Source organism: Balaenoptera acutorostrata, chromosome 15 (genome assembly GCF_949987535.1).
Source record: "Balaenoptera acutorostrata chromosome 15, mBalAcu1.1, whole genome shotgun sequence".
NCBI classification, from domain to species: Eukaryota; Metazoa; Chordata; class Mammalia; order Artiodactyla; family Balaenopteridae; genus Balaenoptera; species Balaenoptera acutorostrata.
Genome location: NC_080078.1, coordinates 24,029,816 through 24,150,872, shown reverse-complemented (window position 1 = coordinate 24,150,872; position 121,057 = coordinate 24,029,816). Strand labels below are relative to the sequence as shown.

Here is a 121,057-nt window from a genome sequence, read left to right as displayed (position 1 = left end):
GTTCCCCCGATGCTGAGGTGGGCTGGGCCATGCAGAGGGACAGCTGACTTGCTCAGGCACATGCCCCTCATTCTCTGCCTGGGGAGTTCTCGGTGCTACCCAAGCTGGCTCAGCCCACACAGGACAGTCCTATATTGCCAATCATTGAACGCCTCCAGGGCTTTACCCTCAGGCCCTGAGAGACGAGGGGCAGTAGTTAAATAGTCCAGCCTCCCCACAGCGATCATTCTCAAGCGTATTCTACGTGGGCCCCCAGCACGACTGAGCCCCAGATGCCCACAATGCCAGTTAAAGCAGCCTTTGCGTTTCTCCTTCCCCTGACTTATCCTTCCATTTATGCTTCCTGGGCTCACCTCCCAAATAAACCATTGGCACCCAAGTCCTTGTCTCAACGTCGGCTTCTGAAGTGCCCCATGTAAGATAATGAGGAAACTGAGGCCCAGAGCAGCTCCACGGCTTGTGTGAGGGCACAGGTAGGGTGTGCTGGGCCTGGGGTGTGAACCATGGCTTCTCTGGCTCCAAAGCCCACGGGCCCAATCACCGTATAACCTCATCTCTGGTCCTGAATGCCTGTCCTGTATCTGTGTTTCCTCATTCTGTTTGTTCTCTCATATCTTTATCCTCTTCTGTACAACCATGGGAAGGAAGCCATTTTATAGAGAAGGAAAAGTTTCTATTTTTGTCTCCTTACAAACATAACCTAACTAACTCAACCTCCCTGCCTTTCCCCCTTGACCTTCATGCCATCTCCACTCCAGAGTGAGAGACACCAGAGGGACCCACGAGGGGGCCCTGCAATGCCCAATGTGGCCAGAAGGGGTGAAACCATCTCAGCCCACAGGGGGTTTACCTAAGTCAAGCCCCTTTTATTGGGCATGGCCAATAGAAAGCTAAGTAGCCATGGCTCTTGCCCTGAACAAGCAAATAGTTTCATAGAAAAAAGCGTTACATTCCTCACCTGGAAAATGGGGATAATAATAGCTTCTTCATCAAAAGGTTGTTGTGAGAACTAAACAAGACTGTGCAGGTATTGGGCTTAGCACACAGTAAGGCCCCAAGAGTTAAATAGAAATATAAGCTTCTTGTGGGGAGCTTCTTGTGGGGAGGAGCTTCTTGTGGGGAGCTGTCATTTCTGTCTTGGAAAATCAGGAAGTGGTAGTTTAAGCTGGGTCTTGATGATAAGTATGAGTTGGAACTATTAAGCTGCTGGTAACCATGACGCTCACTGAATGGGGAGAGCCTGTCCAGGAGATAGCGTGATCAACAAAGCCCTGATTACTTCATCTGAGCCCCTGGATCCAGCTATGCCTGAAGCCAGGACTTCCTTTGTTGCTTAAAGTATTTTGTGTTAATTTCCTGTTGCTTGCAATGGGAGGAACCTAACATAAATCCTCGTCTTCTCTTTGCACGGGTTCTCCTGTCAGTCGTCAGATGAATATATCTTAACGTTTCGACTGTTCTTCCTTCCCAGACCACACACTAATCTTACCCACAATGTCCAGTGTGACCGGTTGTCTGGTTATACCCACTGTGGCCCTCGAGTCTTCCAGCTGAGGCCGTAGGTATCATGGGACAGAGACGAGCCATCCCTGTGTCTGGTCTGAATTCTGGAGCCACAAAATCTGTGAGCATAATAAATACCAGTGCTTTGAGTCGTTGGGATGATCTGTTACACAGTGGTAGGAACTGAAATACCCTCCTACCCTCCATGCCCATGTTCATGAAGAAAAAGATAACTCAAATGCATGGCACAAATAGATAATCTTTAATTTCAATAAATAGCTCCCCATTATACCAGACAATATGCTGTGGGAAAAGATACAGAAGCATACAACAGAGAGAGAGATCTATTCTAACTACACTAATTTCTTAGCACGAGAGAAATGACTTTGGTTCACACACAAACACAGGGCGATCCTCAGGGTGTGACGAGAAGGGGTATCGTCTTGGATGGGGGATGCGGCAGCCGTGGTGGCCATTTTATTCCAACTGTCCTTTGCTGGTCTTCTGTGAGTCACAATCGCCATGATTCGGTCAAAAAATGTTACTTCTGCTCTATCATATTTTATTTACTTGACTTACACACACGCTGTTACTGAAGGTGGGGTCTTGACAGACGGGAGGACGCTGGGTGAAACTTCACTGATGGGCGAGGCAGAGAGAAGGGAGTACTCAGGACTGAGGTCCCGGCCCAGCGCCTTGCTCACTAAGGGGACACGGAGGCGCACACACGTGCTCACCTGAGGGCACACACACCAGAACATCCGCATACATACGCACAGGGAGTCCCCAGAAAGAAGCTAACACAAGGACGAGTTCAATTAAGCCAGGAGAGCCTTCTTACACTGGAATATTTTTTGTTGCCGTTTGGTTTCTCCAAATAGTCTAATCTATTTATCACATCCACTAAAGAGAAGACAGAGTACTTACACTTTGGGGAAAGGTACCAGGTGTGAAGAACCCCCTAGGAACGGCAGCCCATTCAGAAGTCACCCAGTGGGTGTGCATTTTGGGCATGGGGGTCAGGCCTCCCAACGCTGGCCAAACTCTTGGAAAATTTTGTCTCCACGGAGGTTGGCACCTTTGGGGAGGCCCTTTCTCTGGCCTGAGGTTGAAAGTGCATTTTGGGGCAGGGGTATCCACAAGAGCAAGCACTGCCCATAAGTCTCAGAGCAGAGCCCACTCAGCTCATGACCTACGGACGGGACTTCTGGAAAGTTCTCAGGCCTCGCTCCTTGAGGGTGGCCAGTTTGTGATCAATGGTCAGCTTCCTTTCAGTTCTGAGAGGAGTTGTGTGTGTGTGTGTGTGTGTGTGTGTGTGTGGTGATGGGTGCGTGTGCAGGTGTGGATGTAATAGTATACATATATGGCATATTTTTTGTCCTAAGTTTTCTTCCTTTCTTCACAGATGAAAGCTGCCTTCCCCGCAGCCCTCAGGTCACCTCCAGCGATGCAGGGGACACACGGTCACACTCGGCCCGGGACCGCAGGCTGTGCCACTGCTCCGCGGCCGTGCGGTGGGCACTGAGCATCCGCCGCCAGTGGTTGGATTCTGAGGGGCCCGAAGAGTACTGGCCGATGACGATCCTCCCGATGAAGTCGTTGCTGCTCTTCATGTTGTGGCCGAACACTAGCCAGAGGGGCGAGAGGAGGAGGGGGCAGGACAGGAGGCAGGAGCAAGACAGAGGCGTTAGTCTCCACACTCTTCAACTGCAGATGCAAGGTCCTCGCTTTCAGGACACTGTTACTTTCAACCATGAGAATTCCCCGATTCCCTCATCATCCTCCCACGAGTCCCTTGGTTGCAACTTTAAACTTCTGACCCATAGACTCACCACACTGTCCTCAGGGCACTACAGCCAGACAGTCCTGGTGGAACTGCCAGCCACCAGTGGAGTCCAGCTGAGCACTTAAACCAGGGTTCTCAAGCCCGGCACTGTTGACATTGGGGCCTGGATAATTCTTTGTGGGGCGTCCTGTGCACTGCAGGATGTCCAGCAGCACCTCAGGCCTCTACCCACCAGATCCCAGTAGCGCCCACCGCCCCCAGCTGTCACAACCCCAGAGTCTCCAAACATGGCCTGGTATCCCCAGGGGATCAATTCATCCCAGATAAGAACCACTGGGCCATGGGGCCAGACATCCTAGGTGAATCCTGGCTCTGTCATTCAACAGCTCTGAGACCCTGAGACAAGCAAAGGAGCCCCTGTGACACTCAGTTTCCTCCTCGGTTACACAGGAATCTTAACAGTACTTTGAGAGCTTTCAGTGAGATAATGCACACTGTGCCTGGCACTCAGTAAGTGCTCAATAAACACTACACTGCTCTTTTGATCCTCAATTTCTACCTCTTGACCTTTTACAAAAGGGACTTAGGCAACAGGGGCAAGTTTCCTGAGAGAAAGGGCTCCAGCAATTTCTCCTCCCCTTGTTGCACTGCATGTCTCTTTGGAAGGCTGTTAATTCCTATGCAAGCTTAATTTGTGTCTTTCAAGCCTAATGAGATAGTTAGTTTGATTTATCTTCCCAGCCGAGTTCTGCCTAATTCCTTATCTGCATGTGGGTAGTCCAGGCATGCCATCTCACTAACGGGGAAGTAGGCTGTGTCTGTGTTATAAATGAAAGACTACAGAATGGGGACTATCACAAATTCACCCAGCGTGAGCAGAGCACAGCCAGACTGGATCCCAGGAGGGATGCCCATTATCAAACAAACCAGCTAAAACATGCAGCCCAAAACAGAGCTTGAATGCTAACAAATCTCTGTTTTCCCCTGTGGGGCTCACATCAAGAATTCCAAATGTAAAAATATGGGGAAAAAAAGAAAAGTGGAAAAACAAAAACAAAAATCCCATCGTCTTTAAACCCAAAAAAGACCCAGAGTGAACCAGGCTAAGTGAAATGCTGTGCCATCTCCATCAAGAGTGTCCTGTACCTGTCAGCTCCGTGAACAAAAATTGGACCATGTATATTTTTTGTACATTTGGTAAAGTGTTCACTATGCATAGGTAGACCTTATTTATATGAAAATCCTTTACAGAAGAGAAAAATTAGGAACAGAATCTTTGCTTAATAAAGGAAATTGCTGAGAAGCTCTCTGATGCATCTGAAAAAAAAAAAAACTTTTTTGAATAGGTAACATTCAGGACTCTTGAACTACACCTAGTGGGCAATGTAAGGTTTAATTTTCACCAAATGAAAACAAGTTACCAGAGTCCCCTTCCCCATGGGCTTCAAATCTAAAGTAAGACATTAGGAGACCATTTCAGGCCCCATTTGGTTTTCTTTCCTGGGGGCAAAATGTTCTATCTTCCTCTGCCTCTCCAAAGCTCAAAAATGAAAATGCAGAAACATCCTAGTCAAATGCAGAAAAAACCTAGTAGGTTTTGCTTCCTTGGCAAGTGGTTCTAAGAAAGGAAATCTCAAAGGTTCTTGTGCACTGTTCGTGAAAGAGGAAGCACGTTCAGCTTTTGGGGGAGGTTCACAATATCTGCTCAAAATAAGAATGTCATTACTCAAGATCCAGCAATTCTACTTCTAGGGATCTGTCCCACAGAATTATCTGCTCAAATGGACAAATATAAACGTACAAGAATTATCCACTGTACCAGGGGTTGGCAAATTAGAGCCCTCAAGCCAAATCTGGTCTGTACCGGTTTTTTGTAAATAAAGTTTTACTGGAACCCAGTCAAACCCATTTATTTACATAATGCCCGCAGCTGCTTTTGTGCTACAGCAGCAGAGTTGAGTAGTTGCAGCAGAGGCTGTGTGGCCTGCAAAGCTGAAAATATTTACTAGCTGGCCCTTTACAAAGAAGTGTGCCAACCCCTGCTCTAGAACATCATTTGTGAGAATGAAAAATGGAAATAACAAAAACACTTCATGATGAAGTGTGGCTGAGGCTTGTTGGTGCCCTGCCTGCCCCCTCAGCCCACCCCAGGGGCTACCCATAGCTTCTGTTGCTGGCATCCTACCATGAGCGCCCGGTGCTCTCTGCCTGGGACATGCCAGTGTATGCTGACAATGTGACTTCTGGTAGGGGCCTTGGGCCACTCAATAGAAATGTGACCTCTGAAAAGGCTGGGGACTAGGGTCAATCCAAATCCTAAACACCAAGGCTTCAGTGCTCTTCCCTGGTTGGTGATCCTCCGAGCATGCTGCCACATGTCGTTACTGGGAGAATTAAGTGCTGTCCATACACAACTGGAAACCGACGGCCGGTCTCTCCTGGACTCTGCCTTTTGCTGATTTGAGTCTGTATCCTTTCACTTCAAAAAAACGTAACCAGGAGTATAACAGCTTTTCTGAGTTCTGTGAGCCCTTCTAGAGAATCACTGAACCTGACGGTGGTCCTGGGGCCCTCCCGAGCTGCAGTTACCCACGCATCAATCGTCCTTGATTGGGGGCTTCCCTGGTGGCGCAGTGATTAAGAATCCGCCTGCCAATGCAGGGGACACGGGTTCAAGCCCTGGTCCGGGAAGATTCCACATGCCGTGGACTATGCCCGTGTGCCACAACTACTGAGCCTGCGCTCTAGAGCCCACAAGCCACAACTACTGAGCCTGTGTGCCACAACTCCTGAAGCCCGTGTGCCTAGAGCCCGTGCTCTGCCAACGAGAAGTCACAACAATGAGACGCCCACACACCGCAATGAAGAGTAGCCCCCGCTTGCCACAGCTAGAGAAAGCCCGTGCACATCAACAAAGACCCAACACAGACAAAAATAAATAGATAAACTAATTAATTAATTAATTAAAAATTTTAAAAATCGTCCTTGATTGGCCTGCCTCCCTTCCTGGTCTCACTTCCCCAGCCTCTTATTGGTGTTTCCTGGGATCCCCTTCCTAGTAGCCTGCTTGCATCCACGTCTTTGTCTTAGGATCAGATTTGGGAGCACCCGAACTAAGACTGGACAGAACTAATCAAATAATTTCTGATGTGACAATACCATGGAAACCAGAACCATGGTAAGAAATGAGACAGACCTATATATACAAGATGGAAACATCTCCAAGACATATTGCTAGGAGACAAAATCAAGTTGCAAAACAGTATACGTAAACACAATCTCTTTTTGCTTAAGAAAATGTTAACATATAGAATAGAAAACAGTATCTGGAAGAATATTCACAAAATTGTTAAGAGTAGCTCTCTCTAGAGAGAGGAAACGGAGAACTTGCCACTTTCTCTACTTATTATGTAAGTATGTACAGTTTGAACTTCTTACAAGAATATATTATTTTGGAAAGAAAACAAAGGAAAAAATAAGTCGATATTAGTATGTACAGTTTGAACTTCTTACAAGAATATATTATTTTGGAAAGAAAACAGAGGAAAAAATAAGTCGATATTAGACAATCAACATCGAAATCACCAGAAGGGGCAGAAGGATGAACGGAAATCTGATAGCCTACGTTCCTTATCCCAATGTGCAAAGTAACTTGGCTTGGTAAATCACTCAGCACTTGAAAGGTGGTCGCTCCTCAGTGATTCAGCCCTTCTGCTGGGAAGCAGTTGCTGCTATGGCCATCTGACCTAATTGGCAGGCTTTGGGACTTGCAAATCACTTGGTAAAGTTATGGCAATCTTGACAGTCTTTTAAAAACCATACATTTAAAATGCAAATTATAACAAGCTGAATAAAACTAATGACTTCTATCATAAAAGTTGCCTGGGAGAGTATCAAGATTTGCCATCACTGTAAATTCTAGGGAGTGTGAGAATAGGGAATTAAGACTGGATATTTATTGAATCCAGAAAGGGGCTCAGAGACAGGAGACCAGATACCCCTGACCACTCCACTTTGTAGATAGGGAAGCCAAGTCTCTGAGCAAGCTGGTGAGACACTCGCAGTACTTGCAGCAAAAAACCTGTAAAGGAAGCAAATTCCTCACAACTAGATCCCTACATTTCTCCTCTTTAGAAACAATAACATCTAGAAATTTTGTTGTGAGGCACCCCAAATATCCCCACTGGCTGTTATGGGGGACTTGTCTTACTGCAGTCAACAGTATATACCTGCAAAATGTATAGGCTCTAATTTACCCTCATCATCTGGCGGGAACTTCAAAACAACCTTTACAAACCAGAGAGTGACAAAAAGGCATAGATGTCAACAAGGACCTACTGTATAGCACAGGGAACTATGCTCAATATCTTGTAATAACCCATAATGGAAAATCTGAAAAAGAATGTGTGTGTGTGTGTGTGTGTGTGTGTGTGTAACTGAATCACTTGGCTGTACACTTGAAACTAATACAACATTGTAAATTAACTATACTTCAATTTAAAAAAAAAGGCATAGATGGCACAAAGTCCACGCACAAAACCTGTGAAGAGGGCACCTCACACTTCCTCTTAGATCCTATTTATTCTTCATGGCTTTAGACATAATTCAAATAAACTTGGTCATGTGGTTTCCCCATCTGGTGTAATTTAAATTAATCTGGTAGACTGTGACTACCAGACAGATACCAGAACTTAAAAAAGTACAACAGAACCGGGGCCATTTGATGAAGGGGCAAACAACCCTTTTCTCCTTCATAGAGCCCGGGGAAATTCACTGTGTGATCATTTATTTTTATAATTAAGAGTCTGAATCAGTAAGAAAGCTCAACATCCTGGTTAATGGGTCAAAGGAAGTACAAACAGTTTTCTATCAAACAGTTAAAACTTTAAAGCCTTTTTTAAAAAAAATAAATTTATTTATTTTTGGCTGCGTTGGGTCTTCTTTGCTGTGTGCAGGCTTTCTTTAGTTGCGGTGAGCGGGGTCTACTCTTCGTTGCGGTGCGCGGGCTTCTCATTGCAGTGGCTTCTCTTGTTGCGGAGCACGGGCTCTAGGCGCACGGGCTTCAGTAGTTGTGGCACACGGGCTCAGTAGTTGTGGCTCGCGGGCTCTAGAGCGCAGGCGCAGTAGTTGTGGCGCACGGGTTTAGTTGCTCCGCAGCATGTGGGATCTTCCTGGACCAGGGATCGAATCTGCGTCCCCTGCGTTGGCAGGTGGATTCTTAACCACTGCGTCACCAGGGGAGTCTCTAAAGCCTTTTTTAAAGTTTAAGGGGAACGCGTTTGGCGAGTAGAAAATTTACTCACACAAAACCCCTTTAGTGCCCCTCCCCCAGGGATCAGAGTACAGCACCAGGCATGCCAGGAACGTGCTCTGTGCCCTGTCACACTGTTCTCTCTAACCTCGACAAACCTCAGGCACCCTGACGGCTACAGTCTCCAAGGATCACCCTCCGTGTGGACCAGTGAGTCACTGAAGTCCAGCTCTATCCTCAGACAGGGCGTGGACACACCTGGCGTATTCTACTTTCTGAAATTTATCTCTAAAGAATCACCAACATATTGAAACCATGTACAAGCTCCTGTGTCCTTGTCATGTTGCAGCAAAAATAGAAATGAGGTTTTTTTCTTTTCTGACAAACAAGGAAAAGAGAGGAACAATGGGTAAGCTAGGGAAACAACATAAACTGGCCTGAAAGAGTTAAGCAATCCTAGTTTTACTGTAACTGATACTCCTCCTTCACAAAGCTAACTCCTTAAACACTCTCTGACTCATGTGAATTACATCCTGCACCTGGTATTTACATCCCCTACACTCTCTTGTAACAATTTACCCCTTGTAGCATTCTTCATTTCAGAAAGAAGGTCACCAGTGATAACCCAGAGATGAACAGACCTAATTACTGGGCTGCCTGACGCCAGCTGTGACTGTTTTAAATTTTTGCAAAAAAAAAGAATACAAGGCCGTCACTGCTTTGATCCTTATCACCTATCCCAGACCTCAGACTATAAGACCTCTCCTGGGACTCCCCTGGTGGCAAAGTGGTTAAGACTCCATGCTCCCAATGCAGGGGGCCCGGGTTCGATCCCTGGTCAGGGAATTAGATCCCACATGCGTGCCACAACTAAGAGTTCCCATGCCACAACTAAGGAGCCTGCCTGCCGCAACTAAGACCCAGAGCAACCAAATAAATAAAATGTCAAAGAGAAATGCACACTTAGCTATACATCCCAAGGAGGGGAAAAAAAAAAGACCTCTCCTAATTCCCCGAAGAGGGGGGCACAGTTCTTGAGGCACTAGCCTGCTGTGTTCCCTTTTTGTCTGGCAAAGAATAAAGCCACTCTTTCTCCTCCAAAACTCTGTCTCCATATCTTATTTCAGCATCCGTGTAAAAAGAGTGCATATTTTGACATCAATATCTGTCTGCTTCTGTGGTGCCGACTGCCATGGCAATTCAGGTTAGGGAAACACAACTGGCAAAACAAAAGCATGATGAGAGGCACCGATGGGTTCAAGGCGTTGAAGGAACATGGAGAGTACCACTGCTTTATGAAGCACCTACTATGTGCATGGCCCAGGGCTAAGCATATCACATGGATTAACTCACTTAATCTTCATAGCAACCCACTAGAATGGGGTTTCTCACCCTCCGCGCTGCTGACACTTGGGGCCAGATCGTTCCGTGTTATGGGGGCTGATCTGAGCACTGCAGGATGTCCAGCAGCACCCCTGGCCTCTGCCCACTGGATGCCATTAGCAGTCCTCTCCCCAGCTGTGACAACCCAAAGTATCTCCAGACATTGCCAAACATAATCCACCCCTTCCCCTTCCACTGAGAACCACTGCTCTAAGGCAGCTGCTGTCACCGGCCCATTTTACAGCTGGGGCGCCCGAGGCCCAGAGGTGCAGGGAGAGCCCTGCTCCAGTCAACATCCACGTGCCCTGAGTGAGTCAGGGGCACGTTGAGGCTTTCACGTGTTGATATGTGCTGTAAAAATGATTTTGTTCTTTCCCACAAGAGCTAAACTCTTTTGGTTGCTAATTTAGTTTGCCAAGGCAGACGGTTCTGGAAGGGAAGCTGGACGACTTAGAGTGTGGGTGTGATAAACACTGCAAATAAAAAGGAAAGAAAATCTTGATCTTTACCAGTGGGAGCAGACTTGGCAGCTGCCCAGTTTGCAGGTTCGGTTCACAAGGTGACGCCTCCACCTGCACAGAGACCCCCCGCCTCGTGGAACCCCGCCTCGTCGCTGTCCCCTGCAGTCCACCTCTGGATTGAGCACGCTCCCGCATTTCTGAAAAAGCTGCACGAAGCTACCAAAACCCATCCCAGCTGCTTCACGATCCTCCTGAACTCCTCACTGTGGAGGGATCCCCACGTTTCATCAGGCTGTTCAGGAGTGATCTCAGCCCTTGCAGGAGCCCAAAGCAGTCTACACGCCCCTGCTTCCTCCCCTTCCCCCTCCCCACAGGCCACTCCACAAACATACCCATTCTCTTTTCAACTTTTGCAAAACTTCCTCAAATTACAGTTGGTCCCCTGCATCCGTAGCCATGAAGGCCATTTCATATAAGGGACGTGAGCAGCCACGGAGTGTGGGATCCAGGGTGGGTCTGGAACCACCTGCCTGCAAATACCTCTGTTTTCTTCTCTCTGGAACCTAGAAGCTGTTTCAGGTTTTTCTTTAAAACCAGGTAGATCATATCACTTCCCTGGGCCTCGGTTTCCCCATTTACACAATGAGTGGGTTTACGTAGGATTTAAGGTCCCTTTCAGCTCTGAGATTTCTTCAGTTCTAGTTTCATCCATGATTTAAGGGTGATACTTTTCATTCTTTCTTGGCTCATTTTGTGATTCATAGCAGCTGCATGGACGGAATTTTTTCTCCACGTTTTTCCTTCTAATAGTCATCGTGACAATTTAGATAGCAGTATTACAATAATTTAAAATCAGCAATGCCGAATCCTGACATCTTTTTACTAGGCACTGAGCAAAGTACTTTATATATATATATATATATATTTTTTAAACCTTTAATTATTATTTATTTATTTATTTATTTGGTTGTGCTGGGTCTTCGCCTCTGTGCGAGGGCTCCCGCCAGCCGCGGCAAGCGGGGGCCACTCCCCACCGCGGTGCGCGGGCCTCTCACTATCACGGCCCCCCCCCGGCTGCAGAGCACAGACCCCAGACGCGCAGGCTCAGCAGCCGTGGCCCACGGGCCTAGTTGCTCCGTGGCATGTGGGATCCTCCCAGACCAGGGCTCGAACCCGCGTTCCCCGCACTAGCAGGTAGACTCTCAACCACTGCGCCACCAGGGAAGCCCCTATATTTTTCACTTAATGAACACCACATCCTATTAGGGAAGGTGCTATTTATACACCCATTTTGCAGATGGGGAATTAGAGGCTCAGAGGGCTTAGGAGGTTGAGTGTCCAAGGTCACACAGCCAGCATGGGCATAGAAGGAATTGAAATTCAAAGCTCAGCATCATTTCTCCTCCTTCTGTCTCAGAAAGAAGAGACTTCTCAGCCATTCCCCGCTTCCACTGACCCTGACACAAGACAAAGACAAGATTAGGAACAGAAATATACACAACAGGTCCTCAAGTCAGCATGTCAAGGCAGAGGTGCCAAGAGTCAGAATGGCCCTAAAACCCCCTCATGACAGTGCCGTGTTGGAGACCTTCACACCATCACTCTGGGGTCCAGCAAGGTCAGGTTAACCTCCAACATCTGAATGGATGGCTGCTTCTTCAGGGGCGCAGCAGACAAGGAAGTTGTATTATGTTTAGGGACTATTGGTATGTTAAGTATAATAATAGCAGCTAACACTTATATAGAGCTTATCATGTGCCAACCCTGTTCCATGGACTTCGGATACACTAAATTATTTAGTCCACACAACTCTGTTTACAAGGAGAGTACTATTATTATTATCTCCTTGGGCCTAGAGGTCACACACTGGCATCATGGTCTGCCTCCCTGAAGATGGACCTGGAGAAAACCCTAAGCAGGCTTCGGTCACTTGGGTGAAAAATTCTGGGATCCCAGTACTCAGAGGTGATCTGGGAAGGAAGATGTGGGCGCCAGGTGGGCATATCTCCTTGTCTCCCTGCACTACTCGCCTTCAGAACCCCTCACCCCATTTAAAGTACAAGGCCCAAGAAGACCTAAATAGACATTTCTCCAAAGAAGACATACAGATGGCCAAGAGGCACATGAAAAGATGCTCAACATCGCTAATTATTAGAGAACTGCAAATCAAAACTACAATGAGGTATCACCTCACACCAGTCAGAATGGCCATCATCAGAAAATCTACAAACAACAAATGCTGGAGAGGGTGTGGAGAAAAGGGAACCCTCTTGCACTGTTGGTGGGAATGTAAATTGATACAGCCACTATGGAGAACAGTATGGAGGTTCCTTAAAAAACTAAAAATAGAATTACCATATGATCCAGCAATCCCACTACTGGGCACATACCCAGAGAAAACCATAATTCAAAAAGACACATGCACCCCAATGTTCATTGCAGCACTATTTACAATAGCCAGTCATGGAAGCAACCTAAATGCCCATCGACAGATGAACTGATAAAGAAGATGTGGCACATATATACAATGGAATATTACTCAGCCATAAAAAGGAACAAAATTGGGTCATTTGTAGAGACATGGATGGACGTAGAGACTGTCAAACAGAGTGAAATAAGTCAGAAAGAGAAAAACAAATATCATATATTAATGCATATATGTGGAATCTAGAAAAATGGTACAGATGAACCAGTTTGCAGGGCAGAAATAGAGACACAGATGTAGAGAACAAACGTATGGACACCAAGGGGGGAAGGGTGGGTGGTGGTGGGATGAATTGGGAGACTGGGATTGACATGTATACACTAATATGTATAAAATAGATAACTAATAAAAAAAAAAGACCTCTTTAAGTAATAGAAGACATGAAGAGATGAAAAATAAATAAATAAAATAGAAAAATAAAGTCCAAGACCCAGGGTAGAGGCCCGTTTTGCCCAGGTCTGCAGGCAATGATGGCTTAAAGTGTTGGATTCTTTAATCCAGTGGTTCTCAGCTGGGGCCAATTCTGCCCCCCAAATCTGGCAATGTCAGGAGACATCTGGATTGTCACACTGGGGATGGGGGGTTACTACTGGCATCTAGTGAGTAGAGGCCAGGATTGTTCCTAACCATCTTACACTGCACAGCACCACAACAAAGAATTATCTGACCCCAAATGTCAACAAGTGCCAAGGTTAAAAATCCTGCCTTAAGGGAAAAGCACACGTTTTGGGGTTTCCCTTCATTAACACCCAATCCATTGTCACCAAAGGAAAGTAAGTCCCTGTGACCCAAGTGGCTACAAAGGCCTGCAGGGAAAAAGAGCTGGGAGGGGAGAGGGAGGGAGAGAAGTCGCCTCTCTGAGATAAAGAGGGTTTGGGAGCTCAACAGAGAAGCAATTCCAGAGCAAATTCAGGGCGAGAGGAAACTGGGGAGTGGGGGAAGGGACTGCTGAGAACGTCGCTGTGGCTTATGAATCAGATCTTCCTCCTTTCCCAAGAGAAAGAAGTCAAGATTGCAATCTGTTTTAAAATTCCTTCGGACCACGGCCGGACTACTTCTTTGTGTCTGTGTGGAAACTGAGCCATGTGGAGCCTGCGTTTACAGGGCTGACATATGGGTTGAAGAATCACGTTCAGATCTGTGTGTGGATCACACTGTCTAGGAGGAAGCATTTAAAAGTGTGACTGTAATGTAATGTGCTTGTTTTTACATGAACAACTGAAACTTACACGTCTGAATGAGGATCATCTTTGTAATATTTGTTTAAGAGATGCTGGCATTGCTTTGGGAGAGAATGTTCACTGCAAACTGTCTTCCGAGCTAGTTATAAGACACCGATTGAAGCTTTAGAAGATGCCCCTCGTCTTCTAAAATAACTGAGAAAATAAAGGAGAGATACCACGAACATAAGAATCACTTGGAAGACTTTTAAAAGTATTAGTGCCTGGGCCTCACCCCAAGAGATTCTGTTGATTGGTTTAGGGGTGGGGGACTGGATGCCAGTGTTTTTCAACTGTTCCCCGGGTGATTCTCATGTGTGGTCAGGTTAGACACACTGTATTAGAAGCAGATCAAAATATCCACTGGACTGGTGGCTTAGCTAGAGAAAAACCCCACACGTTTGGTGTCAGAAATGTTGTGAGTAGAGAAAAACAGACAGTTTTTTCTTTTCACTGTGTTCCAATAAAACGTTATTTATAAAAACAGAGAGTGGGCCAGATTTAGCCCATGGGCTGTGATCTGCCAATCCCTGATCTATCTAGGGCAGTGATGTTCAAAGTATAGACCCCAGACCACCGGCTTCAGCATCACCTAGAGCCTGTTAGAAATGCAAGTTCTCAGGTGCCATCAAGGATCTACTGAATCTACTGGAGATCTACTTGTCCTATATAATTTTTCCTTATTCCCCAACAGAGTCTCTTTCTTAACCTTCAATGTGGGTCAATGCAGCATTTGTCTTGAATCCTAGCTTAAGACAAGGTGTCAAATCCTAGTGATAGGTGGAAGCCCAGCTGGGATCCAGCCAGAGTGACAGTGGTAGAGCTGGGGTTGAACTCAGGTCCTGATGACCTCCTGGGTCCCTACTCTTAACCTCTCTTGGCATTTGCAGCATTCTAAATCATGCTTTGAAAGAAATAATGCTGATTTGGATGGGCACATTCTAGTATGTTTAAATATCACCCTACTTTTAGAATAGATACATAAATTGTTGTATAGTTACACACTGAAATACTATATTAAAAATGTGATGAAAGGGGACTTCCCTGGTGGTCCAGTGGTGAAGACTTTGCCTTCCAATGCAGGGGGTGTGGGTCTGATCCCTGGTCGGGGAGCTAAGATCCCACATGTCTCGCGGCCAAAACACCAAAACATAAAAAACAGAAGCAATATTGTAACAAATTCAATAAAGACTTTTAAAAAAACGTGATGAAAAACCACAAGTACACATAATTATATGAATAAATTTCATAAGGATGATGTTGAGTGAAGGAAGTGGTATGATTCTACTTACACAAAGGTCAAAAAGAGACAAAATGAATGTATAATAAGAAAAGTCAGCACAGTGTTCCCTGGGGGAGGGAGTAGTAATTGAAAAGGGCACAAGGAAATTTCTGGGAATGCTCTTTTTCTTGATCTGAGTGCCAGTCACATGGGTGTGTTCATTTTATAAAAATTCATGAATTGTATCTTTAAGATTGATGCACTTTTCTATATGTATACTACACTGCAACAAAAAGTCAACTTTAAAAAACAAACGAATGGGGCTTCCCTGGTGGTGCAGTGGTCCTGCCAATGCAGGGCACACGGGTTCGAGCCCTGGTCTGGGAAGATCCCACATGCCGCGGAGCAACTAGGCCTGTGAGCCACAATTACTGAGCCTGCGCGTCTGGAGCCCGTGCTCTGCAACGAGAGAGGCCGTGATAATGAGAGGCCCGCGCATCGCGATGAAGAGTGGCCCCCACTTGCCACAACTAGAGAAAGCCCTCGCACAGAAACGAAGACCCAACACAGCCATAAATAAATAAATAAATAAAATAAATAAACCCAACGTTAAAAAAAAAAAAAACAAAGAAACAAACGGGACTAATGTCTACAACTGACCTTGAAATGCATAGGAAAAAAATGAATCAAGAGATAAATAGAGAGATGGAGAGACGTGTGATAAAGCAAGCAGAAAATGTTCATTGCAGAATCTAAGTGGTGGGAATATGAATGTTGACAGAACCATTCTTTCAACATTTTTTAAAGTTTCTTAATAAAATGTTGGGATTAAAAAAAACCCCCAAACACACAAACAGCTTAATTGTCCTACTTTTATATTTTGTAGCTTTTGCTTGCTTCTTTATACCATAGAAATATCAATTTCCAGGTCTGTGTGCCCATTCCATTCACAGGCTGGTCACAGGGCTGTTGGATCCTGCAGCAGGAAGGCAACTTGGTGAATCACTGGGGACACAGAAGTGAGCAGGACAAGACTCTCTGGGAAGACGGTGAAGACCCCCCAGTGGGTCCTGCCAGCTTATCCCAATGACCACAATAACCAGACCACACATGGCCACAAACACTGTCCTGCGCCTGAACCGAGGGGTCTCACACCCTGATGATCTGTCTACTCACAACACCAAACTAAAGGTTCAGGTTGACTTTGGACCACTGACCACAGAGCAAACCCCTGCCTTCAATGCCTTCCTCCTTCCATATGATCTACACCACAAGTCATTGGGGAAATGCAAATTAAAATCACATCCAGTTATTTCATTAAAAAAAATTACCTACATAGAATAAAATCCATCCATTTTTAAGTATACAAAGTTTTCTCCCTAGTACTTAACATCATTTCTACTCGGCATAACTCAGCTGTTTTGTTCACTGCCTGTTTTGTTTACAACATTCAAGCACTCACTGGGATTTTTGTCTGATTCCTTCACTGATGTATGTACAGAGCCTGGCTCACAAGAGGTACTCAATGGATATTTGAGTTGAATGAATATATACATTAATATGGAAAAATATCCAAGATATATTATGTGAAAAGAGCAAGTTGCAGGAAAATATATTTATATATTTTGGATGTTAACAACAGAGGATGGAGATCTATGCATACACACATGTGCACACATGTCACACACACACACACACACACACACACACACGTGCGAACATTCCTGGAAAGAAGGCTACAATAAGTTGTTAAGAGCAGTTACCTTTAAGTAGGGGGACTTAGGGATTTTTACTTTTTATTCTACTCTCTCCTGTATGTTTGTATCATACACACATATGTATTATACATACATATATGAATATACATTTACATGTACATATAATAACAACATAAAAAAGCCTCCAGTACTCCTTGTCCCATGTAACCCCTTCACATCACCACATGCAGGTGACATGCACCCATAAACCACAATGTGGGGTGCAGTAGAGACCTGATTGAAAAATACTCCGCTCATCTTCCCAGGAGGGTCGCCCAGCCCTGTCTCCCGCTGAGCCAGGCCACAGTGCATCTGCCCAGGCCACACTACCTGGGACATGGGGCTTGTCTGCAGAGCAAGATGTTTCTGTCTGGCCCAATGTTTATGGGCAGAAACAGGGAAGCCGTTTGAAGCCCTGCACAGATGAGCATGACTTCAGCCAACAGGCTCTGCCCTGGAACTCTTCACACTTAGGCAGCTAAAGTGAAACTGCTGGGAATGATGAGAGGTTAAAATGCCATAAAGAGAAGAAACATGCCCCAAACAGGCGCATTACAGGAGCAGACCGGCTCTGAGCCCACACCAACCTGCCCTTCACAGCTCCTGGTGGAGGCCACCACCTCACCCGCAAACTCCAAGGAGACCAGCAGAGTTGCTACCCCAGCTCAGGGGGTCCCAACCTCAGCACCCCTGACGTTCTCCTCTGTCTTGTGCAGTGTAGGATGTTTAGCAGCAGCCCTGGCCTCTACCCACGAGATGCCAATAGCTTCCTCCAAGTTGTGACAATCAAAAATACCTCCAGACATTGCCAGATGTCCCCTAGGTGACAAAAATCAGCTCAGCTGAGAACCACCCATCTAACAGCTTTTCTACTTGAGCAGGTGCCCGGGGCTTGCCAGCCAAAAGGTATTTGGTGAATATACTGCAAGGACTTCTCTTGTTAGGCTGAATTCCCCAAGCCTGGAAGTTGGTGGTGTGGGATCGCCCACTGACACTGATCATGAACTCAGGTAACAGGTGCTCAGAGAGGCAGTGGAGCAAGCTGGTTCAGGGTCCAGGCTGGCTCCTTTGTTTGCCTCTTGGGTGCCTGTGGCAGAGACAATCAGGTGGTCTCCAAAGCCTTTTGGAGATGGTAATAGGAACATACATACCAAAAATTACCTTAAACGTAATTTAAGCCAAAAGACAGAGGCTCGCTGAATGGATACAAAAACAAAACCCATATATATGCTGACTACAAGAGACCCACTTCAGACCTAGGGACACATACAGACTGAAAGTGAAGGGATGGAAAAAGATATTCCACGCAAATGGAAATCAAAAGAAAGCTCGAGCAGCAATACTCATATCAGATAAAATAGACTTTAAAGAATGTTACAAGAGACAAGGAAGTACACTACATAATGATCAAGGGACCAATCCAAGAAGAAGATATAACAATTATAAATATATATGCACTCAACATAGGAGCACCTCAGTACATAAGGCAACTGCTAACAGCTATAAAAGAGGAAATTGACAGTAACACAATAATAGTGGGGGACTTTAACACCTTACTTACACCAATGGACAGATCATCCAGATAGAAAATTAATAAGGAAACACAAGCTTTAAATGACACAATAGACCAGATAGATTTAATTGATATTTATAGGACATTCCATCCAAAAACTGCAGATTACACTTTCTTCTCAAGAGCACACGGAACATTCTCCAGGATAGATCACATCCTGGGTCACAAATCAAGCCTCGGTAAATTTAATAAAATTGAAATCAGGGACTTCCCTGGTGGCGCAGTGGTTAAGAATCCGCCTGCCAATGCAGGGGACGTGGGTTTGATCCCTGGTTCGGGAAGATCCCACATGCCGCGGAGCAACTAAGCCCGTGTGCCACAACTACTGAAGCCCACCCGCCTAGAGCTAGTGCTCCACCACAAGAGAAGCCACAACAATGAGAAGCCCGTGCAACACAATGAAGAGCAGCCCCCCACTCTCCACAACTGGAGAAGGCCCACGCACAGCAACGAAGACCCAACACAGCCAAAAACAAAAACAGATTATTACCTTAAAAAAAAAATTTAAAAAAATAAAATAAAATTGAAGTCATACCAAGCATCTTTTCTGACCACAATGCTATGAGATTAGAAATCAATTACAGGGAAAAAAACATAAAAAACACAAACACATGGAGGCTAAACAATACGTTACTAAATAACCAAGAGATCACTGAAGAAATCAAAGAGGAAATCAAAAAATACCTAGAGACAAATTACGATGAGAACACGACGATCCAAAACCTATGGGATGCAGCAAAAGCAGTAATAAGAGGGAAGTTTATAGCAATACAAGCCTACCTCAAGAAACAAAAAAAATCTCAAATAAACAATCTAAGCTTACACCTAAAGGAACTAGAGAAAGAAGAACAAACAAAACCCAAAGTTAGTAGAAGGAAAGAAATCATAAAGATCAGAGCAGAAATAAATGAAATAGAAACAAAGATAACAATAGCAAAGATCAATAAAACTAAAAGCTGGTTCTTTGAGAAGATAAACAAAATTGACAAACCATTAGCCAGACTCATCAAGAAAAAGAGGGAGAGGACTCAAATCAATAAAGTTAGAAATGAAAAAGGAGAAGTTACAACAGACACTGCGGAAATACAGAGCATCATAAGAGCCTACTACAAGCAACTCTATGCCAATAAAATGGACAACCTGGAAGAAATGGACAAATTCTTAGAAAGGTATAACCTTCCAAGACTGAACCAGGAAGAAATAGAAAATATGAACAGACCAATCACAAGCAATGAAATTGAAACTGTGATTAAAAATCTTCCAACAAACAAAAGTCCAGGACCACATGGCTTCACAGGTGAATTCCATCAAACATTTAGAGAAGAGCTAACACCCATCCTTCTCAAACTCTTCCAAAAAATTGCACACGAAGGAACACTCCCAAACTCATTCTATGAGGCCACCATTACCCTGATAGCAAAACCAAACAAAGATACTACAAAAAAAGAAAATTACAGACCAATATCACTGATGAATATAGATAGAAAAATCCTCAACAAAATACTAGCAAACAGAATCCAACAACACATTAAAAGGATTATACACCATGATCAAGTGGGATTTATCCCAGGGATGCAAGGATTCTTCAATATACCAAATCAATCAATGTGATACACCATATTAACAAATTGAAGGAGAAAAACCATATGATCATCTCAATAGATGCAGAAAAAGCTTTTGACAAAATTCAACACCCATTTATGATAAAAACTCTCCAGAAAGTGGGCACAGAGGGAACCTACCTCAACATAATAAAGCCCATATACGACAAACCCACAGCAAACATCATTCTCAATGGTGAAAAACTGAAAGCATTTCCTCTAAGATCAGGAACAAGACAAAGATGTCCACTCTCGCCACTATTATTCAACATAGTTTTGGAAGTCCTAGCCACAGCAATCAGAGAAGAAAAAGAAATAAAAGGAAAATTGGAAAAGAAGAAGTAAAACTGTTACTGTTTGCAGATGACATGATGCCATACATACAGAATCCTAAAGATGCCACCAGAAAACTACTAGAGCTAATCAATGAATTTGGTAAAGTTGCAGGATACAAAATTAATGAACAGAAATCTCTTGCATTCCTATACACTAACAACAAAAGATCAGAAAGAGAAATTAAGGAAACAATCCCATTTACCATTGCAACAAAAAGAATAAAATACCTAGGAATAAACCTACCTAAGGAGGTAAAAGACCTGTATTCAGAAAACTATAAGACACTGATAAAAGAAATCAGAGATGACACAAACAGATGGAGAGATATACCATGTTCTTGCATTGGAAGAATCAGTATTGTGAAAATGACTAGAGTACCCAAAACAATCTACAGATTCAATGCAATTCCTATCAAATTACCAGTGGCATTTTTTACAGAACTAGAACAAAAAATCTTAAAATTTGTATGGAGACACAAAAGACCCCGAATAGCCAAAGCAATCTTGAGGGAAAAAACGGAGCTGGAGGAATCAGACTCCCTGAGTTCAGACTATACTACAAAGCTACAGTAATCAAGACAATATGGTTCTGGCACAAAAACAGAAATATAGATCAATGGAACAGGATAGAAAGCCCAGAGATAAACCCACGCACCTATGCTCAACTAATCTATGGCAAAGGAGGCAAGGATATACAATGGAGAAAGACAGTCTCTTCAATAAGTGGTGCTGGGAAAACTGGACAGCTACATGTAAAAGAATGAAATTAGAACACTCCCTAACACCATACACAAAAATAAACTCAAAATGGATTAGAGACCTAAATGTAAGACCGGATACTATAAAACTCTGAGAGGAAAACATAGGAAAAACACTCTTTGACATAAATCACAGCAAGATCTTTTTTGATCCACCTCCTAAAGTAATAGAAATAAAAACAAAAATAAACAAATGGGACCTAATGAAACTTAAAAGCTTTTGCACAGCAAAGGAAACTACAAACAAGACGAAAAGACAACCCTCAGAATGGGAGAAAATATTTGCAAACAAATCAACGGACAAAGGATTAATCTCCCAAATATATAAACAGCTCATGCAGCTCAATATTAAAAAAACAAACAACCCAATCAAAAACTGGGCAGAAGACCTAAACAGACATTTCTCCAAAGAAGACATACAGATGGCCAAGAAGCACAAGAAAAGCTGCTCAACATCACCAATTATTAAAGAACTGCAAATCAAAGCTACAATGAGGTATCACCTCACACCAGTTAGAATGGGCATCATCAGAAAAATCTACAAACAACAAATGCTGGAGAGGGTGTGGAGAAAAGGGAACCCTCTTGCACTGTTGGTAGGAATGTAAATTGATACAGCCACTATGGAGAACAGTATGGAGGTTCCTTAAAAAACTAAAAATAGAATTACCATATGATCCAGCAATCCCACTACTGGGCATATACCCAGAGAAAACCATAATTCAAAAAGACACATGCACCCCAATGTTCACTGCAGCACTATTTACAATAGCCAGGTCATGGAAGCAACCTAAATGCCCATCGACAGTCAAATGGATAGAGAAGATGTGGTACATATATACAATGGAATATTACTCAGCCATAAAAAGGAACGAAACTGGGTCATTTGTAGAGACGTGGATGGACGTAGAGACTGTCATACAGAGTGAAGTAAGTCAGAAAGAGAAAAACAAATATCGTACATTAACGCATATATGTGGAACCTAGAAAAATGGTAGAGATGAACCGGTTTGCAGGGCAGAAATAGAGACACAGATGTAGAGAACAAATGTATGGACACCAAGGGGGGAAAGCGGCAGGGGGGTGGGGGGGGGAGTGGTGATGGTGGGATGAATTGGGAGACTGGGATTGACATATATACACTAATATGTATAAAATAGATAACTAATAAGAACCTGCCGTATAAAAAATAAAATAAAATAAAACTAAAAAATTCAAAAAGAAGGGCTACAAAACCTCAGCGTTTGATCTACTGCAGCTGCTAGCCTTACCTTAACTAATACAGTGCCTTTTGAGCAGGTCACTTGAGCTCTCTGAGTTTGCTCCTCTGTAAAATGGGAATAACACTAGTACGTTCCTCATTTGGTTGTTGTGAGGAAAAATTGAGAGAGTGCTTGGGACAGTGCCTGGAACATACTGAGCCTTGATAAAGGCTGGCTATTATGATTAGCGGGGAGAAGAGCTACAACTGAATTCCTGCCCCTCCCATTATCTCTTCTGTGAATTCTTTTCCAAGTCACACTCAGTAACCTGGAGAAGAATGATTTGCTGCCGTCCTGAAATGCCTTAGCGACACACTGGGATTTTAGGGATACTTCTTGTAATGAGGCTGGGGACCCTCACTGTATCACGTGGTTGTCCAGGCATCTCTTAAGTATCTTGGCCTCTCCGTACCAAAGAGGCCACTGAGAAGCCAACGTGACCCTGCACAAGGATGGAAGAGGACCCCACCCACGAATCATCCACAGGCTGCTTCTCTGCTTCTCCAGCCCCGATAAAATGAAGTAGAATAAAATCTGAAAGCAGACACATAATGGGAAGTTTGGCACCAAGCCAGTGGATACCCTTCCCGGATGCTGTAACTCAGGATCCTAAAGGGAGTGGCTGAGAGTTAAGCCCCCAAAGACCCTCCCTCCCAGGCCAGTGTGGGCACCAGCTCCTGGAGACAGAGGGAAGGATGAGCCCTTCCGCCCACTCTGCTTATTCTTCACCCACTTGTATGCTTTGTTTGTTTGTTTTTTTTCTGGTAAATTATGCCCTTGCCTAAGGCCATCTCTAGAAATAATTGCCATTATAAGTCAACTACATTCTGTCCTGATTTAATGCAGGGGGCAGGGGTCAGGCAGACACCCAGGGAAGCAGTTTTCATGTCAGCTTACAAACAGGGAAAGAGAAAATTACACCCACTGAGCATCTGCTGTGTGCTAAGTGCCCTGCACTCACGTCAGCTCACCCATCCTTCCTGAAGGCAGAGCCCCATCTGCCTTGCTCACTTCTGTTTCTCCGGTGCCAAACAGTCCTAGGCACACGGGAGGTTATCACCTAAGCTCCTGACCATGGCCCCTACTTAGCACTCTGACCTCACTGCATAAGTCACTCCCCTCATTAACTATGCTCTCGCCACTGAACCATCTTTCTTTTCTTTGAACAAAACAAGCTCATTCTTACCTCAGGGGCTTTGCATTTGCCATTTCCTCTGCCTAGAATGTCCCTCTCTCCCATATTTGCAGGGCTGCTCCTTTCTCAGCTTACGTTACCCAGTTTAAAGTAATGTTCCAGGCCCTCTCTGTTGCCTTACTTTACTCATCTTTAGGTGTTTATTTATTTCTTGTTTGTCTCACCCCAACTAGAATGCCAGCATCATGAACGGATGGATTACTTCTGTCTTTCTGCTGTCTCTCCAACAACTAAGCACAGCACCTCAACATAGTAGAGGCTTGATAAATATTTGAGGCTGTAAAACCCAGCGATTGAGAGCCCAGATTCTGGACCGAGATGACCCGAGTCGGAATCCTGGCTCCAGGATCTTGAACCAGATGCTCATCCTATTGCTGCCTCAGTTTCTTCATTCTTCATTCAAATGATGACAATGCCCATGTCACAGTGTTTCTATGAGGATTAAATAAGTTAATTCACGTGAAAACTGTTGGAGTAGTTCCTGGCATGTAGGAGACGCTGTGTATGTATTTGCTATTATTATTGTTAAAAACTGAATGAACAGGGTTGGGGAGGGGAGGGGGGAGAGCAAGAAAGAAGTCAAAAGGTACAAACTTCCAATTATAAGATACAGAAGTACTAGGGATATAATGTACAACAGGATGACTATAGTTAACGTAGTATGATACACGGGAAGGTTGTTAAGAGAGTAGATCCTAAGAGTTCTCATCACAAGGGGAAATTTTTTTTCTTTTTATTGTATCCATATGAGATGATGGATGTTAATTAGACCTACTGTGGTGATCATTTCACAATATTTGTAAATTAAACCATCATGCTATATGTCTTAAACACATACACTGATATATGTCAATTATTTCTCAATGAAACTGGGAAAAAAAGAAATCTAAAATAAGAAACCAGGAAAAAAAACCCTGAACAACCCCAAGGTAGATTCTATGTGCATCTGAAAGATGGAGAATGGAGGCTCAAAGATATTAAAAGGTCCTGCACAACGTGATACAGCAACCAAGCTCTGGAATCTGGTTTTCTGATTTCTAAGCCACAGCTATTTCCATGACAGCGAAAGCTCTCCTCGAAATATAGAGAGACAGGTAACACTATAGCTTGTGCCCTGCAGGCCCTGGCATTTTAAAGGTTAAGCCTTCTCCAGCTGACTGACAGCTCTGGGTTGGTGAAGTCAGGACAAGGCAATGGACAGAAGGGATATCTGGAAAGGATACTTTCAATTTCTGATTTTACTTCACGCACAAGCCTTCACCTCCACCGCCCCCGGGTGCTGGCCTTGGCTGCCGGGCCTGACCGCTGGCAGCCAGCACTGAGGCACAGGCAAGGCTGAACCTGGCCTCCACTGGGTCCCCCTTCTCACTCCATGTAGCTCAGGCCCTGCAGGGACACATATGGCTGGATGAATTCCCAGCCCCCGATGGTCTCCCCCATGGGGACTTGCCTGGAACGAGGCTTCATCAAAAGGCACCAAAATCGTTTAAAAAAACCATGCAAATGGAATAAAAATCCCCAGGAACCCTGGCAGCTGGCCTGGTCTTCAAAGGCTGCCACTGGAACCCAAAATGAATGTTTAAGATCCAGCCAAGTTTTACCGCCTGGGTGGACTCTGGCAGCCTCAACGAGCTCTCTGGAGAAGAGGCTGAAGTGCGGGTGCCACTGCGGGCTCTGTGCTCTGCCAGGGGAGCCCCAGGGTGACGGGTCTCAGCTTCCCTCTCCTGATGACTTGGCTGGAGCTCTGCGTCTGCCCACATCCAAGGTCAAAGCCACAATCCGCAGAGCCCTCAGCAAGCACTGTGCTAAGCATGTTACATACAGGATTTCCTTTTGTCCCTGCAACACTCCACTCTGTGAGGTGGCAACGGAGATGTACAGATAAGGAAATCGTGGTTCAGAGTTAAGTAACTTGCCGAGATAGAGGATGGTCCTTTACATCTAATCCACCAGCACGTTCTGTTGACTCTGCCTATATAGTTACATCCTACCACGTTACTTCTCTGAAACCCTTTTGCCACCTCCCTGGTCCAAGCCACCATCACCTCTCCCCTGGACCAGCACCACAGCCTCGCACACGGTGGGGAGCAGCCCCACTCCCCCTCCTGCTCTCCTTCAACCCAGCTCAACAGCTGGAATGATACTTTAAAATGATACTTTTGGATACTTTATCCAAATCCTATCACTTCCCAGTCAAAACCCCTCCAAATGGTCCTCGAAGCACTTAGAAAACAATTACAAGCTTCTTGCCCTACAGGCTCTATTTGATCTGTCCTCTGCTACTTCTCCAAACTCATATTGCCTTCCTTGCTCTAGATGTATTGGGGTAACGTGGGAGAACAGAGGAAAGGTCTTCTTGCTATTCAGACTGTGGTCCTCACACCAGCACTGGTGTCATCCAGAGCTTGTTAGAAATACAGATGCTCAGGTCCCCATCTCAGACTTACTGATTCAGAATTTGCATTTTAACAAGATCCCCAGGTGATTCATACACACCTAAGTGTACGATTAACAGTCAGGAAGGCTTTGGAATCAAACAGATTGAGTGGGAAGCTCAGCTCAACCACTCACCAGCTGGGTGACTTGGCACAAGTGACTAGTTACTTGCTGTGCAGTGAAGAATTCACCTACCCAAAGCGAGGTCTGGTCAATGCCCTTGGCTCCTGGGAGGTGATCTCCAGGCCCCTGGAATGTCCTGCGGAGTGCCTTTGTGTGTCTCGGGGCTCTGGCCATGGGACTAACAATGGGATTTATGATGGGAGCTTTTGGCCCCACAGTTCAGTTCAGACCCCTGGAGAAACTGATGACTAAGACATGAGCTGGACCTCCGGGAGGCGCTAGAGACGGAAGGTCGGCCACCGGACAGCATGTGATCAAGCCCCAGTGAGAACGCCGGACATCAAAGGCTCGGTAAGCCTCCCTGGTTGGCAATACTCTGTGCACACTGTCACCCTTAGTGACCAGGAGGAGGTACCGCTGCCCATGACTCCACGGGGAGAAGATGACGGGACCCTCTGGACTCTGCCCTGTGCGTCTCTTTCCTGGGCTGATTTTAATTTGTACCCTTTTGCTATTGTAAAACTGTAGTCTTAAGTAGTGCTTTCCTGAGTTCTGTGTGTCATTCTGGTAAATTATTAAACCTGAGGGTGGTCACAGGGACTGCGAACTTGTAGCCAACTGGCCTGAAGTGAGGGTGGTCCTTGGGACCCCTGAGCTGGGGACCACTGAGCCTGAAGCGAGGACAGTCTTGTGGGGATGTTCTCTCAGGCTCTGCAGTTGACTCAATTCATTGCACTTCCCTTCTCTGAGCTTCAGTTTCCCCAACTGAAAAATGGCCATCAAAGAGATCACACCTTATATGGTTGTTGAAAGATTAAATGAGATACTGAGTACACAGGAGCCTCATGATAACTACAAGTATTGGTATTACTGTTCCCATTGTTCAGACAAGGAAACTGAGGCTCAGAGACATAAAGCAACTTGCCCACAATCACACAGAGTGTGAAGCCAGGTCTGGCTGACTTTGTCCACAATGCAATACTGTCTACTCATGACTTGCTGATGTTTTCTGGGAAGGGAAGGACAGTCATGGTCCTGCTGAGCTGGGGTCGTCCACCCTCATCCCAATGCTCCCCACTCTTTCTCTTCTCTCCTTCTGGGATTCATGTGACATAAATATTAGACTTCTTAATAGTTCTCCATAGGTCTTCTTTCCCCTTCTTTTTGTCTTCCCCCACCCCCAGAGAATTTTTTTTATTCTCTGTTGTTCAGATTGCCTAATTTCGCTTGATCTCTCTTCAAGTTCACGAACTCTTTCCTCTGTTTTCTCCATTCTGCTATTGAGTCCATCCAGTGAATATTTTATTTCAGTGACTGTACTTTTCAGTTCTAAAATTTCCATTTGGGTTTTTTTTTATATCTTCTATTTCTATATCTGTTGATCTGCTGTCTTCTCTATCTTATCGTTCTTTTTAAGAGGGTTCGCTCTTACTTCCTGAAGCATGGTTATAACAGCTGCTTTAATGTCTTTGTCTGATAATTCCAATACTTGGGTCACCTTGTGGTTGGTGTCTGCTGATCATATTTACTCTAGGAACTTGCCAGATTTTCCGGTTCTTCATAAACCAGGTAATTTGTATCCTGGACATTTTGATCTTGTATTATGACAGTCTAGGTCTTGTCGAAATCCTATTGAATATGTTGATTTTTTTAGCTGTAGCAGGCAATTGATCAAAGATTAGGTTCAGAATGCAAGTTCTAACCTGCCTTCATGTGCTGTTATTCCGATGCCAGTTCAGTGTGCAAAGCCTTTGCAGTGCTATTCCTATCTGTGCCTCATGTGTGTCCCCCAGGGGTCTACCCTGTGATTCAGTTCTCAGAGTCTCTGATACACTGTGTAGGGCCATCTCCACTCACGTGCAGCTTGGGATGAGCTCAGGAATTCATACATAAGCTTATGGGATCCCTCCTGGAGCGCCTCCTCTCTGCAATCTTTCTCATTCTGGTTTCCAGGGGCCCACTTTCAAGGCCCTCTGGCTAGAAAGTGGAGGCTTTAGTCTTCCCACTCTGCCGCTCACTGTGCATGACTGGGTCTGGGGCCAAGTGCCTACTGCCAGCCCCGCACACACTGCCAAACCCAGGGCACTGAAGGCAGCACAAGCCGGCCTGGTCCTGGGGCTGAGCCCAAACAGCTTCAGCGTCCATCCCTGGCTCCTGGACGCCGTACCAGCTGGCAGCTTTGGGGTGACGGTGATTAGGTGAGGGAGACAACCGCAGGCAGCGGGGCTGAGCTAGTAACCTCAAAAGTGCCAGCGTTTCAACTCACACACACTGCGATGATTAAAGCAGCAGGTATGGATTTCTAAGTGGTCACTTCTGGGATGCACAGGTCCACATGATGATCTGCCTTTAATTCCCATAATAGGAACAATTTGCTAGATTTTACACAAGAGAAAGTTGGGACTCAGAGAGGTGGAGTCATTTGCTTGTAGTCACACAGCTGGTTAACAGTGAGGCCAAGGTTCAAACCCAAGTCTGTGTAATTCCAGGGTCCACTCCTCTATGGCAGCGTCCATTAATCTCACCATCATCATCAATCTGGTATCTCTCTTTTTTTTTTTATAGATTTATTGATTGATTGATTAATTGGCTGCGTTGGGTCTTCCGTTGCTGCACGTGGGCTTTCTCTAGCTGCCGCGAGCGGGGGCCACTCTTCGCTGAGGCGCGAGGGCCTCCCATTGTGCTGGCTTCTCTTGTTGCGGAGCACAGGCTCTAGGCGCGAGGGCTTCAGTAGCTGTGGCTCGAAGACTCTAGAGCGCAGGCTCAGTAGTTGTGGCGCACGGGCTTAGTTGCTCCGCGGCATGTGGGATCTTCCCGGACCAGGGCTCGAACCTGTGTCCCCTGCATTGGCAGGCGGACTCTTAACCACTGCGCCACTAGGGAAACCCAATCTGGTATTTCTTGAGCACTAACTATGTACAAGGCACTGCCTAAAGCTCTTTATATGAATTGTTGAGACTGGAATGTTACAACAGGGGAGGAAACTGAGGCTCAGAAGAGGGATATCAATTACCCAAGGTCACAGGCACTTGCTGAGTGGTAAAGGTGACATCTGAACCAAACTGCATCTCACTTCAATCCATACTCTGAGTAGCCATGCGACCATCTCTCCAGGAGGCGGAGCTAGGCCTGGTACCGAGTGAGCAGGGCTGGGAGAGGAGAAGTCAGAGCCTGCGGAGGCTGCAGAAAGGGGGTGGGGCATAGGTGGGCCGAGGCCAGATGCTGGAGAACATCTGCCCCAGAACAAACCCACAGCATCTCGATCTCAACGGAGTTTCTGGCTCTCACAGAATGGCTATGCCCCTCTCAGACCGGCTTGCCCTTCTCTCCTCTGCTAGAAACCCACTGCTCCACTTCCCAAAGCCCGACACTTTTCCAGCATGTCCTCTGTTGCCCATTCAACCCTGAGGTCTTTCCAGGTAAGAGGGCGGAACACCGTGCTCCAGACCTCCCCTCTCATTCTCCTCCACGCCTCCCCACCCGTCTCATCTCACCAGCAGATGCAATTAACCAATTTGATGCTACAGCTGCAGAAAGCCAAGCAATTATGGAAAACAGACCAGGTGCCTTGGAACTCACTCTCACAGAGGGGCCTGGGAAACCTCCAAGCAGACAGTGGGGTCGGGAGGGAGGCAGAACAGGACAGGCAAACGCTTGCCAACCCAGGCTGTGCAAGAGATCCACTTGGGAAGTTTTGATAAATACACACACACACATCCACGCACACCCCAGATACAAATGCCCTGGCTGATTCAGCTGCTCTGGGCCAGGGCCTGGGCATCAGGATCTTTTAAGTCCCCACGTAATACTAATGTACAGATGGGATTAAGAAATCTAATGACGTGCAGAGGTGAGGATCACAGCTGGAGAGTCTGATTCTTTCTAACACAGGCAGAAAGACTGTCACTCACCCGGAGGCACTTTCTGGGTCTCTCCATATCTGCTCCCCAAAGCACGGTCTGCAGACCTGCAGCATCGGAACACCCAGCTGCTGTTAGAAATGCAGAATGCCAGGCCCCGCCCCAGACAGGAGTCAGAATCTGCATTTTAACAAATCCCTGGGGAATGCCTGTGCATGTGGAAGTTTGAGGTGCCACGTTCTCTAGTCCTTGCTAGAGACACTAAGAGTTGGCAAAAAGCCAGGAGTGTCATTCATTGCCTGGCTTCCCTTCCTGGGCGTTCTGCAGCCGCTCGGCACTGGTTATCACTGACAGGCCCCCTTCGAAGCCTATGCCCAGGCCAATTCCTGCAGCAGCTGCCTTGAGAAATTCTAACAGGACGGGAGGGCAGCAGGGCATGGGTTAGCGCCCATTAGCACCAGGTTGAAATGTGAAGTTGGCCTTGATTTCTCCTCCAGCCCTACCTGATCTCCTCTCCCTCCCTACACCCTTCAGCTCCCAGCTCACGTGTCACCTCCTCTCACTCCCCAGACTGGCTCGGGCACTTCCGCAATAGGCCCTGCTTCTCTGCTTCATAACCCTTAGGCCAACTCACAATTACATCACTTTGCTGTGGCATTTGATTGATGTCTCCCTCCAGAAGAAAGCTCCATGAGAACACGTGTCATGAACGTCTGGTTGTCTACTGAATAAGGAGCATCTAGCACAGTGCCAGGCACATAGTAGGTGCTGAAAAAAAATTCATTTGGTGGGGACGGACACCTGGTTAGCTCCTGTCTTGGGCAGCTGGACCCTGCCCGCCCCCAGCTCTGCCATCACAGGCCGCCTGTAGGCAGCGGGTCCCCACTCCTGCTGCCCCCAGGCATTGGGAACCTTTTCTAAGCTAAGTGCCTCTTGACTAAGGTCGCCAGATGAGTAAGAGCTTTGAATGCTTTTCAGAAGGCCAGGAAGCCCAGGGTACTTAGGGGAAACAGAGACATAGGGCCAGAGGAGCATGACATAAACTTTAGTTCCTTCTAACCTAGCGATCTCCCCCAAACTTCACCTCCAAGCAGACAGAGGGTCTTCCTCTGACACTCAGAAGGAGAGGGACAGGAAGATGAGACAATACCCCACCCAGGTAAGTCCTTCCCTTTTTGGACTTTCCACAGAATCTCAGACTCTAAATTGACAAAGTGCGTAGAACATATTATTTATTTATATATAATTACCCGTCTTCTTTCAGAAGCTTTAAGATGGCATCTGGCTGCATAAATCTGGTGTCTATCAAGTAGTAATAATAGTAGCTAATACTGAAGGAGCACTTTCTCTGAGCCAAGCACCATTCTAAGCCTTCACATATATTAACTCATTTTGGGCTTGACAACATCTACTGAAGTAAGGGCCACTGTCCCCATTTTATAGATGAGGAAGCTGAGGCAAAGAGAGGCCGAGGAAAGTGCCAAGATCACGGAGTGAACCCTGGGCATCTGGCTCAAGGGTCTGGCCCCTAACCACTGCATTTACCCCCTCAGGGAGGACAGTCTGCAAGGGTCTGGCCCCAGCATCCAGGAACTACTCTGAACCACTGGGGTTCTGCGGAGCTCAAGCTACATTTCTTGTCTCTCTCCTTTTTTTAAATTGTGGTAAAATACACATAACATAAAATTTACCATTTTAACCATTTTAAGGTATACGGTGGCATTAAGACAATTCACATTGTGCAGCCATCACCACCATCCATCTCCAGAATCTTTTCATCCTCCCAAAGTAAAACTCTGTACCCTTTAAATACTAACTCCCCATTCTCCCCTCCCCTCTGCCCCTGATAACTCTATTCTACTTTCTGTCCCTATCAATTTGATTACTCTAAGTACCTCATATAAAGGGAATGACACACTATTTGTCCTTTTATATCTGGCTTATTACTTAGCATAATGTCCTCCAGGTTCATCCATGTAGGAGCATGCGTCAGTTTCCTTCCTTTTAAGGCTGAATAACATGCCACTGTGTAGACACACCACACTTTGTTTACCCATTTATGCATCCATCAGTGCACACTTGGGTTGCCTGCTCCCACCCCCGCTCTTTTTAGCTGTTGTGAATAAGGCTGCTTTGAACACGAGTGTACAAGTATGTCTGAGTTCTGCTTTCAATTCTTTTGGGCATATGCCCAGAAGTAGAATTGCTGGATCATATGGCAATTCTATTTTTAATTTTTCAAAGAGCTGTTATCAAGCTACGTTTCCTTTTTTCTTTCTTTTCTTTTTTCCTCCTACTTCCAATAACAGCCCAGTATGCCCAGTGGCCAACTCCACTTGACTACCTGGAAGGCCTCTGGACCTCAGGCTGCTGTCTCAGGAGTCAAAAAGCAATTTTCCCCCTCTTTTCTTTTAAACTTCAGCTGCAGAAATCACCTGATTGCAAACTGCAGAAGAACCCTCATCCCACACAGGAAAGGAACTGCTCAGAAAGCCCAGCCCACCAGCTAATTACAGGCTTTTACCAGGGTTCTCCACAAATGCTTCAATTGCAGATCAACCTTCCTTTTGTTAGGATGTGTTTGGAAACATCCTAATGGGCTGGCTTCCAGATCCTTAGCCTAGAGGTGACAGCTCTTTCCCCCTAGTTGATAAATAAAGCAAGTTAGAACCTTATGCATCTGAATTCAGGAGAATCACAGCTTTGCCTAGATAGATACCAGCTTAATCCACATTTCTTTATTATTCCAGCCAGTGGCCTTTATGTAAAATGCCACCCCAGCTGGGATTTCCACTCAAAGCTGTGGCTCGGAAGGCTGACTGACCATTAGAAATATCTGGGGTGCTTTAAAAATATAGATATTTATAGAGAGCCCAGGACCCCGGCTTAGCCCAGCTGAATCAGAGTCTCTGGGGTGGCATCTGGCCACTGGTAGCAGTTTAAAGCTCCCAGCTGATTCTAAAGTACAGCCAGTCTTGAGAATCCCTTGCTTAAGGGGGCACAGAGGCCTGCAATCCTTCCTGCTCTACAAAGAATATTTTCAATGGGCTTTTAACCTGAGGAGAGAAACCCGAGCTAGGGGCCTGAAACGCCAACCTTTAAAGGAGAGAAGCAGGTCTTCCACAAATGGAGAGCACAGGCCTTGCTGATGGCCGCAGCTGACAACTGCCCCCTAAAGTTGGGGGAGGGGGGATATCAAATGAGAGATGTACGGTGGGGAGGTGGGGCTGGGAGCGCCACTCCGGTTTGAGGCTTCTGCCGAATTGGCCTCACATATGGGATTCAAGGGGTTCAAAACACCTCTGAACTGTGTACAAAATTTTCTGTCCCTCTGTGTATTTGTCTGGGGAGGGTACTCCAGAGTTCCTATCACATGCTCTGAAGCTCTGTCACACACTCCTACCCCTCCCTCCAGAAGGAATAACCTTGGCTTTTTATCACAGTATACCATGTGATGGTATATAATGCAGTTATTAAAAACAAACAGATCCATTCATATTTGCATTGACCTGGAGGGACTGAACACATTCATTGTTAATAAAACAGAAGCAAGTTTCAGAGTGACGTTCACAGAATGGTCCAGAAACCTCCACAAGAGCAGGGATTGCTTAATACACAGTTCTGGGATGAATGAATAACTTTTTAAAAGAACTGACTCTTCCGTATGTGGATGATGTTTGTGTGAACAAGGGGAAAAGTGTGGAGTGAGACACACCAGGACGTTAAAGGTGGCGACTTCAGGGAGAAGGGCCTGGAAGGAGGGTGAGGAAGAGAGTAAAATTTCCTTTTAATAATAATTAACAGTTAGCTGAGGGCTTGCTCTGTGCCTGGCACGGTGCTCAGCATTGATTATGAATGGATCTCATTTAATCTACATAAAGTCCTTTGAGGTCTCCTTGTATGCTTATCCCTGTTTTACAGATGAGAAAACCGAAGCACACAGGTCTTGCCCAAGGCCACAAAGCCAGGACCCGGGCTATGCATTGAACCCCTCTGTTCTTCTGATTCTCCGTCCATACACATCCTTCGGTTGTATCACTCACAAGCATGTGCTACTCTTGTCATAAAATTTTAAGTAAAATACAAGTGTCAGGACTTTCCACACGGGCTCTCTCAGTGCAACCCGCCCCCTGCCCGAATCCCTTCCTGATCTAAAGGTGCAACGTTAAGTCCTTTATTCTCAGGAGGGATGTAGGAATCGATATTCCATACTTGGATCCAGTCTTGGTTCAATATGGTTCCCACTGCCTGCTGGCTACTTTTAAGGAGTCAGTGGAATCACTGTCTTGTCTTGACCTGAAACCTTCCAGGGAGTGGGGTCCTTGTCTGTTGGTAACTCAATCTGGACAGAAGCCATCACAGGCTCTATGAGAAATCATTACATCTGCTAGGGCAGGTGGCCCTGATTAGATGCAGACTCTCTGGGTGACAGGTCTTGAGAAAACCCAGAACCAGCCTGCCTCGGAGGGGTCTTGGAGCACGGAACATTAGCAATCTTGGGGATGAGAAGCAATAAGCTTGTGCAGCGGAAGGATTGCATGCAAGGATTTTTCAGCCATGGCCTGCTTTCTTGGGAGACCTGCACCAAGGATTCTAGACTGGATCTGAACAGATGAAGGTTTCCAATTACTCTGGAGCAGGACTCCTCAAAGTATGATGTCAGATCCCTAATGCCAGCACTACTTGGGTGCTTGAGGAAATGCAGATCCCTTGATCTTAGGAGCCAGCAAGACCAGAGCTTGAATCCTGACTCTTACCAGCTTGAGACCCTGGGTGGATCGCTTATGTGTTAGGCCTCAGTTCCCTGCCCTGTAAGCGAATGAGGATGATGTTGACTTGACAGGGTGGACTCTGATGAATATTAGCAATAATATAGGTGAGGTCTGTGAAAAGGACACAGGAAATAATAACCATCACTTCTACTAACTACCTTATGTTTGGGGGGGGCAGCTTCTAACATGGCTCCAATGATCCCTGCCTTCCAGTATCCACACCCTTGTGTCCTCCCCTCCCCTTGAATGTGAGCTGAACCTAGCGAGTTGTTCACACCCTTGTATCCTCCCCTCCCCTCGAATGTGAGCTGGACCTAGCGAGTTGTTCACACCCTTGTATCCTCCCCTCCCCTTGAATGTGAGCTGGACCTAGCAAGTTGCTTCTAATGAGTGGAATATGGCAAAAGTGACAGGACGTCACTTCCAAGACTGGGTTACAAAAAGACTCGAGCTTCCGTCTTGCTTACCCTCTCTTACTCCCTCACTTGCCCACTCTAATGGAAGCCATCTGCCATGCTGTGCACTGCCCTATGAAGCAGCCCATGTGGGCAAGGTCACTGGCCAACACCCAAGAAGGAACTGAGGTCTCAAGCCAACATTTTGCAAGGAACTGAATCCTGACAACAACTATGTGAGAGAGCATGAAAACAGATCCCCACTCTACCTCCAGTTGAGCCTTCAGATGAGACTGCAGCCCCCGCCAATACCTTAATTGCAGCCTTGCCAGAGAACCTCAGCCAGAAGCACCCAGCAAATCTATGACTGGATTCTTGACCCACAGGAACTATGAGATAATAAATGTTGATTTTTTAAGCCACTAAAGTTTGGGGTGATAACTCATATACTCTGGAAATAGTAGATTAAATTACACGCTGGAAACAATAGATTCAGCCAGAGTGTGGCACCTGAAGCCCCTACTTAAATACCACGTCCTCTGGGAAGCCTTTCAAAATCCTCCTCTCGGAGTTAGGTGATCCTATTTTCTCATGTTTCCCTATTAGACCATAAGCCACTTGAATCATCATACTGTCAAAGCTAACACAGCACTTACTATTATCTCAAAGACACAATTTACTTAATCTTCATGACAAACCTATAAAGCCAAGTACTATTATTGCCCACGTTTTATAGATGGAAGAAACTGAGGCTCAGAGAGGCTAAGTCAGCGGTCCCCAACCTTTTTGGCACCAGGGACCGGTTTCGTGGAAGACAATTTTTCCACGGACGGAGGCTGGGGGTGGAATGGTTGTTCAGGCGATAATACGAGCGATGGGGGGGGATGGTTCAGGCAGTAATGCAAGCAGTGGGGAGCAGCAGATGAAGCTTCGCTCGCTCCCCCGCTGCTCACCTCCAGCTGTGCAGCCTGGTTCCTAACAGGCCGCAGACCAGTACTGGTCCGCAAACCGGGGGTTGGAAACCCCTGGGCTAAGTAATTTGCCCAAGACTTTAGTAATTATGTGGAAGTGCCAGGAAATCTGGCTCCAAAATTTACGTTTGTAATAATTATACTTCGTGATTCTATGAATCTTTTCCAAGTCCACAAATGGTGAGTTCAAACCCAGGCAGCTGAATACCGGATGTGAAGTTCTTAAACATCACCCTCTCTATATCACCTTCTATCCCTAGGACAATACACTGAATATGCCTCACCTGCAGTTCATCAATGTCTGGAACATTACCTACCTGTAAACACTAGGCTAGCATTTTCCAGTTCTTCTTGAGGAACTTTGAAGCTGAAGGATTCGTTGTAGAAAGGATCAATTGTGCCTCTTAAGAAGGATGTCTTCTTTGTTTTCACAAGCTTGAGTCCATGTACCAGCTGGATTTTCACAAAGGGATCTGAGAATTGGATGCAGAATCATAGTGTTGGAGATCAGGAAACCCAATCCATCCATCCATCCATCCATCCATCCATCCATCCATCCATCCACCCATCCACCTATCCATCCAACTTCCCATCCATTTGACAGCCCAACCACTGACCCATCCTTTCGTTTCTCATCAGTCCATCCATTCCAGGTTTCCACTCCTCCTTTCATTCATCCATTTTCCCATCTATCCATCTATTATATATTCTTCCTTTTTCCCATCCAGCTGCTTATCTGCTCACCCCTTTCTCTCTTACTCTAGCCATCCAAAATTTACTGAGCTCCTCCCGTGTGTCAGGCATTGTGTTCATTTTACAGATGCAGAAACTGAGGACTCAAGACAGGAAATGATTTGCTTAAGATCAGGCTAGTGGAAGAAGAGCTAGACCTAGAGTCTGTCCTAGTTTTCTGCCCTTAGAGACCCATTATCATGTCAGTGAGCCCATAGCCCATACAGGGAAAAACAGAATTATAACTATCATTCTCAGATCACTTTATGGTTTACAAAGAGATTCATGTACATTATCTAATTTTGTATTTGTTTAAACAACCCAGTGAGATGAATACTGTTATTATCTCAATTTTTCAGATGGAGAAATTGAGGCTTATAGAGGTTAAAAGTAACTTCCCCAAGGCCACATTATTTATAAGCAGTAGAACTAGGCTTTGGTTCCAGGCAGTTTGACTCCGGAGCCCTTAATCATTTTATCATACTGACTCTCCCATTGTGGTGATTCTGAAACTCTCCAGCCTTAATACCATTCCCTCTACTGGCCCCTTCAAAACCTGTTTTTATAATGTGGTTTTTGAGAATACAAGTTGTCTTCTAAATTCAGCTGTCACTTTATAGCAAAAGTAAGTTCTTTTAGCTGTTGCACTTAGAGAAGACTGTATTTCCACTACTGAGCAACCATGGCTGCTTTCATGATAATATCCTTTGCTGTCATGGGAAAGCTACATACAAATGGAATGTAATCTGTTCTATTTCATTAAAAGTCACGTTTGAATTGGTGTGTTGTAGGCACTTTAAATACAACGGTCTTTTCAGAGCTGGGATTTATAAAGACTTACGCTACTCTTGAAAAGAGCTGGGAAAAGAACCTCAGGGCGTGTCCACTGCTCTCACAGATTAGAATGCATGGTCAGTGCATGCTACCGCCACCTGGAGCATGGTGTCTCCATTACATGCATAGCATCTGGAAAGGCAAGTAACTTCCTTGGGGCTGCATATGTATACAAAGAGGATCTAGATTTCAGTAGTTATCATACCTGGTCTCGGTCAAACCCCTGCTTCAAATGGAGTAACTGGAATGGTATCACTTACCTGCCTCATCCTAAGAAACAACCGATCGTTTATTTTTCCTCTTGAACTAACATCCTAGATCTGGATGCTATTTTACCCTCAAAGGGTTGTATTAATTAATAGCATCCAGGATGCAGAAAAAGAAAATCAGGTCCCTTGTGTCAAACAAACATAGATGGCTTGTTAAAGAAATGGGGGAAGGAGAGGTCACACAGTACCTGAACCTTGGCTCACATCTGTCTGAAGAAGTTGCTTGGCTCGAATGACATCAACGTTCAGTCTCCCAGCACTCGGGAGATAATTCAGTGACAGAAGCAGCTCCCCCAGTTCTACCTCATTCTGCGGAGGAAGGATATGGTCAGGAAGGTGCATTTTTTGGGTATTCTTTTTGTACCTATCATGCAGGAAACTGATTCTAGCAGCTCACAAATGGACTTCTGTGGGTGGATCAGCTGACAGTAAGTGCCTCTTTCTTTGACTTCTTTTAGCCTCTGTCCCCACTTATTTTCTTCCATCTATTTCAGAAAGTTTGTTCTGCTCTTAGAATGTTTCAGAGCAGCCACAATATAGTGAGAACAAAAGCATCAATAATGATAATAAAAAAATGCTACATGTCGAGCTCTGTGCTAAGTACTTAACATGTAATTATTAGTTCAATCTTCATAACAAGTCTGTGAGATATGAGTGTTACATTTAATAGGAGAGGAAACTGAGGTTCACAGGAAACAGAGGCTCAGAAACATGTCCAAGGCCACACACAGCTAGAAAGTGGTAGTGCTGGCACTTGGAGCCAGGGAGGCTGATTCCAGGTTCTCTGACCATTGTGCTATTCTGCCTCCCTGCAGGGTAACATGGAGGAAGACCACCCTGCAGGGAAACCATCCAGGTGAGAAATCTGTTCTCAACCTGCAGGCTGAGTCCACAACAGAGCCCATGCTTCTCGCCTCACCAAGGCAAGCTCAGACTGTGACATCGCTTGTTAAAGAGTACCCATTCCTCTGCCGTCAACACTACCACACTCGTGGGAAATTCACATACGCACCCAGTGCATGACTCCATACTTCCAAAAGTACCTAGAAACAAGAGGCCTCCACCTCTCTATCCCTTTAAACATTTTTTTAACTGTAGAAAATTTCAACCATATACAAATTAAACACGCCAGTTCAATGAATCTCCATATACCCATCACCCAACTGTACCAATTATCAACATTTTGCTGAAGGATGTTTCATCTTGTCTTAGTCCATACAGGCTGCTATAATAAAAAAATACCACAGACAGGGTAGCTTATAAACAACAGAAATTTATTTTTCACAGTTCTGGAGGCTGGGACATCAGGGTGCCTACATGGTCGGGTGAGGGCCCTCTTCAGGGTTGCGGACTTCTCCCTGTATCCTCAGCAGAGGGCTGGGAAGCTCTCTGGAGTTTTAGTAAGGGCACTAATCCCATTCAAGGGGGCTCCACCTTCATGACCTAGTCACCCTCCCAAAGGCTCCACCTTCTAACACCATCATACTGGGTGTCAAGATTCCAACATGCAAATTTGCAGGTGGTGGGGAGGGGAACACAAACATTCAGATCATAGCACATCTATACCCTGACTTGTGAAAAATTTTAGCTGAATATTTTAAACCAAGTCCCAGACATGACGTCATTTTACCTATATCTCTTTCAGAGTGCATTTCTAACTGATAAGGACATTAAAACAAATACTTTTAGTATGGGAAATTTCCAATCATATTCAAAAGAAAGCAGAAGAGTATAAGGAACCTCCTCATAGCCACCATCACTCAGCTTCAACAATTATCATCACATGGCCAATCCTGATTCACCTATCCCCTCGTTCAACTCCCTGTATTATTCTGAAGTAATTCCCAAACATCACATTATTTCATCTGTAATATTTTAGCATATATCTCTAAAAGATCAGATTGATCTATCTGCCTATCTGTCTATCTATCTGTCTATCCATCCATCCATCCATCTATCCATCCATTCTTCATCCACCAACCCACTCACACACCCGTAATTTCTATCCCTTTTGGTGTCAGTCATTTGAGCAAATTAATGCCAAGTGGCAGCTCTAGAACAATGCTTCGTAGATACTCAATAAAGATTTGTTGACTAGATGAAGAGTCAAACCAAAAGATTTCTGAACCGAGTGACTTAGTCCCCAAACAAGAAACAACCTTGTAAATTAACTCAGAGGTTGCAGACTGGCAGCCTGTAGATGCGTTTTGTTTGGTTCACATCACGTTTAAACAGATAATTCCTTGCTAATAACTATAAAATTTAAGAATCAAGATTTTTCACACTAAGAAAAGTCTGAATTTCTTGTCTTTCTTGAAAAACAGGAAGGTCTGGCAAGGCTGGGCCCACATTCCCACCTGGCAACATCTGGCCACAATGCAGTGCCCTCTAGATGGGACCTGCCTTTTTACATCACTGGGTCCCCACCTGTCCTCCTTCACCCTTTAGGTTCCTGCTGTCCAGCTCTGGGCACATAAGCTTGCAGATTTTTCAAGAAAGAAACGGCCAACTCAGTGTCCTGAGTAACCAAAGAAGTTCAGAGCCCTTTACGCATTTGCTAGGGGTTTCATTCTTGTTCTTGAAGGCCTGGAAGATGCCGCATCTTCAGAGCATGACCCTGAAGACATATTTGTCCTCAGGCAAGGAATGCTGTGAATTATGCTGGTGCCCAGGCCATGGAGAAGCCATTCATGTCCTGTGGACTTTTTGTTCCTCCCAGGTTTATAAGTCAGAGTGATGCCTTCCCTGCTTCTAAAACAAACCAGCATGTCCTTTGATGATGTAGCTGTAAAGACAGGGATCAGGACTTGCAGTTCAGTCAGCTGAGCTGCATAAACAGGGCAAAAAATGGATTCAACCAATCTAGTCGTCGACGGTAGTTTGTTTAGGGATGGGCTCAACTGAGGAACAATTTAGGATGGCAAGAAATTAGCCTACGTACACAGACCAGTGGTTCTCAACTGGGGACAATTTTGCCCCCAGGGGACATTTGCCAATGTCTGGAGACATTCTGGGTTGTCGCAACTGGGTCAGGGATGCTCCTGGCACCCTTCCCTTCGTAGGATACCCAAATCTAGTGTAAGTCCCGGACCCCAAACAGAGAATGATCCAGCCCCAAATGGCAACAGTGCTGAGGTTGAGAAACCCTGGACAGACAAGAGAAAGGGGGGTAGATGTCTCTTTTGTGATAACAAGAAAAGAGTAAATATTCTTTAACCCAATAGTTCCATTCCCAGCAACTTACCCCACAGATATCTTCAGACATGTGTGTCGGGATGTGCACACACAAGGAGAATGAAGACAATATCATGGCTTCCATAGATTGCTTGTGGGCCTACTATGTGCCTGGACTGGGAACGGGATACAGTCCCTGCCTTTGTAGAACATACACTCTGGCGGTGAAGACAGACAGGAAACAGACTAAAAAAGTCATGAATGAGGTGATTTCAGATAATGCTGAGTACCAGGAAGAAAACTCCTGCAGGGTACGGGAGGTGAGGGGCCTTTCTGGGGATATGGAAATATTCTGTATCTTGATTGTGGTAGTGGTTACACAGGTGCATTTGCCCCCAAATCAATAAACTATATATTTAAAATGTATGTATTTATTGTATGTAAATTATACTTCGATAAAGTTGATTAAAAGGAAAGATCTAAAGTAAGCAAGTAGAGCAGAACATTAGTCCTTGTCAAGTCTGGGAGATGGGTACATGGGTGCTTGTTTCATTGTTTTATGTTAGAAATATTTCATTTAAAAACACAAAATAAATATTAAAAAAGAAATCAAGAAAAGTTAGGCAAGAGAGTGGTGACCGATGGGGCACACGTGGGGACCGCCACGTGAGCCAGGGTGGTCGGAGGGCAAGGCCTCTCTGTGAGGTGAGCTTGGAGGCGGGGGACACGTCAGGCAGATAGAACAGCAAGTGAAAAGAGGGAGAAACCAAGCCGGTGTGTTCAAGAACAGAGGGAAGGCCAGTGTGGCTGGAGGGTGAGAAGAGGTGGCTTCTGGAAGGGTCCCCGGAGCCAGAGAAAGCTGCCCAGCGGCTGACCCACCCCCGGTTGCCAGTTCAAGAGATGGATGGAGAGAGAGGGGCTTGAGGCCAGCTCCTGAGCCCTCAGCGCCTAAGAGGCCCTCAAGCCCTCTCTAAGTGGAGAGTGCTTTCTGGAGTGGACAGAGCTAGAGAGCTGCTCTTTCCCTCCCCTGAGGCCATTGACTGAACCCTCAAGGAGGCAGCTTCCTGGTGTCATCACCTTTCTAAGAAGGTTGTTTGTCATCTAAAAGCTTCTTTTAGTCTTCCTTCCCTTAGTAGGATACAAGCTTCCTGTTCTCTCCCCGTGCTCTACCCCCAACACAAGCATATCAAGGTTTTCATGTTCTATTTTTCCAGGGAAGCCGTTCCATTGATCGAGCCACTCTTTCTGTTTTGGGAGTGATCAGTTTGCAAGACAGCTGTCTGGAATTTGGGGAACAGTTGGTAGAAATGGAAAAGAAGGCTAATTGAGCAATATCGAAGGGCTGATTCATTTAACAAACATTTATTCAACAGTTACTGGGGCCTGGGCCTGGAAAGTCATGAACATGGTAATTACAGCAAACCTTTATGGAGAAATCACCCTAGGCCAGGCACTGACCCCGGCAAGTTAAGGCTCAATCTCATTTCTTCCCCTCAATAGCCCTAGAAATTTCCATTTTACAGATGAAGGGATTCCAGCTCAGAGAAGCCAGGTGACTCAAGTAATCATAAAGAAGGACAGGATGCAAGCTCAGCCCCTGCATTAACTCTCACACCATGTTGCTGCCAATTAAAGCATGATCCCAGCCATCAACAAGTCAGTCTGTTGGGGAAGACTAGGGAAGGTATAAAAAAATAAAAATTCCAGGGGCCTCAGGCTCACTAGGATGGTTATTAAAAAACCAAACAGAAAATCACAAGTGTTGGCACAGATGTGGAGAAACTGGAACCCTGTACATTGCTGGTGGGCATGTAAAATGGTACAGCTGCTCTGCTGTAAACTCTAAACAGTTTGGCCATTCCATGAAAGGTTAAACATACAGATACCACATGATCCAGCAATTTCACTCCTAGGTATATACTCAAGAGAACAGAAATACGTGCACATGAATTTCACAGCTGCACTATTCACAGTAGCCAAAAGGTGGAAACAGCCCAAATGTCCATCAGTGGATGAATGGATGAACAAAATGTGGTCTATCCATACAACGGAATATTATTCAGTCATAAAAAGGAATGAAGTACTGATACATGCTACAATGTTGTATAGATGAACCTTAAAAACATGATGCTAGGTGAAAGAAGCCAGACACAAAACCACATCTTGTGTAATTCCATTCATGAGATATCCAGAATCGGTAAATCCATAGAGACAAAAAGCAGATTAGTGGTTGCCAGGATCTGGGAGGAGGGGGAAATGGGGAGTGACTGCTTAGTGGGTACAGAGTCTCCTTTGGAGTGATAGTAATGTCCTGGAAGTAGAGAGAGGTGATGGTCACACAACGTTGAGAATGTACTAAATGCCACTGAATTGTACACTTTCAAATGGTTAAATTGATGTTATGTGAATTTCACCTCAATTAAAAAAATATTATAGGTCCTAACTGTTAATGAGCCATATGAACCAGACCTAGTGCAAGACTGAAGCACAACCCACTCTTGGGAGGGGCATGATTAGGGAAGGCTTCACTCAGGATGCATTTGAGTTAATCCCTAACAGATAGATAGGATGTGTTAACTAAGGTGATCACGGTAGTCACTTCAAAATGTATACATCTATATATGTCATCACACTGTACCCCTTAAACTTACACAATGCTCTATATCAATTATATCTCAATAAAGCTAGAAGAAAGAAAGATAAGTAGGATTTTGTCCAGCAAATATTGCAGGGAGGCACACGCCACACCGATGGAACAGAATGAGGGAACCCCTCACTGCAGCCCTGGCACCTTTTGCTGCTCTGATCCTGAAGGTTCTTGATTTCTTAACATAAAGTCCCGAGTCACTTGCTACTGATAATAAAGTAGCCAAAGAGGGTTAATAATTTGGATTTCTAAAATAAATTAGTGAGGATTCTCCTTACAGATAATGTCTCTAGACATTGCCAAAGGTCCCCTCAGTGTAAAAGCGCCCAGCTGAGAACCACTTGTCTACCAGGATCTAAATAATCTGACCCCTGCTTACGTCTCCGACCTCATCCAGCTGCCACCTCTGCCTTCTCTCTATCCCTTGAAAACAGAAGACCGTTCCTACCCCAAGGCTTGCTGTTCCCTTAGCCTGGGAATCTCAACTCAAATGTCACCTCTTCTAGGCTTTCCATGACCACCCAGTGGACAAGAGCCCCCTGCCTCCATCACTTTCTATCACATCACCTTGTTTTATTTCTTTCATGGCACTTGTCCTTGTCTGATGTTTTCCTGTTCTCCATAAAGGCAAAGACAGTGTCCGTCTCTCCACCACTATATTCCGAGCACGTGGAAGAACTTCAATCCAGGGGCCACGAGAACAAGCTGTGCGGCCCCAACATGGAGGCTTCCTGCACCACATCCTGGTCCAAGAGGGGTCGTCAGCACAGCGTCTGTCGCCCGTCCTACCCAACCTCCAGAGAATTGAAGCTGAGGTGGGAGAAAGGACCTGGGTGACTGGTGACACTTCTACCTTTTCCCGTTTCAAGACAATGTCACAAATTGGCCTCGTTTCCTTTTTAAGAGCCTGATGAGCTTCATTTGGTTGAATCACGTGGGGTGGGCTTGGGAGAACTGAAATAGACCGTCCGTAAATTACTCAAATGAATCCAGAAGCCACCGTGCCAGCCCCCCAGCAGCTGGCTTGTGCAAACGCTGCTCCTCTCTCCACCCAGAGGAAAATCCTGTCTCTCTGCAGCCTCTGAACACAGCTAAGTTCTCATCAATAAAAAGGAAATCAAAGAAAACCATTTGGGACAAAAGGCACGTTCTGGGGAAAACAACAGCCCAGCTCTCCTCCTGACATACTTCCTCTGAAGTGCTTCTAATGGCACCCTGGCTCTTGCGCACCTAGCAGAGGGTTTCGGATGTGTGCACGTACTTTTAACGATGCCCAAACATAGCTGCTGTGTGCCCACCGTCTTTGTTCCCGTGGGTCAGGAGAAACCTTTTGTCTCTTAATTTACTGCACAAACAACATTAAAATAGGAATGGATTTTTTAAAAAAGCAAAATCCAACCACAATCCCGGCATGTTACACATTTCATCAAATGCTTTCTTTTCTCCACCGCCCCGTTTTCAGATTCTTTTCCAGTCCTTGTCAATAATCAAAACAATATTTGCATAGCTGCATTGACAGCACAGGTGAATTCCGAAATACCACCCCCGACCATTTTAAAACTTAAATAAACAGACACACACATTTTCCAAGTTATTACCTAGACATCACAAGTATCATTTGTAATGTCTACTTAGAATATTCCATTAGGCTGAAATGCTGCAATTTATTTTAACCATTTTCTTATTGCTAGGTACTTAGGTTATTTTTAATGGTCTAAAATAGGGCACTTTGGCACTTTTCTTCTTTTAGATTACATCTCTCTAATAAAACCCAGGGGTGAGATCACTGGGTCAAAGAATTTATTAAAACATATCAAAAATATCCAGATATTTTTCTGCCATTCAGTAATGAACTGCCAGACTGTTTGTGAAAAGGGCTGAACTAACCTCAGAGCCACCAGGAGAGGGAGAGGACAGGAGTATCACCACCACATCACCAGCACTGGGTCTTAACACTTTGACAAATGGGTGTGAGATCAGTGTGGTTGCATTTCTTTGATTGAGTATCTAGCCATATATCAATTTAATTACACTTCCTCTTTTACGTGGAAACACTGACTTTCTGTGTGAGCTCAATGCCCCTCCTCGATATATGCCCATGTTGTGGTCAACAATATACACTTCGCACTGGATTGTTGTTTGTCTGTTACTGTCAGGCTTTCTAATTACTGCTGTCCAGTGGATATCTTACTATGGATTTAGTTTGTATTTCCCTGACTGCTAAAAGGACTGAGCATCAGCTATTCATTTTTTTCTCTTCTATGAAAACCCTGTCCATTTCTTTTGGCCTTTTTTTTTTTAAAGAAAACTAGGTGTCTCTCTTTTATTTATTTATTTATTTAGTTAGTTAGTTAGTTATTTGGTTGCACCGGGTCTCTCAGTTGCGGCAGGTGGGCTCCTTAGTTGCGGCATGCGAACTCTCAGTTGTGGCAAGCATGTGGAATCTAGTTCCCTGAGCAGGGATCGAACCCGGGCCCCCTGCATTGGAAGCGTGATGTCTTAACCACTGGGCCACCAGGGAAGTCCCTTTTGGCCCATTTTTCTATTGGGCATCTACTGATTTATAAGAAGGCCTTTAAATATTATGGCTATGAAATTACTCACCAGTTATATGTTATGGGTTGAATTGTGCCCTTCTCCAAATTTGTATGTTTAAGTCCCATTCCTGAGTGCCTGAGAATGTGACATTATTTGAAAATAGGGTTGTTGCAGATGTAATTAGTTAAGATGAGGTCATAGTGGAGTAGGGTGGACCTTTAATCCAATTAGAGGGAGAAATCTGGACACTGACATGCACACGAGGAGAACGCCATGTGAAGATTGGAGTCAGGCTGCCACAAGCCAAGGAACTACCAGAAGCCAGGAGAGAGGCCTGGAATAGACCCTTCCTAGAACCTTCAGAGGAAGCATGGCCCTGTCAACATCTGGATCTCCAGAACTGTGCAACAGTAAATTGCTGTTGTTTAAGCCAGTTTGTGGAACTTTGTTACAACAGCCCTAGCAAACTAATACATGTGTATAGTTTTCCCAGTCTGTGGTTTGTTTTTTACATTTTTTTTTACCATGTTTTCTGATGAGCAGAAGTTTATAGTTTTAAAGTGGTAGAATGCATTTATCTTTTGCCTCTATGGTTCATACTTTATGACTTTTTCAGAAATGCTTTGCTATTCTTAGGTCATAAAGATATTCTCCTTTTTTTCCTTCTAAAACTTAAAGTTTGGCTTTTCAAAAAGTCCTTGGACCATCTGGACTTGGTTTTGGTGTATGGTGTGAGGTAAGGCTCTGTTTTCATTTCTGAGGTAGTGACCCTCTTTTCTCCTATCTTTCTGCCCATGAGGCTGTCAAGGGTAGTGATTTTATGTTACCTCCGTCCATCTCCCCAGGTATAGAACAGACTCTGGGTGAATGCTGGCCAAGAGAAACGTTTGTTTATACCCTGTGTATGAAGCTAAACCTTCCAGGGAAGATGGGAGAGAGGCTCAATCTTTTGATGTCTGAGAGTTACGTCTAGCGCTCAATGGCTGTCCAAATTAGATCAACCTACTTCAGATCCACTCAAGCATCTTGAAAGAGTGAGATACTGACTCTATTCTAAATTGGGCCCCCAGTGAGCATCTTGTAGTAAAGACAGCTGTTCTAGCAGAGATGCCGCCATAATATGCAACACTATCAACCCAAGCCTGAATGGCAGACATGAAGCCCTGTCTCCAGCTACCCAGCATCCATAATGAAGGACCAACAGTGGACAGTTAGGGAGAGTCCCCCCTTTAGTAGAAGCAGCAGCAGCAGCATCCAGGATGGGCCAGGGCACTTGCAGGGAAGTGGCTGGAAGCTCTGCCAGCCAAGGGAGGGCTTTCGAGTCAGCAGGGTCCAGCCCCGGACCCTTCTTTCGTCTGCTCATCCCACTTCTGCACAGAAAGCCCCCCTCTGCGTCTCTGTGTCTTAGGCACCTAATTAGACCACCCCTTACCCAATCATCCAGTCCACAGATATTTATAGAGTGTCTACCACATGTCAGGCACAGGGCTAGCATACAGTAGGTGCTCAATAATTATCTGTTGACTGGGCAGTCATGCTAGACACAGAGGACACAGCAGTAAGCAAGACGGTCAAGGTCGCTGTAATGCAGTTCCTGATAGTCAACATTATTTAATGAATTATTATGCAGAACGAATTAATAATGAGATGATTTAATTAGCACTGTGGTGTGTGCTATGAAGAATAACAGGGCGCTGTGGCAACCGACTTTCCTGAGACTCCCCTGCAGAAGTAGGAACAGGAGTTAGAGGGCCAAGGAGCAGGTGCACTGAACAGCGGAAAAGGCCTATATGGACAAGTAAAGGGGGAGGGGCTGGGGTAGGGCAAGGTGCAGAGCTGAGGCTGGGGGGAAAAAGCAGGGTAGCTCATGCCTTGCAGCCAGGTAAGGAGTTTGGACTTATCCTGAGGAACAGGGAGCCAAGAAGGCTTTAGACAGAATCACCTAATCCGACGTGCATTTTTAAAAGATCTCTCTGGCTGCACCTCCTTCCTCTTCCGATGGAAGCTGTCTCTCCTTCTGACTCCCTCTTCCACTCATGCTGTAATTATTCACTTCTCTGCACCTCTTGTAACAAACTCTTTTATGAGGCTATTTTACTTTTCATGTACTATCATTTCTCCGGGGCGGGGCTGCACCTTCTATGTTCGCCCTTACCTCTCTTTCCCACCCCAGTATTTGGAGGTAGGGTGGTTGGTATGCGTTGAATTGTGTCCCTGAAAAAGATCATGGAACCAAATCTCCCTCAAGGCTTCCAGAAGGAACCCGACCCTGCCGACACCTTGATTTTGGACTTCCAGCCTCCAGAACTGGGAGAGAACACTTTCCTGTTGTTTTAAGCCACCCGATCTGTTGTCACTTGTTACAGCAGCCATAGGAAACTGATAACAGTGGTGGTATAAGGAGGACTGAGTCACAGCCCTACAACCCAATGCCAGCTCCACCACATACTCACTGTGTGGCCTTGGACATGCTGCTGAACCCCTCTGAGCCTCTTTTCCTCTCCTCCTGGGGAAAACGGGGGGCATAATAAGACACCCCACGAAGTTCTAGTGGAGACCAGCTCTTCTTGCAGTTCTGTCGCCACGCACGACAGGGTTCTCACCTACCTTCCCTCTCCCTCTAGCTTCTGTTTCCTGGTCTTCATAGTTCCTCATCCTTCTCCCCTGCCCTTAAATGCAATTTTCCCCAGAATTCAACTCATGGTCACCTTTTCTTTTTACATTATACAGTGTTTCTTGGTAAATGCTGTCGATGCCTAGGGTTTCAACTATCATATTTTCTGTGTGTCCCAAACATGCTGATTTCTTTCAAGTTCTAGTCCCGCCTAAGCCTTATACGTTTTCTTTCCTCCTTCTCCTTTCCTTTCTTCCTTACTTGCTTCTCTTCCATAAATATTTTTATTGAACATCTATTATGTTACCAGGCACTGGAGGACCAGCAGTGAACAAGACAGAAAAACATCCCCATCCCCTTGATCTTCACATTGTAGTGGAAGGAAGAGATAATAAAGAAATCAGTTTGCAAAGTCTGCTAGTGGTAAGTACTGTGAAGAAAAATAAAGCTGCCTAAGGGGATAGAAAGTGATGGAGCTGCTCTTAAAGAGGGAAGTCAAGGAAGGCCTCTCTGAGATGGTGACATTGAGGGCAGACCTAAATGAAGAAAGGAGGGAGCCATGCAGGTATCTGAAGGGAGAGCATTCCAGGCAGAGACAGCAAGTGCAAAGGCCCTGAGGCAGGCCCATGCTTGGTGTGTTTGAGAAACCCAACAAAGTTGGTATGGCTGGAGCAGAGTGAGGGAGGCCACCAACAGGGAAAAACAGGTTGGAGGGAGAAGGGATTGGGTCTTGTTTAGATTTTTATCTTGAATGAGATGGGAAACCACTGGAAAGTTGGAAGCAGGAGAAAGACCTGAGCCGATATTCATTTTACTAGATTCCCTGGCTGCTGTGTTGAGAATATATTGAGGTAGGCAAACGGATGAAGCAGGGAGACCCATAGGAGAGTTACGATAATCCAGGTGAGAGGTGAAGGTGGCCTGGACCACACAGTCGGAGTGGAGGAAACTGGAAGTGGTTGGTAGGGCTGGCATGGTTTGCTGATGGCTGAAGGATAAGACTCCTAGGTTTAGGGGTAAATGCTGATACCACGGATGGATGTGGAGAACATGTGTGGAGGAGCAATCTGGGGAGAAATCAACAGTTCAGTCTTGAACGTATCATGAGTGAGGTGTCGGCCAGCCATCCAGGCAGGGGACAGGCCTAGGCTTAAAGTTCCATGTTTCCATAGCTGCCCTCATCAGAAGCATCCCTGGGGGATTTACGGGGCCTCCCCAAACCTACTTGATCAGATTCTCCATAGGAGAGGCCTGGGAATTCGTATTTTAAACAAGTGCCCCAGAAAAACTGATAACACAGGTGTTTCAAGTGATGGGATGGGACACGATCGCTTAGGGAGTTTAACTTTAGTCCACAGGAAATCTCCACGTGGCTGCGCCACGGCCATCCTCAACCACGGCATCCCCACATGAACTATCCATCACCACCCCCACTCATCCCCACCTGTTCCTCACTGCCCAGCTCCCCCAGCCAGCAAGCCCCGCAAACTGAACAAGATCCTGGAGGCCTCCTTCACCCTCGTCCCCTGTGTCACTTCCAACAACTGAACATCCTCGACTCCGAGCCCACCCCTGCCCTCAGTCACAGCAGGATGCCTCGCCCACTAGTTACAGGCCAACCGCCTCTGCTCTCACACTTCTCTCAGCCAGTGCTTCTCAACCAGGCTATGTGCCCCCAGGGGACATTTGGCAGTGCCTGCAGACAGTTTTGGTTGTCACAACTGGGGTAGGAGGTGCTACTGGCATCTAGCGGGTAGAGACCAGAGATGCTGTTAATAATACTCAGTCCCGCCTAAATGAGAATGATCTGGCCCAAGATCAGTAGTGTTGAGAGTGAGCTCTAACCTATCTGGTCTAAACACCCCAGAGGATTAGCTGAAAATGCAACCCTGGCCAGGTGTCTCTGCTACTTGTCATCTTTCAGTGGCTCCTGCCCCCATGCGCCCCTCAGGATAAACGCCATCTACGAGGTTCTTCACTCCCCAGCTTCAGTTTCCCTCCATCTCATGCTGTGAAATTCCTTGTAGGGTCCGACTACGTGCCAGGCAAACGGAACATCCCAGACCACCCAACCTCCCTCCATGCTCCCACCCCACCCCCCAGGTGGGGACAGGGGCCCCTCCCACAGGCCTCAGACTCTCAGAGGAAATGCTACCAACAGGTCATTCATTCCACAAACAGAAGCTCTGCTCTGAGCCAGGCGCTGGTACAGCACTGGGCATAGAGCAGTGAACGTGTCCCCCAGGAACCTCAGCCCAGGGAGGCACCAGCGCAGAGCACAACTTAGGACACTGGGTTCTAACTGTCTAGACCTTCTGTCTAGACTGAGAGTCTGCACTAGAGCTGGCCCATGGGAAACCCTGCTAACATGTTCGCTAAATAAATGAACAACCGCGGTAGAAAATATTGACTGAATACTTCTGTACCACACGTGGGGTGGAGCGTGTGGCATGTATTATCTCATTCAGTTCTCAAAAGAACCCGTTGATAACCATAATGATGCCGATGATGATGATGGTGATTGTTGATGTTGATGATGACGACGACCAACACGACTGAGAACACACCATGTGCCAGGCCCTGAGTTCCGCGCCCTTTCCTTTATTTTCCCATTTAATCTTTACTACAGCCCTCTGGGAGACGGACTGTTATTATCCTCATTGCACATATGAGTAAACTGAGACACTGGGAGGTTAAGACTTGTGCCTGACCTTACACAGTGAGCAGGGAGCAGAGCCAGGGTGTGATACAATGAGAAATACGTATTTGGTCTTTGTCCCCAGTTCCTGGCATACATCTCCTAAAACTCTTGGGATCTCTGAAGTGATGAGTATCTTCTGTATGCTAATAAGATAACTGATTTAGGCTGGGGGTCCCAAAATAGCTTCAGGATGGAGGCTGGTCACCGGAAAGACCAAGGCAAGATTAGAGGGTTGGAACTCTCAGCCCCAACCCCCATCATCTGGGAAGCGGAGAGGGTTTATAACAGGGTTTAGAGAGCTTCTGAGTTGTTGAACACATTGAGGTACCGGGAACATGGTACCACTGGAGAGTGCATGGACGCTCTCCCCCCTCAACCCACCCAATACCTCGCCTTAAGCATCTCTTCCATTTGGCCATTCTAAGTTGTATTCTTTATAATAAACTGATAATAATAAGTGCCTTCCTGAGTTTTGTGAGCCATTTTAGCAAATTATGGAACCTGAGTAAGAGGTCGTGAGAACCCTTGATTTACAGCTGGGTGGGTCAGAAGTATGGTTGACAACCTGGGACTTGCACTGGCCATCTGAAGTGGGGGCAGTCTTACGGGACTGAGCCCTTAACCTGTGGGGTCTGAGCTAACTCCAAGCAGTTAGTATCAGAATCGAACAGACTTGCAGGACTCCCAGTTGGTGTCTAGAGAAATGGAGAATTTGCTGGTGGAGAAAAAACCCCACACATTTGGTGTCAGAAGTGTTATGAGTAAAAGCAGTTTACTGCGTATGAACCTAAGGAGGCTGGCTCCAGACTGTGCCTTCTTGACAACTATGCTCTTGGGCTTTTATCCCCATATCCCCCACTGAAAACTAAGGCTCAGAAGAGTCAAGTAACTTTCCCAAGGTCACACAGCAAGTGGTCCCTATGACAACACTAGTGCCCTAAGTGCTCAGTAAATGTTTATTGAATAGATGAAGGCATACTTACACTTGGTCAAGTCTGGATCAGAATTCAGGTCTGTCAGATGTAAGTCTAATACATCTATTGACGGAAGGAAGGAAGGGAAGAAAGAAGGGAGGAAGGGAGGAAGGAAGGGAAGAAGGGAAGAAAGAAGGAAGGAAGGGAGGGAGGGAGGAAGGAAGGAAGGAAGGAGGAAGGAAGGAAGGAAAGAAAGAAAGAAAGGAAGGAAGGAAGGAAAAAAGGAGGGAGGGAGGGAGGGAGGAAGGAAGGAAGGAAGGAAGAAAGGTAAGGGCATTTCCTTTCTTACACCTGCTGCCCTTAAAAGCCCTCACTTATGAAAATCCACACTTTCTCTCAGTCTTAGGTTTTGGAGGGGCCCTATAGGATGCATCTGTTATTTCTGTCTATTTAGCATCCCTCCCACTTATCAAAACCTCTTTGGCTGTGGTTTGGGTGGGGCTAACCCCGGGCATTTGACACCCGCCCACCCCCCACTAGAGTAACTCCTCCTCTTGCTGGTCATGTGACCAAACCGCCCAATCAGAGTCCTCCCCCATGGGGGATGCGGAAGATCCAACTCTAAGATGGTCCCCAAGACTGGTGCACACCCCCCACCCCAGTTTACCCTCCCTGAACAATCAATCCCCTCCCCTTGAGTGGGTGGGACCTGTGTAGAGGATCCGACATCACTCTCATGATTAGGTTACATTAATGAAAACGTAAAGGGAGTCTGCAGATGTGATTAAGTCCCTCATCAGTTACTCTGAGTTCACCAGAAGGGAGATCATCCTGGGTGGGCCTGGCCTCAGCAGGCGAGCCATTTAAAAGAGGATTTCAAAGTCAGAGATAAGGAGCACCAGCAAACACTCTCCAGTTCAGGTTCAAGCTGACCCTGAAGAAGCTGCCATCTGTAGAGAAAGCCGCAAGGCAGGAACTGCAGGAGGCCGCTAGGAGCTGAGGGCTCAGTCTACAATCACACAAAACCGAATTCTGCCAATAGCCAGGGAGTCTGAACGAGGACGCCAAGCCTCAGATGAGATCAAAGTCCCAGCCAACACCTTGATTTTAACTTGGTGGGGCTTTGAGCACCCAGCTCGGCCGTACCTGGAAAGCGTGAGATAATGAAGGGGTGTTGTTTTAAGCTGCTAAATTTGTGATTGTTACGGAGCAATAGAAAGTGAATACAGGGTGCCAGGCTGTGAGCTGGCTGGTGGCTGTCTGATGATAGAGGCTATCTGAGGGATGGAGAAAGAGAAAAAGGTGGCCCTGAGAACAAGGCTCGAGCCTCTGGATCCAGCTGTGCCTGAAGCTCGGGAAACTCCAGGGGTTCTTAGTTCCCTGAGCCAGAATCTCTCCTCCCATCTCCTATAAAGGAAGCCTGAGTTGGGGTTGTGTCCCTGGTGGCCCAAAGGGTCCCGACACACTTCACAAATGTCACAGGAGGCAAGTCCCAGCCCCCATTCCCGCCAGAAGATGAGGGGCGGCCGGCCTCTCCGTGCTGCAGATAAGCAGTCTCTGTTAGCACCCTGTTGCCACACAGAAACCAACTTCCTCTATCACACAAGCTTGAAGCGCAGGTAGTGTAGTCACCTGGACCATCCAGGGGTGGCCGGGGCCTCAGTAGGGCCTGGTGCTGAAGGGGACCTCTGCCATGGGCCTTGAGAACGTGTGAGGGGCCATCGAGAGAGCCCTGGATGGTGGGGAGTTGGAGCTATTCCCCAGCGGGTTCCCCCACTAGGATGTACAGCCTTTCTTCCAGATGTGTCTGCAAGCTGATCCGACCTTCAGCCTCCGTGCACCGACCTGTCTGCCTAGTTTAATTCCTGTGCCAGTTCAAAGGGGCACCAGAGCCAAGGAAGCTGGCAGAGTCACCAGTGTGGGCAGAAACACTTCAGGAACTAAATCCTCCATCTCATCTCTCCCTCTCTCCTTTCCCCCAGCACTGGGATTACACACATCCTGAGGCCAAAGCCAACTGAAGTAACTGTCCAGATCAAACAGGGCCACGCCTTCTGGGGGTGACTGACAGCACCTGCCCAAGACACCCAGCCCAAGGTGCAGGCCCTCTGGATTCCCTGTGTCCTGGAAATTTGAAACTGGAATGGAGAGAGAGAAAGAAAGCAACCCCACATCCTTGGATCCAAGTCAATCCATCTTCTCATTCTAATGCTGCGCTGTCAGAACAGACACCACCAGCCTCCTGTGGCCACTGAGCACCTGGACGATGGCTACTCCGACCTGAGCTGTGCTGTAAGCATGAAATAGACAATGGAGGCCACGATCTAGCGTGGAAAGAAGATGTAAAATTTCACACTAAAAAAAAAAAAATTTCACACTAACAATTTCTGATGATTACACATGGAAATAACATTTTAGTTATATTAGATTAAATAAAATAGTACAGAATAAATTTCATCTGGTTCTTCTTAGTTTTTTTAAATGTGGCCACTAGGCGATTTCAGATGACATAAGTGGCTCACGTTATACTTCTGCTGGACAGTGCCGCTCTAGAAAGAAGTTTGTGGAGATCTGCTCCAAAGGATCCCAGAGCTGCTTGGGAGCCTTCAGGGTTCAATTCTTCCCTTGCTTTTATGAACTACCCCACTACCCTTTCTATACTGCCCTCTTTTTCTCCCAGAGATCCTGGTATGAAGCCTGGTTCTGCCATTTACTGTGTGACCTTGGGCAGGTTCGCTAACTCCCCGACGTCCGTTTTCTCATCTGTACAATAGGGACAGTAAGCGCACCTGTCATATATAATTGATGAAAGAATTAAATGGGTTAATATATGGGAAGGGCTTAGAGCCCAGCATTTAGTAAGTGGATCTATTATTTTATTTATCATTTCCCTTAAGGTGGCCACAGTCAGATTTGCTGCTGCTTGAAACGAACAGACCGTTCTCCTTTGGTCCCACTGATTTTCACCTTGTATCATAGTTACTGATGGCCCTGACTTGTTTCTCAGAGGCACTTCCAGGTCATGAGGAAGTACTGAGCTCCGGAGTCACCTAAGTTCAAATCCCGGCTCCAACATTTATTCCTTGAACACCGAGGCAAGTCACTCATCGACTTGAACCTTAGTTTACTCCTGTGTAAAATGATCACTGTACCTCACAGGTTCGTGTGATTCAACGGGATCATGCATGGAAAACGCTTCATGCAGTGTTAGGAAACAGGGAGCACTGACAAATGCTTACTATTGTTATACAGTCGTTCCTTGGTATCTGCAAGGGACTGGTTCCAGGACCCCCTCAGATACCAGAATCCACAGATGCTCAAGTCCCTTATACAAAATGGTGCAGTATAGTTGGTCTTCTGTTCCGCATCCACGGATTCAACCAACTGGATCTGTATTCAGAACTCCTGTATATGGAGGGCCGACTGTATTACGATGAGAATCTTAAAGGAAGGGATCAGGTCTCACTCATGTTGGTAGCCCCAGAACCTGCCCTCTGTGTGTGCTCAAGCCATCGGGACAGCCCGCGGAAATTTTCAACCTCTCCCTCTTTGAAGAGAGCCCCAGCATCCTCTCTGGGGTGCACCGCCAGATGCCTGGACCACCCAGCCTGCCAGCCACTCAGAGTGACAGCCTCGCCTTCTCAACCCCAGCTGGAGTGGATGAATGGCTCGGCTGGCAAATGTTGCTTTCATCTCCTTGGTCAAACTGAGTCGCACTCCCTCGGCTGGGAAGATTTTAGTGCAATCATCATGGTAATGATTGACAGTGACATTTACTCAGTGCTTACCAGCAGTAAGCGCACGTCAACTGAGGCCCTGCCACGTGCAGGGCCTGTGTGAACAGCACAGGCGTTATCACATCCCACCCTAACCCCAACCTTTGAGGCCAGGGTTGCTATTCCTGCCATCTTCCAAAGAAGGAAGATGAACCTCAACGAGACAGGGTGGCGGCCAAGAGCAGACGCTGGGATTTGAATGGAGCCTCCTTCCTTCACTGACTGCATGGCCTTGGGCAAGTTACTCAAATTTTCTGTCTCACTTTCTCTAAAATGGGGAGAATGATAGTCCCTGGTGGTTTTCTAACTTACACGGGAAGCCCCAGAACAGTACCAGGTCTGTGGGAAGCACTCAGGAAGAGTCAGCAATTTCCATTATTACCAGTGACCTTGAGTAACTGCCCAAGGTCACACCGCTGGAAGTGGCTGGACTGACTCTGGCCTGAAGATTTTGGGACTGCTGGGTCGTGCTCTTGACCATGACATGGCACCACTGTATACACGTGTCAGGCTCTGCTCTGGGTGGGGGGGGGGCAGAAGGGGGAGGCTCTGACTACAAATGCTACAGCATCTGTCAATTTCATACACAGGGGCTGATTTTCAATCTGCCAGTATGAAGTCAGCGGGTTTGTGAAATTCCCGAAAATAACAATTGACTCTACAGGCCAGTTCAAGCTGGTTCCAGCACACCACATGATTCCCATTTTATAGACAAAGAAACTGAGGCTTAGAAATGATAAAAAAAAAAGAAAAAAGAAAGAAATGATAAAGTTAACTTTCCTGGACCCACATCTGTAGAAGGTGGCAAAGCTGGGACTTGAACCCAGGTCTGTATGACTCTAGGGCCTGTACTCGCAGCCACTATAGATCCCTTCCCTTGTGGGGTAAAGCAGTATGTGCCAGTAGTAAGACCTCCTGCCTGCTGATCAGGTGACCTAACTCTAGTCTCCTTTCTGTCACTGAAAGCTGTGTGACCTTGGATAAGTCACTCAACGTCTCTGTGCTGCAGTTTTCTCATGTATAAAATAGGACTGGTTCAAATCATCCCTGGTTCCCCTTCCAGTTCATGTTATAAACTAGGAATCAAAAGCTCACTTTAAGGCCTGAAATGTAAACTACATTTGTATTTTAGGAGGAAGAAACAAGAAGGACTACATAGAAAGAAACTTCTAGTTAATGCTGCCTTGTAAGGTTCTGGTCTGCACCCAGCCCTGGCTGCATAGTGGTGCCAACACTGCTGGTCACCAAACCTGGGCAGGAAACCCTTTTAACTAACACACACAGAGGACAGGTTTCTGACGAGAGGGTCAAGGCTGACAACAGCTTAGGACAAGTTAAAGATGGCTTCTCATTAAAAAACTGACATATGCCTTGTCAAGGGCCTTGCCTATTTAGGTATCAGGTGGTCAGTGATCACCAAATACACTATGCAGTCAGGAGAGGCTGGGGCGTGTACGGCCCCAGGCAGATCCCAGGTACTAGGCCCAATCAGCACATGCCTCTGGGTACCTCAAATCATCACCATTTTTGCTATTAAAAAATGTCCTAAATTCCTTCTAACTTCGTTTGCCTGGGGCATGGTTAAGACCAAAGTAGCACATATTGAAACACGAATCGAATTCTAAGGCCAGTTCCTCATGGCTCAATCTCAATTGCTCCCCAACCTCTCCTCCCTCTTTTTGCCCTCCTCCCTCCTCAGTTCCCTCCCCAACCTCCTGGTGCCTGAGCTCCTGGTCACCACTATTCAGTGTATAGTGAAGGTGCCAGGTGCTTTGCGTGCCAGATCTTGGTTTATCAAGAGGCAATATAGTGGAGTAGAGTGGCTAAGTGCACAACCCTGGAGCTGGACCAGCCTGGGTTCAAATCCCAATTCTATGGCCTTAGGCATGTTACTTAATGCATGCTTCAGTTTCCCCATCCATAAAATGGGATGATGATAGTAGTGAATACAATAGAAGCCTTAGCACCATGCCTGGCACATGGTGAGTGCTATGTAAGTCAGATGTTGCTATTGTTATCTTCACAATGTTCCCCCAACTCTCCACACAGTAAGCATTATTATCCCTAATTTAAAGGTGAGGAGTTGAACCCAAGTTCATTCAGCGGTAAATGGTGAAGCCAGGACCTTAACCAGGTCAGTCTAACTCAAAAGCTAACACTCTTTACACAATGATATTTATTCAATTCAAAAAACACCTATCAAGTTCCTTCTAAGTGCCAAAGATACAGAGAATAAATAACAAAAGCTGATGTTATGGAGGGTCTGGCTAAGCCTTTAGCTGTGCATGGACAGAATGTGGAGGGGGACTTTTCCTGTTGATGCCAGAACTGGCTGCCTGGGCCCAAAGCTGGGGACTAGAGAGAGGCAGCAAGGGGCTGGCAAAAACTGGGCCCAACACCTCCCTCTGGGATTTTTAAGAGGCAGAGACCTGGTCCTGCAGTTTTCAAAACCATCCTCCTTTCCCACCTCTATAAGCAGAAAGGAGGTACTGGCCGAGTGGGGAGAGCTGGGGATTTTCCCTGCCCACCCACTCAAAACCGAGAGAGAGACCGGGTGCCAAGAGGGTCACTTGCAAACATGAGGCGCCTCCTCAAGAAGGGGAGACCAGCGCCTTTTTCTCCATGGGCATCCACTTAGCCAGGGGTCTTGCTCATCTGCTTTGCACCTTCCTGCCCAGAGGAAAGAATGGACAGGGAAGGGGGAACGTGGAAGATCCTGCACTCGGAGCCTTCGACGTGGCAAGGTTAAGTGTGGCGATGTTGAGGGTGCACCCCAACCCCCGGCCCTGACCAGCCCTCAGACCCTCTGCCCACAGAGTCTCAGGCCACCAGGGTCCTCTTGAAACCCAGTCCCCCTAAAACTGAGTTCCTCTGCTGAGTTTATGATGAACTCTCTCTCTATCCAAAACTTTACTCCCTTTCTTTTCCCTCAAGATTGAGGACTACCAAAGAAAAGGGGGCATGGGAACCATATACAAGCCCCTTTGCAGTAAAAGCCTTTTGCTTTAGTTTCCCAGGCCTCCCTTTGATTCTCTGAAGGCTGGCTCAAGACTTCATGATTAGGAAACGTGAAGATGTAGAAACAGAATAGCTATTGGGCCGGGAAACTGGTACCAATTTAGACTATAAATCCGCCACATAGCAGGATCACCCAACTCCCAGTTCCCTGAAAGACACAGATACAGGCCTGAAACACAGTCCTAAGTTGTTTTTATAGGAAGCTGACCCCCTCCAGATGGAAACTGCTGATCGCAAGAACATAGACCCTAGGCTGGTTGAAACCAGAAGGCTGATGATGCTTGAAACTTCACCTTGATGCCAACCAATCCAAGAATTGTGCATGAGCTGATCACACACCCTGCAGCCCCCTCCCTCCCATTGCCTTTAAAACCCCTTCCCTGAAAGCCATTGGGAGTTCAGGTCTTTTGAGCATGAGTTGCCCATTCTCCTTGCTTGGTGCCCTGCAACAAATGCTGTACTTTCCTTCACCACGACCCAGTGTCAGTGGGTTGGCTTTACTGCACGCAGGCGAGTCGACCCTGGTTTGGTTTGGTAACACTCTCTCCTCAGATGCATAAGGCAGGCTGGAGGAGCCCAGGGAATTAAGCGCTTCTGGAAACATCCTTCAACCTGTGCCTGCTGGGAGCTGGTGAACACATGCCCCAGCGCCCCCCACCCCTGGGGAAGCCTACACCGAGAGCCCAGGAGGGTCACAATCCAGATGCCCACAGTGGGAACTTGCCTGATAACACTGGTGCTTCTTGGCATCACCCCCCAAATAAAATACTTGCACTCAAATCTTGATCTCAGGGTCTATTTCTAGGGGAGCTCGACCTAGGCCAATAGATGACTCTCTCAGGGGGCAGTGAGCCCCAGAGAAGGGAGCTGGGATTGGACCATCTGACTAGGGTCCACCCTCCAGGGCTGCTCCTCTCCGAAGGGACCCCAACAGTAAGAGGCCATGGGAGACACTCCCAGGGCTAGGAGTCCACCCACCCACCGCCAGGACGTTCCAAATAGTTGACACATGCCTGCCACCAGGGCCAGCTCTTGAACCGTGCCTGCCAAGTTCTTCAGTGGGGACATTAGCCAGAGACGCTTCAGCAATAAAGAGAAAACTGTGGCCACGGCAGTGAAATAAGGAGACAGTCATGCTTCCTTCTCTGAAACTGCACTCCTTCCCACTTCAAGGCCTCCAGTGGTTGTGAGAATCCACACTCCACTGTGCGTGAGGAGGGCAGGATGAGGGAGGCCAGGTCCCTGAGAATCCTCCCTGGGACTTCTGGAACTTTCGGGAAAGAGGATCTCTCTTTCCACTGGTGTGGCCCAGCTGGCAGGAGGTAAGCCCGGGTTTTGCTTCCCTGGGGAAAGGGCCTTCCTGAGAAGAAAGGCAACGGACGAAGGCGGGGCTGAGGAACATTCCAGCTGAGAGATTCCCAGGATACAACCTGGACCCCAGACTCAGTGGAGCCTGGAGCCCACACAACCACAGACTTTCCTCTTTGACCAAAGCCAGTTTGTGATGGGTTCTGTCGGCTGTAACCAACATTTTGGGAGCCACCTAAGAAAGTAAATCTCTTACTTCAGAGTCATGCAATTTTTCTTCTATTGCTCAATCAAAACAGCAGTCCCCACACTGACACTCAACTTGGTTACCAAATCAGACTGTGTCCTTTGGCCTCTTCCAAAGATCCAATCAGTTTGGTGCTCCTGAAGAAGGCCACCCTCAGACTCTGAAGGCTCTCCTAAGGGGCTCCAAGCAAACACAGAATTCCTTTGAATGGCTCCAAAGGTGGAAAGAAGCAAGATACACACTGATATAAAAATCTGGGTATACTTATGAGAAATACAGTCTTATCACATCCAAGTTACACGGTAAGTCAATTTACAAAGTCCTCAGCCAGGACTTCCTCCTAAATAGATTATTTCATAGCAGTTATGGATATGGGCTTGCAGTCAGTCTCAGGTTCAAGTCCCTACTCCAGCTGTGCAATTTTGGGTAAGTTTCTTAACCTTCCTGAGGCTCAGGGTCCCCATCTATAAAATGCAGGTGCCAGTGCCATCCATCTGGTGGGGAATCGTTAAGTATTACACCGAGCCCAGGGTCTGGTACGTGGTGAGAACCAGAACACGCTTATTGCCACCTCCTCTGACTCTTATGCTGCAAAGGCAACACACACAGACTTCACTTCCTAAGCCACAGGGCCCTGAATTATAGGCATTGAAGGTCTAAAAGGCGTTCCTTTGGACAAAGCAAATCTCACATTAAAGCAGTTTTCAGAAACATAAATATCCAGCAGCCAGATGTGCAAATATCACTTTTGACTAAGCACATTTTCTTTTTCTGGGCTCAAATCAAACATTGTTCCTCAGCAGGCAATGTGGCTTTGTAATAAAAGATACTACACCCCACATGACTCAGAATTATCCCCCAAGAACATCTAAGAGCACGCTACCCGGAGTCTGCTCCTTTCCCAGATGGCTCCACAAAATACCATCCTGATGGCAGCCTATATCGGGCTTGCAGACAGCCAGGCCAGCTCGTTAAACCAACACAGCAGCCGACCAGCGAGACCCCATCTCAGACATGTCTGTCCAGCTCCAACAGCCAAGCCCCTTCAACATTCCACTGGCCACCCAAGTGCTTCCCAGAATGAGGTCCGCAGTTCACTTACGTCAGACTCTCCCAGCACATTCACTCAAGTGCAGGTTCACCCAAGACTTAAGAAATCGGAATCCAGGAGGCTGAGGTCTGGGAACCCCACAGGCACAGCTCCTGGCTGATTCTGATGCTCGGGAAGTAAGGCAACAGCAGCATTCCCTGTTTGAGAACCCCCCTCTGTTTGAGAGCCCTCATCTACAGCACCCCTGAAGCTGCAGTGTAAAGGCTAAGGGCTGGCTCTGGGGATCAAAGACTCAGCCTTCAAACTGTCTCCCAAGCTGGCCACTTGTCCACTCCCCCTCACACCCGGGTCCGGCCAGCACCACCTCCCACCTGGAAGCCCGCAGCATATTACTCCTAACTGGTGTTCCCCAACATTTTCTTATGAAAGCTAACAAATACGGAGAAGCTGAAATAATTGTACACTGAACCCCTTTAAATACATCACTGAGCTCGTACAATGAACAGTTATTAATTCTGCAACTAATATTTTGAAAATATGCTATATTTGCTTTATCGCATATCTATCAATCTTTTTCTGAGTGCATTTTAAAGTAAGTTGCAGGCACGAGTGACCTGAACACTTCAGCAGGCATATCATTAACCAGAATTTGATGTTTATGGCTCTTTTATTTTTCAGATAAAATTTATATGCAATGAAATGTGCAAACCTTAAGTGATGAGTTTGACAAATGCATACACCTGTGTATCCAACGCCCTATCACTATTAGTCTAGAAACTTCCGTTTGGCCCCTTTCCAGTCAATCCTCTTCCCCAGTCACAGCCACTGTTTTGATTTTTCACCATAGTTTAGTTTTGTTGTTTCTTGAACTTTATATATATGCAATCATCTATATGGGCTCTCTTGGGTCTGACTTCTATTTCTCACAATGGTTGTCAGCAGGATGTTCTACTTAGCATAATGTTTGTGACATTCATCCATGCTGTATTGGTCCTTTTTCCTTCTTATTGATGAATAACATTCCATTATGTGAATATACCATAGTTTGTTATCCTTTATTCTGTTGATGGACACCTGGGCAATTTCTAGTTTGGGGCTATTACATGTAGAGCTTCTTTGAATATGCATGTACAAGTTTTTGTGTGGACATAACGTTTTCATTTCTCTTTGGAGTGGCACTGCTGGATCGTGGGGTAGATATCTGTTTAGTTTTACAAGAAACCACTAGAATTTCTTCCTAAGTGGTTACATCACATGATATACCCACAGCACTGCCTGAGAGTTCCAGTGGCTCCACATCCTCAGCAACATTGGATGTTGTCAGTCTTTGTGATTTTAGACATTCTGGTAGGCGGGTTGTAGTGGTATCTCACTAAGGTTTTAACCTGCATTTCTCTGATGGATAATGAAGTTGAGCACTTTTCTATGTGCTTTTAGACCATTTGCATGAGTCTTCTGTGAAACATCTGTTCAAAATTGTTGCCCGTTTAAAAATTGGATTTTGTCTTTTATTTTTGAGTCATTGGAGGTTTTTTTTTTTCTTTCATTTTTTAATTGGGGTATAGTTGCTTTACAGTGTTATGTTAGTCGGAGTTCTTTATACATTTTGGAAATATGTACTTGTGGGTCCCCCAGGAACAGTTCTCTCCAGGCAGCCTGGCTGGGTCACCCCTCCTTCTCAAAATACTCCAAGGCTTCCCGTCACCCCTAGGAATAAAATCCAAGTCTTTACCTCAGCCTACAAGATCAATGTGATGGGGCCTTTTAAGCCAGTTCAACCTCAACTCCTGCTGCTCTCCCCTCACTCACTCTCCACCAGCCTTCAACACACTCTGCCTCAGGGCCTTTGCACGTCCTGTACTCACTGTTTGGAATGCTCTTCCCCTGGACATCCTCCAGGCTCACTCCCTCAACCCTTCCAGCTCTCTACTTAAATGCCATCTCCTCACCCACCTAGAACAGCTTCTCCACTCTCACCACTCAGCCACCCCTCTCCAGCCCCTTATCCTGCTTTATTTCTCCTCCTGGCAGAGACAATGCCAACAGGCATGATGTGTTAATTCATTCACTGAGTATCTCCGTCCACTAGAATGTAAGCTCCAGGAGGGCAGGGGCTCTGTTTTGCTTGCTGTAGAGAACCAGTCTAATGTCTTGGTTATGGTACATCACTTTTTAAGCCAAAGAGCCTCAGTTCTACCACTCAGCACAGAAAGATTACTTAACTTCTCTCTGCCCAGTTTCCCCACTTTGTAAAACGGGCCCTTGTGAAGACAGACAAGTGAGCACATGTAGAACATTGCTTGGCTCATGGTAGACACTCAGGAAACTCAGAGAGAAATTAGTAGCCCCAGCCCCTAGAACATGACAATCACCTAGCAAATATTCATTGACTAAATAAATGGCTGGTTTATATATGTACAATATTTTTATTGTATATTTATAATGTACAGTACATTTGTAATTTTCCTCAATTCGAGGGACTTTCACAGCCAGAAGCTACTTTCTCCTGAGAAGAGTTTATAGCCCTAGAGATGCACTGCAAGGGAGCGGGCAGCAGGTACCATGTCTCCACTTGACACGAGCAAACCAAGACCTACGAGGTTACATGACTCCAGTCACAAGGGAACTAGTGAAAGGGCTAGAACAAGAACTCTGGTTCCTCCTAATGCTCTGTGAGGTTCTGGCATGCCCACGGGACCTCTGCTCTTTCCACCTCCCTCCCCCTTCCTTCCCCAAACCACAGGATCTCAGGAGAAAATGAACGTCCTTCATCCTGAATATTTTTCTGGCTCAAAAAAAGGTTGAAGAAATAACTGCACACCCATGTTCATAGCAGCATTATTCACAATAACCAAAACGTGGAAGCAACCAAGCATCCATCAATGGACACATGAAAAAACAAACAAAACGTGGTCTATCCACACAATGGAATATTACACAGCCTTCAAAAGGAAGGAAATCCTGCCACATGCTACAACATGGATGAACCTTGAGGACATTATGCTAAGTGAAATAAACCAGCCACAAAGAGACAAATATTGTGTCATTCCACTTATATGAGGTACCCAAAGTAGTTAAACAGAAAGTAGAGAGGTGGTTGCCAGGGGCTGGGGCCAGTGGGGTGTGGGGAGCTACTGTTTAATGGGGACAGAGTTTCATTTCTTGCAAGATGAAAAGAGTTCTGGATATGGGTGGGGGGTGATGACGTGTGGGTATGTACTCAATACCACTGAAAGATGGTTAATTTTATGTGATGTGTATTTTGTCACAATTATTAATAATTTTTTAAAAAAGAGTTGAGACTACATGGATTTCACCTCTAAATGGCCAAAGTATCAATTCACTTCAATCCACTTGGATGAGAGAATTTCTCTCAGCGGCCACTATAACTTCATACCACATCAATCACACCACACACTTCGTTATTTCTATGTCTTCATTTCCATTATCTTTTGGCCCAGCGTTCTCAATGTGACCAAAAAATCTGCAGTAGATCCATTAGCTGCTAATTTCCTGAATGTCAAGATCAAAGACACAATGTTCAAAGGCACAAAACAACTGGGACATTCTGCCGTGAGCCAGAAGATGCCTATATGCTGGCCCTACAAGCCAGCAACCTATAGGTCCCCACGGGGTCTCCACGGCAGAGACCGTAGAACTAATAAACCTTCAGAGTTGCTCTGACCCGTATACCGCGAAGTCAGGCTGAAAACGAGAAACCGCTTCCACCCCCCGCCCACGCAACTGCATCTTCGGAGGGCTCTGGTGAAGGCAGACGCCTGCCTCCAATGGAAATCAGCGGTGATGGCCAACCTAACGGCCTGGGCGTACTCTGTGAGGATTTCGTTTTCTGTCTCCAGTGCAGGCCTATTTTGCTTGATGTGGATTTTTGTTCAAAACCGGTATCTCCTTTTTCACGTTTGGAATGAAAAGCAAAGCAGCTACCTGGAGATCTGCCCCTCACATCATCTTCCCCTTGGCCCAAACCCGACCCCTGACAACTGTCTCTCCCTGGAAAACCCTCCTTCCCCAACAGGGAACAGCCCAGCTCCCGTCTTGCCTGTCATCGCAGACCCTGCTCCGTCCCCCCAACCTGCATCCTCCCCTTCACCCCACAGCAGGCTTTCTCACCCTCAGCACTACAGACATCTTGGGCCAGATAATTCTGTGTTGTAGGGTCTATCCTGTGCATTGCGGGATATTTAGCAGCCTCTATAGTCTCTACCCACCAGAGGCCAGCAGCACTCTCCCATCCACCAAACCCAAAACGTCTCCCAGCACTGACAAATGTCCTGGGACCAAAACTGTCCCTGTTCAGAACCACTGTTCCACAGTATAGAGGCTTCAGGGAGGCCCAGGGCTGCCCGGCTGAAAATCGGATTTCCCAGTACGTTCCCGCCAATGAGTGACAATGTGGGCTGGCCGGCTCCCTTGTCTGAAGGAGGAAATGCTGCAATGAGATCCAGGACCCGGAGTCCCCTCCCCACCACACACCAGGCTGAGGCTCAGCCTCGCTTGGCTGTCACCCTTCATCTAGACCACTTCACACCCACCCCTGAAGGGTTTTCTCTTGCGTCCCATTTTGGGTTGAACTGTATTCCCCAAAGGTGTGTTGACCTCCTAGCCCCCAGTACCTCAGAATGTGACCTTATTTGGAAATAGGGTCGTTCCAGATGTGATTATTGAAGATGAGGTCATCCTGGAATAGGGTGGGCCCCTAATCCAGCATGACTGATGTTCTTACAAGAAAAGACACAGACACACACAGAGAGAAGGCAGGCTATGTGAGGGGGAGGCAGAGATGAGACTGATGCAGCTCTAAGCCAAGACTGCCAACAACTAGAAGCTAGAAATAGGCAAGGAAGGATCCCCTCTAGGTTTCAGAGGAAGCACGGCTCTGCCAGCACCTTGATCTTGGACTTAAAGCCTCCACACTCTGAGACAATAAATTTCTGTAGTTTTAAGCCGCCCAATTTGTGGTGCTTTGTCACAGCAGCCCTAAGGAAACTAATCCACACTGAAATCCTATCTCAAGCTCTGCTTCTCGGGACCCCAACTGCAGACAGCTGACCTTCCCACTCAAAGAGTATAAATTCCAGAGCAAGCTTGAGATAGCAGATATGAGTCCATTCTTCTCTCAATTTCCATGAGCCTTTCTTTACATGAGAAAGAAGAAGGAAGGGAGGAAGGGGGGAGGGAGGGAAGAAGGAAATTTACTTTGGGAATCCTTCTTTCCTCCATCCTCCACTCATTCAATAAATATTACTGAGGACCACCACCTGCCAGGCACTGTTCCAGGAGCAGGGGAGGGAGCGGTGAACACATAGACCGAAGTCACTGCCCTCACAGGGTTCACATACTAGCAGGGGAGGCAGACCATAAAATGTACGGTCTACTGGATGATGACAAGTGCCATAGAGAAAAATAAAGCAAGAGAAGGGGACAGGGAGTGCCCGGGCATCTGACACAAATGCTCCCATGGTCCTGTCTGGGCGAGGTCTCAGCTCAGGCAGAGACAGCACACCTGGGGCACCCCAGCACACCTGGGCTCCTTCTCTTTTCTGCCCCAGCCCTTCTGTGAGGTTTCGGGAGCCCACCTGGCCATTGTGCTAGGATGGGGTCCACGCCCATCCCAGTTCCAGAATGGCAACCTTCAGAACCACCACTGACTTTGACGTTCCCTCCTTCCCTGTCTCCTCCTTAGCCCTCACTCCTGCTTCCTGGGATCACCTCCTAAATTAACGATCTGCACCCAGGCCCCTGCCTTGGCCTCAGCTTTCAGAAAAACCAAACCAGGGCAGATGGGCCAGGAAGACTTTCCACTTCAGGCAAGGTAACCTTTCAGCCAAGACCTAAAAGAGCCAAGGTATGGGGATGTCCAGATTCTCTACCTCCGGGGCCTTCCATGTGATGTGAAGTGTGGAGCTGGCATGTGTGATGTGATGTGTGATGTGAAGAGTGGAGCTGGCAATTTGGAATTTATTTTGTCTGGTGGGTCTCCCTCTTTCAACATAATTTTCTTGCCAGTTGAAAACCGAGTGATATCAAATATCGAGGAGGATACACAGAAAGCACCAAATATATCCTGATCGTGTGACGGGAAAGAGGATTTGGGATTACAGCAGACATTGCCAACATCGTGCCCACCTTCTCCTGACCGTGACCACTTCAGCCTGCCAGCTCCTGCACTTTTTTTGCATTTGTGGATGTCAAAAGTCTCTGTATCTGCCAGCGTAACAGGACAGAAATACCAGGAAATGAACCTCCCCATACCCCAGCCCTCATTCAGTGGCTGATAGGAGGTGCTGTACAAAGACCCCGGCTCCCTCACCCCTTAGGTGGAAAGGCTCTTAGGTGTGTGTCTGACACTGGCTCCCAGATCCCCCAGCAGGTTTCAGCTCCAGTCACCCACAGTGGTGGTCGGCTCAATAACTGCACCCTTCATGCGACTTTCCCACCCCCTCCTGGTGTTTCCTCTGGTGTCACCTCCCTATTAAATGACTTCCCCTGCCTCAGGGTCTTCTTTTTCTTGGGGAATCCAAACTAAGAGAGTGATAGCTTTGAAGATGTGTACACACACACACACAGTGGAATAGCCCCTCCAGTCCTCATGTTTAACACCTGCACCCCAAATGTGATGCTATCTCATCAAATCCCTGGCTAGCAGAGCTCAGCTTTAGAAGCACCTTGGGGACTTCCCTGGTGGCACAGTGGTTAAGAATCCACCTGCCAATGCAGGGGACACTGGTTCGCGCCCTGGTCCGGGAAGATCCCACATGCCGTGGAGCAAATAAGCCCGTGCGCCACAACTACTGAGTCCGCATGCCACAACTACTGAAGCCCATGCACCTAGAGCCTGTGCTCCACAACAAGAGAAGCCACTGCAATGAGAAGCCCACGCACCACAACGCAGAGAAGCCCCCGCTCGCCGCAACTAGAGAAAGCCCGCGCACAGCAATGAAGACCCAACGCAGCCCAAAATAAATAAATAAATAAATTTACAGAAGCACCTTGATGTATCTGATGCAAAATAATCCCATCTGCATTACCCAGGATCATTGTCCCCGCGTGGATGGTCTAGACCAGCCTCCAACTGGTGGGGTTTTTTCCTTCCCATACACTCCCCTCATATCTTTCCACCCCCAGTGGGGGCACTGCTGTCCTCCAGCCCACAGAATGCCCAAGGGAGGGACCCTAAAAGCCCCCCGGTGAGACAACCTGGTCCATGGGTGGCTCCCCAAGCAGCCAATTGCCCTTCCCCGGGCTGGAGGAGGGAAGGAGGCTAATCTCACAATTGCCTGAAGAACATCCATCTATCATCCCGTTCTTCAGCCTTCATTTTATTTTTCCCAAATCAATTTCTGAAAGTCAAAATGACTGATGGCTTCATTCCCTGGACAATCACTCTCCTTAGTAAATAACCCAGCATCAATGACAAAGAGCTCCCAGGGCAGTGGTGGCTGCATGAACCCATACACATGATAAAATTTCATAGAACTACACACACACACACACACACACACACACACACACACACACACAAACACACACACATACACACACATACACACACACATACACACACATACACACATACACACACATACACACACACACATACACACACACATACACACATACACACACACATACGCACACACACATACGCGCACACACATACACACATACACACACATACACACACATACACACACACATACACACACACACCATACACACACACACCATACACACACACACACCATACACACACACACCATACACACACACACATACACACACATACACACACACACATACACACACACATACACACACACACATACACACACACATACACACACACACACACACACAGGGCAGTGCACGTGAAAACTGGTGAAAAATTGCATAGGGTCTGTAGTTTAGTTACCAACATCAGTTTTCTGGTATCGCTAATGCACTCGGATCGTATCAGATTTATCATCGGGGAAGCTGGATGAAGAATACACAGGACTCTCTGTACTGTTCTTGCAACTTCTTGGGAGTCAAAAATTATTTAAAAAACCAAAGGTTTTAAAAATGCAAAAAAAAAAAAAAAGTTAAATACTGAGATAAAAATAATCATTTTTTAAAAAGCTCCCAAGAGGAGACGCTGCCAACCCACCCCTTACCTGAGAACTGGGAATCAGCGCCTTCCACCAGTGTCCGCCCTTCACCAAGTCGACCTCGCACAAAGGCACGGCCACCTTGCCGATGACACAGTGGCGTGAGAACTTATCAAAGTCCAGCACAGTCAGAAGCAGGGTCCTCCTCTGCGCCTCCAGGAACGGGATCTCGAAGGTGTAGCGCTCCTCGAACACGGGCTTCTGGGTCTTGCGTTTGACCCCGGTCTGCTTGGAGTTCTTCTGGTCTGGCAGGAGGCAGATCTTGACGTAGGGGTTGGAGTGCGCCATGTCCTGGCGCGCGCCGTCGTGGGAGATGGGAGGTGGCAGGTCCCTGGCCTCGATCACGCGCACCGTCAGGTGGTTGTGCAGCAGGTCGTACTGGGTGCTGAAGTGCAGCATGCCCAGCTGGTACTTGGACAGGATCTCTGCGTCCGTCAGAAAGTCCACGTCGTCGCTGTTGGAGCCGAGGGAGTACAGGCGGGGCTCGAACTTTCTGAAATAGTCATCCGGGGTATAGGTCCGTCTGAGCACCGAGGGCTGGATGGGCTCCTTCTTGGCGCTGAGAACGCCGAACTCGATGGGTTTAATATCGATGAGTGGGGAGCTGGGTCGTCTGGAATCTAGACCTACACACCCATCAGAAATAACAATGAACATCACACCAAGTACCGGACCGGACCTGGGCCGATCTGTGAGACTGATGACATTTCCCGGATTCTCACACTGTTCGCTCTGCTTCATGATGCTCTTTGCCAGGTGCTCTCCACTCCCAGAAATCCTCTTATTTACTCTATGGGAGGCAGCCCGGCGGTACAGCCATCCCCATCGCCATCATCACGGCAGCTAAGCGCCAGGCACTGCCCTAACTGCACTGCGTATATCCAGTCATCTAATCTTCACAAGGTATTAGCCAGTGACTGTTATCTCCACTTTACAGATGAGGAAACGGAAACTTTAAGTCACTCGCCAAAGGTCACACAACTAGTAAGAGGAGGAGCCAGGAGTCAAGCCCCACCTGTCTGGCCCCAGAGTCTGGCTCTAACCATTACCCTATACTGCCTCCACTTTCACAGAATAGGCTCTGGGGCCAGAGTGCCTGAGTCAAATTCCAACCCGGCTACTTCCCAGTGAGTGTGACTCTCTAGTAATGAGCCATGTGACTCTGGGCACATTTTACACACTCGGTTTTCCCATCTGAAACATGGAGTCAATCACAGCACCCATCTCAAAGACTGCGGTGAAGATTCACTGAGCAATGCACAGAGAGGGCTCAGCACAGAACGTGCACGTGGTTAAGAGGCACTAAATGGTAGCTATGACCCATCTTCAAGGATCACATTCACACCTCGTCACTTACGGGGTACCTCTCCCCGGCAAGCAGCAGAGTTCACTGTTCCCAGGTTCATCATTCCAATCTCTGCTCATCCCTCTATTCTAGCAATGAGCTCATGGCATTCTTTTTCCATTTTTAAAGCACTTAATTGAGGCATGATTGACATACAAAAACCTGTCTATATTTAATACACACAACTTGATGAGTTTGGAGATAAGTATGCACCCATGAAACCGTCACCACCATCTATACCATAAACGTATCCATCACCTTCAAAAGTTTCCTCCTGCCTTCTTTATTTATTTAATTTTATGTGTGGGGTAAGGACATAAGATCTACCCTCTTTTTTAAGTATTCCATACAGTACTGTTAATTTTATGCACTCTGCTGGACAGTCAATCTCTAGAACTTACTCATCTGGCATAAGTGAAACCAACGCCTGCCTGGTCCCAGCTCCCCCTGGTACATATTCTACTCTCAGGGCTTAGGAGTTTGATTATGAGGTGCCTCGTATTAGTAGGATCAGTATTTGTCTTTTCATGGCATCTTGTTAAGTGCCCAAAGCCTGTCTTGCTGGCTAAAATCACGAGCCTTTGCCGGTGCGTGGCTGCACTCTCTGATAAATGTGTGCTAAATGCAGTCATCTCTGTATAGAACTGGGCACGAGATTTAGGAGTCATCTAGACTAGCGCCATCCAAGAGAAAATAAATGCGAGCCAGATACAGATGTACAAGCCACAAAGGTAACTTAAAATTTTCTGGTAGCCACAATTTTTTAAAACTACAAAGACACAGGTAAAATTAATTTTAGTATTTTACTTAACCCAATATATCCAAAATACAATCATTTCAATATGCACTCAATATAAAAACATTTTAGTGAGACACTATAAATTCTCCTTTTCACACTGGCTTCAAAATCCACTGGGTATGTAACAGGTGCGGGGCATCTCAGCTCAGCCGCGTGTGGGTGGTGGTCGCTGTAGGGCACAGCGCGGGGTAGGGCAGCCCTCTCATTCTACAGACGGAAAGACTGAGGCTACAGAAGCCCGACATCCCCTCCGTTTCACTATTTCAAGCCCTTGAACTTTACTTCCTTCTTCTTCCCCACCTACTCCCGGGAAAGATCGGACATCAATCATTTCCAACTGAGTGGATTAGTTTCATGAATTTAAGCTTTTTCCCTGTTCAGTGAATTTCAGACATCAGCTGAACGAGACAGAGGAGGTCCATTTGGGGAGTGACAGGAGGTTGGGAGTCTCTGGGCTTTCTCCTCCCCACCCACATCATGCCATCTGGTCAAACACACAGGTTATACATCAGAGTGGACAAACTGAGTGGCCTGAGGGCCACATTCAACCCAGAGGTACATTCTGTTTGGGTTTAAAAGTAAGGAAGTTTCATATAAAAACCCAGACTGCCAGTTTCTCTTTCCAAAGATCAGGCAATACAATCCCACACGGCAAGAGCTGAGTAGTAGCTGCCCCCGTTCAATGAGACATTAGCTTCCTAACTGGCCCCAATCCCCACCCTGCCCTAGTACAAGGCCAAGAGTCGGCTGCCATTTGTCACTGCATTAGGGTGATATTTCTCTCTCTCCAACCCTCTGCACTCAGTCACTGACACAATCCATTTGGCCCCTGAAGTCACTTGAATTTGCAAGCCCTGCTGTGTAACATGGTAACTAACACTTGCCTTTCGGGGTCCGAAATGATATATGCTGACAATGTCATCAACTGAGCCAACTCTATGGAACTTGTGATCAATACTACAAAAATCAATCAAAATGATCGCTTCTTACTGAACTTGGAAGAAATCAGGTGTGATGCCCTCTTTTGTCACACTGCCATTATCTGTCATCTTGTCTCCTGGACTGTCACACCACTCCACCCCCTCCCCAGAGATGACTCTGTCCTTCACGTCTTTCCCGGGCACGCTCCTGAGTGTCTGGGAATGCCAGCTTTCTCCACTTGTCCTGGGGACCCAGATAACGGGGGTGTACTTCATGGACCCTGAGTGGCAGCTGAGCAGCAAGGCTTGCTCGAGCCAAGACCCCTGACAGTCACGGCAGAGAGGCTTACTTGAAATCCGCCGGGTCAGGCTGTACGTAGACTTAGATGTGTCTGAGGACGAGCATCTCCGATCTGGGGAGTTGGTCTGTGGGGTCAGCGGGACTTCACTGGCTGTGTGGACAGAGTCCCCGTCCTTGTCACTGCTCCGGCTGGCCAACCTGCAGGAGAGAGGAGGTCTCAGTGATTGTCAGAGAATCCCCAGGGACTGGCATCTCTGTCCCGTGGGAGACAGACCCATGACGAAACTTCTCTCAGACCCAGTTTATGCAACTTGGAATAATGCAAATTTGAAATAAACTCTCAATAGCCGTTAACTCTCAATAACGTCTTGCTTGTTGCACAAAATGTGAAATGATATAAATGAATATTTCCCAATTTAGAACAATCTGCCAAGAATTTGCATAATTTCAAAGCTGAGGTTGGGGTTGGGGGAGGGATATGTAAACTTATTCAGGATATTGCCACACGGAGGGCGCCACTTTGACTAAACCAAGACAAGACCTGTCAATCTTCAGTCTGGAAGGGAGAATGTGGCTGTTTATATGCATCAGAACTTCTGCAAGTGGCTTTTGGTAAGAAGTGTCCCGCTATTTCAACAGTCACTGTGTCTGTAACATCTTAAAAAAATATCCTAGGGCTTCCCTGGTGGCGCAGTGGTTGGGAATCTGCCTGCCAATGCAGGGGGCACGGGTTCGAGCCCTGGTCTGGGAAGATCCCACATGCCGCGGAGCTACTAGGCCCGTGAGCCACAACTACTGAGCCTGCGCGTCTGGAGCCTGTGCTCCTCAACAAGAGAGGCCGCGACAGTGAGAGGCCCGCGCACCGCGATGAAGAGTGGCCCCCGCTTGCCACAACTAGAGAGAAAGCCCTCGCGCAGAAACAAAGACCCAACACAGCCAAAAATAAATTAAAAAAAAAAAAGTATATCCTATAACAATGTCACTCAAAGTTTCTTAGAATGGCAGGGCTACGGCTACAAAATGGCCCTGAGAATCAGTGATTTAAGAACAACATATTGATGTGTAGAAACAGCTGCGAATTAGCAGCAGCCACAACTCAATGTGCTCCCAATAAGGATGAGAAATGCTGAAAAAATGGAAAGCACTTCGGGGGGCGGCGGTACAAGGTAGTAATTAAGAGCTAGCTCAAGGCAAGTCCCTCCCTCTCTCTGTGCCTCGGTCTCCCCATCTGTAAAATGGGACTAATAATAGTACCTGCCTTACCCAGTTGCTGTGAACACTGAGTTAACATATATAAAATGCTTAGAACAGTGGTTGGTATGTTGCAGGTAAGTGCTCAATACATTTTAATTGATGTTATTACAGCAGAGGTGGTTTTAAGATCCCCCAATACTCACATAGCTACTAAGGACGCTGGGAGGGGGAAGGAGAGGGGAGACAGCTTGCAAAGTGGCCATGAGATTGATGCTGCCGATAGCAAGCCCCTCAGCCATCACGGCCGTAGACCAATACCTTCAAGACTGCATCCCCCAACTTGACATTTAAACCTGAGGCGAAACTAGTCTTGAAAAATGCAACTTTCAAATTCTATAAGGTCTGCAGATGTAGCCTGTGCATGACATGAGACAGATCTGATGTTCCTCCAAAGCTAGGGTCCCAGCCAGGACAAACGGGCACATTACGGGGCGAAACGCCCAGTCCTTGCCTCCAGCTCCTGGTCTGTAAAAGGAGAATGGAGCAGATGAAATGTGGGGCGTGGAAGGGAGCAGGGGAGAGCACAGAGATGCGATCATGCTAGATCAATCCTTCTTCTCTCTCTCCCGTGAATGAAAGTAGCAGCATCTCCCAAGGAAGGCAGGACCAAAATGTGACGGCCACTGGGGCCCCTCCACCTGCATGGCCTGTTTCCCGGCTGTCATACCTCACCGAGGCCGCTGCCTCCACCTGTGAAGTCCCATCAGTCTTCAGGGATCAGCTTAAATGCCATTGCTTCCTGAAGCCTTGGTTGAGTCCTCTCAGACACGGTAGCAGTGTATGCCCAGCCCACCCCTGTCCCTTCTGCAACCATCAAGCCTCCGTGCCCTCTGTTCCTTCCGCCTGGAATGCTCTTCCTGCCCCCGTCACCTGTCTCGTTCCTCCTCATCATTCAGATCTCAGCTGCAGTAGCACCTCCTCAGAGAGGCCCCACCCTGTCCCGTCACCTCCTCCCACCCCCGTCAGTCCTTATCCCTGCACCTTCTTTTTCCCACCTCAGCACATAACTCTTCTTCAGTGTGGCCTGCCTGCTTATCTTCTGCATCTGACACTAAGCCATAGCTCCACGCAGGCAGGGGCAGTATGTGCCTTATTCACCACTGCCCTCCTTGCCCCAGCACGGCACCTGGCATGCTTGGGGTGCTCTGATTTATTTTTTTCAGTGAATGGGTGAATGAATACACCTTTCCAGTGGTTCTTACCTGACTTACCTTGTGTCACTCTGATCTGAGTGCACGCCTTGTCACTCCTCCCATAACAGGGTACAGATCTTAACAGTGGGATCTGTACTTACTATGATCAAAAGTGCCAGGTGCTGAGCACCTACTATGTGCCAGGCACTGTGCTAAATGCTCTGTATGAACCATCATTTCATCCTTGAAACAATACAGGAGTTAGTCGTTATGAACCACCCCCACCCCCTTTACAGACAGGGAAATGGAGGCCCCAGTAGGGTGGAGGGAGGGATGGAGAATTGACCTGCACCACTGTGAAATGGCAGAACCCCAGTGGAATCCAGCCGTACCAGACTCCGGATCACATGCCCCACACTACAGAGCTGGGCATCCCCTGGGAGGCCTGTAAGAGCCCTGCACTTAGTAGGTACTCAACACATGCTTGTTGGACAAAGAAATAACCTAATTCACTCTTCAGTGAGGGTCTTTCTGGCACTGCCCCAAAAGGAACCAGTCGGATTGTACCATTTTTCTGACCCTCACCAGCCCAGCCCAGCCCAAGAAAGCTGGGGGACCCACATGATGGAAGCATATGTGACAATTAATGGTGTGTCCCCCCAAAGTCACACACACAAAGGGCCAGCTCATCTGCCACATGCCACCCCACAGAGAGGCATGTTCTGTGGTTCTTGGTTCAAATGTCACAGTAGGAACAGCCCTACAAAGCCTGTACACTTGACATTTCTACTCCCTGCCTGTTTGATAACATGCAACTGCCTGCTTGGTAAATAAATGTGAGGAAAGCAGAAGCTGTAAATTCTCTTTTTGAAGGATTTAACCTACCTCCCCTTTACAGATTTCTCTTAATATTTTGCATGATATTGACAGTCAAAAATGTACTCACTGCTGCCCAGGATTCAAGGAAGACCTGGGTCATCTTAGGAAGCACGAAGGTCATGTACAGCTGCTCAGACTGTACACTGCACTACTCTAGGTGGTCCCATTCATAATGACCACCACGTGAAGGGCACCTCCTGAAGCTGTGTGGTGTATTGGCTCTGCTGGAAGGTTCCTGCCCACTTCTCTGCTTGTGGCATAACCAAAACAAGTGTCTTCCCTGAGGGTCCCACCCCAGAAAAAATCCCCTGCTTGTACAAAGGGTCAGCAGCCTGGGCAAAGCAAAACTATCCTCCAACTCAGTGGCCGTGCATCTGTAACACTCAGCATCTGGGGCAAACAGATACCAGGCTGTGATTTTTAATGTCTATCAGGGGTCTACTCTGGTTCAGAAGAAAATCCAAATTCCTTAATCTGGCATTTGAGACCCTACACGACCTAAGCTCGCAGGCTCGTTTTCTATGATCTCCCCGATTCGTGGCGTTTGTCCACCCTGGATCCAGTCACAGCATCCAAACTGTTTACTACCCAGGTCTGCAAACTACAGGGCCAAATCCACTGCCTGATTTTGTAGAAGTGTTATTGGAGCACAGCTATGCCCATTCACTAATGAACTGTCCATGGCTGCTTTTGTACTACAAGGATAGAAGTGAGTAGCTGCAACAGAAACTAAGCCCATGAGGCTAAAATATTTACTATCTAGCCCTTTACTGGAAAAGTTTGCCAACCCCTGTTTGACTAGCTTACTAGTTCATGTGTTTCAGGTGGAATAACCCTTTCCCTGGTTCCAGGATGGTCAAGAAACCCAGGAATGATCCCAGCACTTTTTCCTCCAAGCAAAAGTGACTGGATCAAGTGATTGGCACACGACCCGAGCCAGGGCAATGAGAGCCTTTCCTGATACATTTGCTGCTGTTAAAAATGAGGCAGAGAAAAAACTAAGCTTAAGAATGAGGCCAGGGCTTCCCTGGTGGCGCAGTGGTTGAGAATCTGCCTGCTAATGCAGGGGACACGGGTTCGAGCCCTGGTCTGGGAAGATCCCACATGCCACGGAGCAGCTGGGCCCGTGAGCCACAACTACTGAGCCTGCGCGTCTGGAGCCTGTGCCCCGCAACGGGAGGGGCCGCGATAGTGAAAGGCCCGCGCACCGCGATGAAGAGCGGTCCCCGCACCGCGATGAAGAGTGGCCCCCACTTGCCGCAACTAGAGAAAGCCCTCGCACGAACCGAAGACCCAACACAGCCAAAAATAAATAAATAAATAAATAAAGTAGCTATACAATTAAAAAAAAAAAAGAATGAGGCCAAAACAGAAGAAACAGAAAGAAAGAGAGTGAGAGCACGTACATGCACGCCCACGACATCATTTGAGCCCCTGGATCCAGCTATGCCTGCAGTCATTCTCCCAGGATTTTTCCATAACAGAACTCTATGCAAGACTGTCATATGAGTGTGCAAGGTGTGAATACACAAACTGAACTTATATACCTGCTGTATCTCCTATACTAGAGTTTAAATCCCCTGAGCATGGGAACAGGACTCTATCTAGCCTTGTAGGGCAACCTCTAGAAAAAAACCACCAAAGAAACTGAGATTAACTTTTCGATAGCATGACTGGTACTTTCAGGACTCAATTTCCGCCTGCAGGTTAGTCAGTTGGTCAAACAGCTATTTTTTGGAATGAACAAGACAGCCCTGCCGTAACAGAGCTGGAATTCTTCTGAGCATGGCTTTAAAGACACCAGATGGGCTGAGCCAACCTCTGTCACTGGAAAATGGGAATGATCCCTTGATTAACGAGTTGGTTTCACCAAACATCTCAACTCTATGCACACCTGCAGGATTCAGGCTACAACCTGTGAGTAATGGAAGGTTCCTTAACATTACCTTTATCAGTTTAAAGAATCTCTATCAACACCTAATAATAATAGAGATGAATACTTACTACTGTGCTCAGCATGTTACATGCATATCTCATTACTCTCAACAGCGACCCTATAAAGTAAGTTCTATTACTTTTCCTACTTTACAGATGGGGAAACCCAGAATAGGGTAAAAAGAATCACTTACGTCTATGATTGCCAACAAGGTATCAACCATCCTTAGGTACTTTTCCATACACTAATTCATGCAATCACCACAACCACTCTATAAGATAAATACTATTCTTTTTATCATCCCCATTTGACAGATGGGAAATCAAGGCACAGAGAGATCAAGCAACTTGCCCAAGGGAACAGAACTAGAAAAAAGTAGGAGAAATAGGATTTGAACTCACAGAGCCTGACACAGAGCCATTTTGCTATGGAAATATTTGATACTTGCTTCTAAGAAAATAAGAGGACTGAGGCATGACCCCCAACTTGGAGGGAAAGATGGGGCGCCAGAAGCTTCTGGAATCTTAGCCCAAGGATTTAGCTGAGACAGCACTGGATCCCCACTGAGGCTCCAGCTGTGGGCCCTCACACTGTCTTCCCACCTCTCTGAGCCTCCCCTCTGTATCATGAGAAGTGGCACTTGATGATTCCCAGGCCCTGGCCCTCTAGACTCAACCCAGACTCTCCGGCCACATTCCTCTCCCAGCCACAGAGAGGTGGACCAGACACGTGGCTGAGAAGCTTCAAAACTGCGTTCCCAAAATATCTGAGCGACTGGCAGATGGAGATGTTGTATGCAGGCGCGGGAGGAGAACGAATTGGAAATAAAACGAAAGATGCCAGAGAGAACATAAACAGCGAAGGAGGACACGATGGCGACTGGAGGTTCTTTTCTGCTTCCCTGTTTCTGAAGTTCCTGCTCAAACCAGCAGAGAGGCACTTGTTTGTTCATGCTACCCACACCAAATACTCACTGAGCATCCAGTATGAGCCAGGCACGGGCCAGGTGCTAGGACAGTTTGTCATACGGACTTGGATTGAAACCTTTAGCATTTGGACATCCCTTGAAGAATACAGATGCTCACAGATCTCTTTTTCTGCTTGGAACGACACTCAACGTGATTAAAAGTGCCCACATGCTTAGCATTACACAGTTCATATCTCAGAAGGCCCTATGTGAAACCAGCTAAACTGAAGCCCCACCCCCAGCTGGTCTCACCAGCTTGCCAAACGCAATGAGGCACAGAGCACATCCCATCAGCAACTAAGAGGTCGATGGAAACTCAGCCTTTCCCCCTTTCACACCCCAAATCCTCCTTCCCGTGCCCCAAACCCCCTCGCAGAAACAGAGAAAAGAAAGGTCTTAAGATTGCTTTCCAGGAAGTTCAGAGCAGTTTTACTTACAGCCAGGGAGGAGTCTGGGCAGGGAAAGGTCCCAGAATTTCAACTTCATCCTCACTCGACTGGCAACAGCTGGATTCATAGCACTTCTGACAGCAGTGCCGGCAAGTCCATCTGCAGAGCAGCAGATCGGAGATTCTAGAAAGAAAACCCTGAGGCCATTGGGGCAGGTGGGCAGTGGAAAGGGGAAGAGGGGAGGTGTAAAGGGTGGGGAGGAAGAAGAGGAAAAATACCCAAAATTACAAGCAGCCGATCCCTGATGAGAAATAACGACATTCAGGAGGTCTGTCTCCGCCACTGATCACTTAGAACAAAATGTTTTCCATTTCTATTTACCAACTGCAGGCACAAAGATGGCAAACACCAACCCGCCCGAGCCATTAATAGCGAGCAAAATATTTGCAGGTATTTTCTTTTGTAGTTTATGTGAACGTCTTTCTTGACATGTGGGTGGTTTATTCAACATCGTGAGGGCTATGCAATATGTTCTCAAAACACAATGAATATTACTTTGTCTTCTTAAAAGCAAAGCAAAAATATTTTTAAAAAATAATCTCATGACGTGAAAGTAAACAGATAATCAAATGGAATAAGTAGGGGGTGGGAAGGGAAACTTATCTCATCAACTAGCGTCTTTTCACCGGGATCTCCCTTTCGTAGAAGGGGATCGAAACTGTGCCGTTATCAACATCCGGTTGCTGTTTAATATTCAATATCCCCGCAGCCCCACATAAGGCTCCAAAATGACAAGCAAGCATTTCTTGATTAGAAGCCAGACCAAACAAATCACCGAATTAACTCACCTCGTTTAAAGGTTCCAACTGCCCTTTTAGAGATCCACGTAAAGCCAAGGGGCGCAGAGGGCGAGGGGGGCGACAGAGAGAGAGAGACAAGACCAGTTTAGCAATATTCCAGCAACCCAAAAAAAAAAAAAAAAAAAAAAGCCCTGCTTCTTTCCACTTACCATCCTGGGAAGGGAGCTGACCTCCTAACAAGGTGTTGCTACCTTCAGGGTTGCTGGTAGCCTCCTGGCTAACCAACACCGAATAAATGGGAAACTTTAGCATTTCGATTTGATTTGCACCGTATGCTGTTATGAATCAGAGAGGGTGGATAGATAGTCATGCTATCCAATGCAGCCACACTTCAGGAGAGGAGCAAACCTTCCTATACAGAAATAGCCATGAAGCCAACCCAAAAGGACATGATTAGCTAACGTGCAGGCAGGCACAGCGTGGATGTGACTTGGCCCCCCCCCCCGCCCTCCCCGAGGCCCTACCTTCCAATTCTGCTCCAATGGTGGGGAGCTTCATATGACCACCCACAAACAGAGGGAGCCAAAGAAAAGAAAGCCAGAGTCTGGTCCTCGGGAAGAAGGGAGGGGCTCCCTCCCTTCTTCAGCCCCACCTCCACCCCAGTTTCTTCTCTCCGGTTCCCAAGGCACAGGCTCCCGCCACCCGCTTCCGGGAGAGAGTCTTAATGGCTTTCCAAACGGGCCAAGTAAACCAGGTAGGTTAGGAGGAGTCTCCCATAGAACTCAGAACTTTGAGTCAAGAGAGAGAAAGTTAACTGGCTTTTTCAATTCTCTTGCGAGGAGGAGAAAGTCTTAATTTGGTACCATTGTATGTGACATTTTTCTAACAGTTGCAAATCCCATCCCCGCCTTCCTTTTTAAACAGAGAGCAGACCCCAGGCTCAGAGCCTTGGAGACAGCCTACCCATCTAGAATCCAAGAATGTGGCATTATTCTCATTGTGTTTATTTTTCCTGTTGCCGGCTCTTTATATCACGTGACCCTGGTTTTCTATTATGGTAATGACATAAAGTTTCCTTTTCATACTATTTTTTAAAGTTAAAGTGCAAGCCCATTTATAGAAAAAGAAATTAAGTGAATAACAGCACAGGTGGTTCGCAGCTCATGAAAAACTCAAAATCCTTGAAGTGATAAGGGATTTACTGCAGCTTGGGAAACAAAGTCTCGGGCACTAATCACACGGAGGGGGGTGAGGGGGAGGGTATGAAACTGAGTGAAAAAGCACTAGTCCTGGCCTCACCAGTGGCCAATCATGTGACTTGGGCAAGTAGGGGTGGTGGGGGGGCACTCTGAGCCTCAGTTAACCTCTTTTCTTTAGTGGAAGGGCTAAGCTAGGACACTATGAAAATGCTTTGTCCTGCCCAGCTGCACAATATCTGAACCCTTTCTGTGGCTTATGAGAACCAGACAGTTTGTCAAGTCCAGTTGGAACCTGCTAGGCACCGGGGACTGTCCTGGCCAATACAGCAGTGAGGTGAACAATGCAGCAAAAAGCTATGCCCTCGTGGGGCTTACATGAGATAGTGCTTTCAGATGCTTATGGTAAAGTGCAAGGATAAAGTGATGCTTTTTCACAACAAGCCAGGCTCACAGGGAAGTGTCTCTTGGGTATGTAGTGATCAACAGAGAACCATTTCTAAAACCATGATAAGCAGAGGCAAGGCCACCTCAGGGGCCCCAATGAGGTACAACCACACAGCTTTCTCAAGGCCCAGGTGCAAGGTGACTGTCAGGGCGGCAAAGAGAAACCAAGGAAGATGAAGAAAGAGGAGAGGGAAGATGCTCTGAGGCTCCCAGGCATGCCGAGTCTTTGAGGTTCAGTTTCATGTGTTTGACCCAATGGAGGAGAAATGACTCAAGCCAGAAAAAAAAGGAGGAAGGAGGAGAACCCAGATATTCTAGAACAGGGGGTGCAAGCTATGGCTAGCAGACCAAATCCAGCCTGCAGCCTGTTTTTCTATGGCCCTCCAGCTAAGAATGGTTTGTATATTTTTATTTGGTTGAAAAAGAAATTTCAAGATGAATACTTCTTGACTCATACAAAGTATATGAAATTCAGTTTCAGTGTCCACAGACTTTTACTTAAACATAGCCATGCCCGTTAATTTACTACTGTCTATGGCTGTTTAGTGCCAGAGTCAAGAAGTTGTGCAGCCCTCCAAGAAAAAAGAAGTATTTACTATCTAGCCCTTCACAGAAAAAGTTTTAACACCTTGTTCTAGGAGGAAAGTCAACATCACCGGGCCATCCTCATACCAGATGCTTAACAAATCCCCCACCGATCCCCACCATCCCCCCTTTTAGGCCTCGCCAGGACCCCTAAGCACCTGTATGGCCTTGGGCAAGTCACTTAATTACTCTGTGCTTGAAGGCAGTCATTAAGACCCGCAGAAGCCGGTTCTAACGTTGTTCCTTTCTCACTGCATTGTGCACTCTGAGGGGCAGGGACCTGCTGCTTTCTCAGCTGTGTCCCCACTGCCCATACATAGTAGGTGATCAGCCAAATGTCTGTTGAGCAACTGTCGAACAGCGCCCCTCCCGACAACATCCACACAGTAGGTGAACAGTAAATGTGACCTTCATTGAACTTGAAAAGATGACCTAGGGATTCCATAAAAGAGAAGTCAATGGAGCGAATCTAAGCCAGGAGAGGGATGGGGAGGCTATGGCCTAGGTGGCAGAGCAGAGTTCCTGGCAGGTGGAAAAGTCTAAGGACATGATGAGGGGATGCGTGAGCCAAAGGGGGACGAGGGGACCGGCAGCAACCCCAGCTGTAGCCGAGGGGAGAAGTGAGCCCAGATGCACCCCGATTGTGGGAGCCTGGAGGCTTCTCTGCCAGGCTGAGAGGAGCCAACCCCAGAAGCAAGCAGCTCAGCGGGTCTGACTGCATGACCTTGGCGCTGACCCGTTGCCACTTCCCCCCCATGTATTGAGACGAAAGGTCTTTCAGTCAAGCAGCGCCCCCTCACCACCCCCCCTAAAAAAGGTGCTTGTAAATTATTTCAGCCTAAGGATTCTTGGGGGTCCACAACTCCCAGACCCCAGTGCAATGGCCCAAAGTAATCGGCTGCCCCCCAACACCACCAGCGCGCCTCTGGTGTGTCCCCCACCGCTCAGCACCCAGTGCCCGGGAGAGACGACGTCCTTGTCCCTCCTGGCCGGAACAGGCTCCCTCCGCCGGCCAATTAGCCGGAGCCGTCACCAAGGCAACGGCAGCTGGCGGGCCGGGCGGCTGGCGCGCCCCGGGCCGCCCTGCCCGCGGCCCCTCCCCTGGGGAGGGGTGCATGAGGGAGGGGGTGGGGGAAGGGAGAAGAAAAGTCCGCCCCACCCCCATTCCTTCCCCAGGAGGCGAGGGCGCGCGTGAAGAGTCCGCTTAGGGCCCTTCGTCCCGGGGTGCGGGGGTCCCCAGCCTCTTCTCCTGGGGCGCACCCCCCACTGCTGCACAGGTAGCCTGCGCTCAGACACCCTTTTTCTCCAGGCAAGTTTGTGGCAGCGCAGCCGTGTGCCCTCCCTCCCGCGCGCTCACAGTCGCAGGGGGCGCGGCACCCCTCACCCACACCGCGGACCTGGCCCCCCGGCCTCAGCCCTACCTGAATGTACGCCATTTTCGCCCGCGCGCACTCACTCCGGCCCGGGCATGGCGCCGCCACGGCCACTTTGCCCTCGCCAACCGGAGAGAGGGGAGAAAGCAAAGGGGGAAAGAAAGAAAAAGGCAGCCGGGTGGCCCCAGACGTGACTGGCGTGGCTGATGAGCGGCTCCCGCCCCTCCGTCGGCCGCCCCGTCCTTGCCTTCCCCTGCGTTCCGGCTCCCGGAGTCGGGGCCGCCTCCCAGGTTGGGAGAGCTCGGGCGCCCAGGGCCTCCGCCTCGGCCTCCCTCGCTGTCCCGCGCTCCCCCCGAGGCGCTCCCCAGGCTGGATAAAGGCCGGGGCGCCTGGGGAGGGAGCCCGGGGCAGCCACGGAGACTGCAGCGACCCCGGCGCTGGCGGGGCCGGAGACGCTGGGGCCCGTGCACGCCAGAGGCGGGGGAGGGGACCGCGATGGGGAACGGGGTGGGAGGGGGCGGTGCGCGGGTCAGCCCATCCGGTCGGCACCGAGGCTGGCACCTACGAAGAGCAGGGCCTCCGAGGCGGCCGTGAAGCCGAAGGGGCACGTGCGGTCCAGCCCACCTTGTAGTCTGGAGCTGGGAGAGTCCTCCCCATACAGCCCTCTCCCAGACCAGGTTGGAAAAACTTTATTCCCGCCCCCCTCCCCGACGCGCCTAGAACTGTTGCGGTGAGGAACGCAAAGGCCAAACGAATGGGAGCCTCAAGTTAAGGTGGGGCCTTGGGCTCCCCGAGGGAGATACAGCGGCCAGGGTGGCAGGGGCGCGCGGAGAGACCGGTGCGTCCTTTTACCCTAAAGACCTGCCGGACTTGCGCCCTGGGCGCAACAGGTCTGGCGCGGGACGGCCCAGCAGCGCCACCCAGCGTCGCTCCCAGCGTCCTGCGTCTCTGCCCGCTCGAAGCTCCGCGCCAGCGAGCGTGCGCCCCCGGGCGTGTCCACCCGCCAGCCTGCCTGCCCTCCTGGCTGGGACGCTCTGGGCCTGGAGGCCTCCCCCAAACCGGTCCTCCCACCCCAAGGCCACAGAGCTGGGGCTGGGTCTCCACTGAGGGATATGAGGTGGAACATTGCCCTTCGCCGGTTCTCTTTTTAAAATGCCAAGCCATCTCCAGTTGCCAGTCACCTCCAGTTGCCAGTCACCAGTTTACCCGCCTTTTTAATCTCCCGCTGCCTCTGTCTTTTCATCAGTAAAAATAGCATAAAATGTCTGCCCTGCCTTTCCTCCAGGGCTGTCTTGTGGGAGTAAATGAGGAAATTAATGCGGAAGTTATAAACAAAAGGTGTAGTATACATATGTGTAAATACTTTGTGTAAATATCTAGCATACATATACATTTCTAAGTATGATATACTACTTCATTTGTAGCACATGGCATGTAACACATGTTGAGCGATTATAATTCCGCAGGCACCATGCTCAACGCTTCACAAGCATTTCATCTTGTCCTCCTCTGCCTTGCGTACTCCTATACATCTAGCAGAGTGCTTGACTCCTCTTAACTTTATGAGGGAGCTGCCGCAACTATCCCCAGTTTACAGATGGGGAAACTGAGGTGCACAGAGGGAAAGCCACTCTACCAAGTCATGACAGCTGGCAGTTGGTCGCACTGGCATTTGAACCCACATGGTCTGTACTCCTAACAACTTCATGGTATGTATCCACAATGTTTCTTTAACACTGATGGGAAGTGTGCTTGGTGGGGTGTGGGCTTCACAGAGGAGGGGTGCCCACTGGGATAGGTGCTCCTTGGGGGGACTTGAGGGAGGTGGAGGAGTTTGCCAGGTGTTCCCATGAGGAATAGCTAAGCTTTTTGAGACTGTGCCAGGCAGGGCTTTAAACCTTTTAAAACCTTTTACAACAAATTCAATCTTTTAATTCTCTGATATGCTTGAGGTGGGCACTATTACTGTCCCACTCTTTAGATGAGAAAAAAACGAGGCACAAAGCAGTGAAGTTGCCCAGGGACTATATATACAGCGTCGAGGAGCTGGAATTCAAACCTAGACCCCTTAAACGGAAATCCTTCCCTAGCCACTGCCCCACATTGCTGCATAGTGCCGGATATTGGGGGGAGGGGGATGAAATCCTTAGGGTTAGTTTGGAACCTTAATCCGTAAAGACTTAAAACTGTCTTAGAATACCAAGCACCCCTCCTCCAATGAAGGGGGTTATCTTAAACGGGGATAATAGAAACTACCTCTGGGATTATCAAATACTTTCATGTATGTCAAGCATCAGCATGCAATGGGTGCTTAATAAATGCTTGTTGAATGAACAAATGGATGGTATTAATAGCTGATATGGGTACCTCCAACTCTTGAGTCATTATTATGATCGAGGGCTGATCACTTCACGTGCATTCTTGTGTAATCCTCACCAGAGCCCTACAAAGTGGGTACTATCATCGTCCCATATTACAGGTGAGGAAGCTGAAGATCTGAAAGGGGAAGGGAGTTGCCCAAGGTAAACAGGTGAAAAGTGACAGAGACAGGAGAAAAATGCAGATCTGGTTAGCTGTAAAGGCCCATTTCTTTAGGGCTGCACCATCCTGCCTCCAATGAAAGAAGGAACAAGAAATCGGTCCTAAGTCATTCATCAGGGGAATGCCAGACGTCACTTCAGGGTCCCCAGCTCTTCGAGCCTCTACCTGCCCAACAGGGGACCTGCGGTCCAGCTTTGAGGTGTAACTTGGACTCAGACCAAGGCTGTGCCTCTTTGGATAAGGCAGCGGGCACCTTCACGGGTCTCGGTGGAGAGGCCCCCAGGCCAGTACACTGGCAAATTCATGGAATTGCATGTGACCTGTGGTGTGATAAAGGGAGGCCCAGGGGGCTGTCGGGGTACTGAGGAGGGGCCCTAACCTGGTGTGGTGACGGTCAGAGAAAGCTTCCTGAGGGGTGACCTTAAGCTGAGTCCCAAAGAACCGAGATGGGGAGATTATTCTAGAGCCCAGTGGTGCTTAATTGGGGTGGAGGAGTCCATGAACTTAGAAAGGCATAAAGTTACATCTCCGTGGTCACTGACCTGGGACTTTGTCACCAGTGGAAATCACATATATTCCTATCACATTACAGTTGTTGCTTATAACTTGACTTTTCATTGACACTCTTTACTGTTTGAAAATTACAGCAGTTATTAGGCCTCTGCTCTAGATCTTTCTATTTAATGCATTATTGAAGAAGCACATACATTACCATATTTAAATTTAAATTGGTTTTAATATTTTGATAAATGTATATCAGTATATTATAATTTCATTATAATTCCATGTATCCTGCTTTATGATTGAAAAGACATTATTTTGAGGTGGGGTCTATAGGCTTCCACAGACTGGCAGAGGGGTCCATGGCAGAGAAAGGATTAAGAACCCCTGGAGGTCGCATGTGCATTAGCTTAGAGATGAGAGTGGGAACTCCAAGTAGCTCTCTAGCTGAAGCGAGGGGAGGGTGGTACCAGCTGAAATTCAACAGGTAGGAGGGACCAGGGGCCAGGTAGTCTGGCAGCCTTGTGAGTTACCCCATAGAAGAGCAGGAAGGGTCAGGCTGAGACAGATTTCTGGCATGTCTGTGTGTGTGTGTGTGTGTGTGTGTGTGTGTGTGTGTGTGTGTCTGCCTGTCTGTCTGTCTGTCTGTGAGCGCCGAGTAGACAAGCCTGAAGGCAGGGAGGCTGTTGCAGCAATCTGGGTAAGAAGCAGTGTGAGTCTGAACCAAGGTCATGGCAATGAATCAGTGGCCGAAACTGAATAAGCAGTGATGAGGTGTGGAAGGCAGGGGAGGCTGGAGGAGGGCAGGTTTGCTGGGGGAGGAATTGGGGTTTTGTGTTTGGATATGTTGAACCTCAGATGTGTATTGTCTAGGATTCCTGAAAGAAACCCAGTTCAACCCAGCTTGAGCAAAAAAGAGCTTATGGGCTTATTAACTTGGAAGGCCAAGGGCAAATCCCACAGAGATGTCTGGATTTAGGGATGCGGTGAAGTCATAAGGACTCACTCTCTCTCCGTATCTTCTCTCTGAACATTGGATATTTTTCCCCCTGGAGTAGGTTTGCTTCACATGGCAGAAAAATGACCACTAGTGCCTTGAGCGTATATTTTAACAGTTTACGCTCCAAAAGGAAGAGAGACTTTGTATGAAATCTTAGGGGAAAACTCTAAATGGTCCTGCTTAGGTCACGTGCCTACCTGTGGACCAAGCAGTGTTTCCAGAGGACCCAGCACTCTGCTTGAGTCAGCCTGGACCAGGTGACCAGACATATGTGGGTATCATGAGCCATGACCCCATAAGGACCCAGAGAGGGGCAGGAGGGGTTCTGTAAGGGATTACAGGAGACAAAAATGCGCACAATGATACGGCAGTGGAACATCCAGGTGTAGATGCCCAATGGGCAGGTTCGATGGTTCCAGAGTTCAGCCCCTCCTAATGCAGAAAGACACTCAGAGTTGAAGATCAGGAGATGAGGCTTCAGTCACCTCCTGGTGGCACTCCCAGGCTCATCTCAGTCTACAGCGTCTACAAGGAACCTGGCCTCTCACATTCTCCCCTCAGAGACCCAGCCCTGGATGGCAGACACAGGCACATAATAATGGTTTTCTCTTCAGGATCCTTAAGAAGGTAGTTAGAGGTGGCACTGCAAACCACAGAGCTCAGGATACCTATTATAACTAAAAAGCACCAGAACGGCAAAAAGCAGTCACTGGCATCCATATGGGCAACACACATTCTGGTTAGGCGACTTTCTATTTCTGCCATACAGGCTGACGGCATTGTCTCCCAAGTCAATTTTAATTATACAGCTTCCAGAACATGCCATTTAGCTCCTGTTTTAGCTGTGCCCGTAACCCTGGGCAGTGTTTCTGAACACCACGGAAGTAAGAAGCCTCCGGGCTAATTAAATAGCTGGTCTGGAAATAGGAAGGGCGGCCCCAGGGCTGACATAACAGAGCAACCCTCTGAGTGACCCTGCATCGGAGTCAGACCCTTTTTATCTCCATCCTCACCAGGGGTAGTGTGGTTTGATAGCTTCAAGTCCAACCTCACCTACATAATAACTGTGTGGCCTCAGGCAAGCCATTTAATCTCTGGGAACCTCAGTTTTCCTCACCTGCAGAATGGGTATAATGCTTTCCTCCCAGGACAGGTGTGAGATGAGGCCAATGAGAAAAATGCATGTGAAACACGAGCGCATAGTTCAAAACTAGTGGCTTCTTTCCCCCATAGCATACATTTAATCTGCAGCCACGGTGCCTCTTACCTTATTTTACAGTTGGAAGGGAAGAGTGTGTCGGGGGGAGGAAGGGATAATGTGGAGGTTAAAATCCTGACCTCCATGGTGAGCCGGGCCTGGGTCTAAGTCGTACCATCTGCCACTTAGAAGCTGTGTGACTTCACACCTGTCTCTCTGTGCACCTCACCTCCCTCCTCCATGAATGGGATGCTAACAGCCACTGTTTCATTGAAGTGAGGATTCATCCCTTAGCACAGTGCCTGCCACCGAGGAAGGTCTCAGGAAATGCTAGCTATTACTATTTTTTATTTTCAAAATATATACACACTACACAGACAAGTCACTATTTTTACTAGTCGCTGTACTAGATGCTTTGTTTACCCTGAACCATTGTTCTTTTCTGTTCATGGCCAAAAAAAGAGAAGAAAGAGAGCTGTATCACACACTAGGACATTCGTTCTCAAACCTGACCGCACAGAAGAGCAGGATGGGGGCTGTCTTGTTAATTTCCCGTTCTCAGACTCCTCAGCAGAGATTCTGGTGCAGTGGGGTCTGGGGAATCTGCATTTCCTAACAAGCCTCCTAGGGTAGGCTGACGCAGGTGGTCTAAAGTTTGACCTTGACCTCCACACACTATAACACCATCTTTGGACTTCCCTGGTGGCGCAGTGGTTAAGAATCCGCCTGCCAATGCAGGGGACACAGGTTCAAGCCCTGCTCCGGGAAGATCCCACATGCAGTGGAGCAACTAAGCCCGTGTGCCACAACTACTGAGCCCGAGTGCCACAACTACCGAAGCCCACGCGCCTAGAGCCTGTGCTCCGCAACAAGAGAGGCCACCGCAATGAGAAGCCTGCATACCGCACAGAAGAGTAGCCCCTGCTCGCCGCAACTAGAGAAAGCCTGCACGCAGCAACAAAGACCCAATGCAGCCAAAAATAAAATTAATTAATTAATTTAAAAAAAAAAAAAACATCATCTTTATGTTGGTCACACACTTCCTACCGAGGAAGATGGTCACCAGCAGCCAGGCTGCCCCGTGAGTGTCGTTCCATCGACTAGAAAGGATCAGGTGGAAGATTGCATGGAGGCAGGGGTGGGCCTGATGGTGTCCATAATCCCTCAAGATGTTTGACTCACCGGTGATGCTTGACCTCCAGCTGACCCCTGCATCCCCCTGGACATCTCCTTATCTTGCATGCTGTCTGCTGGCATCACTTCTAAGGGTCTTGCTCAGATGAAGGAATCTGAAGGTCTAGCCTTTGAAACCCCACTGAAGCCCCCAACCCATAATACCTCCAGCCCTCACACTGGTTCAAGAATTTCTACCACATGTGCTCCTGACTAAGGCTGGTAGCTATAGTCAGCCAAACCCTCTCCACCCTGTGATTCAGAAAAGGGTAGCTAATTATTTAGCCTTGAAGAAGGAAAATCTGAGGGCAATTTAATAATGGGCTGCAAACATATGAAGAGTTATTAGCGGGGAGCTGGTGACCACCTGTTCCCTCTGTCTGCCATGGCTAGGAGAAACGGAGATGGGATTTAACTGCAGAAATAAAACAGGACACCAGGGTAGTCATGAGTGTACATCACTAATGTGATTTCAAGGGGCAGCATATAAAATCTACCTTCCTAGCATTTACGGCAAGGAAAGAGCTTTGGATCTGATGTGTTGTCTCCCCGCAGAGGCCAGAGAAAGGCCTGAAGCTGTGAGCCACTTCAAGACAGGGATTTTGTCTTACTCGGCCCTGAGCCCTGGCACTGGGCACACCGCAGACCAGCGGTTCTAAAAGCAGGGTCCCTAGACCAGCAGCAGCAGCAGCATTTGGGATCTTGCTAGAAACACAGAATCTCAGACCGCATCCCACATTTACTGAATCAGAAACTCTGGGAGTTAAGGGGGACCAACAAGCTATGTGTCAACAAATGATCCAGGTGATTCTGATGCCACCACTGTGTGTTCTACTAACCTGGGGGTCTTATTAAATACAGTTTCTGCTGCAGTAGGTCTGGGGTGGTGCCTGAGATTCTGCATTTCTAATGAGCTTTAAATGATGCTGCTACTACTAGTCGATGGACCGAAGTTTGAGTATCGAGGATCCAGAACAAGTCAGCTCATGTCATTCCTCTGCTTAACACCCTCCAATGACTCCCTTCTCATTTAAAGTAAAAGTCAAAAGGCCCCACATAACCTGGCCCCCATTCCCTGCCCTGCTGTGCTCGTCTCCTCTCCCCTACACCTTGCTCGCTCTACTCCAGCCACACTGGACTCCTCGCTGTTCCCTGAACACCCCAGGCAAGCTCCCACCCAGGACCTCTGCATTTATTCCTTCTGCCTGTTACACTCTTCCCCCTGGGGTCCCCCATGGCTCACTCTTTCATCTCTATGACGGGCAGCTTCTAGGATGGTCCATAGTGATCCTGCCTCCTGGTATTGACACTCTCTCATAATCTCCTACCATTGAGTATGGGCGGGACCGATCACAGGTAATGAGACATCAATTCTGTGATTAGGTTACATGAGGCAGTAATTTCTGCCTTGGTAGCAGATGCTTTTCCTTGCTGGCTTTGATGACCCAAGTTGCCATGTTGGAGAGACCCACATGGCAAGGAAATGAGGGGTGCTTATCTAGGAATTGAGACCCTTAGTCCAATAGCCATAGAGGAACTGAAATTCTGACAACAACCATGTGAGCTTGGAAGCAGATCCTTCCCCAGCTGAGCCTTTGGGTGAGACCCCCAACCCCAGTCGACACCTTGATTAAAGACTTGTGAGAGACCCTGAAGCAGAGGGTCCAGCTAAGCCATGCTTAGCCCCCTGACACACAGAAACTGTGAGATTATAAATGTGTTGGGTTTTTTTTAATTTTTTATTTTTTAGATGTTTGTGGCAGATGTATACAAATGGATTGCTTTTAGTAGATTGATCTATTTAGCAGCCTTGATGAACTCTTACTTGCTTTTAAATTCTTTTTTTAAAATATTTATTTATTTATTGGCTGCATCGGGTCTTAGTTGCAGCACGTGGGATCTTTCACTGTGGCAGGCGAGCTTCTCCCCAGTTGTGGCGCATGGGCTGCAGGGCATGTGGGCTCTGTAGTTTGTGGCACACGGGCTCTCTAGCTGTAGCTCACGTGCTCAGTAGTTGCAGCGCACGGGGTTAGTTGCCCCGTGGCATGTGGGCTATTAGTTCCCTGACCAGGGATCGAACCCGCATCCCCTGCATTGCAAGATGGATTCTTCACTGGACCACCAGGGAAGTCCCATAAGTGCTGTTTTAAAGCAGCTAAGGCTGTGGTAATTTGGTAGACAGCATTAGATACTACAACCTGCTTCAGGTTTGGCTCACATGTCACCTTTTTAGTCTGACCTTTCTGACTTTCCTCTTTAAAATAGCAACCTTTCCATTCTGCCAAGAACACCCTATTCCTTTTCTCTGCTTCATTTTTCCCCATAATACATATTGCCTTGTGACATATAGTTTTCATATTTTTATGGCCTGTCTCTCCAACTAGAAGTAAGCTTTCTAATCTCAGGGTTTGTTTTCTTGTTTGTTTTTTGTCTTTTTCTCCCATACGCATATCCCTAGTACCTAGAGTAGGGCTGAGCATGTAGAAAGCACTCAGTAATTTTGTTGAACGAATGAATGAATTCTGCCGACAGTCTCCCTCCACACAGTGGACACATAGCAGTGATGGGCACCAACCTTAGTTTTTCACTATAGCAGCCCTGGTGAGAAAAGAGGTTTTTCCAGACATTTTTTATACAGCAGTCCTCACTTATCTGTGGTTTCAGTTACCAGGGGTCAACTGTGGTTCAAAAATATTAAATGAAAAATTCCAGAAACAAACAATTCATCTGTTTTATACTGCATGCTATGCTGAGAAGTGTGATAAAATCTCGCGCCATCCGATTCTGTCCTCTAGGCTGAGAATCATCCCTTGGTCCAGCATGTCCCACCCATTAGTCACTTAGTAGCAGCTCGGTTATCAGATGGACTGTTGGGGTATCTCAGTGCTTGTGATACAGTATGCTAACACATATATACGGAATCTAAGGGGAAAAAAAAAAAAAAAAAAAGGCCATGAAGAACCTAGTGGCAAGACGGGAATAAAGACACAGACCTACGAGAGAATGGACTTGAGGATATGGGGAGGGGGTGGGGTGAGATGTGACAGGGTGAGAGAGTGGCATGGACATATATACACTACCAAATGTAAAATAGATAGCGAGTGGGAAGCAGCCGCACAGCACAGGGAGATCAGCTCGGTGCTTTGTGACCACCTAGAGGGGTGGGATGGGGAGGGTGGGAGGGAGGGAGACGCAAGAGGGAAGAGAAAGGGGAACATATTGTATATGTGTAACTGATTCACTTTGTTATAAAGCAGAAGCTAACACGCTATTGTAAGGCAATTATACTTCAATAAAGATGTTTAAAAAAAAAAAAAAAACCCTTATTTTACTTAATAATGACCCCCGAGGCGCAATTCGTGTTGCTGGCCTTTCAAATGTGCCAAAGAGCGGCTGTCAAGTGCTTCTTTTCAGCGGAAAGGAGAAAGTCCGTGACTTAACAAGGGAAGAAAAAAATTGTATGCCGACTTTGCTAAGATCTACAGTAAGAATGAATCTTCTATCCACAAAATTGTGAAGACGTACAAATAAATCTGCACTAGTTTTGCTGTTGCACCTCAAACTGAAAAAGTTACAGCCACAGTGTATAAGTGCCTAAAGGTGGAAAAGGCATTAAATTTGTACAATAAGATACTGTGAGAGAGAGACCACATTCATATGACTCCTGTTACAGTATATTGTTAAAATTGTTCTGTTTTATTATTGTTATTAATCTCTTACTCTGCCTAATTTATAAATTAAACTTTATCGTATGTATGTATAGGAGAAACATAGTATATAGAGGGTTTGGTACTGTCTGTGGTTTCAGGCATCCACCTGGGGTCTTGGAACATATGCCCCACTAACAAGGGGGACTACTGTGTGTCAATCCAGGAAAGGACTCATTGGGCCCACCTGGCTCTTGTCCCACCTTATTAAGGGAAACATGGGAAAATCCCTTATACAGAGACTGAGACCTTCGGACATCCGTGTATCAATCTGCCTTCTCAGGAGTAGCGGATAAGTCTTAACACTCTATCCATCATTGTCAAGCAAGGTTCATCCGGAGGCCTGGGCACATTTTCTTCCAAGAAAGAGCTTGCCTCTCTGAGGTGAGGAAGGAGAATTCAGCATTGTCTACAGAGCCCTTGCCCTGCATGAAGACTTGTATGTGACCGTTCAGAGCAGCACTATTCATGATTGCCCCAAAGTGGAAACAACCCAAATGTCCATCAGTGGGTGAATGGATAAGCAAAATGAGGATTAGCCATGTAATGCCTAACTTTACAGCAATAAAAAAAAAAAAAAAAAAAGCAAGGGACTTCCCTGGTGGTCTAGTGGTTAAGACTTCATGCTCCCAATGCAGGGGGCCTGGATTTGATCCCTGGTCTGGTAACTAGATCCCGCATGCTGCAACTAAAAGATCCCGCACGGGGCAATGAATATCCCACACACTGCAACTCAGACCCAGCACAGCCAAATAAATAAATAAATATATATATATATATTTTAAAATTCATTAAAAAAAGAGCAAACTACAACATGGATCACCTCAAAAGCATTCTACTAAGTGAAAGAAGCCAGACAAAAAAAACACATGTATTATATGACTCCATTTATATGAAATGTCCAGAAAGGGCAAACCTATAGAGATAGGAGGGAGTTAGTGGTTGTCTGGGGCTGGCAGTGGGAATGGGGAATGAATGCAGCTGCAGTGGGGAATGGGGAGTGGTGATGGAAATGTTCTAAAACCATATTGTGGTAATAGTTGCATGACTTTGTGAATTACCAGAAATCATTGAATTTATACTTAAAAATGAGTGAATTTTATGGCATGTAAATTGTACATTAACAAACCTATTTTTAAAAAGAAAATAAAATGAAAAGCCCTTGCTAAAAATCTTTTTTGGTTCTATGTCTAAAGGACCTCCTCTCAAATTCTCTTTGAGACTTATGCTTCCTCACTTTTTAGATGTCTGTTTCTATGAAAGATCAATGAAAAGCCCCCATTGGTTTCCCAAATAATATAAACGAACACAATAAATTAATAAATAAACAAACAAGCAGGTCTTGTTTCTGCCCTAAGGCAATAAAAAGGTCATAACATTCTGATCTTTTGAAGTGGTTTTCTGCTCATGTTTGCAGACCCTTTGTAGTCTGACTCTGTCACTGGGTGAACTGCACCAGCTCCAGGGGTCTGCGCCCATCAGAGCAACTGAAGAATCCACATTCATGTAGGAACAGGAAGAGTACGAGTAAAATCTTGCATTGTGATTACAGGAGTTTGAGAAAGAGTGAAATAGTCTGATTAGTCTGTCTCTTGGTGACCTGCAAATTCCATCTCAATGCAATCAGAGGACAGAGGCAGCTTCAACTTTGGCAGCCCCTGGAGCAAGCGCAGATGCAAGGGGGGATGTAGCGCTCGGTTTGGCACCGCCTCGGTCAGGTGCCCATGTAAGCACTAGGGACGGCACACCAGGAATGGCAGCCCACTGGAAACACATGGAAAAGAGAAGGGAAGTTCCCACAAAGGAAGTAAGGATGGTGAGGAGGCAGCAACACCAGATAGCCGTTATATTACTGCCACATGTGGAAAAATCATAATAGGGCAAGATATCCCATGGGCAAGGGCAGCCAGTATGGACTTCAGAGAGCACAGGTCTAACAGCTGCTCATGGGGAAATGCCTTCCTGGTTATATTCAGAGCCACCTTGATCAAGGGCAGCAAGATTTTCCTTTCTTAGGGCCAGCCCCATACACGTACATGTCCTCGCCCTCCACTCAAGGGGACTTAAAAGTGTTGAGGATTCTGGGATAGCCTGTGGTCCAAAGGTGGTGGTCACTGGATGATCCACACGGGCAATGTGAAAACAGCAACCTCATTTAAAATAAAATCGAGAAGCCAGAAGGGGGAGCTCTCATGCCCTGCTATTCCATGTCAATCGCCTCCCGGAGGGAAGAAGGTACCTTGCACTCCTGAGCAGGAAATGCCAAGGCGGAATTTCTCCTAGCACAGCAACAGTGCCAATGAGAAATGCCAGCCAATGAGAAATGTCACTGCTAAGCTAATGAGACGTCATCACCACCGTGAGTTCCTACTTTCCCCCAGTGAACTGTCCTTTAAAACAGCCCCTCCCAACTCCTTCCTTTCCCCTATAAAAGCAGGCTCCCTTCCTTTGTTTTCTGGACATGCTTATGGTTTATGATAGATTGCATGTCCCCAATCACAGTACTTTGCTGTTCCCAGGTAAACTCATTTGCTGGTAAAATAACTAGCTCTTTTAATAATTTAAGGTCAGTTTTTAAACTGTTGACAGTTTTTAAGGTCAACAGCAGGCAGTTCATTGTCCACTGAGTCCTTTCCACCCCTCACCTTTATAGTTATGCAGGAGTGGCTACACATAATTTTCAGGGCTCAGTGCAAAATGAAAATGAGGGGCCCCTTGATCAAAAGCAAGCACAGGGTCTTTCTGAGCATGGGATCTGTGCCACTGCCACTAAAGCTGGCCCTGTCCTCATGACATAAATGTCTTCTCCCTTGTCCTACTTAGAAGATTCCGGTACCCCTCTCTCCCCCTAGTCACTTGTGCCCCCCTCTTCCTTCACCTCTGGCTCCACTTTTATCTAGTATTGAAAACTAAAAGAACAAACAAAAACGAAAACAAAACAAAAAACCCACCTCCCCTGCAAGTTTAAATCCAAATATCTCTGAGGCTAAAGAGTTCTGCCAGGAGAAAGAGTTTTGCATTTTAAGTACCTTAAAGTATGTCTTACAGTATTTCTCCTCATCCTTGCCTAGAAACGGCCCCAGCATTTTTCGTGGGCCTCGGGTTGAAGATGAGTAGCTTCCTGAATGGAATCACAGCCCCCAGGGCTGTCACCACTTGGTGATGTTTAATAATAACTATTTCCATTTATTGAGCCCTTACCCTGTGACCAAGTACAGCCCTACGCACTCCACATACATAGATTCTGTTCCATCCTCACAACAACTCTGTAAGCCAGACACAAAGGCAGTATCCACTTTTCAAGAAAAAAACTGAGGCTAAGAGATATTCAGCAAATCAGCCCAGGTCAGACAGTCAATAAGTGGCAGAGCTGGGGTCTGAGTCCAGGTCTAACAGGGAGCAGAGTTCCTGCGACACCAAACAATGTTTTATCGTTCCATTTCTAACCCCACAGAGTCCCGGAGACTGGACACAGGGCAGATGAAGCCATTATTATCTTAAGATGCATGTTGATGCCTTTTGCAGTGCTCAAATTCCATTAAAACTGATCAACTTTGAAGGTTACCATGGAAAAGAAAATCAAAGATAGGTCAACCAAAATGCTTTTGGTGAGAACCAATGTCAAACCCTACTAGACTATCCATGTTTCTAGGTTCAGAGTTAAAAATCTCTGAAGCTTGAGCGATAGTCTTCCTGAATAAAGCAAATGGGCAATTCGTAGAAATGAATAAGTGTAAACCTCCCTGCAGAGAAAGGATGGGTTGGAGATTGCTTTAGAGAGCTGGAGAAGAGGCTGTACTAAAATAGTGGAAACTTGCCCAGTCTTCCCTAAAACACTGTTTGAATCATTTATTCCGCCAAGTGTATTGAGCATAAATTTCTATGAGCCAGCCAGAGTGTGGGGAATGGGAGATTCAAGGTGGGCCATTTCCCAGCCCAAAGGCCTCCCATGGCCCCCATTGCCTACAGGACAAATACCACCCCATTGACCTGGCATTCAAGGCCTTCCCTAACCTGACTTCACGGCATCTTGTAGAGGGAAGGCACACAGTGCATGCAAAGCTGGAGAAGGCGAGGGATCGTACTGGGGAGAGCTGAGTTAAAAGAGTGAAGTCAGGCATTGGGAAGGGAGAAGGGTCTCCTGACTGTCAGTTAACAGTGGCTCATCTTTGTGGCTGGGCTGACTTCACTGTGTGGGAACCACATTTTGCCTTCCTGACCGCCCGAACCACAGACCTCCCTGATGAGATCAGATGCCCCATCACAGTCTCAGAGAGGATGGCGTCTGACACACAAGCTTGTACCCCTTGTATGGGGCTATATGATCAGGCCACCCAAGATGGCCATTCTCTTACTCTCTGTACATCCCCTGCTTGACCAGTCCATGCTTCACCTACGCCTACTCACATGACTAACCTTCTCTCTTAACCATGGAACCTAATCAGTAAATGCCTACATACTTGCCCTGACCCCAGCTTGTGATTGTTCTAATCTTTCGATGAGAACTATCTCCACTATGATAGTTTATCAAAGAGGTGTGCCCCTCTGCTGGTTTCCCTGGCAACTGATGAGCCAACCTGAGGTCAAGTCCCTCTATAACTGGTAAACCACCCCCCACGCTGCCCCCATAGCGAAGCTTGCTGCCATGTCCTGCCCGCCGTGCACTGCACACAGTGGGGTGTCACTCCAGGACCTTGCTTCAGACATGTATGATCCCCCATCCATTAAACCCTTGATGTCTCTGTCACTGACTCTGGGCTCTTTCTTCAGTCTTGAAGCTGGGCAAGAACAAGGGCTTACAGGCCTATGGGGTGCAGCCCAACACGGGGTATGTTCATTTGGTAACCCTAGGCCTTTCCCTGGATCTGGTGTGACCCAGAGACTGTCCCTGCCCCTTGGGCCCCCTCCCTCTCCAAAAAAAAATGCTGCTGACCCAGTGAGTAACCAAGTAATTCCTGAGGGGCCTGGTCTGCTTGATCCCAGGCCTGCTCTCACACTGTCGGTTCAGCCAGTTTCTCAGAGAGAGGTACACCTACTCACCCATCACCCCATCTTGCTCAACTATTACCTCTTTCACTCCTCTGTTTCCTGAACACCTACTACAGAGCTTCGCACAGTAAACTGCTGGGAACAGTATTGAATCAAGTTCTCATCCTGCCTGTTGGAGTTTTTATCAAGCAGCCTACTTCCTTTTTTTTTTCTTGAAATCCTGCCTAGGGAAAAGAACAAGAATCCACTGCACACAGCCAATTTACTACAACTGCCTGTGTCCTCAACAATAGCCTGTTCCACTTTAAAAGGCATGACAATGCCCTGGAGTCCCTGGTTGCAGAGCTAACCCCCCAAAGTTGTTGAAAGCCAGGGCCCAAGACCCAGCTGTGCTGTTCCGATGTTTGCTTTTCAGGAAAGTAATCTTTCTGAATGGAACCCATTCTGCTATCTTAGGAAGGGTAAATCTTTGGAGACTACTCAGCAGAGGGAGCCCCAGAATTTTTACACTAGGACACGAGTTGGGTCTCTGGTGGGAAGGAGGATTGAAAATGAGGATATTGAATAGCACATCAGATTAAGAAAATGTCAGCTGCCCATATTAAAGAGTGGTGGGCTGATGGAAACTGAGGGATGGGGAAGGCTAAAGCCTCCCCCTACACCCCCAGCAAAACACACACACACACACACACACACACACAATGCTGTGCCCTTGGAATCACCAATGGTATTCGGGTCTCAGGAGTGGAAACCACAGACCATTGGAAGGATAGTTATTTGGGGTTCAGTGTTGATCCCTATCAATGTAGTAGAATTTTAGGGTCTTAAAACATCAGAGCTGGCTGTGACATGGCATAAGATGAGTGTTTCAGAAATACTTCTTAAAAGTTTAGCAGTGATGCCAAAACTCAGCCTCTGTTCACCGGTGCCAAATAGAAATGTGGAGACAGAGTTTTGGGTGAAGTAGAAAAGAATAGCTTTATTGCTTTGCCAGACAAAGGGGGCCACGGTGGGCTAATGCCCTTAAAACTGTGTGTCCCCTCCTGGAGGGGGTAGTGAGGAGTCTTATAGTGTTCAAGGAGCAGGGCTTGATCGGTTTGTGGACATTCTTCTGATTGGTTGGTGGTGAGGTAATCAGGAGTCAGCATCATCAGCCTTCTGGTTCTAACTGATCTGGGGTCCACGTGCTTGTGGGCAACAGACAGTTAACTTCTTCCACCTGGCGGGGGTTTTGGTATCTGCAAAACAGCTCAGAGGACGTGGCTCGGAATATTATCCACAGTCCCTGAGGAGGAGCTAAAGGTCCTTGACTTTGTTTAATGGCTAAAGTATTATTATTTTGTCTTGCTTGACTGTTTTCCTTTCTCTCTGCATTTTCTCACTTCTCTGATTAAATATTTTCTTTGACTAAAGTTTTTCTACAGACAGAAGGCCGGCAGAGGACATGGATGGGGTCTATTCTGGGAAGCCTCATAGGATCCTGCTTGGTTACAGTAGGAATTAGCTTGGGTTGAGATTTTGCTCATCTTTTAGACGCTACTGAGATCAGGGATCCAGGAATGCCTGAATCTTGCCCCTGTCAATCTCCTTATACCACCCCCTCACTCCACCTCATTCCCAATGTTACTTAGGGAGCCCATGCAAGGAACAGTAGCTAGATTGGAATCAAGACACTTTATTAATAGTTGAACCTAGACCTAATAATCACCAGTGTAAAATTTCCTTTAAATATGGCACAAATGAACCAATCTACAAAAGAGAAGCAGACTCACAGACATAGAGAACAGACTTGCGGTTGCTAAGGGGGAGAGGGGAGGGAGAGGGATGGAGTAGGAGTTTGCGGTTAGTAGATGCAAACTATTACATGTAGAATGATAAACAGCAAGGTCCTACTCTATAGCACAGGGAACTATATCCAATCTCCTGGGATAAACCACAATGGAAAAGAATATAAAAAGAATGTATATATATGTGTATAACTGAGTCACTTTGCTGTATAGCAGAAATTAGCACAACCTTGTAAATCAACTATACTTCCATTTTAAAAAAGGAAAAAAAAAAACTCCCTTTAAAAAGGGAGCACTTTTCTAGAGCACTCAGTTTAAGCTCCAGAATAAAACGGGCTTCTTAATCCCCCGCCCCCATCCATGAATATAAATCTTGGAGCCTGCCCAGCCTCATGGAGTGGGGGAGGGGCTGAACAGAGCTGCAGCCATTGCCACACAGTGACCCCTCCCACTAGTGACCCATGGCCCAGGGAGTGTCCTGGACTCTCAGGGAGCCGACTAGCACCTTCCCCTCATAGAGGAACTAAAAGGGTGATGGGCAGTGGGGCTAGGCGTGATGTCTGAAGAGTCCTCATTGTGGACATAAATAAATCAATAACCTCTCAGGCACCACCCAACCCCCTTCACTTTGCATGAGAAAACCGAGATCCCCAAAGGAACAGTGGCTAGCCCAGGGTCACACAACAGGACCACTGGCACAGCTGGAGTGAGAACTTGGGTTTCTGATTTCTGATTCAGAGCTTGGCAGATGGATTCTCTTCCCAGCTGGACACAGTCTCCAAGACTTATCAACTCTGTAAAGGAATGAAAGGAACTCAAGTGGCATCGAATCTCCTGGAAATGAAAGCAGCACTCCCCTTGGCCAAAACAGGATCACATGGATACCCCTAGTTGCAAAGACATCTGGGACAGCAGGGAATAGTATTTCCCAACTGATTGGCTTAGTGATCCATAGTCTAAGGTGAGCCCACTCCTACCTGGAACTAATTCAGAGTAGGCAAAAAAGTAGGGGGGATAGGTAACTTGTAGGTAACATCGTCCATATTACAAATGAATAGCCTGATATTAGAGACGTAAATTGATTTGCCTAAGGTCACAGCTAATTAATGGTCAAATTACATTTCTCCCTTGATTCCCGAGTTTGAGCTCTTAGCTACAATGAAACACTGACTTTCAGAAAGAAAACAAAAATATGCAACTCTTCAAAATTTTGGAAATCTAATCATTTTTAAATCATCTCAGTTCAAAGATACTTGAAATTTATACACATTTTTCATTCAAAGCAGCAGGAGATCATTTTTTCTTCACAATGGAAGGATGTAGGACGATCAAACTTCACACCTCCAGGAGGCGTTACTCACGTGGGACCTGTGTTATTAGCACCCTCTAAGTTGTGCAGTGCACAACCTGCCCAGCCACAGATACCAAACGGTGCTAAGTTTAATCTATCTGGGCTCCAGTTTCCTCATCTGCAAATTGAGCTGGTTGCTCTGGAATGATTCTGAGGTCCCTTGTGAGACCTTACGATACTGTGACAAACCATGTGTATTCACACAGGAGAATAACAAATAGGCCAGTACAGGAAGGTGTCATGCTTTCCCAGGAGGCCTTGCTGGTGCTTTGCCAAATTGCAGCATAGAGATGGTTCTGATATTCCCCATATTGCCCATAATACAGCCCTTTCAGTTGTAAAACACCCTTGTCAACAACCCAGAACTCTCTGGAGCTTAATTTTTCAGAAACAAAGTATGTCCTTATAGTCACATAAAAGTGATGCCTCTTCCTTGTTAGACTAGCAGCGAATAGGGTGCTGATCCTTGAAGGACACTCTTCCTGGGCATGGTGTCTGCTGTGAATTGGCATGAACTTTCCCCCTCATATCTGTCTAGTCCCCAGAGGCATAGGCCCTCTTATTACATTTTCTCAGCCTGGAGTTTAGCTCCACAGGCAACCTCCTGTCATTTGTTTGTCTGATGGATATCATTTCTTCTAAGAATCTAATTAGGATCTTTTAAAGGGTTCAGCCTGGGAGTGAGGGAATTAACTATGACTCAGAGTGTGTGCTTTTCAAAGCCAAGCAAAAAGTTAGATGATCATTCATTTGATTTATTCATGTATTTATTCATTCCACAAGCCCTGACAATGCACCTTTTCTGTGCCAACCTCTGCTGGGAGTTCAGGCAAGTGGATAGAAATGGATGATTTCTGGGCTTGCCTGGTGGCGCAGTGGTTGAGAATCCACCTGCCAATGCAGGGGACACAGGTTTGAGCGCTGGTCCGGGAGGATCCCACATGCTGAGGAGCAACTCAGCCCATGCACCACAACTACTGAGCCTGTGCTCTAGAGCCTGCGAGCCACAACTGCTGAGCCTGCGTGCCACAGCTACTGAAGCCTGTGCGCCTGGAGCCCGTGCTCCGCAACAAGAGAGACCACCGCGGTGAGAGGCCCGCACGCCATGGCGAGGAGTGGCCCCCACTCGCCGCAACTAGAGAGAGCCCGCGCGCAGCAACGAAGACCCAACGCAGCCAAAAATAAATAAATAGATAAAAAGAAACGGACGATTTCTTTCCACCTTGGAACTCTTTAGCCACATATCACAAGTGCGCTCCACTTAAAGGAAAGTGATTAAACATGGCACAAAATGCCATGGGTCCACCAAGTCACCTTTTAGTTCCCTCTTTTTGTGGGGGGGTCAAAGAAGGTTACATTTCACAGCCCCTCTGCAGCTAAGTGAGGCCATGTAACTAGGTCTAGCCAAAGGGCTCTAGCAGAAGTGACCAGTGTCATGAAGAAGCAGGGTGCAACCTTCCATTCTCTCTTACCCTGGCTTGGGGACCAAGAGTGCAGAGGTGGAGGTGTCTGAATATCTGTCAGCCCGAGTCTCTGAGTGACTGAGCGGAGCAGAGCCCCACCCCTGCTTCCTCTACCCTAATTCACACGTGTAGCAGGAACAAGAAATAAACATTTGTCTTCTTAAGCCACTGAGATTCAGGGATTCACTTATCACCGCTACATAACTTAGCCTCACCTGACTAATCTAAAATCTAAACATCTAAACCAGTTAAAGTGGTGGTGATGGACCTGGGGAGAACAGTTATATACCTCATTTATTTGGTAAATGTTTACAGAGCACAGACTATACGCCATATAGACTGTTGTGATTCCAAAAATGAGCAAAGGATTGTCTCTGTCCTCGTGGAGCTCATGATTTGATCATAATCATAACATTGCAGTGTCTGACACAGAGTAATTGCTCAACAAATAATATTACTACTCTAACTGAAGCTCAGATATGAAGAGATATTCACACCTGCAGTGCACTCCCACCAGCAGACCCAGATTGTAACAAAACAAAAATGTATTAGGAAGTAATCTGTGCCTCAGATTATGTCTTTTTGCTGTGCATCTCGTGCAAACATTTTGGTAGCCTATGAAAACTTAAGATAATCATTTAAAAAAATCACAGAACGTTGCCCTTTTATAAGAAAAGGCAGACAAACACACTTGACCTCACTTCCAACAATATGCAACTTTAAAAGAAAATCAGAGTTATTAAATACAATATGTTATGCTCGATTGGATCCTGGAACAGAAAAAGGACATCAGTGGAAAACTTGGTAAAATCCGAATAAAGTCTGGAGGTTAGTGAGTACCGCTGTGCTGATGTGAATTTCTTAGTTTTGACAAATGCACCGTGGTTTTGGAAAATTTAACATTGGGGAACTAGGTGAAGGGTATATTGGAACTCTGTATACTATCTTTGCAACTTTTCCATAAATGTACAATTATTCCAAAAGATTTTGAAAAATCAGTGATGTTTCCCAGGTTTGTACTCTACAGATGATATAAGCGAGGTGAGTCTGTGTGTAGGGTAGCCAGAAAAAAATACAGGAAGCTCAGCTGAACTTTAATTTCAGAAAAATACTGATTTTTTTAGTATAAATATGCCCCAAATATTGCATGGGGCAATAAATACATTTTAAAAAGGTATTAGTTGTTCGTCTGAAATTCAAATTCACCTAGGGTTCTGAATTTTTATTTGCTAAATCTGGCAACCATATCCAGATGTAACTTGATAAAGAAGTAGAAATAAACCTTATTATTTAAAATGATACTACATAGACTGTAGATTCTAACATGTTATTATTAATATGAAAAAGCATTATTCCTCGTTTCACTTGTCTGATATTAATTAATTATAACAGTGAGGCATTCTATATGAATGGATGATTAAAGGAGTTAATGAAAGAAAGACAGGAAGGAGGAAGGAGGAAGGAAGGAAGAAGGAGACACGAATGGGTGAATAAATAAATAAATGAGTGAGTGAGTGAGTTGAATGAGTGGTATGTGTCCCCAGATTCCAAGAGAGAAAAATTTATTGGTATAAATATTAAAAATACAATAGGGTGGGCTTCCCTGGTGGCGCAGTGGTTGAGAGTCTGCCTGCCAATGCAGGGAACACGGGTTCGAGCCCTGGTCTGGAAGATCCCACATGCCGCGGAGCACCTAGGCCCGTGAGCCACAACTACTGAGCCTGCGCGTCTGGAGCCTGTGCTCCGCAACAAGAGAGGCTGCGACGGTGAGAGGCCCGCGCACCGCGATGAGGAGTGGCCCCCACTTGCCGCAACTGGAGAAAGCCCTCGCACAGAAACGAAGACCCAACACAGCTAAAAATAAATAAATAAATAAATAATTTAAAAAAAAATACAATAGGGCTTTCTAAGATACCTGCAATCCACTTTATAAATTGAGACAGATTGAGATGAACTGGATGTCACAGTTCTAGTTACAAAGGCATCAGTGTGGCAACACTTTACTCAAGAAGGAAAAGGAAACCAGGAGCATGGTGAAATCTACTCTGAAAATGGTACTTCAAGGAACCTGTGCACCCTTCTCCCCACAAAGGGATAGAGTGCTTTGCTCATGATTTTTATCTACAAAATTTAATATAAAAATTTCTGAACATACCAAGAAGTCTAAAGAATTTTATAGTGATCGCATAAACTCGAATGTGTCCATCCCGCTTTCCATCTGTTAATCCATCTTGAGTGTTGATACATTTCAGAGTAAGTTGCAGATATCAGTTCACTTCCTCCTAAATTCTTCTCAGCAAGATTATTATTCCCCAGAATTCAGTATTTGTGTATAGGTAAAATTCCAAATGGTAGTTTGCACAAATCTTTAGTATACCATTTAATGGGTTTTGACAAAGGCACACAGCTTCACAATCCAAACCCCTATCAAGATACAGAACATCTCCATCACCCCAGAAAGTGCTTTCATGTTCCTGCTTTTCTCATCTATGCTGATCTTCACCTTTGTAAAGATGTCTAAAAGGGTAAAATTAAAGGCAAACACATCATTCTAAAAGAGCAACTCAAAGTGCTGCAAGCCATGGATGGCAAGCCAGGAGGGTGGGGGGGGGGTGCCACTTATGGAGCATCTTCTGTGACCGAGGCACTGCAGATGCAGCAGTGAACTAAACAGCCCCCAAAATCCCTGCCCTCACTGTGTTTCTATACCAGTGTGGGGAGTGGGTGGCAATAAACACAGAAATAAGCAAATATATGGATTTCCAGATAGTGATAAGTGCTACAGAGAAAAATGAAGCAGAAAAGGAAAGTAGTGGGTATGAGGCACGGGGACATGGGGTTGCGATTTTAAAGAGGGTGGTTAGGAAACCTCACTGGGTGATAGTTAAGCAAAGACCTGCAAGTGGCAAGATGTATAGGAAAGTGTGATGAAGGAATACATGAGTGTATTCGTCTGCCAGGGCTGCCATAACAAAATAACACAGACTGGGGGGCTTGAACAACAAACATTTTTTTCTGAAAAGTTCTGGAAGTCCCAGATCACGGTGTCAGCAGGTTTCTCCTAAGGCCTCTCTCCTTGGCTTGCAGATGGCCACCTTCTCCCTGTGTCCTCACACGGTCGCCTCTCCATTTACGTGTTGTCTGTGTCCTAATCGCTCCCTCTAAGGACACCAGTCATATTGGATTAGGGCCCACCCATCTGACCTCATTTTACATTAATTATCTCTTTAAAGGTCCTATCTCCAAATACAGTCACATTCTGATGTACTGGGCATTAGGACTTCGACACAATGAATTTTGAGGGGAACACAATTCAGTCCATAACAGTGAGTGAATGAATGAATGAACAAATGAACCAGTCTGCTGCTTTGCTTCTGGGTGAGAAAGTGAAGGTAGCCAGAGAAACATGAAGAGGAACAAAGGACAAGGAACAGGCAGCCACACCAGGAGAAAAGCCGAGGCTTTGACATGTGTTGTTTTTCAAATCCCTCTCGGCCAATTCAAAATGTGCTTTTTTCTGGCTCTGGCTCTCAACTATTTCCAGAAGTGGTTTTATTAACTGCTGGCTTGCAGCGGGAAGTGGTAGAGGAAAACCCTGATCTTGGAACCAGAAGAGCTGGGTTCTGTATCTACTCTGCTGAGTGACTTTGAAGAAGTCACTTAACCTCTCTGCTTCATCTATAAAATGGAGATGAGAATCCTGCCCCTTCACAGAACTGGAAGAGAAGTGAAGTGAGGCAATCGGCAGGCAGATGAGGGCGTGTAGCAACAGGGCTTAGTAAACAAGGAAATGTAATATAAATAAAAGTGGAAGGTATTACTGTGAAGCTTGCAGTGAAAACTACTGCAGACAGCTCATAGCTGGGGCCTTCCAGCCACTTCAAAGGGAGTTTATTAAACTCTAGTCCCTGTCCTGGTTGTTTCCCCTCAATCCCCAGGGCAATCAGAGAGCTGGGAAAGTGCAGGCTGGGGAGAAGAAAGGCTTATAAAAATGGGAAGAGAGGTTGACCCCATCTCAGGTGCAGAACTGGCCATTCCTGCCTCACCAAGGATTCTTTACACACACACATACATATATAAAGCTGTAGATGTTTAACGTATACAACCTGATGTGTTTGGAGATAAGTATATACCCGTGAAACCAACATGACTGTCGATGCCATAAACTTATTCATCACCTCCAAAAGTTCCTCCTGCCCCCTTTGTTTTTGTATTTTTTCTCTTTTGTGGTAAGAGCACTTAACATAAGATCTATTCTCTTTTTTTTTTTTTAATTTATTTATTTTTGGCTGTGTTGAGTCTTCGTTTCTGTGCGAGGGCTTTCTCTAGTTGCGGCAAGCGGGGGCCACTCTTCATCGCGGTGCGCGGGCCTCTCACTATCGCGGCCTCTCTTGCTGCGGAGCACAGGCTCCAGACGCGCAGGGTCAGCAGTTGTGGCTCACGGGCCTAGTTGCTCTGCGGCATGTGGGATCCTCCCAGACCAGGGCTCGAACCCGTGTCCCCTGGATTGGCAGGCAGATTCTCAACTACTGCGCCACCAGGGAAGCCCAAGATCTATCCTCTTAGTGAATTTTGAAGTATATAATACAGCACTGTTAGTCATGAGCTCTATGTTATACAGTAGATCTCCAGAACTTTATTTTGCATGACTGAAACCCTTGGACCACCAGCCCCCAGGCCCTGGCAACAACCATTCTACTCTATGCTTCTGTGAATTTGACTATGTCTGAGTCCACATATGAGTGAGATCATGCTGTATTTGCCTTTCTGTGGTCTGATTTATTACTTAGCATAACGTCCTCCAGGTCCATCCATGTTGCTGCAAATGGCAGGATTTCCTTCTTTTTAAGGCTGAATAGTATTCCATCATATGTATATACCACATTTTCTTTATCATCAAGGATTCTTGGTATCAAAAGCTGACAATAATGGGCCCCCTCCTTGCCAGATTTTGTGCTAAGCCCTCCCCAGGCATCAATTCACTGAATCCCGACAATACCCTCTGAGTCTGGAGCTATAATCTACCCATTTTTTAGATGAAGAAACTGAGGCTCAATGGAGTTAAATAATTGCCCAGAGTCATGTGGCTATTAAGAGACAGAACTGAACCCAAATCAACTTCCAACTACACCCCTTCACAATTACACAAAATGCGCTAAGGTGTGCATGGCACTTAGCAGGTGCTAAAGATATTTAAGGCATCTCAATTCTGTTTGAATCCCAGCTCTGGCACTTCCCAGCTGTGTGACTTTGGACACGTTATTTACCTTCTCAGAGGACTACCCTGCCCGCCTGTCACCTCCAGTACTGGCCAAGTGTGAGTTGGGGGTTGTTCTTTAGCCTCTTTGAGCCTCAGTTCCCTTAGCTGTAGAATGGGGACAATAACACCCCATATCCCAAGTGAAAAGCACTTAGCCCATTACCTGGCATCTATCATTTTGTAATAGCAACAACAGTGCATCTACACTGCATGGGGGCGAGGAAGAAGAGCAGAGATAGAAACACGAACAGGAAGAATAAACTTAAATTTTGTACATTTTGCCCTTTCAGAACTTAGGATCAAAAAATAATTATCTCAGCTAAAGATGTATCATTTTCCTTTGATTAGAAAACAAGAAACGGTGTGATGTGTTGTGTTTCCCTTTTTGCTTTGGCTACCAGAAAGCTCACAGCTAAATTCCATTCTTATTAATACTAACTGGATAGAATAGAGTCTAGGCTTAGTCTTCCTTTATGCTATATGCATTTTAAAATTTCTGTTCTATTGACTTTATTGTCCTGTAACATTTAGAGTTAACATAAAAAAAAATTATTAATCCAGCCACTTGAAAAGTAGGTAAAAATAGTCAAGACATATTATGTAGTTATATGTCAACTATATATAGGTTAAAGCAGTACATTTGAAATCAAAACATTACCTGTTACTTGAATTTTAGACAAAGATAAAAGGCACTGAGATTACTTTCAAAGTAAGAGATTACTTTCAAAGTGGATTAGTTCAGATGAAATATTTAGGGGGAAAAAAATGTAAGTGATTCCCAGTGCGGGTCAATCCTACTTGCAGGCAGAGAGGAGGGTCAGTTCTGGGTCCCCAGGGTCCACCGGGCTGGCACTCAGCTTTTCCAGGTCCCAGCTCTCCGAGGAGCAGAGGCCTGCACCGTTTCCCATGCCTCCAGGGGTTTCCTGTTTATCTTTCCAGATCGTGTGTCCACTTGCACAAGATGTGAATCTGTGGCAGAAGCCAAGATGACAGGAGCTATTTCTGTAAGTCAATTTGATGTTAAACATGCTGGAGGAAGGAAATTTACATTTAAATTAAATTTTGGTTATATTCCCATTGTACAGAGTCTCCAGAAAGAGTAACTGTGTGAGTGAGAGTGTGTGTGTTTATATCCAAATATGATATTCTCTCAAACTGACGGTTACAAGGGTTCTCATTCTGGCGCTGGTATAATGGCCAAAAGACTGGAAACAATATAAAGTTAATCAATGGGACCTGGTAGGATGATATGCCCACAGGATGGAAGAGGACGCAAGCGTTAATAAAGAACGAGGACCCAGCCACTTTGGGAACTAGTCTGGTTAAGATGAACTCACACGTAACCCAGGATTTCCTCAGCCTCCGTCACTCTCAGAATAAAGTCCAAATTTCTCAGCCTGGCCTACACCAGGCTTTCTCACCGTGGGCACTGTTGACGCTTGGGGCCGGATAGTCTATGTAGTGGGGGGGCTGTCTCATGAGTTGTAGGATATGTATGGACGTCCCTGGGTGCCACCCATAAATGCCAGTTGCACCCCTGCCCCCAAAAGTTGTGACAACCAAAAGTGTGTCCAGACATTGCCAAAATATTGCTTCATGCAACAACATGGATAAATCTCACAAACATAAAAACACACACACAAAAAGAGTACAGATTGGGAATCCCCTGGCGGTCCAGTGTTTAGGACTCGGCGCTTCCATTGCAGGGGGCATGGGTTCGATTCCTGGTTGGGGAACAAAGATCCCGCATGCCGTGGGGCATGGCCAAAAAAACAAAAGAGTACATATTATTTATAAACCCATTTTGTTGGGAGAAAGAAGGCACAGGCAAGGGGCTTCTGGGATGAAAGTAACAGTCTGTTTCCGGATTGAAGTACTGATTACTCAGGTGTTTTTCACTCTGAAAATTCATCGTGTTGTGCACTTTTCCATAATCATGTTATAATTCAGTAAAAATGGTTTTTAAAAAATGAGGCGTATCTACATGGCTTGATATGGAAAAATCTCCAATACACATGGTAAGTGGGAAAAAAAAGCAAGCTGAAAAACACAAATGTTGTAATTCCATTTATATGGTATTTCCAGAAGCACGGGGGTGGGGGGGGGTGCGGGGAGAGGGAAGCACACACACTACTGATGAGAGTGTGAATTGTTGATCACTGCACAGCGTCCTCACTAAAAATGCCAAGGCGGCCAACACCCCACGACTCAGCACCTCTGGACCTCAGGAATGTGCTCTCGAGAAACTCCTGCCCACTGACCAAGGAGACTCAGACAAGGAATGTTCACCACAGTGATGACTGAGGCTCAGAGGAGTTAAGTAACTTGCTGAAGATCACACAGCTTGTGAATCAGAAAGCCAGGATCTGATCTCAGGAGGCTGAGGGCTGCTGGGGGCTCTAACTCTCCAGCACTTCTGCCGGTACTGCATGTGGGTGGAGTGTCCTGTCACAGCTGGCTAAGAGTCCTCCGGCGGAGCTGCAGGTGTCCACAGGACGCAGGCTTCACAGTGTGGAGGTGAGTGCAGCCTCGCTACACATGCTGCCAGCCCATCCCCCCTAGACCTCAGGGTTTCCTTCCCAGCCTTGGGTTACACCACAAAATGCCCCTGTTTTATTGCCTCCTCCTTGGGAGGTACCAGCCTCAGGGAAAAGAGGACGCAAAGGAAAAGTCCCTCTCTCCTCTCTACTGTAGGTTAACCTGGAATGGCCCTTCCTCAGAGGGCCTGGCAGCCCTGCCCGTGGCCCCAGCCCAATGGAGGAGTGATGACAGATTAGATCCCACCGCCTTGTGGCAGGAAGCCAAGGGTGGCTCTTGCCTTTGGGAAGGGCAAAGCTGTGAGCTGATTCAAGAGATCAAAGGCACCTCCATCCTTTTCAGATGAAATGAGCTGCTAACACTTTTAAAGAGAGAGAATAAGTAAACATGGGAAACTATCCCGGGGCCAAAAAGAAAAGTAGTCACATCCTAGAAACTCTTGCTAGACTCTGAGCTATTCTCCTGCTTTCTCTTCTTCTGATTTGGGATTATCCACCAAAAAGTCAAATTCTTTCCCATATTGATGGTGATGATGGTAATGGTGATGATGGTGATAGTAACAATACCAGAGACTCTCACCACTGAGGCTTGTGATTGTAAAGACTTTACATCTAGTAACTCATCTATTCCTCCCACTTCCCAAAGAGCCTAAGAAGGAGGTTCAGTTGGTAGCCCAGGCTTGCCACAGAGAAAACTGAGGCCTAGATCAGAGGCAAGTCCCAGCTCCAGGCCAAACCCTTTCCAACTCAGCTGAGGTCAGAATTCTAAGTTGGAAGTCCACATCCTGCCATTGTCCCCGATACCTTGGCCTCAAGGCAGGAGATGATGTCATGGGAACTGATGTTTTTGTCGGAAGGGATGGCAAGGCTGGGGGGAGGGGCCTTCGGAGGGCAGCCCTTCTCTCCCACTCCGGGTCGCTCACAGGGTTGTCCAAAGATCTTTACTTCTTTCTCACATGCTTCTGTGTTATTTGAAATTTTTACAGTGAGCATATATTATTTCTATGATCAAAAACAAACAAGAAAGCTATTTTCATTTTGAAAAAACAATCCAGGGCCAGTTTGCGCTCTTCTAGATTCCCAGGGTCAGTTTCCAACTTATCTGGGTCACTTGCTCCTTGGCCTGGCTCTCTGTGAAAATAACCTAACAGACCAGGAGTCTCCTTCTGGTTCCTTCAACTTCAGACTGCTCTCTTAGGCTCAAAGGGGTCATAGGCTGAGGATTATTTAGCACAGAGCCAAGCACCTAATGAGCACTCAATAAATGACCCCTCTGTTATTATTCATGAGTCTTAATTATGTTCTGTGCCAAATACCATGTTTGCATGCTTGGTTGAGAGAGAGGTTCCCATTTTACAGATGAGGAAAATGAGATTCAGAGAGGCAAAGGGACTTCCCCAAGGATCTGAAGTCAAACCACATTGCATCTTCTGCCTGGCATGTCTTTCCCTCAAGTCTGAATTCAGTCCAATGTCACTTCCCTGAGTGGTCCCTCTCTGAGCTGATTCTCACTCACCTTGCCGAGGGCTCTTTGCCCCTGCCTTCACATTTGAATCATATGGGGAACTTTTAAAAATCCTGTTTCCTGGCTGTTTCTATATCAATGACATCAGAATCTCCGAGGGTGTAATAGTAAGTAACTTGGGGGTCTGATGGAGTATAATACTGGAGGCCCGGCAATAGTATTTATTAACACTCCCCAGGCGATTTCAAAGTGCAGCTAAGATTGAGAACGGGTGTTTTAGATGGATTTATGGGTCTGTCTTCACTTTCTCGTAAGAAGGACCAAAGTAGGGTGAATAACTGTCCAGTTTGCCCAGGACCGAGGGTGTTCCAGGGATGTGGGACTTTCAGTGCTAAAACTTTGAAAGCCCTGGGCAAACTGAGAATGTGTTGGTTACCTTGGCCAAAGCCAGGTCCCACTGGCGGCAAAACCAAATGTCTCCAGGTATCAAGCCAGTACCTAAATGTCTGAAGTTGCCCGCAATGGGCAGTAGGAGATGGTGTTTGAGAGCAGACAGATGAAGAGAGTGTGTCCCACCTGGACCCTCACATTCAGGTGAAATAGACATAACAAGCAGTGCTGCATGATCAGACCAGAACCACTTGTTTTAAACTTCCAACAGGCAACCTTCAACTCCTACTCTAGAGCCACCAGAACCATTGTCTACCTACAGCAGAGTCCAGGGGACCCATAGTTCTCAAGCTTACACTGCAATTACCTGGGGAGCTTTAACAAAATCCTGATGCTCAGGCCCAGCCCACAACAATTGACTCATAGTCTCTGAGGGTGGGACTCAGGAGTTGCTATATTTTTTAATCTCCACAGGTGGCTGTAATGTCTGGCTAGGGCTGAAGATAGATGCAGTGGGTGACCAGATGAAGGAGGAAAGGGGGACATTTCTTCTCTACACCTGGTGTGTCTCTAAAACATCCTTGGTGTCTGACTTATAACCTTTGAAGAGCATTTCTGTTCTACCTGCAATTTACAGCCACTAATAAAAATCAATTCTAAAGCAACAAAGATGTCCCGCAGTAGTTGAATGAACTGTGGTACATCCAGATGACAGAATATTTTTCAGCACTAAAAAGAAATGAGCTACCAAGCCATGAAAAGACACAGAGGAACCTTAAATGCATGTTATGAAGTAAAAGAAGCCAATCGGAAAAAAGGCTACATACTATATGGTTCCAACTATATGACATTCTGGAAAAGGCAAAACTATGCAGACAGTAAAAAGATCAGGGGTTGGGGGGAGGGGAGAGTGATGAATAGGTGGACACAGAGGACTTTTACGGCAGTGGACATACTCTGTATGATACTAGAACGGTGGGTACCTGTCATTAGACATTTGTCCTAATCCAAAGAATGTACAACCCAAGAGTGAACCCTGATGTAAACTTTGGGTGATAATGATGTGTCAGTGTAAGTCCATCAGTTGTCACAAATGTACCATCTGGTGAGGGATGTTGATAATGAGGGAGTGGGGACAGTAGGTACATGGGAATCTCTATACCTTCCAGTCAATTTCGTTGTGAACCTATAACTGCTTCTAAAAGAATGAAGTTTTCTTTGTTGTTTTTTTTTTAATCAAGACTGAAGAAGTGCTTCCAACTCATTCATTCATCAGGCACCACTGAGCCCCCAGTGCCTGACCCAGCTGCATACTGGGAGGTCAGGGTGTGCTGCAGGGGATTGGCTTCTGCTGTGTGACACTGGGCAATATACTTAGCCTTCCTGTGTCTCAGTGATTTCCTCCACGTCAACATCAGCTTGAGGTGCCTGGGTCTCAAGTCCTATGGACATTCCAAGTGGGAATGGGGATCCAGTGTCCTGGACCCATAGGCCTTGCTGTGGTAGAGAGAGATTTTGCACAATGGTGTGAAGGCAGCAGGGTTTTCTGGCATTAGAACAGTACCCTGTGCAAAAGAGGGGAGGAAAAGGTCTTCTGAGTCACTGGTGGAAATTACTATGGCCAGTGGAGAGGGAGGAAACAGTGTGGGCATATGTGTGTACATGCATGTGAATAGGTGTGATTACATATCTGGGGGGGTGGTGTCTGTGAGGGCGTATATGCCAGGAGTGTGTGTATGCAGTGGAGTGTGTATGTGTGAATCCGTGTGTGTGAATATGAATGTGTGTATATATGAATTTGCAGGAGGATTTTGTGTCTATATGATGACGTAAGTGTACGTATATATGTGAATTGTGGACATATGTGATGGATATATATGTATAATGGTAATGTGTGACTATGAATGCACAGGCATATTTGTGTGAGTGAGTGTGTATGAGGGTGTGTGCATGAGGGTGAACTAGGTGCTGGTGGGCAAGTTGTTTAACCTTTCTGTGTCTCAGTTTCCCTATGTCTAAAATGAAGACAAGTACTTACCATGGTAGGATAAAAGTGGTCACAAACTCTTTATACCCCTGCCATTGATAGGTGGAGTCCATGTCGCTTCCTCTTTAACCTGGGCTGGACCTGTGGTTTGTTCTGACCAATAGAATCTGGGCCTTACGAGACCTGCAGTTCTGCATTTGCACACGTGGAACACCTCCCCTGGAAGAGTCCAGTGGCCGAGCCATGAGAAGCTAGAGCCAAATGGTGAGGCCACATGGAGGGAAACTGAGGCACACCAGTCCAGTACCAGCTGAGCTCATAGCCCACAGGACCACCAACTGCCCACTATGGGAGTGAGCCCTCCTGGACGGGCCTGTGGTCCCAGTTGGCATCACAAGGAGCAGAACTGAAACTGAGAAGGACCCTCGGGGCCCTCCTGAGTACAAGCCCCTCCACGTCCCCACTTCTTGTTTGTAGAAAAAACTTTAGTCTCCTAGGCCTTCCCTGAGTTCCAAAGAGTAGGCTCAACAGTTAATGACCAGAGAAGTGAGAACAGTAAGGTCACAGGACTCCTAGTTTCCTCCTGAAGGGGTATAGATAACAACAATCTGATGCATATCTTTGAGTTGTTCTGCAAAAACTAAGATACCCCCCACCAACCGGGTGGAGGATGGTGACTACATGCTGACCACAAGCATGTGGATCCCAGACCGGTTGGAACCAGAAGGCTGATGATTGAGATTCCTGAAACACCCCCCTGTTACCTCTCTTCCAACCAATCAGAAGAAAGTCCACAAGCTGATCACACACCCTGCAACCCTCACCCCTAATGTTGCCTTTAAAAACCCTCACCTAAAAGCTGTCAGGGAGTTTGGGTCTTTGAGCACAAGCTGCCCATCCTCCTTGCTCGCTGCCCTGCAATAAACACTGCACTTTCCTTCCCGCAAGCCGGTATCAGTCGATTGGCTTTGCTGTGCTGTGGACCCGAGTTCAGCTCTACAGCAGAACTACCAGCAGACCTCATTAACACACAGACTCATGAGAGATAATAATGGTGGTGGTTATTTTTAAGCCACTAAATCTTAGGGTGGTTTATGCAGCAATAGATAACTGATACTATATAGAGTTTTTAAGCACTTAGAACATGGGGTCAGCAAACTTTTCCTGTGAAGGGCCAGATAGTAAATACTTTAGGTTTGGGGGCCATATGGTCACTGTTGAAACTACTTAGTGCTGCCTTTGCTGTGCAAAAGCAGCTAAGACGGTGCATTAATGATGAGAGTGACTGTGTTCCAATAAAACTTTATTTACACAAACAGGCAGCTGCTGGATTTGGCCCACTGGCAGTTGTTGGCCCAGACCTAGAAAACTGCCTGGGACACAGTACATGCTATAGAAGTGTTAGCTATGGGTGCACGTGTGTGAGTTCAAGAGTATGTATGTCTGTGAGTGCATCGTGTACACACATGTCTGCATGTGAAGCATGTGTCTGGATGAGTGGAAATGTGTGTGGAATCTGTTTAGTCCTTCTGTAAAAACACAGCAACTAGCCCGTACCAGCCGACATTTCAAAGCACCTCCGCCTGGGCCTCCTGCTTCTATTCTGAGGAGAAAGCGAAGCATTGGAGAAAATCAAGAGAAGAGAGAGCTGGCCTGTCCCATCGTTTGCATCTGGGCTACTGTAGGGCGCCACCCACGCCTTCCTGTCTGCTGGAAGGACGGTGAAGTCAGCTCTCTGGTTGGAGGGGGAGGGGAGGCCATAAAAATGAAAAAGGAACTCTAGAGCTTTTAAGGAGGGGCTTGAGGGGAGGCTCCTGTGTGTGCTGGGGGTTGGCAGGGGGTGGCTTTTCCAGGCAACCTGTAAACATCTGCCTGCTGGTTTTGTTTTGATCTCCCACTGTGGGACTCCAGAGGGGCTACTTCCTGCATGACTAACCTCCTTGGCTCAGTTTGCAGGGGCCAGAAATGCATCAAGTGTTAGCTTGGGAGCCAGTAGATGTGGGTTCAAATCCCTGTCCACACTTGCTTACTAAGTGGCATTGGGCATTCAGCCTCATCTTGCTGAGCCTCAGTTTCCTTACCTGTATAATGGGGATGATATTAGTACCACCTCCTAGGACTGTTACAACAATCAAATGAAGATACTGTGCATCAAGCCTTTGGTAAGGAGCTTTGCACAAAGTAAATGCTCTGCAAGGTGACACTCTGAGACAGACCCCATGGGTTCCTGTGCTGGGCTCCAAGATTTCCAGGAAGTCTTCCCTAACCCTCCGGGGCTGCCTTAAACTCCTTTGGATTTACAGTATCATAGAAACCTGTTTCTTTCCTTCAAAGCTTCTACCTCTATTTGTTATTCAGCGCTTGTTGGCAGGCTTAAGCATCTGTCTCCTCCAGCAGATTGAAAGCTGCAGCCAAATGAGATGGTGTCTGTTTTGCTAACCACTCTGTCCCCAGGGCCAGCACAGGGCCTGGCACACAGTTAGCACTCAATGATTAGTTACTGAATGAGTGTGAATGGAGATGGAAAACTTCATAATCTGGAACTTTCTGGGGCTCTAGGGAAGAACATCTCATTTTTAATCAACACATGAATTTGAGAGGCTTCCAATGGGGTCTTCCAAAGTGGGGTTAGGATAGGAGCCCTCTTCAGCAGCCTCCTGTATTAGTTAGGTTAGGCTGGGCTATGCTGCTGAAACAAAGAACCCTGACGTTTCATTTCAGAGGCCTAACATCACAAAGGTGGATTTCTAACTCAATCAAAGGCCAGTATGAATCAGGTGACAGGCAAGGGCAGTTGTTCTCGGTTCCATCTTGAGCTGCTGGCATCTTCGTGTGTGGCCTTTATTGCCTCTGCAGGATCATGACCAGTCCCTTCTGCTCCCTGCCTACTGGTCAGAGCCAGTCACTCAGCCCTATCAAACTGCAGGGGCGCTGGGAGATATTGGGTTCCTCGAGGATACTCGGCAAGCAGCCGAAGAGTCTCTGCCACGTGTAGGAAGGGCTCAGACTTCTTGGCTGGTCACTCACAGGTCTCACAGGTCTTGGTGTGAGGACTACCAAATGCATTTTGAAGGCTTGGAAAGTGGAGATTACTACTAGTTAGACTGTTTTTTGAAAATCAGTTATTTATCAGAGGAAAAATAACCGATCATCACAAATCCTTTGCTTAAAACATGGAGCAGTATTTTCAGTGCAGTTTCTTACCATGCAAGACCCTGAGGGCCCCCCATCTCCAAATGTCAAAAGCATTTTTCTCCATGGTTGAAATACGTTTTAATGGTTTCACTTTGATAAGGATCGACAGCCTCCCATCAGAGGCTTAGCTCCTAATTCAAGGAGACCAATGATTAAATAAACAATAAAGATAAAAATCTTTCGATGAGATAAGGTCCTTAACAGCTCTTAGTTTGAGTCTGGCACACAGTGGGACTCCTAATATTTTTTTCCTGGTTTCATTGGAAGGTGACTTGATGGACTGTAATTTTTCTTAAGTGCTGGTTTAAAGTCACTGCATCTAAGATGGCAGTGGGGGGAGGGGAGACACTGAGACAAAGCATGGGAGAAACCATTGAATATTCATGAAAAGAGCCAGCATTTTGTGAACTTAGGCTGTATATGATGTATGTCCTCTCCAGGCTAGATGACAAAAGAATGAGGGAACTATCACTTCTTTTATAGAGGCTTTTCCTTGCTGAGAAGTTTCAGGGTGACTCTGATGACTTTTTTTTAAAATTCAAAATTAAAACAAAAATGTTTTCATATCCCTGGGGTTGTAGAAAAAGGGAACTGCCAGAGGGATTAAATCCTGTGCCTGCTTAGCAATATTTTGCCTTGTATGTCCCAGCTGAAGAGTTCCGTCCTAGGGTTTTATTCCTACACCACCACCGCCAACCCTTCAGCTGCCTTACACACACCAGCTGGTGATTCCACAGCACCTGGTGGGGAGATCCCAGTTTCTCTGCTGAAAGATTCCAGAGAGGCCATCTGACCTAAGTCAGTGGTTCACAACACTGGCTGCATTCTAGAATCGTCCACAGAGCTGTATCCATGCCTGGGCTGCACCTGGAGAGTTTCTGACATCACTGGGCCAGGGTAGAGTCCTGAGCATGGATAATTTTACAAAGCCCCTTGTATAGCCAGGGCCAGGACTGAGAACCACTAGCCTGAGCTTTCCACCAGGACTCAAATTTCATTTGAGAAATGAAGTGGGGAAAAGTCTTAGAAGATGACACAATTCAGAAGAAAGAAAGAGATATAAGGGTGGTCAGTTCTCTCATTGGATGTCCTCCCTTCTGGGAACATGTACAACAAATATTCATAAGTGCAAACTCACTCACAGTCCTGTGGGAAAGGAACTTTGGTGATGGAGAGGCGAGAAGTCTACCAGTGAACCACCAATGCAGAAGTTTGGTGATGGGGAGGCTCTGAGCAGAGTGCCTGAGGGTGACCCCTACCCCTTAAGATATGGATTCACCTTCCTGTTGTTCCGAGGATGCTGGGGCACCACTCCTAAGATATGGCAACTAACGTTTGGTAGTGCTTCTCAATCCCATGTGCATTACTCTTTGATTCTCCTGATAAGCCTATAAAAGGAGGGATTATCAACCCCATTTTGCAAATGAGGAAATTGATGTCCGGAAAACTTAACAGACTTGCCTAAAAGATTACAGCCAGGGAATGGTAGAGCTGGGACTTCAATCCTAACATTTATGGAGCATTTACTATATGCTAGGACTCAGGATGGGTATAAATTATATAATTATGGAATTATAAATTCCCAATTACTTCTCACTTCAGTGACACAATCTTCTGCTATTTGTTTCTAGCATTTCTGTGGCAGAATCTTATTTACTCACTAATACCCATTCTTCTTTCATATTTTGCTCAGGGCTGCTGTGTGCCATGTGCCAGGCTCTCTTTCCAGCTTCCCTTGCAGCTAGGAGTGGTCATGTGACACCATTCTGGCCAATGAGATGTAAGGGAAGTCTACTGCATTCCTTAATCCAGTTTCTCTTCTCCATGGCTGTAGTAGCCATTGTGGGAT

General features: G+C 46.6%; 1 protein-coding gene across 1 annotated transcript; it reads right to left on the bottom strand.

The window, feature by feature from the left end:
* Positions 1-1,742: 1,742 nt before the first annotated feature.
* Positions 1,743-84,863, bottom strand: SYT17 (synaptotagmin 17). The gene is made up of 8 exons (XM_007188324.3): positions 84,713-84,863; positions 81,112-81,129; positions 80,312-80,460; positions 73,755-73,903; positions 70,347-70,966; positions 38,373-38,493; positions 36,667-36,822; positions 1,743-3,130 (listed from the first exon to the last, which is right to left on the bottom strand). The coding sequence occupies exons 1-8, from the start codon at positions 84,725-84,727 to the stop codon at positions 2,934-2,936; spliced, it is 1,425 nt and encodes a 474-aa protein (XP_007188386.2). The 5' UTR covers positions 84,728-84,863; the 3' UTR covers positions 1,743-2,933.
* Positions 84,864-121,057: the final 36,194 nt, after the last annotated feature.

What these genes read in the sequence shown, in the direction of transcription:
- SYT17 (XM_007188324.3), bottom strand. An exon ending in GCCCAGACTCCTCCCTGGCT is followed by an intron (nt 73,904 to 80,311) that starts GTAAGTAAAACT and finishes TCTCTCCTGCAG; the next exon opens with GTTGGCCAGCCGGAGCAGTG. An exon ending in CCTGACCCGGCGGATTTCAA is followed by an intron (nt 70,967 to 73,754) that starts GTAAGCCTCTCT and finishes ATGGGTGTGTAG; the next exon opens with GTCTAGATTCCAGACGACCC.